Source organism: Euleptes europaea, chromosome 7 (assembly GCF_029931775.1).
Source record: "Euleptes europaea isolate rEulEur1 chromosome 7, rEulEur1.hap1, whole genome shotgun sequence".
NCBI classification, from domain to species: Eukaryota; Metazoa; Chordata; class Lepidosauria; order Squamata; family Sphaerodactylidae; genus Euleptes; species Euleptes europaea.
In genome coordinates, this window is record NC_079318.1 from 86,185,560 (window position 1) to 86,326,417 (window position 140,858).

General features: G+C 47.7%; 1 protein-coding gene, 2 non-coding genes and 2 pseudogenes across 5 annotated transcripts; 1 reads left to right on the forward strand and 4 right to left on the reverse strand.

The window, feature by feature from the left end:
* Positions 1-18,650: 18,650 nt before the first annotated feature.
* On the reverse strand, positions 18,651-18,822 carry LOC130481252 (U2 spliceosomal RNA; annotated as a pseudogene).
* Positions 18,823-19,756: 934 nt separating this feature from the next.
* On the reverse strand, positions 19,757-19,947 carry LOC130481247 (U2 spliceosomal RNA). Its single transcript, XR_008933447.1, has one exon. It is a non-coding gene; the product is annotated as a U2 spliceosomal RNA (small nuclear RNA).
* Positions 19,948-26,028: 6,081 nt separating this feature from the next.
* LOC130480836 (uncharacterized protein C11orf98-like) lies at positions 26,029-30,050 on the reverse strand (annotated as a pseudogene).
* Positions 30,051-31,534: 1,484 nt separating this feature from the next.
* Positions 31,535-31,676, forward strand: LOC130481278 (small nucleolar RNA SNORA57). Its single transcript, XR_008933463.1, has one exon. It is a non-coding gene; the product is annotated as a small nucleolar RNA SNORA57 (small nucleolar RNA).
* Positions 31,677-47,195: 15,519 nt separating this feature from the next.
* AHNAK (AHNAK nucleoprotein) lies at positions 47,196-118,612 on the reverse strand. 3 transcript variants are annotated; one of them, XM_056852486.1, is made up of 7 exons: positions 118,448-118,612; positions 68,789-68,882; positions 68,043-68,199; positions 64,888-65,075; positions 56,527-63,538; positions 53,162-56,229; positions 47,196-53,113 (listed from the first exon to the last, which is right to left on the reverse strand). In XM_056852486.1, exons 3-7 carry the CDS (start codon positions 68,197-68,199, stop codon positions 47,204-47,206), a joined length of 16,335 nt encoding a protein of 5,444 aa, XP_056708464.1. In that variant the 5' UTR covers positions 68,789-68,882; positions 118,448-118,612; the 3' UTR covers positions 47,196-47,203. The 3 variants fall into 3 exon arrangements, with proteins under 3 accessions (XP_056708464.1, XP_056708463.1, XP_056708462.1); XM_056852485.1 differs by having other exon boundaries at positions 47,196-50,892; positions 53,146-54,990; positions 56,131-63,538; positions 118,448-118,611; XM_056852484.1 differs by having other exon boundaries at positions 47,196-55,620; positions 58,567-63,538; positions 118,448-118,611.
* Positions 118,613-140,858: the final 22,246 nt, after the last annotated feature.

The window sequence follows — 140,858 nt, forward strand, 5'->3', positions numbered from 1 at the left end:
AGTCCAGTAGCACCTTGAAGACTAACATTTCTGGCAGGGTACAAGCTTTCGTGAGCCACAGCTCACTTCTTCAGATACAGGCAGATATCTGTAGCCCTGCTTCCCAAGATCCGTTTAGCTGGAAACTGAATCTGGGCCTTCTACATGCAAAAACGCATGTGGCTTTACCACTGAGCAGTGGCCCTTCCAATGGGGGCAGGGAGGTGATGTGGAGAAACAGAAGAGATAAACAGTATTTGGAGGGGGGAATCAGCAATAAGGCGACTTCAACAGGGGATTCCATAGGATGGCATTTAGCAAGGAGGAGAGGAAAGGGAGAAGGGAACTTAATAGGGAAAGAGAAGGGGCACAGAAAGCAACAGAATTGAAGGAAGGAGAAAGACCATGCGAAGGAACGGTGGTGGGGTCAGAGTTGCCGTGACAGACGAAGGGAACAGGCTGCAAAGGAGGAAGATAAATCCTGAACACAGAACAGCCAAGCAGGAGAAGGAAGCTAAGAACATAAGAAAAGCCATGCGGGAGCAGACCATGGCCCACCAGGCCCAACAGTCTGTTCACACATTGGCCAACCCGGTGCCTCTAGGAAGCCCCCAAACAAGATGACTGCAGCAGCATTATCCTGCCTGTGTTCCACAGCGCCTAAGATAATAGGCATGCGCTTCTGATACTGGAAAACATAAGAATGTAAGAAAGGCCCTGCCGGATCAGACCGAGGCCCATCAAGTCCAGCAGTCTGTTCACACAGTGGCCAACCAGGTGCCTCCAGGAAGCCCACAAGCAAGACGACTGCAGCAGCACCATCCTGCCTGTGTTCCAAAGCACCTAATATAATAGGCATGCTCCTCTGATCCTGGAGAGAATACATATGCATCATGATGACTAGTATCCTTTTTGACTAGTAGCCATGGCTAGCCCTCTCCTCCATGAACACGTCCATTCCCCTCTTAAAGCCTTAAGAACATAAGAAAGGCCCTGCTGGATCAGGCCAAGGCCCATTGAGTCCAGCTGTCTGTTCACACAGTAGCCAACTGGGCGCCTCTAGGAAGCCCCCAAACAAGACGACTGCAGCAGCACCATCCTGCCTGTGTTTCTCAGCACCTAATATGATAGGCATGCTCCTCTGATCCTGGAGAGAACATAAGATCATAAGAAAGGCCATGCTGGGTCAGACCGAGGTCCATCAAGTCCAGCAGTCTGTTCACACAGTGGACAACCAGGTGCCTCCAGGAAGCCCACAAGCAACATTATCCTGCCTGTGTCCTAATATAACAGGCCTGCTCTTCTGACCCTGGAGAGAATAGGTATGCATCAGGATGACTAGTATCCTTTTTGACTAGTAGCCATGGCTAGCCCTCTCCCCCATGAACACGTCCCCTCCCCTCTTACAGCCTTGCCAGGTGGGGGGAAGGCGACTGGGAGAGAGGAAGCGCCTCTGCAGCCACGCGTTCAATAAACCGTGGGGCGCAAGGAGAGAGACCCTATGGAGGACCGCCGGGGGGGGGGAAGGCGGAACTGGGGCTCCAGCCGGTGCCCCCGAGGCCTGCCCGGGAAAGGCCCCCGCCTCGCTCCTGGGCAACGCCTCCACGTCGCCACAGGGCAGCCAAGACGTCACGGCGCCCTGACGTCAGAGCACACTCACCCGACGTCGCATGCCCGCAGCCTTTGCACCGCGCCGCTCTGCGGGGCGACTCGCCGCCGTCCTCGCCGCCTGCCAGGTGCCTCCTGCCTCCGCGCGCGCCTGATGCTTCCTCGCCCTGCCGGCCGCGGCCGCGCCCACCCCGCTTCCGATTGGCTGCCGCAGACGCCCGCCGCTTTCTCATTGGCGGGTACCGGAGACGCCTCCGTTTTCTCTCATTCGGGCCCCGCCTCCTCATCCGACCCTTCCCCTGCGGCCCGCCTTCCTGTCACTCACCCGCAGTTCAAGCCTGGCGCCTTCTCGCCACACGTCCCGCCCATTCTGGCGATTCTCGTCTTCTCATAGGTCAGCGTGTCTCTCGTCGCTTGGCTCCTACCGGTTGGTTGACACGCCGGTCTTTGTTGCAGCGCGTCCCGCCCGCTTCGCCTATTCGCGCTCTCCATTGGCTGCCTCCTCCTGCCCCCTCGCTCCTACTGGCTCTTCGCTACGCTAATCTCTTCTTTAACTCCTTCTTTAACGCTGATTGGCTGTCAGTGTCATGGTCAGGGAGGGGGCGTGTCACGCAAATGATTCATTCATCAAATGCGCAAAATCAAAGAACTGAATGTACAAGCTGTAACTGTTTGTTCATCTAAGGCTGGGAGGGTGTAATTGAGTCATTTGGTGGTTCTGTAAACCTACTTTGTATTTATCATAATCATAGAATCTCAGAGTTGGAAGGGGCCATTGAGGCCATCTAGTCCAACCCCCTGCCTAATGCAGGATCAGCCTTGAGCATCCCTGACAAGTGTTTGTCCAGCCTCTGCTTAAAGACTGCTAGTGAGGAGGAGCTCACCACCTCCCTAGGGAGCTGATTCCACTGTCAAACAACTCTTACTGTAAAAAAATGTTTCCTAATCTCCAGCTGATACCTTTCCTCCCACAATTTAAACCCATTATTGTGAGTCCTATCCTCTGCTGCCGACAGGAACAGCTCCCTTTCCTCCTCTAAGTGACAGCCCTTCAAATAATTCAAGAGAGCAATCATGTCCCCCCTCAGCCTCCTCTTCTCCAGCCTTTCCTCATAAAAATATTAAAAATATGTTTGGTGGTGGTGTAAAGGGCCATTAACTCGTAGCTGACTTCATGGTGACCCGGTAGGGGTTTCAAGGCAGTAGTAGACCAACAGAGATGGTGTGAGCACTTGCCCCGTGACAGTCCCATAAACAACATCCACAGACAAGTAGTCCAAAAGAAAGTTGATTTATTGGAGAATCCACAGGTTAACAGTAGCTAGGAATCAAGATGGCACTTATGAGAACTAAAAGCTTAGTGCTGGGTATAAACAAAATAATACAGAATAACACAGGAAACCATGGCAACCCCCCTCCCGCCGGAATAAGTTCCCACGAAGTTCAGAGTCAAAATACATAGTTGGCAGTTGACCGTTGGTGAGCCTGACCTTGGGCAGCACCTGGTGAAAGCACAACATTCTCGGTCAGACTATGCCTGGCATTCTCTGAACATCGCCCAGGCTAGGCCTGACAGATGGTTTGCCATTGCCTTCCTCTGCATAGCAACCCTGATCTTTTTTGGTGGTCTCCCATCCAAGGACTAACTATGGCTGACCCTGCTTAGCTTCCGAGAACTAGCAGTTGACTGAATAACAAATGGATTCGGGAGTCTTTAAAAAAATTCTTGTTAGGGTTCTCCTACTGTATTTCAAAATGAAGATAGTTTCAGAGGGTAGCCAAGTTGGTCTGCAGTAGAACAGTTAGATTTGAATCCAGTAGCATTTTAGAGACCCACAAGAGCTTATATCCTAAAACTTTTGTTGGTCTCTGAAGTGCTACTGGACTCAAATCTGTTTTACTTCAACATGGAATCTGTTTGTGGCTCTTTCACCCTTCACTGTAAATATTTATTGTAACAGTAATTATTATTAACTAGAACTGAATAAACAAGTTAGTATGATAAGACAAAAATATTTTAAAAAATAAAATAATCTGCACACCTAATCTATATTGCTTTGTTGTGATTCAAGTGGTTTTTTGTTGTTAAGACTAAAGACAGCCTAATGTATTTTTGCCCTGACCTGGATGGCCCAGGCTAGCTTGATCTTGTCAGATCTCGGAAGCTAAGCAGGGTCAGCCCTGGTTAGTATTTGGATGGGAATACCCAAGGAATACCAGGGTTGCTGTGCAGAGGAAGGCACTGGCAAACCACCTCTGTTAGTCTCTTGCCATGAAAACCCCAAAAAGGGGTTGCCATTAGTCGGCTGCGACTTGACGGCATTTTACACACACACAATGTATTTTTAAAAAGCATTTCAAGAACTGTCGAAGGCTTTCACGGTCAGAGTTCATTGGTTCTTGTAGGTTATCCGGGCTGTGTGACCGTGGTCTTGGTATTTTCTTTCCTGACATTTCGTCAGCAGCTGTGGCAGGCATCTTCAGAGGAGTAACATTTCAAGAACTGTTTGGACTAGTTTTGGTTGCAAGTTTGGTTGCTTGAAATAGCTGCAGGCTTCATCACTGTAAATGTGGTTTTGTGATTAAATTTTATAACCTGGTCTGAGCCATTGGGGAATGGGGAAGGTAATGTGTGTTGTGTTACATGCTGTCAAGTGGTTTACCATTGCCTTCTTCTGCACAGTGCTAACACGGTTAGCTGTAACAGCACAGCTACTGTCTATGAAAGATGCTCTGCCAATGTCACCTTCCACTACTGCTGCTGCCCAGTAGCTAGCCTTCAAGGATTCCTCTGCCCCCATCACCACTGGAACTGCCTGTTCTCTTCTGCTGATGTGGTCCTTGATCCCCAAAGGGAGTGGACGCATCTTCATCTGTTGTCTCAGCTGGGACCATTCCGCCTTGAGTGACTCTGCCAGGAGTTTAGCCTCTTGACACGAATCTGGGCCTCTTACAGTATTGCTCCCAGCTTAATTGACACACACAAACTCCCTCACCACATTAAGGTGTGCATCCCAAAGGGGGAGAACGTAATAAATAATATTAAATCGACACACACATCCCTGGCCGTTATTTTAATCTCCTTTTAGATCAATTGAAATGTTGGGCTTGCTCTTTTGAATTTTTTTTTTTAAACAGATGGCAATTGTATCATGATTTGCAGCGTTTGGGAGTAAATGAGCATGCGCAGTCACATGGGCAAACCTGCATGTGCCATACCACCCTCCCATGTTCTCTGCATTAACGTGTTCTCCAGTGTACAAATGCTCCCTTCCCTTGGTTTACCAGGAATTTCAGCCACCTGCAAGGAAGCCCAGTATTTACCACTAGATGGAGCTAGAGCTACATGTTGCAAGATCTTTCCCCACAATCTTGGAATTAATTAGAGCCATAGTTTTCAAACTTTCAAAGGTTAATCATTTTCCCACATTGCTTAATATATCCAGAAAGGGTGGGCTAAAATTCTAGAGAGAGATGATACTGAAGCTGGCAGAAACAGCAGCAAAGCTTCACATTCCTCAGAACTACTGTATTAAGTATGCAACCAGGCAAGGGAAATTCAGAAGCTTCATCCAAAGTAGTTTCTCCCCACTTCTGCATAATTCCCTGGCTGTTTTCAAGCAGGATTCTGTGTAATTTCTAGCCTTCTTATAATATCACCAGTCAATTAATGTCCAACCCACAGAGCTTTTCACACATCAGAAACTGCAGCAGGGTCAGTCGAGCCACCTGTGTGCTAGGTTGGAATGCACATACTCACACCCTCAGTTCCTTATTCCCATGGGTTGGCCTTGGGCATCACAAAGATTTAGGCCAGGTAAAGGTTGAGATATACATATAAAAAAAAAGTCCAGCCTCCAAGTCAGAGAAGTTAATGATTTGGGGTGGCCCCAGAGGTATGCAGGAGCCCCGTGGCGCAGAGTGGTAAGCTGCAGTACTGCAGTCCAAGCTCTGCCCACGACCTGAGTTCGATCCCAACGGAAGTTGGTTTCAGGTAGCCGGCTTGAGGTTGACTCAGCCTTCCATCCTCTTGAGGTCGGTAAAATGAGGACCCAGTTTGCTGGGGGTAAAGGGAAGACAACTGGGGAAGGCACAGGCAAACCACGCCATAAACAAAGTCTGCCTAGTAAACATTGGGATGTGACGTCACCCCATGGGTCAGGAATGACCTGGTGCTTGCACAGGGAACCTTTACCTTTTACCAGAGGTATGAAAACTTTACATCCTTATGCAAGATGATCTCACAATGGGGTGAATATGGAAATGGGATCCAGGAACCAACTTCAGCCTCGTAAAGCACCTGTGCTCAGGAGGGCATTATTATAAAGGGATTAGAATTGTAGTGTAAGGGCAGCACAGGAGGCCACTTTTAAAAGGGAACAGTCTGTTGCAATGTTTATTGTATCCATGCCCTTCTTTTGATTGTATTATCTTTAACCTTTGTAACCCATTTTCTGCCTTATGGTATGCTATAGCTTTAGGGTTGCCAGGTCCCTCTTCGCCATCGGCGGAAGGTTTTGGGGGTGGAGCCTGAGGAGGGTGTGGTTTGGAGAGGGGAGGGACTTCAATGCCATAGAGTCCAATTGCCAAAGGAGCCATTTTCTCCAGGGGAACTGATCTCGATCGGCTGGAGATCAGTTGTAATAGCAGGAGATCTCCTGCTACTACCTGGAGGTTAGGAAAACAGCTGGAGATAAAGTGTACAAAGGTAACAAAGTTCTTATATTGTGCTTAAATGACAATAACATACAAAAGTGGAATACATAAACACTAACACATCACAAATATATACAATATATACAATACATGTTTGATGCAGTCTCTGTGCAACAGAATAATGCAATTTTCTTGGTATATATTTGTAGCCAATATGTCTTTCAATGGTCCAAAAGGTACACATTCAAACAATCCCAAAAGTTCATATATTGGGAGTAGATGGGGGACGGCCGTTTCAAGGTTGCTGCTATACTTTGGAGTATCCTTCGGGGAACCAGTGAATTAGTCTGATGGTGTACTAGATAAAAATTACTTGGAAACATAACTTTGAATGAATTTGGGGATGAAGAAAAGCCCTTGAAACGGCCATCCCCCATCTACTCCCAATATATGAACTTTTGAGATTGTTTGAATGTGTACCTTTTGGACCATTTAAAAACATATTGGCTACAAATATATACAAGAAAATTGCATTATTCTGTTGCACAGAGACTGCATCAAACATGTATATATTTGTGATGTGTTAGTGTTAATGTATTTCACTTTTGTATGTTATTGTCATTTAAGCACAATATAAGAACTTTGTTACCTTTGTACACTTTATCTCCAGTGCTGTTTTCCTAACCATATGGGTATAGGCACGGAGGTGCCCTCCATTTCGGATTGTAACTACCTGGAGGTTGGCAACCCTACACGGCTTACTATAAAGTAGTGCCATCAAGGCTGAAGGGTAGGGTTGCCAACCCCCAGGTACTCAGCATAGATGTGAAAAGGTGTATACAAAGTGCAAAATTTTATAATGCTACACGATAACACAATACACAATACACCATATATACAGTTGTAATACAAACAACACAAAGAAGTGCATCACCAACAAGCAGCCAAAGAACAATATACAGTCCCAAGTTTGTACAGTCCTGCACAAGGGATTAACAATTCCTTGAAGGGTAGGTGTATACAGTCAACACTGGTCCCACGAAGGTTTCCACGAAGTGGAGATGTAAACCGACCCCAAAAACCTCCCGCCGGTAGCGAAGAGGGACCTGGCAACCCTACTGAAGGGGTACAAATAAGGTCCACCTCACTACAGAAGAGGTCCACCTTTTAACCCCTTCGGATAATATCTGGGAACAGGAGAGGAAGCCCCCAAGTCACCCTCGTGCTTCTTCAAAATGTCCAGTGGCTCTCTGTCTTCCAAAAAGAAAGGGGTTGGGTGAGAACGTGGCTCAAGCAATTGGTTCCCATGACGCACCAGTCATCCTGCCTGTGAGTCAACCACGGGCTACACCACCAAACTGGTCACAAGGACCCCCGCTTCCCACAAGTCCTTCCATACATCAAATCCTCGTGACTTCGGGCCTAAAAGGAAGGAACTGCTTGCAACGCAGCCTGAGTCAAAGTCCTGCTGGACACTCCAGCTCATCTGCTGCTGGTGCCTGGCGCCCTGCTGAGGGGAAGAGGAGCAACATGGGGAATAAATCACAAAATGGATGGGGGTCGCTTCGCGAGGCGGCACGGTTGCGCCACGGTCCCAGGCACAGTTGCTCTTGGCCACACCTTCAGCCGCGGTGGCCTCCTCGATGGCGGTGGCCAGGGTCGAGTCCTTCTTGGCAACGACGTGGCGGACCTTTTCGTTGCGGAGACTGAAGGTGAGCCGGTCCCAAAGGGTGTCACTGAGGTCAGGGAAGGTGCACAACCTCACGATCTGGCGCAGCGCGGCGAGGTACTCGGCAATGGATTATCCGGGTTCCTGGTCCCGCAAGTGGAAATCCAGGCAACGGGCCATCTGGGTGGGCTGCGGTGCAAAGTGTTCGCCGAGCGCCTTCATGATGTCGTCAAACGGAGTGTTGGTGACCCTATGAATTAATGTCCTCAAAAACATCCTCTCATTAACAACCTTGCTCAGGTCTTGCAAACTGAGAGCCGTGGCTTCCTTGATAGAGTCAATCCATCTCTTGTTGGGTCTTCCTCTTTTCCTGCTGCCTTCTACTTTTCCTAGCATTATTGTCTTTTCCAGTGACTCTTGTCTTCTCATGATGGGAACAAAGTACGACAGCCTCAGTTTAGTCATTTTAGCTTCTAGGGTAAGTTGAGGCTTGATTTGATCCAGAACCCATTGTACTCGCATTCATGTGGCACATTTAATGTTCAGAGTTCTTTGGGTAATTCACAGTCATAAGAAGAGCCCTCCTAGATCACTCCAGTAGTCCATCTAGTCCAGCATCCTGTTTCACACCGTGGCCAGACAGTTGCCCTGGATAACAAGGAGGCCACAGAGGCCAAGACCCTGCCCTGAGGTTGCTCCCTACTGCCTTTGAATGTGGAGGTTTACTTTAGTCGCCATGGCTAGTAGTCACTGATGGACCTTTCCTCCATGAATCTAACCCCCCTTTAAAGTCATCGGTGTCCATGGCCATCACTATGTATATGTCAAGCGTTTCAAGTCAACTCCCATGGGGTTGCCATACGTCAGCTGCGACTTGACGGCACTTTCCACCATAAGGGGCTTGACCATGTACTTTTCCCACTTCTGTGCCAAAGTGAACCTTCAATTACTTGAAGGGCTGTCATACAGAGGAGGGCGGCCACCACTGAGCCACGGCCCCTTCCTCCTGCAGCCTAAGCCTTATGCATCCTCAGAAAAAACTGCACACATTTTCCGCAGTGCTCTGTGACTGATCCTTCCTCTCATATTCACACCGTCTCAGAATACATGATGAAGTCTTTGCATTATTCCTCCCCCCACCCCCAGGAGTCACTTGCTTCTGGAACCAGTTTCCCAGCACCTTGCTTTTTAAGCCTAATACTGCTGAGCCTCAAAGCTTTTGAGAGCATTAACTCTATGTCAAATACAGGGGTTAATCTTCAGCCCGGCTTTCTGCTCTAGGGGCCAGAGCCCGATAACCCTGCCGAAACAGATACCGGTGAGCCGGCAGATGGGGCAACCAGGGGCTCTAAGGCCCTCATCCAAGTGACCTCTTTCCCCTTTGGCTGTTCATGCTGGCAAACGTTTCCTTTGCTCTTTGCCCCATGACATGTGTCTTGGGCACAGATCGACCTTTGCCCAGACACAGAAGCAAAGTTCTTGTTGGATCAGCAATCAGATAAGAGACTGGCGCAGAGAGTCCAAACGGATGGGTTCAGGTCCGCAAGAGGGAACCCCTCCTCCTCGCCCGAGGGTGAATCACCCTGCAAAAGGGGAAGGAAAAGCTACACACACTCCCTTTGCAACCGGCTACCAGCTGTACCAGATTGCAACCAGCCGCTCTGAAATCCCGCACTTCCTGACGCAGCCATGACCAACAGCAGGAGGTTCCGGAGGTCCTGCTCGTTGCGGGTGACCAAATCCCCCAGCCTCTTGGACTATGCCTCAGGAAGCTGTTACGACCACCTGGAAGAGGCAGATCTCGCCAAGGGAACCCGGGGTGCGGTTGTCAGGCAAAGCGGCCTGATCCCCCGCACGGAAGAGACCCCAACAATCACTTCCCAGAGCAAAGGAAACTGGCGAAGAGCTACCAGCCTGCGGGTCCCAAAGGTCAGGGGAGAAGAAGCCGTGACAGTGGGAGAAGCGGCCCACTCCTTGGGCCACGACGATGGACAGCTGCTCATCGGGGAGGCCCACGGAAAGGCCGGGAGCAAAATGAAGAAATGTAAACAGGTGAGAAGCAGGAGCAACCCCCAGATCAGGACTTGTTGGGGCATTGCTGACTGAGCAGAGGGGGGAAGGCATGGCCCGTTCTCATGCAATTAGCTGCAGCGTTAGCTGCGGAAATTGGCAAGTGCAGAGTAGCACTATCACCTAGGGTTGCCAGGTCCCTCTTCGCCGCCGGCGGGAGGTTTTTGGGGAGGAGCCTGAGGAGGGCGGGGTTTGGGGAGGGGAGGGACTTCAATGCCATAGTCCAGTTGCCAAAGCGGCCATTTTCTCCAGGGGAACTGATCTCGATCAGCTGGAGATCAGTTGTAATAGCAGGGGATCTTCTACTACCTGGAGGTTGGCAACCCTTCTATCACCCGCTGATGTCTGTCCGTCAAGATGTTGGTTGGAAACACAAAGGTGCAAATAAGGGTGGCATCCCAACGCTCGCTTCTGCCAAGTTATTCCGTACCCAGCAGTTTGGCCAATTGGCAGGGCAGGGGTAATGTTTTAGAAATGGGACAGGAGAAACTTGGGGTGGCAAGATTCTCAAAGTGTCCAGGCCCTCTCCATGATCCACAGAAGATTAAAAATGTAAGAAAGTGTCCTATTTTAAGGGAACATGTTGCAGAATAATTTGTTATATCCCATTGAATTCCCTCCCCTCCCCAAACCCTGCCCTCCCCAAGCTCCAGCTCCCAAATCTTCCCCAAATCTCCAGGAATTTCCCAACCCAGAGATGGCAACCCTCCCTTAGGCCCAGGATCATGACACTAATTTTGTTTTTTAGTTGTAGCACTTATGATGAATCCATTCTTTGGTACTAACCTGGATGCTGTAAGATCCTGGAGGCATGCTAGTCCATTTCACATTTTCTACTGTTTTATAGGGTTCCCAACCTGGGGCTGGGAAATTCATAGAGATTGGGAAGTAGAACTTGGTGAGGGTGGGGTTTGGGTAGGGAAGGGGTCTTGGCAGGGTTTAATGTCATAGAGTCCACCCTCTAAAGTAGCCATTTTCTCCAGGGGAACTGATCCTTATAGTCTGGACATTGCTTGTAATTCTTGGAGATTTCCAGGAGCCACCTGGAGGCTGGCAACCATAGCTGAACAACAAACCAACAAAAGGACTGTGGGTACCCAGAAGATTAGTTTTTATTTGATGCATTATTTTATTTGTGTACTATCTTGCTATACCGCATTCCAGGAGTTTGATGTGGTTGCCACTATCAATGAAATCATAATAATCCAATAAAACCATTTACATCCAGCTAAGTAAACCAGCAGCAATAAAACTAAACATACGTCGAGTAATCAAAATTCCATAAAACTACTGTTTGTTTTTTTAAAATGTTTATAAGCCATCTTTCTCCCAACCAAGCCCAAAGCTGGCATGAAACATATAAAAGCAAAATAAATGACTGAATTAAAAGTGATCTTAAAAATATCAAAATTTGCAGTAAGGAAGATGGGGAAAGAATAACAGCACCTGTACATGGCAAAAAAAAAAATTAAACAGTTCAGAAATGCCAGGGCAAACAGTCAAGGAATTAAACGGTCATGACATTTTGGGAATCAAAAGGTCATTAAATTTGGCACTAGATAAGAGTGTTCTGGAAAGGATATTCAAAAGGCTAAAAGAGAAAAGATACCTCCTCGCCTCTGAGGAGAGGGGCAGACAAAAAAAAAAAGATTGTCAGGTATTTTGGAGACGGGAAGACTACAGTCTGTCTGTCTCATATCCCTGGAACTGCCCACATCTCTGGTTAGTGCCCTTCAATGAATGCAAACAGTGGAAGTGCAACACAGTGGTGCTAGAAGACTATGGAATGAATGGGGTACCCAGGAACACATGAAGCTGCCTTCTACTGAATCAGACCCACCAGTTGATCAAGGTCAGTAGTGTCCACTCAGACAGGCAGTGGCTCTCCAGGGTCAGGCAGAGGTCCTTGATATCACCTACTATCTGAAGCTTTTAACTGGAGAGGCCAGGGCTTAAACAAACCTGGGACCTTCTGCGTACCAAATAGATGCTCTGCTACTGAGCCACAGCCCCTCCCAAGTAGGTCTGCCATATTTCTGTGCAAAGGTAGAGAATATGCACTTGAGCTTTCCATAGAAATGATAACGGAAAGTTACCCTCCTTGCCTTTCAGGTTCTTTTGGTGGGATCAGGTAATTTCCCCTCATCCCTACCAAGTGGAGGTAACATTGCATGCATCTGATGAAGTGGCCGGCATAAGCCACAAAACGTATGCAACAATAAATTCATTAGTATTTCGGGTGCCACGAGATTCTTTTTGCTGCAACAGACTAACACAGCAACAGAATTTTTCTTTTCGGGACAAGTAGGGTAGAGGGAATAGGAAACAGGGAGCACTTGAGCCAGAGAGCTCCAAGACAAAAGCTCCAAGCATTAGTGTCTACTGTTTCTGGAGGTCCCAGTGCAACTCGACATTGACCCTGGGTCTTCATCAGCAGGGTGACAAGGAGAAATTCATCAGGTTAAACATTTGTCACAATGTCCCCATTTGTCACCATTTCTCTCCAGGATGAGAGGAGTGTGCCTATTACATTAGCTGCTGTGGAACACAGGCAGGATAATGCTACTGCAGTCGTCTTGTTTGTGGGCTTCCTAGAGGCACCTGGTTGGCCACTGTATGAACAGACTGCTGGACTTGATGGGCCTTGGTCTGACCCAGCATGGCCTTTCTTATGATCTTACGTTCTCTCTAGTATCAGAGGAGCATGCCTATTATTTTGGGTGCGGTGGAACACAGGCAGGATGGTGCTGCTGCAGTCGTCTTGTTTGTGGGCTTCCTAGAGGCACCTGGTTGGCCACTGTGTGAACAGACTGCTGGACTTGATGGGCCTTGGTCTGATCCAGCAGGGCCTTTCTTATGTTCTTATGTTGTTATTGGAACTGACACAGAAAAAAGGTTTTTTCTATTATGTTTGTCACTGAGCAAATAAGTGATGCAGGAATGCTGCTAGAAAGAGATGGGTCTCTCTCTCGTGTACAGGGGACATGGCTACCTCTTTCTGGCACAGCTTCCTCCAATAGCTGTTCATTAAGCAGAATTTCAACCTTCCCCTCACCTTAATGTTCTCAATATTCCATCCGTGCTGGAGCATATTGAGGCCTCATCATTCCCCCCCCATTGGTTAATATTTCAAGTTGTATTTTCCTGCAGACCTGGGGAATGCCCAGAATAGAGACCCCCATCTTGTCTGTCTCTTGGTTTTACTGATTTCATCATCCACACAGGGCCCAGTAAGTTTATTAGATAATATTGATGATTAGCCAATGATAGACATCTCTAATCCCCTATTAAAAAGATCTAAGCCAGTCGCCATTACCCACATTTTTGTGGCAGTGAATCCCACAGGTTAACTGTGTGTTGTGACAGATCACGATGAGTAGTCGTGTTAGTCTGTCTGTAGCACCTTAAAGACTAACACAATTTCTGGCAGGGTATGAGCTTTCATGAGCCACAGCTCACTTCTTCAGATACAGCTAGAATGAGAGTCCATCTATCCTTTAGAGGAGAATAAATTCAGACACCCAATGACAATAGCATGTAAATGTCAATAGCAGGTAAATGACATTAGCAGCCATGATTAGTTGTGTTATGCAGAGGGGTAGTAAAAGGTAAGGTAAAGGTCCCCTGTGCAAGTACCGGGTCATTCCTGACCCATGGGGTGACGTCACATCCCGACGTTTACTAGGCAGACTTTGTTTATGGGGTGGTTTGCCAGTGCCTTCCCCAGTCATCTTCCCTTTACCCCCAGCAAGCTGGATACTCATTTTCCTGACCTCGGAAAGATGGAAGGCTGAGACAACCTTGAGCCGGCTACCTGAAACCGACTTCCGTCGGGATCGAACTCAGGTCGTGAGCAAGAGGGGTAGTAGGCATGGAGAAATCAGCATTGGTAATGAATCCCAGGAGAGCCAATCCAGGAGAATGCATTGTCTTGAGCCTCCTTGTGTGTTGTGAGAAGGACTTTATATCTTGCAGATACTGCCAGTGAATCAATCCCGTTTGCCCCCCAGCAGGTAAAACGTGCGTTCCGTGAAGGCTGGGAGACCTTCGTCAGCAACCTATACAGCTTGACACTAAGCCGCCCAACCAGCACGCACACGACACGTCCACCGCAGCCTCCCGGAGGGCAATGAAGTGCCCAAAAACAGTGAACTTGGACTCACCTGTTTGTGCCACAAGTAGAACCTACCGATGGACTTTCTTGGTTGCATCCACATTGGTCTTTCCCCAATCCGTGTAAAAATGTCTGGTGCTGGCTCCTGAGCCTGTACAGAGTGTCTTAACTTTACCACTGAGCTCATTGAAAGCAGGACTTATCTGGAAGTAATCTCCTTCAAAGCAGTTGGGATAATTCTCAGTTTAGAGAGAGGAGCAGGGCCAGCCCTGAGCAGGTGGGAATGAGGATTTTTTGAGAAGTTGCGGGCGGGGGGGTGGGGGGAGAAAAAGGCTGCCTAAACTGTAAGCTGACAATTGTGACTTTGTGAAACCCACACCTCATAAACTTGGACGTCAAATAGGGCAACGGCAGGCTGCAACTTCCCTTCATCAGACCTCTCCTGCTGTGCCTCTTCCTATGGCAAAGAGAGCTGGAAGTCTGAAGGGGCATTTCCCCATCTATCAGCCAAGAGTAGGGTTGCCGACCTCCAGGAATTTCAACTGGTCTCCAGGTGACAGAGATCAGTTCTCCTGGCTGCTTTGGAAGGTGGGTTCTATGGCATTAGACCCCTGCTGAAGTCCCTCCTCTCCCCAAACCCCATCCTCCTCTGGCTCCATCCCCAAATCTTCAGGAATTTCCCAGTGCAGAGTTGGCAACCCTCAGAGTCTGTGGCTGGAAGGAGGCATTTTGTGGCCTTCTAAGGGTGAACACATGAAGCTGCCTTCTACTGAATCAGATCCTTGGTCTGTCAAAGTCAGTATTGTCTACTCAAACCGGCAGCGGCTCTCCGGGGTCTCAGGCTGAGGTCTTTCCCATCACCTACTTGCCTGGTCCCGTTTAACTGGAGATGCCGGGGTTTGAACCTGGGACCTTCTGCATGCCAAGCAGATGCTCTACCACTGAGCTGCAGCCCCTCCCCAGCTGTGGGGCCCAGCTGCTGCACTGGCTGAAATTCCCTGATCTTCCTCTTCCAGCCCCAACACAGCCCTAGCTTTCCCCCCGCCCCGCCATCCTTTCGCTCTTGTTTCCCCTCCAGGTAGACAGAGGTGATCGGATAGGCCTGGATTTCACTCCTTCCTTCCTTCGGCTCAGTTTCCCCATGCCAAGGCCCCACCTGAGTCATACTTTTCAGTCACCCGCTCACTGCACAACCTTATAGGGCTGGCAGCAACAAGGTTTGCCTCTCGGGGAATGAAGGGTTTGCAGCAAGAAAAAAAAACACGCATCTGGATATGAACGTGATCGATGACCGGAAGTGTTCCTGCGCCAATAAACCCAGACCCCGCCCCCAACCTTGGCTGGTCTCCTGAGAAACATTCCTGCTTTCGTGAGTTCATTTTGTGCCCAGCTTGTATAGGTTCATCTTCTAGGAAGGACGTAAAGCAGGGTAAGGTCTGGAACATAAGAATTTAATCTTCCCACAGTGGGGCATCATTTGTCATTTGGATGCCCTTTCAATTCAGGCTGTTAAAATTAGGGCATTAGGGACCAACAAGATTTTGGTGGTCGGCAGCTGCTGCTGGACCTTCAGTGCTTTTCCAAAGCAGGACACAAACAGCAGCAGCAGTGCTGCAACCAGGGTTGCCAACAGGCCTGGAGAAAAGAGTCCTGTCCCTTTAACAGAGGCTTGATGTGTGGAAATGGGCAACTGAAGCATTTCGGCATGGAGGGAAACAACATCCCAGTAAGCTTCTGTTAAAAGGACAGAACAGTTTTTCTCCAGGCAGCTGGCTGCCCTAGAAGCAGGGCCTATGCAAGAAGAAGAGTTGGTTTTTATATGCCGACTTTCTCTACCAGTTAAGGAAGAATCAAACCAGCTTACAATCATCTTCCCTTCCCACAACAGACCCCTTATGGGGTAGGTGAGGCTGAGAGTTCAGAGAGAACTGTGACTAGCCCAAGGTCACCCAGCTGGCTTCGTGTGGAGGAATGGGGAAACCAACCCGGTTCACCAGATTAGCCAGCTGGGTCTGAGCCGAGCCCCAGAGAGGCTTGCCAGGAGCGATGCTGGTCCAGCAGGCGATTCCCCATTGCTTCCTGCATCCCTGATGGCTGGGAGCTGGTTAAGTAAATCGGTGCCCTCCTTACTTTGCTGCCTCAAGCAGTCTCCTGATGGACTCAGCTGGAGAACCAGCCCTGCACTGATGGGAGGTGTTCTCAGTGCAAGGCCTCTGACAAAAGCCTCAGGGACTGGGAGGATTCCTACAGGAGTAGGCAGTCCCTAAGACAACCTCAGGTTCAGACTATTCAGGGCTTTAAGTTACAAAGGAGGAGTGAGCCAGTCTCAGCACTAGGAATAGTGTAACAGTCACTGTTGTTATTTATGTACTTAAATTCATTTTTCTTCATTTACCTTATTTATTGGAGCTTTTCGTGGAAATGCAGTGAAATGTCACATTTTATGGGCCTTTGGCCCTGCAAGAATAGAATCAGAGTTGGAAGGTAACACCATGGTCATCTAGTCCAACCCGCTGCACAATGCTGGGAATTCACAGCTACAGTACAGTTTTCTAGAATACAATTTGTTTTTCTGTGGAAACTGTGGATCTCCTAACTGAGATCATCAGATCTCAGAAGCTAAGCAGGGTCAGCCTTGATTAGTATTTGGATGGGAGACCACCAAGGAATACCAGAGTTGCTGTGCAGAGGAAGGCACTGGCAAACCACCTGTTAGTCTCTTGCCATGAAAACCCCCAAAAGGGGTCACCATAAGTCGGCTGCGACTTGACGGCACTTTACACACACATACAACTGTGGAAAGCGCTCCATGCATCCGATGAAGTGCCCTCTAAGTCCACAAAAAACTATACTTCCATCAGTCTTTCAGGTGACACAAGATTTAAAAAATAATAATATTTGCTTTACTGTACACCTTCCCCCCTCCACAAACACTTTTAATACCTTTGTTTGGAGGTCCCTTGGTGCATTTCTAACACAAGTGGAAGAAAAAAAGAGGGGAATAAAACCCAACCTAAAAACAAAAGCTGGGTACCCAAGGTTGGGTGAAAGGAAAATATAAATGAGTCTATGTATAAATACTGAAAGTATAATTTATTAGAAGAGCTATATAAAAGTTAAAATTATTTAAAAGCATTAAAATAGCACAATGAAATTTCCTGAGGTTGATAACTATAACCACATACGAAATGCGTTTCGGCCTATGGGGCCTTCATCAGTGGTTAATTAAAACCCTTTGTAAGCCTGCACACATTTACAGAAATGCATTAATGTATACAAATACAAACAGTTCAAACCCAACCAGGCATGTGTATATGTTGTCTGAAAAGATAGAACAATAATGGGTTAGTTGCCATCTATTTGAGAGCCCTTTATATAATTCTTGAAAGAGATGTTTGAAAAAATACTTACAAATTCTATTCTCAATTACTCCATCTGGTATAATAGGTTCTTGTTGTAAGAGGACGTGAGGGCAGCCACAGAGGATGTGGGGCAGGGTCTCATTGGGGTGCCTGCAACGCTGGCAGCGCTTGTCATGGTTCCCAAACCTGCCTGCCCTGTTGAGAGGGACGATGTTCAGGTGGGCCTGGTGTATGAAGCGCCAGTCGGCAAAGCAGGTGAAGTCTCCCCAGGAAAGGAAGTGGTTGCTGGCATCCCATTGAGCAGTGACTTCAAATACCTTGCCCTGGTCCGGCTTCTGTTGCAACTCGGCAGTGTACTTCCCTTTCATAGCACCCTTCAGAAGGTGTTCCAGAGACCGCCTCTGCCCAGCTTTGATGAGGGACAGTTTGGGAGGGCTGCCTTGACAAAGGGCCGCAGCAAGGGTGCTGGTGTCTTGGTCCCAGGCCCCCTAGCAGCCAATCCGCTCATTGAGGCACCGAGTGGCGTTCCTGGCAAGTGTCCAGAGGAAGACAAAGACCCCCTGTCCCGGCCAGACTTCCACAAACACATGAAGCTGCCTTATACTGAACCAGACCCTTGGTCCATCAGTCAGTATTGTCCACTCAGACCGGCAGCGGCTCTCCGGGATCTCAGTCAGAGGTCTTTCACATCCCCTACTTGCCTAGACCCTTTAACGGAGATGCCGGGGATTGAACCTGGGACCTTCTGCAAGCCAAGCAAATGCTCAACCACTGAGCCACAGCCCCTCCTCCAGGTAGTAAGGGAGGTCCTCACAGGTGGGGTTCCTCCACAGTCTATTCTGGGCCATAGTGCAAAGGGCATCATCTGCGATGGTCCTCATGGTGGGGTAGGGACAGGGGAGCAGGCAGAAGGCGTGGGTAACCACCATGTCGCAGAGGCCCCCATCTTCAGGTTCCAGTTACCCCCTAAGGATCATTCGTAACTCTCTTGGAAAGTTGAGCCACTTATTTAGCAGAGCCATGATATAGCAGTCAGCCCAGTTGAGAGGCTCTGAAGGAGAAAGTAGAGTTTATAGTTGGGGGGGAAATAAGAGAAGTAAAGAAAATTAAAAAAAATTATATCAGCAGGAAAAAGAAAATTGAAAGAAGAAATATTTCAATCTGTCTTTTAACCAGTGATATTCTCCCCGAGGGGAGGTGCACCGTTCCTGGAGGTACTGCAATACCAGGTCGATGCGTGGAGTGGACGGAGCAAGCCCCTATTCCATCTCCCAGTCCCAAAAATCCATTTAATATATAGTCCTCAGATAGAGGACGTATCAGATATTAAACTGATAAGAACAGATTGAGTTTTATTCAGAGAATGTTTCAAACAGTACAAACGGTAGGGAACATCGAGTCAATACAAACCAGTCCCGGAAAACGCGGGTGCATGCATTCTATGCGACAGTCATAAAGAGCAAAGACGACAGGAGATACTTCCGCATACACAGACTGTCCAGTAACTGATAAAATTGTCCAGAGTCCGTAGGGAGATATAGTCCATGGTGGGGGAGCAGGGCAAAGCCCTGGACCCTTCTCCGCGATTGTCCAGAGTCCATACGGATACAGTCCCAAGAGAGAGTAAGGAAAATTAGAAAAAGAAATTACAACAGCAGAAAAATAAGAAAACTGAGGCTATTGACTCATGGCCGTTTGCGGATTAATTTGTCCCTCTGAAATAGCACTCTTTCTCCAAAAAAATTGCACGCATGGGGGGAAAGGAGCGCATGACAGGAGCTGCAGCCACTCTCCTCCACCGATGTGTCTGGGCAGAGGGGAGGGGAAGCCAGCAGGAATGGAGGGGGGCAGGGAGGGGAAGCCAGTGGGGGGTGGAAGCTGTTGAAGCTGCTCCACGCCTCCACCCCCCCCAGGCTGGGGAGAGGGGAAGCTGGGGGTGTGGAAGCTGCCATGGTGGCTCTGCACGCCTCCACCCCACTGAGTGGGGGGGGGGAGCTGGTGGGGGGGTGGAGGCTAACGGGGCCGGGTGGAGTAAGAGAAAGCCGGAATGAAGGGAGGGAGAGAGAGAGAGACGACCGGGATGCTAAATGCTCTGCGAAGCTCTCACAGTTGCAGTGATCGTTTAATTTATATCGCTGCAATCCAGGACTTTGCAGACCCGGGGAAGTTCCGGTATTGGGTGGGTCGATCATGCAGGACAAGCCAAAGAGTTTAGAGGTATAAAAGGCTATGCATGCATGGCCTGAAAGAAGAAGAAATATTTCAATCTGTTTTTTAACCAGTGATATTCTCCCCGAGGGGAGGTGCACCGTTCCTGGAGGTACTGCAATACCAGGTCGATGCGTGGAGTGGACGGAGCAAGCCCCTATTCCATCTCCCAGTCCCAAAAATCCATTTAATATATAGTCCTCAGATAGAGGACGTATCAGATATTAAACTGATAAGAACAGATACTACACTTGATCTTAGCCAAAAGGCCGAGAAGCGATAAAGCTACCGCCTGGAAGACGGGTTCCCGTACCAGCCTGATGCCCTTCTGGGTTAAGAGAGCACAGCCACGCCCTGAGGTCCCCAACGCCACGGCCGGCCGGGGTCCCAAGAGCCCCCGGGGCATCCCAAAAACGCTGCTCTGTCCGCCTTGCAGGTCAGCAGCCTCCTGAAGGACACGTGTATGCCATAATTGGTAGGTTTTTCTCCCCTCTGTCGCTTCCGACTGCCCGGGCTCGGACAGCCATTGGCTCGTAATCTGCATATCCCCACCTTCTTTCCCATGATGCACTGCGGTGCCATTAACCCTTGACAGTCCGCTCCTACAGTCTTGGCTCAAAGCAGCAGAACGTTTCGGACCCGTAAGAAAGGGGCGGGGAGGAACAGCCGCAAGGAAAGAGCGTGCGGCGTGCACGCAGTCGCCTGTTGGGCTGCCTGGAACCTGTGTTTGCAACGCATCGATAGGAACATGGCATTTATCAGGGTCCCTCCCAGTTCCGTCTCCCTGTTGGCCGGGACTGCGGCCGTCCTGGAAGGATCTCGCTGGCCCCAGCGGGAAACGAGGAAGTGCCCAGGGGCCCCCTCTGGTGCAACCTCGCAGGGCTCCTCCTGATCTGAAGCGCTTCCTGCAAAGATAGGAATTACCCCCCCCCCAGGGCTGTTGATGGGCAGGGGGGTTATGAAGACAGGCTGGCGTGGTCCGCGCCTGGCTGCAAGTGAATGCACAAACTGGTATGGATCTGAACAGGGTACCTAAACCTTAAGTCGGAGAAAAGAGCAAGAGTCCAGTAGCACCTTAAAGACTAACAAAAGTATTTTCTGACAGGGTATGAGCCTTCGTGAGCCACAGCTCACTTCTTCAGAAGACGTGAGCTGTGGCTCACGAACGCTCATCCCCTGCCAGAAAATATTCTTGTTAGTCTTTAAGGTGCTCCTGGACTCTTGCTCTGAAGAAGTGAGCTGTGGCTCGCGAAAGCTCATCCCCTGCCAGAAAACATTTTTGTTAGTCTTGAAGGTGCTCCTGGACTCTTGCCCTTTTCTACTACTGCAGACAGACTAACACGGCGACCCACTGGGAATTATCTTAAGCAAGAGGAGGGACAATTCATTATTGTATTGAAGTAACTCTCCCCCAAGGCCCTATTACACACGCGACATCTTTTCCCTTAGCTGTGCTCCGATCCTCAAGACTGGTCATTTATGCATGGGAGGTTTTGCCTTGGACTTGCCGCTCTCCAGATGCGCGTTTTCCCCGCCCAGATCCTCAAAACTCCGCAATAAGCCCTCGTGCAGGGTACTGAGAATGCGGATGGGGGAAATGTGCATCGAGAGCGCGGCAATCCCAAGGCAAAGCCTCCCGTGCATCAATGCGCGCCCCTGGCCGCAAAGCGGTCGGTTGCGCGCTGCCTAATTTCCCGGGCGCTTCAAAGAAACTACATTTCCCAGGTCCCCCAGCAGGTCCGGGTTCCTGAGCCGGGAGAGGAACGAGCTGGCGGGAAATTCAAAAACCTCATCCGAAGTGGAGGAGGAGGAGGCGGCTGCGGGTCAAAGCCTGCAAGGGAGCAATCCGCGCCAGGCTTTGATGGGGCGGACGGGCAACAAAGTTGGAAGGGGGACCCCCAAAACTGACCTGAGCCCTGAATAATTTTTGATTTAATCCCTTACTTATACCTTTTATTAATTTTATGTTTAGCATTGATTTAATGATGTTCGATAGGATAAGAGTATGTTAATTAAAATAGTAAAGGGATGAGTCCCGTTAGCAAAAGTTTATACAATTTATTTTTAGACAGAAGAGGGTGAGGGGGAAGTCAATTTATTGGTAATTTAGGAATTTTAAGTGTGTTCCTTTTTAGTATTATTAGTATTGGATATTGTTTTATATGTCAACATGTCAAACTAAGAAAATAAAAAATTATTATTAAAAAAAAAAACTGACCTGAGTCCTTGGCTGTGGTGGATGGGAAAGGACCAGAAAGCCAGCCATCCCAGGGATGCGCCCCTTTCCCTGAACGTGTTCCGGTGCACCCTCTGCAAAAGATGTGGGCCATTTATGCAGGGTCGATTCTACTCCTCGCTCAATGCTGATTTTTAAAAACCCGACTTTAAAATGACTATTCATTGTCCGGATGCAAGAGGAGAAAGTAAAACAAATTCCACCCCCCCACACACACACACACTCGCCTCCTCCTTCATTTGCATAGCCATTAGCAATAGTTGTTTGCATAGCTAAGCAGTGGCTGGGATTCTGCATGCTTCCTTCAGTGAATGCTTCGATGCGGGGGCAGAGCAAATACAAAAGGTCGTGTTAAAGGGGATGTTAAGAAATGCAAAGCAGGTATGTGCTGGCTTCGCAGTGATATCTGAAATCACAGTTCAGCATGAAGATATGCAGGGCACTTCGGCCTGAAACGCGCTGCTAATTACCAAGCATAAATGGCTGTGATGTTTCAATGTAGATCTGTGGCCTAAACGCTGCTTTGCTGTGGCAGTAAGGACAGAGAAAGGGGGGAAGAACCCCTGAAAGAAAGCAAAGAGAGGAGACAATGTTGTCCCACACACAAAAACCAGCGAGAGGCATTGGTGTGACTATTGTCTCTTAAGAGCAGCTCCTTCCCCCCAAAGCTCCTCCTAGTGGGGTCCCAGAGCAGCTCAATAATCAGTAAAATGCAAATAATTTTATTATGTTGTGCCTAACGAGGCTTACCAAGAAAATATAAAAGGGCATACTCCCCCCCCCCCGTCCTTCCTCCAAAGAGCTCAGAGCGGTGCTTGTTTTCAGCCTGACAACAGCCCTGGGAGGTAGGTTACTGACCCCAGGTCATCCAGTGAGCCAGCTTCAAGACTGAGGGGGAATTTGGGCCCACGATCCTAGATTGGCAGCACTACACCAGCTTTTTACATCATTCTGTTCGCTCTTGTGATACCACTATTACAAACCAGGAAAATGAGGTGATACGGGCTCACCTTAAGGGAAACTACAGTGAGCTATGTGGAAGTGGCTTCCCTCAGACAAACAGTTTTATAATTAAAGGACAGAAAACTATTACTTATTTAGTTTTTTAGTATATTTTTATCACAGCTGGGGTGGGTAGCACCATTTTCATTTTAAGCGACAGCCACCAAAATGTTTTGGCTCACCTGTGTCTTAAGCAGGAAAGAATAATTATAATAATACTTAGCATTTACATAGCATTACATGGTTTCCCCTCCATCAAGCTTTAATCCTTACAACAACCCGGTCAGGTCAGTCAGTATTATCCCCAGATGGGGGAGGGGAGTCTGAGAGAAAATGGCTTTCCTAAAGCCATCTAAGGAGTCCCTCACAGAAGTGAGGGGGCAGGAAGTTGTGGGATCTGCATCACCTGATCACGGATTCGAACCCATGCTATCCCAGGTTTGGTTTTGCTGATGGGTTGGCAACAGGTTCAGACCAAACAAAACAAAAGTCCTTCTTCCCACAAGGTCTAATTAACTTATGGATGTCACATACAGTGTGTGTGATGCTATTCTAACATCACACCCTCTTCCAGACTCTACATTGGACAAACAGGCCAGTCCCTGCGACAAAGATTGAATAGACATAAGTCTGACATCAGAAACCACAACATTCAGAAACCAGTGTGGGAACATTTTAACCTTCCAGGACATTCCGTTGCTGATTGAAGAGTAGCAGTTCTCTTACAAAGGGAGATTAGAAAGAGACTGCTGAATTACAACTAATAATGAAGCTCCATACTATGCATTCTCCTGGACTTAATAGAGATCTGGGACTCCTGTCTCACCACCAATGCTAATTTCTCAACCCCTACTACCCCTCTGCATATCACACCTAATCCAATCATGCCTGCTAATGTCATTTACTTGCTTTTGACATTTACATTGCAATTGTGTGTATAATTCACTCATCTCTATTTAAGGACAGATGGAATCACACTCTCGCTGTATCTGAAGAAGTGAGGTGCGGCTCACGAAAGCTCATACCCTGCCAGAAATTTTGTTAAGTCTTTAAGGTGCTACTGGACTCTTGCTCTTTTCTTCTGCTATTATACTGCTATTGTATTGTGACAATTATTCTGTTGACAGAACACTCATAACTTAATAGAAAGAGAAAAATACACATGGAATTCACTGCTGCAAAAAAGGAGCTGTTAGTTCAGATCAGCGGCCTTCAGCTGGTGGGTCAGGGCTCTCAGCAAGGTCAAGGAGTGGCCACTTCTTCTGTTCACGGCTGCCTTTTGGAAGGGCCTGCTTGCTACTGTGCATGTGTTTGGGGGTGGCTAGCTCCTGCCTTGATTTGCACACACAGCAAGAGGAGGAGCCAGATATTCAGGTGAGGTCACCCTGCAGCAGAGAGGAATCCTTAATGTGTTCCCCACTCACAAAGTTTCTGCCGCGTACAGCTCAAGCACCAAATGTGGCTGAGTGCAGAACCAAATACTGCAGCCATAACTGGAAGCCGGTACTCCCATGAGCAGGCAGTATGCCTGCAAATCCTGCATTGAATAAGGTTCCCCCAAAGCACCACAGCTCCCTCCAAGGTCTATAAAATTATGCATCGTATGGAGAGAGTGGACAGGGAGAAGCTTTTCTCTCTCTCTCATACTAGAACACGGGGTCATCTGCTGAAGCTGGGGGGTGATTCAAAACTGATAAAGGAAGCAACTACGGCTGCTAACAGGCCCAGAAAAAACATGCCCCCACTCCTTCAGTAGAGGCTTGATGTTTGGAAATGCCCCCCACCCACCCCAAGCTTTTCATGCCATGGAAGTAAATAACATCAGCTGCTAAATAACATCCTATTAAGCCTCTGTATCGTACTTTGGTCACATTGTGAGAAGACAAGAGTCACTGGAAAAGACAGTCATGCTGGGAAAAGTTGAGGGCAGCAGGAAAAGAGGAAGACCCGACAAGAGATGGATTGACTCAATAAAGGAAGCCACAGGCAGCCTCAGTTTGCAAGATCTGAGCAAGGCTGTCAAAGATAGGACATTTTGGAGGACATTGATTCATAGGGTCGCCATGAGTCAGAAGCGACTTGATGGCACTTAATACACACAAGCCTCTGTTAAAGGGGCAGGACAGTTCCCCCCCGCAAGGCAGTTGGCAAACCCAGCTGTAGCCTGAACCCAAGTTCCCAAAGTCCCAAACCAACTTTTTCTTTGCCACTATTAGGGATAAAGAGAGGCCAACGCTCCTGTGGATCCTGGCCATGACAATTTATTGGGGAAACATCCAGGGTCTTGAGGACATCCAGGCTGCAAGTATGAAAACTGGGAGGTTTGGTGTTTATTGGGTTAAGGGACAGGTTGGGGTCCCCCGGCCACCACTGGCTGAGTCAGGCTGGGAAGCTCCCCCTCCCAATTCTATCACCAGTCTCTCTGCAGCCTGATCCTAGGCACCGACCTCCACAGAGTTGAAGCCTCTGTCTACCAGGATATCTTGAGCATGAGGCAAGGTCGGTTCAAGCCCTCATTTCTTCTTTCAAAGTGATTCAGTTTCGTGCACTCTCTTTGTACCAAGGGTTAGGCTGGTCCCTACAATTCCAAGACGTGCTGCTTGATGGCATAAAGAGCCTCCAGCCCTTTCTCCAAAACAACAGGAAGGGGGGAGCTGTGACAGGATCATTGCCTAAGAGGTTCTTTGAGACACCAAAGCAGCAGGGGTGCCAGGGGGGGAAGAGAAATGGGTGCACCCCTTGTCTCTGCTCAGCCGAACCAGTTCCAGCGGGCTGCAGAGAAGGAGGTGCTGCTGGAGCCAGCGGGACTACACGGGTGTAGGAGACCCCCCCTTGTGCTAATGCAGGGGGGCACCTCCTCCCATGCTGTGGTCTCCCTGCTTGGGGCGGCAACGGGAGCAGAGGCGACCCTGCAAGAAAGGAAGGCAGACAAAGCAGCAGCCGTCTCCAGTGGGAAAACTCGTCTCCGCAAAGGCAATGTGCCACACTGGAGTTTCTGGCACTGAGATGGGCCACGATCCATGTCCTCCTGGTTGGCAGCTTCTGGGCTGCAGATTCCTGCCAGCAGCAGCAGCCATGAGAAAGAGACCACGGAAACTGGCTGCCAGACTTTGGGGGGGAGATCTCAGCTCTCCGAGCCCGGCCCCGCTTCTGCCATCTCCACATCCAGGCCGGCTGCGAGTTTTTCTGCTTCTCGTTTTTCCCCTTCCTGCTCCGGGAGGTTTTACTTGGACCTGGAGACACATCGACTGCAATGAGGAGTGAGAGAAGGCATTAGGAACAGGCAGGTCCTCTCTGTCTGGATGCCAAGCCACCCCCACCCCCTTAAGCCCGGACCAGCCCTCCTCTCAATTTCTCCACACCGCAGAAGTGCAGTTCCACTAAAATGCCTAAAGCTTCTGAGTTCCACAGAATTCTTCCTGAAGAAGAATCCTGAGGATCTTGGAAACTTGCTCACTACTTAATGATGTTTCATTGTTCTTAATAAAAGGCAATGCACCGCTGCTGCTTTGGCAGCTTTCCCTAACGGCCCCACATGGCCACCTTCAAGCTTTATTATTTTTTTAATTAAAAAGAAAACAAATAAAAGCAAAATGGTGGCAAGTCTACAGATAAGCCTCAATAAAAAGTTTCCCAGGATCTAAAAATATGCCCATGTGGCAATTGTCATCGATATGTGATGTATTCAAATGTTAATTTATTTCATGGCGCCTTTCCACCAGTCAGGGTCCCCAAGGCAGCAAATGCAAACATTAAAACATTTGAACAATTAAAAATACGTTTAAAATTATAAAATAATTAAATAAAACACACAAACAAACACCAGAACCAGGAAGGAGGGCCAGTAACCATTATTGGGGGTATACAAAAAAAAAGTGTCTGTGGTTAAGGGACTGCGGGTGTCCCAGGCCCCTCCCCAGGGAGTGAGGCTTACCCAGCATGGCAGCTGTCTCCTTCACAGTGTGGCGGAGTTGCTTGAGCAGTTTCCTCTTCTTCTTCCCCGAGAGGGTGATGTTTGCTCGAGTGCTGGAGCTGAAAGAGAGGCCAGGAAAACGATGTGCAAGGAAACCATTTGGCAAGAGAAGGCGATGGAAATCGAGGCCTTCTCCTACTCCAAACACCAGCAGAGCTCTCCCCAGGGGCTCAGCAAACAATCCTAGCTGCAGCCTTCCTGCCTGGTCCCACAGCTCTGACTGGACTCCCTTCTCATGGGGGAGGAGGTTGGAGCCCCTCCCTGCTCTAACCCAAAACCTCTCTCTCCCTACCACCCAATTCATAACAGCCCAGCAGATTGAATGGCCAATCCCTGGTTCCAGGCACTATCAGATCCTTCCTTGGTTTCAAAGTTTCAATCCCTATTCTTCCCCCTACTCCAGGGCAAGGAGATCACAACAATCCTGTAAGGAAGGTCAGCCCGAGATATAGAGAACTCTCTTCACCACATAACAGAATGAGTCCACTGAACTCCAGAGCTCGATGGTCGGCTTCCTGCTCACCTGAACCCTCAAGTAAGCCCTGGATGGCAACTGGGCTGTAGTGCTCAGGGGGATATTTTACCTCCCGTGTCCTAGCCAGGAAGCAAGACGGGAATATTGGAAAGATGAAGCTGCACAGGCTTCAGCTGGCCAGACTTATTTGCTATTTCTCTCTCTTCCCATCACTTTCCCCCTTTTATCCTTCCAACAACCCTATGAGGTAGGTAAGACTGAATCAACAAGGGACTGAATGACCAGAGCCTAGGCAGCAAACTTCAGGCCAGAGTGGAGATTCGACCCCTGATCCCTCTGGTCCTAGTCCAACATGCTAACTAGCACCCCTCTCCAGTTCTATATTCCCTCTCTCTAGTTTGATTTTTCCCCTCACCTGAAACTCATTCGGCTGCAAAATTCTGTGTCTTCTAGGGGGCAAAGAGCACGCTCAGCCCTCATTAGGATCTGAGCAGGGGAGCTTTTTGAAGGAGTGAGGATTCCTTCAACAGGGCACAGTTGACAACCTGGGCTCCCATCCCATCCCTGACTCTATATATCAATTCCCCACTCCTATCTCAAGCAAAGGACCCTTTTGTGATTTTCCTGTTCATAGAGATGTAAAGATTTCCAGAAATTGTCAAGCCATGGGGAAAACTGGGGGGTTTCCCCCTTCCAGGAAAGAAAAATTGAAATGCTGGAAAACACTGAAATTTATTTACTTCATTCATACATACCTCCCCTTTCTCCCCAATGGGGATCTAAAAGAGCTTACACTGTCTCCTCTCCTCCATTTTACCCTCCAACAGACCTGTGGTGGGGCTGAATGTGTGTGATTGGCCCAAAGTCACCCAGCAAGCATCCATGGCAGAATGTAGATTTGAACATGAGGCTCCCACATCCAAGTCTGACACTACACATTGACAACATCGGCCTCACCAAAACCCACACCACATAATTTACACACATAAATAATATGTCCTTCAAATTTCTTTCTCTAATCCAGATCAGCTTTTGGAAAATCAAACACTTATGATTTTCTCCAAGAACTAAAGATTTCTAAGGCCAGAAATAAGCCTCTCTGCTCTTTCTACAGCTGGGATTGTTGCTCAGTTTGGTGGATATATTTCCAGGTCTCACAGACCAGCTTCTTTCACATTTCAGAAGACTGGAGACCTGTCTACTGGAGATAATGGTTAGTGCTGCAGACGGTCTTTCAGGCTTATTAGAAAGGAAGCAAATGGCAGGCAAAAAGCTTGCCTTAAAAAGAATTTCACTCATTGTTCTAAGAGGGAAAATATTCAGAAGATTTCACACCCTCAAATATCCAGTTTTTCCATCACAGAGACAAAAAGATGGGGTGGTCTCTGCTTATTTTTCTCCTTCGCAACCTGATCCGGTCTTTTTCACACTTCCTGGCAAGGAACTCTCTGAGTCAGGATCCTGGGCTAAGTGCAACTCACCAGCGTTTCTTCAAGTGGTGAGTTCCTTGTCCACCACAGCGCCCACAATCCAGTGTTTCTTTCTCTTTTGCTTGGTCAAAACACGGTGTCTCTTGAAGAGTTTCTTTTGCAGCTCCTAAGACCAAGAGACAGATAGACCATGTCAACGTAGGGATGCAAACCTCCAGGTGGGACCTGGGGATTCCCAGGAATTACAGCTTATCTCCAGACTACAGAGATCAGTTCCCCTGGAAAAATTGGATGCTTTGGAGGGTTGCCTATGGTATTGTACCCCACTGAGGTCTCTGTCCTCCCCAGGCTCCATCCCAAAATCTCCAGGAGTTTCCCAACCTGGATCTAACAATCCTATCCCCCACTGGTGGCCAGGGAAAACCTGGCTACTCTATGTCAGTGTCATACACGAGCTCTTTCAACCAGCGCCACAGGTCCAGATGGGTGGGTTGGGCTAAAAAAAAAAAGGACTGCTGCTTGCAAAGAGAGAACTTCAATCTGGGTTTGGAGATTTTCATACAGTGATTCTGAGAATGCAAAGCAGGGGGGCCTAGTTCAAATCTTAGTGAGGCTGCCTCATATTGAATCAGACCCTTGGTCCATCAAGGTCAGTATTGTCTACTCAGACTGGCATGATAAGTAGATGCTTGACCACTGAACCACAGCCCCTCCCCTGTTGATAAAACAAGTTCAGATTCCTGCTCTAAAGGCCCTTAAATTGGCAACCTTCACCACATCTTGTGACAGAATACCACAAGTTACATTAAATATTTTTTTTGTTCTGTCAGGAGTTTACTGCCCATAAAGTCTCAGCCTAACAGGTAGCTCTTCAAGCAATGAACTAACCAGGGCTCCAAGGCCTACACACCTACACTCAGTGCAACAGACAGACTTCAAGAAACAGCCCCATAGTATCTCCCCCCCCCCCAGCATCCTCGCCCTGTCTCACTGAACTCCTTCACAAGGGAGCTTGCTCAGAAAGTTTAATCAGAAGCATCTTTATCTCCATAACTATGTAGCTCTAACACTGTCCTACCTTGTAGGGTTGGTGTAAGAACTACAAAAATATAGCAGGGAGAGCAATTTAGCCATTCTGAAAGCCCTACATAAATACTAAATCTTGTTACTAGAAAACTGGACGAGGAATCGAAAAACCCGGAAAAAATCAGAGGTTAACACTCCATTACCGTCCGCGGCCGGTTGACCTTCCCTCCAGGAGCCCCCATGCTGCGCCCACGCTGCTTCGAGTCCGCTCCAGCGCTTCCGGACGGCAGCCGCACCATGTGACCTTCTACCCAATAAGCGTTCGCTCTTGCCCAGACGACATCCCTACCTTCTTCCGATTGGCCGAGAGGCTCTGGACCAACCAGAACGGGAGTTGAGGGGTTCCCCCGCTTTCTCCCCCCCTAATCCTGAGATCGCCGCTTGGTGGCGCCCGAGAGGCGCCGGCTGGGCTATAAATGGCCACGTGCAGCGGCCTCGTCCTTTCTCTTCCGCTTCCGCTTGGGAGGTAAGTGGGCGCAGGAAAAGGGGGCTGATCCGGTGGTTTTGGGGGCGGTCGGAGAGGGGACCTGAGGGGGGGGGAGAGAGGGGCGCACAGGGGTGGCTGTTGGGGGGCTGCGCCTGTGGCAGGCTGCGGGGCCTAGCCCGCGTCCTTGGAGAGAAGGGGCTGCGGCCACGTGGAGGCAGCGTGGCGCTGAGCAGGGCGTGTGCGGGCCCTTGCCTGGGGGGGGGATGCTCCGGGGCGCCCGCCTGGGTCGGCGCCTCCGCTGGCCGGCTCTACGCGGAGGTGGCGAAAAGCCCCGCTCCCGTGCGTCCGAGCCGCGCCTCAGCCTCCTTGAGTTGATCTAGGGCTGCTCAGCTCCCCGGAGGACCGCAGGACGGGGGAGGCATCCTCGCAAGAAAAGCCGTCTAGGTAGCGAAGGGACCCTTGCGAGGAGTTCAGTTCATTCGTTGAAGGAACTAAAGAAGCGGGGAGGGTTTTGTGGATTTGCAAAAGGGAAGTCATGGCGGGTCTTGTTGGCCGCCAGAGTTCCACCAGAAAGGAGCCTCCTTGTTCGGAGGCAGTGTATCTTTACAGGTAAGGGTTGCCAAATCCGGGTTGAGCAATTCCTGGAGATTTGGCGGCGGAGCATGAGGAGGGTGGAGTTTGTTGAAAGAAAGGAGCTCAGCAGGGAAGTAAGTGGTGCCATAAGAGTTCATCCTGCGGTGTTGCTATTTTCTCCAGGGGGGCGGATCTCTCGTCAGTTGTAATTCCAGGATAAGACCAGGCTCCACCTGGAGGTTGGCAACCCTCTTCTGGGTGCTAGAGTTGAAGCAGGAAAAGCAGTCTACGTAGTGCTGCTTTCTACTGATTCAGCCCGTTGGCTCGATATGGGCTACTCCGACTCACGAGGACTGTCCAGGAATTCCGGCAGAGGACAGCCTTTCCCTGCCTTATAACCTGAGATCCTTCGACAGGACTGCTGGGGATTGAACCAGGGAGGTCCCTCTTCCTGAGCTGCAGCTTCTTTGGTGCTGGACCAGAGAGCCCTTTGTGGGTACTCTGTTACATGTTGCACACAACCACAACAGCATTTAGCCTGCTCTGCCATTCTGTTTCTGCTCTGAGTGATATCTGAGAGCTGTTATGTTGTGTCTGATGTGTGTGTTTGTTTTGTAAAATGCTTGGGGTTTGCAAAGATTATTTCACGATCCCAGTGGAAAGGGGCCTCCTTTTCTTGGCAGGCCCGGGTGGCTCAGTGCCCGGCTCTGTTATGTCGGGAGGTAAAGGAACCGTCCCCCCAGTGTTCTGTCTTCGGTGCCAGCGGCGTTTCCATCTGCTGGTTCTATCCTCAAGCACTGGGACAAAAGGGCTGCGCGGCCCGGTCTTCTGCGCAGGGCGAGGCTGGGGAAACGGGAGTTGTGACATGGCTCTCCTTGCAAGCTGGGAAAGGGCTTGATGCGTGCAAAAGAACACAGTTGCTGGGATTTCGAGGAGGGTGGCTTAGATATGTTGCATCTCATCAGTCTCTTTTCCCTACAGGTTTCTAGTCAGGCCCAGTTCTGTCCCAGGATTCTGCAAACATTTGGACCTCTCCAGTCACAAAGAATGTAGACAAGCTGGAAAGGCCTTTAAAGAAGATGGGAAGAGACTCCAGGATTACCTTGAAGACTTGGGCTGAGCTCTCTCGGTAAAGGAAAGGGTGGAGGAGAAAGAATTTGTCTGAAACTAATGTGGTTTTGCAACTGACTTTAGCACACAATGGGTGTGGTGGTCCCAGACTAGCATAGTCAAGCGTATTTTCAACTTCTGCTGTCTTGAGGATCAACTCAAGGCACTGGAGATCCATCATCAGATCTCCCGTTTCCTTACGCTTTTGTAAAGGCCTTCTGCAGTGCCCCAATTCCAGTCCCATTTCAGTCCCCATACCTACCGTGTTTCCCTGAAAATAAGACATACCCATAAAATAAAGCCGTACCAGGATTTCTAAGCATTTATGCAATATAAGCCATACCCCAAAAATAAGACATAGTTCACTGTTCCCGGAGAGTTTCCTCGGCCTCAGACCACTCGTCCTGTAGCCCTGCTCGTTTCCCCCTGCCATGCCCATTCCCGGGCCAGGCCAGCCCGTTGTTCAGCCGGTTAGCGGTTTGCGGGGAAGGCCATTCCCCGCCCAGTTCGATTTGGTGCCAGCCGCGACGGAGCTCTGCTGGCCAGGCCGGGAGGCTCCCTCTGCACCGGGGCACAGAGGGAGTGAAAGTAAAAGTCTCCTCAGTGTAGTGAGGAGCAGGACGCTGTGCTTTAGGTATTGTGTGTCCTCAGGGGGAAGAAATAAAGCTCTCTTCCCCAGCACCAACCAGCAACAGTCTGTGGTCTCTCTCATCCCACATAAACACCAGGGGATAGGGGAAAAGCTTCAGCAAGCATCTGCTACTGAGCCCAGAGAGATCATCCCAGCTCCACTGTGCAGATTGGACACAGTTCTCACTGGATCCCTGATAAATAAGCCAGACCTTACACATCAGCTTTGCTCACCTACGGTATCTCTGCTTTTCCTAAGTATCTGTACCCCCAGACAAGATGAGTGCAAAAAGAAAGAGTTATTCTGTTGAGTACAAGAAAGGAATTGTGGAGGACTCCCAGGGCAAGAATCTTACGGCTTTCTGCAAAGAGAAGAAGTTGGATATCCGAATGGTCCAAAAATGGCGGGCAGAATACAATAACCTCAGTCTACAGGTGGACAGAGGAAATGCTAAGAAGCACAAGTGTGGTTCAGGTCGGCAACCTTTATTTCCTGAGCTGGAAGACATGATCAGTGAATGGATTGCTGACAGGAGAGCAAAGGCTTTGGTTGTGCGCAGGGCTGATATTCAAGCATTTGCCCTTGCAATGGCACCACAATTCGAAATATCCCCAGAATTCAAAGCATCACAACACTGGCTGGATGGCTTCCTTCAGCGATATGAACTGTCTGTTACAAAATCAACAACACTGTTTAAGTTGGAAGATGCTGAAGTTATTAAGCGAGCACTTGCATTCAAGACCTTTGTTGATGGCATCGACTTTTCCAAATACCGACTTTACAACATGATTGCTATGGATGAAACTGCAGTTTTTATGGGTCAAGGAGCCCAAACGACAATTGAACAGAGGGGTGTTTCCTCAATCTACGTTCCCTCCACTAGTCACGAAAGTTCACGTGTTACCTGTATTTTGGCAATTCGTCTGGATGGAAAGAAAGTCACACCTGTTATCATCACTAAGGGCAAGAAAGATAAGATTAAACGTGTTTCCGGCATTTATGTTCTTGAAACCGAAAAAGCCTGGTGCACACAAGCAGTTATAAGGAAGTGGCTTGATTTAATGCTGCCACTTGTTTTGCGAGGTGGCCAAAGAGGTCTGCTAGTCTGGGATTCAGCCAGCACTCACCGTGCTAAAGACATGAAGAACTTCCTTGCAGAAAGAAGAATAGATCAAATAATGATTCCTGCAGGAATGACTGCCTATCTGCAGACTCTTGATATTGCAATAAACAAGCCATTCAAAGACCATTTGCGTATGGAAATTAACGACTACATTGAACATAGACTGACAAGAAATCAGCGTGGAAACTTTGTGAAACCTAGCCTGCAAGAGGTCGTGATTTGGGTGAAGAATTCATGGGATAAAATCACTGACAGTGTTGTTGCCAATGCACTCCGAGCAGGTTACATGGATAAGAGCTGCTCATTTAATGAGAGCTCTATTGCTCGACATGAAAGATTGGGGCCAATGGTTCTAAAGGAAATGGAGTCGCAAGAAATTCAGGATGGAATTCCGGGTTTGGAGAGTTATGACGATGTTCCAGAAGAAGACGACTTAACTATCTTTGAATAGATGTAGATTGTTGTACCATACTTAATAAAAATAAGACATCCCCTGAAAATAAGCCATAGTGTGTCTTCTTGAGGAAAAATAAGTATAAGACAGTGTCTTATTTTCGGGGAAACACGGTAGCTAGGGTGGTTGCTGTTGGTAGACATTTAGAGAGGCAGGTTAGATCAGATTGCTGACAGCTCTTGGCTGTGAATTTAGTATGCTGCCCTTTTAGGCTGAATCCTAAACTAATCAATGCTACTAGTTGATGGGATAAACAGGAAGAGAGGATTGTCTCCTTCCCATTCAGGGCTCCAGTCATCCAAGTCCTGCTCTGAAGGCATTTCTGTGTTGGACTTAACATGAAGCCTGATTAAAAAAACATGAAGCCTGCATAAAAATCAGCCCACCATCTTGTCTCTGTTTTACTTTTAGGTAGAAAAAAAAAATGGTGGAGTAGAGGTCACTGGGGGGGGGGAGTTGTGAATTTCCTGCATTGTGCAGGGGGTTGGACTAGATGACCCTGGTGGTCCCTTCCAACTAACTTTCTGGGCTTTGTGGAAGACTGGAGAGCTCTCACCAGCTTCTGGGGCTCTGACATTCCACCCATGTCCTGACCCGCACTTTGTCCCGCCTTCCCCATAGCATAATGCCCTCCAGAGGCCCACATCTGGGAAAAGCATACACAGCTGTGGCATTGTTGCGGGAAGTCAGTTTTTGGTCTATTTGCTTTTAAACCACTAGGATGCTGGCTGGGGCTTCTGGGTTGGTGTGACGAAGTGTTTTATTGAGTGTAAATAATAAATTTCATATTTGTACAACTGTTGTTTCGTAGTGTCAAATGTTTAAGGGACTTTTGGATTTGTGTTCCATAGCTTGTCTTTAAACTCTGGCTGAGTGGTCATGCTTTACACTGGTGGGGTGGTATTTCATACTTTAAAAGGTGTTCATACCTATAAGGTTTCTTGCACTAAGTTTCCTTTACTCTTCAGCAGCTGACTTCTGAAGCAAGCAAGTTAATAAATGAATTGCCATGAATTTCCTTCTTTGACAAATCAGGCATCTTTAATAGAATACTTGGGTCCAATGCAGTGGTTGTATTTATACAAATACTGCAAGGCCAGCCATCCTTGCTGGGGGAGGGGGCTGCCAAATTTCCAGGGTGGGCTTCAAAGGATAAATAGGCTACAGTCTTCACTGGAAAACAGCAGAAATGGTTAACATTAATCCAAAACATACAAACCGGTCACTCTTCAGCTCTCTACGAATGACAAAGTTTTCCCCTAATCACCAAGGCTAGCCCCTGTGGAAGGATGCTGGACTTAGCATCCCTCTTAAGCTAATCAGAGCAGGGATTCCAAGCAAGCCAGTTGGCCTGCAGAGATCCCAAGAGAGTTAGCATAGAGAGGAGAGCCTGGAATGGGAAACAGGTGGATCCCAAGCAGTTGAAACACCAGAAGGAAGGGCCCCTTGGAGAAAGTGTAGCCTTAGGTTGAAGAGCAGTGACAAGTATCTCTGGTATTCCACTTGGGGCACTTTTGAGCACCATTCCGCAATGTGGCACCTGCCCCATGTTCCTGGAAAGTGGGCAGGGCCCTTGCCAGGTGGGGCTAATGGTTAGTTGGTTCCCATATTGGAACATCCACTACGTGCTTCCTTGACCAAAACACTCGGTATCCTAAAGGCCAGGGTGTGGGACAAATGGAAGGAAATGGTCATGGCAGTTCTCAGAGGGACAAAACCTGTTCTGGGGCACAAAGATCTGGGAGTCTTAGTGGACCACAAACTGAATATGTGTCAACAGTGGGATATAGCGGCTAAGAAGGCCAATGCAATTCTGGGCTGCATCAAAAGGAGCATTGTGTCTAGATCAAGGGAAGTAATTCTACCACTGTATTCTGCATTGGTCAGACCTCACTTGGAATACTGTGTCCAGTTTTGGGCTCCACAATTTAAGGATGACAAGTTGGAGCGTGTCCAGAGGAGGGGGACCAGAATGGTCAAAGGTCTGGAATCCATGCCCTATGAGGAGAGACTTAAGGAGCTGGGTTTGTTTAGTCTGGAGAAGAGAAGGTTAAGGGGTGACATGATAGTCATGTTTAAATATTTGAAGATGCCATGTTAATGAGGGAACTAGCTTGTTGTCGGTTGCTTCAGAGATGAGGACACAGAGTAATGGATTTAAAATAAGAGAAAACCGATTCCACCTTAACATTAGGAAGAACTTTCTGATGGTGAGGGCGGTTCAACAGTGGAATGCGCTGCCTCGGGGGGGGGCGTGGAGGTTTTTAAGCAGAGGCTAGATGGCCATCTGTCGGGGGTGCTTTGACTGTGGGATTCTGCATGGCAGGGGGTTGGATTGGATGGCCTTTGTGGTCTCTTCCAACCTTGTGAGATTTTGTGATTTTTTGGAAGCGGACAGGAGAGCAGGGGAAAGTAATATTCTGTTGCCAAAGCATATGCAGCAGGACCACTGGGCACCCCAGATGTATGTTTAGAAGGACCAGAAGAGCTCTTGGAATTCCGGGCTATCTCCTTTTTGCAATTTTATAGCCATGGAGTGGAGGGAGTTGAATGGGCTGAGACCAGAGGAAATGAGTTTTAGATAGCGCTTTAGTTGTTTGGGCATCTCTGTCACCAGGACCTCTTCTGCTCACATAATGTTTTTCTTCAAAAGGGACCCCCTTACCATCAAACTGCGGGAGACGTGAGCACAGCTTTGCCAGCAAAACCTTCTGCATCATTCCTACCGTACTCAAACTCTGAAAGAAAAGAGGGAGCCCCCCCCAGTGGTCAGTGGTGGAATATGCCTGCCTCTCCCCCCAACATAGCCCATCTTCCACTGGCTGTCTTGACGTGGAGACTTTCACTTGTGCTGCTGGGCCTTGAATGCCAGTGCCTGGGAGTGTCTCCTTTCTCAAATGTCTCTCACGCCACATGTCAAAATGTGGTGCTTCTAAGAGGGTTTCTAATGCTGACACTGAAAACTGCCCATGTGCTGGAGCAACAGCAGCCAGGTATTCCATGAGGGGCAGAGGCCATGGGGCTTTTGGCATATGGGGAAGCTTCTGGCCGAAAGAGCATTGAGTTTGATTTGGCAAAATGGTGTAAGAGGTAGAGTCAGGAATAAATGGGGTAGCAAGACAAAGGCAGACATACTTATAACTGCTTATAAAAGGATGCAAGACATGAGGGGAGGAAGGGGAAGCAGTGGTGGCCCTGTAATGTTAGGATGTTGAATCTGGTGGCTCCACTTGAAGGTCATCTGGATGGTAAAGATAACTATGGCTGTGTTTCTGACTCAGGGAAAGGGGTGGGGGCGACAGTATATATTATATGGAGGAGTTGGGGGGTTCAGGTTCCCAAAGTAGGCTTTGATGACTGATTCCAAACCTGCAATGTGGCTGTAGGGACTGTCTCAGAAAGAACACTCTTTGGCCTGAAGCAAGGTTGGCCTCGCAAAATCTGTTCTAGCCCTATTACAGCACAATTGGAGCCCTTTGGCTCCTCAGGCAGCAACTGAGTCTACAAATGGTGGCCTTTGGCATGGAGTAGCTGAGGGGCCTTTTGTGCTTCTGAGGATGCAGCTCTCTCCCTGCCTCCATTTCCCTGGAATTGGACATTACCTGCCATTTGCAAGGGTGCCTCAATTTCTTTGGGAACCTTTCTGTCTCCCCATAGATCATATAACTGGGCAGAGAGGTCCTTAATCCTGAAGAAATGGGAAAGACACCCTGAATTATCAGAAACTTTTTAAAAATAATCCCAGTAAAGGGCTAGGATGTTTGCCTCCCCTCTCCATTTTTGCAAGTTCAGCCCCGCTGCTCACCTGACACTTCAACAGTTTATTGGACTTTCACAAGAATGAAATCAGAAGGAAGAGGCCTCCCTCCCTGCTGTGAAGTTTTGGGAAAGAGTGCAGTAAAGTCTGCATGTCCAAACACTGACTGGGGGTGGGGGAAGTCAGTAGTGAAGCTGCTGCAATATAAATAGAGCCTCCAGTAAGGAAGGAGAAGTGGGCTGGATCCTGTGGTTCTCTGGCCGTGCTTTCATACTCTGATGACCTCTGGGCAATTGCTGGGAGCAGGAAAGCCAGAAGCTCCCATCTCACAGCTTCGAGATCCCATTGAATCTTGGGCTCACAGTGCTGTGGGCGGACAGGCAAGTGGCTTCTTTCCATGGATGTGTTGGTTTTGCTTGTTCTGCTCATTTTCCTGCAACCCCAAGGTGTCCTGCCTCCTCCTCGCAGCACTTCCCTGCCTCTGACTGCAGTGAACAAGGCATTCCCTCAAATAAAAATATACCTGAGGTTATAGATTGTGCTCAGAGCCAGTCGGGTGAAACCTCCAAGAAAGATCCCACAATGATTCCCTGTGCAAAATGAAGGGGCAAAAGAGCAGAGGTCAGAGCCCCATGGACTCCAGCAGGTCTTTTCCCTAATCCACTCCTAATCCAGATGCACATATTGTTGTACTACACCTCCGAGAAATTAACATGTAATCTGAAATTAGCAATTCAGCCCCTTAGCCCTCTCTCCCAACTCCAATGAAGCCCACAGATGGGTTTACCGCACCAAGCGTCCCAAACGTTTTCCGGGCTGTATAAAAGCCGTACTGATGGTGGTTTCCCTCAGGCATATTCATCTGGATACCCTGCCTTCTCTCCCTCTGTTGCCTCTTCCCACTCAAAAATCGCATTGTACAAACCAGGGTGGGGAAGTGTTTGCGTCTCGTCTGCTTAGCCAGACAACGGAAACTAAGTTATCACTAATGATTGCTATTGTGGCCATGTCATACCTTGTATGTCCACAAAATTATTACGCTGGAATAAAAACCCATCCGTCCTCTTTTGCTGCAAAAGACTAACACTCATCTATCTGGTGAAAATGGTCTCTGTCCCACAATATTTAGCAGGGAGTTTCAAAGATCTACCACAAAAGAAAACACCAGCTGTTGTGTTTGGGGCATTGAAACAGATCCTGAACATAGTTTTTTGGATAACCCACTCCTGGCTGGGGGAAGCAGGGAAGAGCAAAACAGTGATGCCAGCAAGGCCTTTCAGTCATTCCATATACCTATCACTGTCTGTTTTTTAAGGGCAGCTTCCTGGCTTCAGGTGGGGGGGAAGCTGAATCCTCCAGTCACCAGCACAGCCCCACCCCTCAGGAATGGGCTGCCCAATACAAAAGTCATATTTACTGACCTGTGTGTGTGTGTGGGGGGGAAACCTGTATCTACTATATCAAAGTTTCAAAACAAAACATATCTACCATGAAACAGTAAAAACAACAAATGGGTTTTGTTTGGGGTATTTCAACAGATCTCTATCATGATTTTAAAGATACGCTTTCAATCGGGAGAGGAAGTAGCAAAATAGTGATAAAAGCAAAATGCAGAAACCCCACTTATATCTTCCTGTGCCCTTTTAATCATTCTTGAGCCCTGCTGCTATTAAAAAATCCTACATCTGACAAACTAAAAAACACAAACTAAAAAATCTTATATTAGTGATTCTGCCATGATGGCCATTGATGCGTTTCCTGGTGCCTACTTCTTTTCCCCCAAAATGTCTCTGTTGAAGCAAAAGGAAAATCCTGACTTTTCCACTGTCCCCCTCATAGGGGATGCTTAGCTTGGACCTCCTACCATTTTGATTCCCCACCCCAGCATGGCCACCATTTTCTGACTGGTCCTGCCTCCCATGGCAGGCATTTTGTGGTGGCACCCGTCACTGTCTCAAAATTTGGGAAGTGCTCAGAGGCTCAACAAGTTTGAAAACCACTGCCCTATACCTATTATGAAACTACGACAACTTCTTTGGGAGACTTTGAGACACCCCACCCCAAATAAAAGGCCAGCGTTTTTGCTTTGGGCATTGAAACAGATCCTGAGCACAGCTTTTCAAATAACCCTTGTCTGGCTGGGGGAAGGAGGATCTCCCCACCGCCAGGATGATGGAAACTGATAAAAGCAAACTAAAGAAACCATTAAGAAAGCCAGAAGCCACAGATGTTTTCAGATGCCTTTCTCTCCTCCTTATCCCTAACTTGGTTCCCCCTCAAAAAAACAAAACCCCTATAACTATCAAAGTGTTTGGTCAAAACCTACTACTTCCTAAACTCAATCAAAACGTCTCTCCACCTATATAACAGAACTTGAACAAATCTGATATTTAGAGGGGGGGAGTTCTCTTCAGGCCCAGGCTTGGGCGGAAACAGGCGCTCTGGTTTCCAGCAGCCACCCATTCAAAGGTCGCTGGCATTTGCCCACAGGCTCTGCTGCCTCCTGGGGGCACCTGCCATTTTCTCCCAAAGATTGCTTGTGTTTGCCTCCTTATAAGATCCCTAACCCACATATCTCTCCCTGTCTTATCAATATACTGGCATTCAACCATCAGCTAATAGAGGCAACAAGTTGGGGGGGGGTTGTCTAGAATTATTTGGGAGATAAATTATCAGGCATTCTGCCTAGGGTTGCCAGGTCCCTCTCCGCCACCGGTGGGAGGTTTTTGGGGCGAAGCCTGAGGAGGGTGGGGTTTGGGGAGGGGAGGGGCTTCAACGCCATAGAGCCCAATTGCCAAAGCGGCCTTTTTCTCCAGGTGAACTGAACTCTATCGGCTGGAGATCAGTCGTAACAGCAGGAGATCTCCAGCTAGTACCTGGAGGTTAGAATTCAAGGTGCAAGCACCAGCAAAACAGGAAATTTTTGAGCCAACAGGAAATTTACAAAAGGTTCAAAGTGAATTCAATATAACAGCATGCAAGCTTTACACAAAGATAAATATAGGCAAAAGTGCTCAATGCATATCATAATTTCAAGTCCATGCATGTAGATTGCAAAATTCAAGCAACGGAGACAAGACGTGGTGCAATGGAAATCCGGTATAATTCCATTTCGTATGAAACTTTTTCAAGCTCTTAGTCCTTCCCTGCTAAGTTCTGTGGAGAAAGAACAATCTACATGCATGGACTTGAAATTCACTTTGAACCTTTTGTAAATTTCCTGTTTGCTCAACCAAGGTTGTGTCTGTTAGTAATTACCTTTAACATACATTTTAAGAGCAATTTTGTATTGTAGTTACCTTATTTTAGGTTTACTTTTGCTGGTGCTTGCATCTTGAATTCTAAACTCCCGAGTAGCACTTGCAGCCGAATTTTGACTAGTACCTGGAGGATGGCAACCCTAATTCTGCCCCCAAACTCATACCCCACCCCCCTCTTATAAGCTCTTAGGGGGTCGAGCGAGCCAATTTCCCTTCCTCCGTCATTTCATTTCCCTCCTCCTAACCGACGCTCAATGGCCCTCAACACTTCGTGCCTAATTTTTCTGGGAGGAAACTGTTATCTTGTCAGGAATGGTCCTATTTCAGGCGTCCCCTCCAGGATAAACGCTTAACCGGTTGTTAAAGGAGATGGTTGATTTAAGGCATGCTTGTTTTTTGTGGAAACCCCCACATGTTACCACACACATTTCGACCCTCCGGTTTTCCTCATTGGTCACTGCAGGGCTAAAGCCAGGCTTGCTTGCTAGGTAGGGCTGCCCCATTTCCAAGCAGGGTTTAAAAAAAACCCAGCAGTTTCTTCACAAACAACAGAAACTTCTAGAACTTTCTTGCCAAGCAGCTCTGTGCATTCCACGGCTTAGGACTTTTTAGTCACGGCAACGTAGAAGCAGAATAAAAATCATTATTTTACTGTTGAGAAGCTTATATTAGCCTGCTTAGATCAAGTACCTTCCTTAACCGTCAATGCGCATGTTTCAAAAAGTCCACATGGTGTGGGCACATGGCCACCACAAGGACTTTGGGTCAGAGGTGTGCTTGCAGTTCTATACTAGGAGCTCAATTTTCAGGTGTGCAACCCCGGGGGCAAAATCACACATCCCCTGAGCCATTTCAGGTTGGGAAACCAGCACGGCGTGGGGAGCCCCTTTTCTCACATTTTTTTTTATTCTGATGCAAATTGGCTGCATTTAGAACTTGATTTCACAGCTTGTAGGGTTGCTAACCTCCAGGTGGGGGCTGGAGATCTCCCATGATTACAACTGATCTGACAACAAGAGATCAATTCTCCTGGATGAAATGGCGGCTTTGGAGGGTGAACCCTACGGCATTATACCCTGCTGAGGTCCCTCCCCTCTCCAAACCCTCCCCTCCAGTGGCGTAGCGTGGGGGGTGCAGGGGGGGCCGGCCGCACCGGGCGCAACATCTGGGGGGGCGCACTCGCAGCTCTCTGCCCCTGCCTGGCTCACTCACTCACTCTCTCTCACTGCAGTGAAGACGTCTTCCAACCATTCATAAGCCGCGGTATCCAAAAAACCCTTTCAAAGCGGTGTTTTTTGTATAACATTTTCAAACTCTCAGCAGGCCTCCAGGGGGCGGGAAAGCCGCGGCCCCGCTCCCCAACTCACGGCAGGGCCGCCTCAGGCATTAATCTCCCTCCCCCTCGCCGCTGAGGCAGGGCCGCACGGCGGAGCCCACAGCGTCGGCCTCACCCGGCCCAGCCCACCTTGGGGGTGGGACTCAGCAGCTCCTCCCTGCCGGGCCAGCGGAAGGGGGGGGGAGTTTCAGAGGAGGCTGGAGGGCGGCGGCCGTCTTGTTTGTGGCGAGCAGAGGCGGCGGGGAAGGAGGGGTGGGGGGCGAAGGCGAGACAAAGCTGAAGGGCGCGGGGCGGCGCTGGGCCCTGAGAGAGGCGCCGGTCCCGCGAGGGCCGTCCCACCGGCCCGGGAGCGCCGCCTGCAACAGGTTCCTGGGCACGCGAGGCCGCCGCACTCCTCCAGGCCTCGGCCGTTGGTCTCCGCCTCGGTCCCGGGTGGTGGGAGCCGGCGCCACCCGCCTCAATGCGGTTCGGGGCGAAGATGATGCCGGTAAGTGGCCTCTGGGTTGCCATAAGTCGGCTGCGACTTGACGGCACTTTACACACACACACACACATTGTTAGAGAAACCACTTGTGGATTAGAATTTGATGCTTAGTGAGAATTGCCTCCTGGACTTTTCTTTTTCAAACTCATCTTCCACTTATTACTAATTGGTGAATTTGAATTGTATACAGTTAATTTAGTTTTGCAGCATGGGCCAATTTACTATACATCTTTGCCTCCTGTGGCCAGGATGTGCACAGAGGTGTATAGCAAGCATCATATCAGTAAACAGTAAATATATGTTTTGGGCATATGAAAATGAATGGGGGGGGGGTACATGAAGTCCCAAAAGGAAGCCAGTGGCTGCTTTCCACCTAAACAACACAGGAGGAGTATGGCCCAAAGACAAGCAGGCATAAGGTTTGTATTGCATCTTCCAAACACCTCTTAAACACAAATTATTAAGTACAGAGGTATTTGCAAGTCCCACAGCTGCTTGGTATACCGAAGGCCCCAGGTTCAGTCATTTTACTTTAATTACATCAGCACAAACAATACATGTGCTTAGGGGGTAAGGGTTTCTTTAACTAATCTAGTGGAAGAGACTCGAGTGCTAAAATCCACGGGTTAGGGGGCGCAAATTACTTGCCTTGCCCCGGGTGCTGACAACCCACGCTACGCCACTGCTCCCCTCTCCAGGCTTCAGCCCCAAATCTCCAGGTATTTCCCAAGAGGGAGTTGGCAACCCTACACTCAGAACTCCCATAATACATCTATAGAAAGTCCACATGGGAGACTCATGGATTTTGGAACGTGTGAACGGACCCTTAAATAAATAGTATCTTCCTTAGTTACTCCTGGCCTCCTTTAAGATCCTGGCCTTGCCCATCATCATAATAGTAACCAAAGAGAAAGAGAGCCAGTGTGATGCAGTGGTTACATTTGCCCTGGGAAATCCAGTTTCTAAACACCACTCTGCCATGATGCTCACTGGGTGATCCTGTCTCAGCCCAACCTATTTCACAAGGTTGCTTGGAGAACAAAACAGAAGTGGGGGGGGGACCATGCATGGTGCCTAAGGTTGCCAACTATAGGTTGGAAAATTCCTGGAAATTTGGGGGTGAGGCCTGGGTGAGGGCAGGGTTTGGGAAGGGGAGGGACCTCAGCAGGGTATAATGGCACAGAGTCCACCTTCCAAAGCAGCCATTTTTCTACAGGGGAACAGATTTCTGCAGACTGGAAATGAGCATGAGTTGTAATTCCAGATCTCTAGGCCCCACCTGGAGGTTGGCAACCCAAATGGGATAAAAACTAGTCGGTAGGATGAGTGAAGCGGGATAATGGGTGTAACATGCCCTGTAAACAGTGGCAGCAGCTACAGAGGGTGGATGCTTTAGGACTTCCACATAGAGACACTACGGGACGCCATAATGACTATAAGATACTGATTGATGGCTGCTACCTGTAAAAACACTACAGGCCAGAGGCCCATTGTGGCCTGAGAGTGGGATGGAATAGCTGTTGGCTGTCATCCTCCTACGAGTCTTCAGAGTGGATTTTTCTCCTCAATACAGAAAAAGCTGAACAGAATCTGGAGAGGTTTTTAAGCTTGAGTGGAAAATAACTGGGTAGCCGTGTTATGCCAACACAGCCATTGAGGTATAGGGTTGCCAGCTCTGGGTTGGGAAATACCTGGAGATTTTAGGGGCGGAGCCTGATGAGGGCAGGGTTTGGAGAGGAGCGGGACTTCATTGCCATAGAGTCCAATTGCCAAAGCGGCCATTTTTCTCCAGGTGAACTGATCTCTATCGGCTGGAGATCAGTTCTAATAGCAGGAGATCTCCAGCCACCGCCTGGAGGTTGGCAACCCTAAAGAGTTAGTGTGGCATACAGAACACACACACACAGAAATCTACAAAAGATGTAAGGTGGGAGGAAAAAGGCTGAGGGAAATGATATGACTGTTAAGCTAGGCCTTGAGAATGAGGAAGGACATCGAAATTAAAAATTTGCATTTTGGTGTGTGTGTGTGGGGGGGAGTGACCTCACAGGAATGGGTGGAGGAGCTGACTTTTGATCGGAGTATGGGATCACAGGATATGATATCCCTGTGGCGTTCCCTCTCCTCCCCAAACCCTGCCCTCCTCAGGCATTGCTCCCAAATCTCCAGGAATTTTTCAAGCCAGGTTTGGTAACTCCACTTGCTGCTCAGGAGTCTGGATCCCCTGACGCTCCAGAATCTCAGGTTTCATTTTGAAAGAGTAACGTTGCTAGTCGTTATGCTCAGCACAGAATCAAACACCTGCAAGGTGGCCGTCCAGATGTTCCCATCTAGATGTACAGCATATGCTTGTCCAAGTCTTGAAACATTTGGGGCGAATTTTATAGCCTATGTGGAATGTTGATGGTTTTTGCTAATATTGATATTTGTCTTTAAAGAGGTTTATTTTTTTTTAATGCAAACTGGATAGGTTCTCTATAAGAAATATTGGTTCTCCATTGTATCACTCTTGACATAGTGACCTGAAGTGGCTGACTCAAACATAAAGGGAGTTTTTCGAGACCAGACTTTGGGCCAAAACGCATGGTCGCTTTATCCTCCTTTAATCGCTGTTTTAGCCAGGATCGAACCCATATTAGGCGAAACGCATGTGTTCGATCCTGGCTGAATCCTGGCTGAAACAGGGATTAAAGGAGGATAAAGCGACCATGCGTTTTTGCCCCAAGATTCTGTTTTAGTCCTGGATCAAGTTTCAAACTTTGGTTAAGCAGGACGCAAAGGTGAGGGTCATCCCCAGATGCTTATTCCTAGTATCTGACACAGGCAGACTGCCTTTGAATATTGAGGTTCCATTAAGGTTTTCCTAGCTTATTCCCAGGAATGACTATTGTTTTAAAGGCTCGGAGCCTTGTAAAAGAAAAACCACAGGAAGTCAAAGGTTAATGAACAGTTTATTTGCATTTTACAAGATCAGTTTCCTTACATTCTCAATTAATTTGCCTTAAAGTGCTGAGAAAGAATTTTCCTTTTCTTGTTTTGTTTGTGTTTTAAATCAAGATACTTTTGTTAACGAAAAGATAACAAATATCTGTAGGTTGGAAGGGGCTAGAGTAGCAGATAGAATCTTTGCACCACAACTAAGAGAAATTTCTGCCTTATAATACAAAGAATGTCAAATATACGGAGACAACTAAGATGATGTCAGAATGTACACAGTTAGCTTTCAATTAATCTATTGTAGCAAAATATTCTTTAACCCATCAAAACTTAAAATTAATTTAAACCACGGGTGTCTTTACATATGTATTTTCTGCCCATTTCCCAGCTAATAAAAACCTTTTGAGACAACACAAATGTCATGAGATTCAGACACATCTCAGTTGCATCTATATACTTTTACAGTGTTTTTCTTTCAATACATCCATTTTTAATGATAGAAATTTCAGCCCCCTGCAAAGAAAAGCCAAAAAAGGTAATTAAATGGAAATATTTCCATAGTAGACCAACACTGTTCACCAAAATGAAAATTATATATATATATATTTTTCTTTTAAAGCTTGCTAAAGTAAACGTAAAGCTCTCAGCATACAAAGCGCAAACCCTTATCCTGAACACAAGAGAAAACTTCCAAAATACATCTGAGGAACTGTACATCCATCTTCCCCATGGCACAGCTTTAAATATCATAAAAGATCCTGGCCCTTCCTCTTTAATGGGTAAGTCATTCAGAATTAGCCTTGGCACAAATTATACTGATTAATTAAATGGATACAGCTGATTCACCAAGCAGTCTTTGTCTTTCCGCCGACTGATTTGGCACGAGTTTCAATATCTGTGGCTGCAGTGGATTGTGGGAAAGTGGAGTAGTGCATTCTTAGAAAATTGGTTGGGCTTCCAACTGCCACAACACCACTCAGGACTTAACCAAAAGAGCAGCTGTACCAGTTTCTGTCAGATATATATCTATATCTATGGAAGATGGAAATGTATTGGTGGACACCTCCCTGATCACAGTAAAACAGTAGTCGTTTTTCAGTTAAGGCCTACCATTTCACTGGGCATCACCTATTTTATTGCTGAGTATTTCAAGCTAGTAAAATTTTTATATACACACAGAGACAGTAAAGAGATATATATACACAGACAATATGTACATGAGATTCTCTCCCCGCCCCCCATTTTATTCTTTCTTCTTTGCCACAGTCAACTCTACTTGTGGCATTCGAAAGTTGGCTTTTGTCCCACTGTCGTTACTCGAGGAGGACGACAGCCGAGACTTCTTGGACGCTAGCGAGGCCCCGCTACCCTGCATCTTCCCCTCCTCGTCACTTCCCGTTACCTCATAAGAACCTTTAGATTTTGACCCTATCCCCCCAAAGGTACCAAATTTCAGCTTGGCATGCTTGCCCTCATGCTCCAGTGTGCCAGTTGGCGTTGAATGTGAGGAATGCTCGTCGCTGAAGGACGATGACCGGTGGCGTGACTTTTTGGTCTTAAAAAAGGAGAACTTCCCTTTTGGAGAGGCAGTCGCTTCACCTACTTCCAAGTCACCCTCCAAGGAACCCAAACTGGCCTTTAACTCTCCCTCACCCCCTGAAACGGATGCCGAGACCTCTGGGGACCCAACACTGCCTTTGACCTTAGGTTTAGAGAAAGCAAACTTTGGCATTTTAATTTTAGATTTCTTAAGCTTAATGTCAGGCTCTTCTAGTTCAACATTCACTGCTCCCGCATGGAGACTTGCTACTGGTGCCTGAGGGAAATCAACGTCAACCCCAACCTCCCTCCCTGTTAGCTCCTGCCCCGTTACCACAAATTTTGGCATTTTCATCTTAGGGAACGACACTTTTCCAGATGGGCTCTCCAAATGGCCTTGTGGAACATTCACCCCAATGGAAGGACCCTTGATTTCACACTGGGGACCTTTTAGATCACCACCTACTTTTGGTCCAGAAACCTGAAAGCCTCCTGCCCCTTGCATGCCAACACTTAGCTCTGGAGTTTTGACATCTCCAGAAATATCAAAATCTCCTTTGACTTTAGGCCCTTTCAAATTTATGTCAAAGTCTGATCCAGAAACTTTGGGAGATGATACGTTGAGTGAGGGTCCTCTCAAACCGACATCAGGAGCACCAGCATCCAAGCCCATGCCAGAAATTTTTACACCCGGTAGTTCAATTTTTGGACCTTTCATGTCACCAGCAATATTAACATCGCCTTTCAAGCTTGGTCCTTTCAAGTTCAAGTCAACGTCTGGGGTGGAAACTGCTGGAGCAGAAATGTTAGGCCCTTTGAAATGTACTTCAGGTCCTTTGATTTGTGGTCCTGCAATATTCACATCCACGTTAGAACTTTCACCATGAGAGCTGGCGATGCCAAACTGGGGAAGCTTGAGGCAAGGAAGTTTAATTCCACCTCCAGAACCTTCCAGGTTAACACTGGGCACCTCAACAGCCACCTTAGGAGACTTAATGTCACCAGAAATGCCAAGATCTCCTTTGATCTTTGGTCCTTTCAAATTCATGTCAAAATCAGGTGCAGAAATGCCTCCTCCAGAGGTCATTTTCACTGATGGTCCTTTCACATCTAGGTCTGGAGCATCCAAGTTGACATCTAGCCCCTGGAACTTTGGCATTTTAAGCTTCCCTTCAAAACCACCAATGTCAGCATCTGGCATCCCAATTCCAATTGTTGGGCCTTTAATATCACCAGAAAGATCCAGGTTTCCTAATTTTGGTCCTTTCACATTTACATCAACTGCAGGAACGTTCACATCACCTTTGATGCTTGGAGCTGAAACATCAATGCTTGCTGAGGGCAGTTGTCCTTGAAGATCCACCTCCGGCCCTTCTAATTTCACTCCTGGTTTTCCAATCTTTGGCAAGCCAAACTTGGGGAACTTCAGTTTCCCTTCTGGGCCTTGCAGTTCTCCTTTGGGGAGTTCAGCATCACCTTTTAGCTTTGGTCCTTTCAAATTAACATCAAGATCAGGAGCTGAGAAAGTGGGAGCAGAAATGTCCATGGATGGCAGGTTCACTGAAGGACCTTTCAGGCTGATGTCAGGAGCACTAACTTTTGCATCGATACTTGGCACTCTAAGGTCTCCTTCCAATTTGGAGCCAGCCAGGTCCACATTCCCACTTGAGAGTTTGAACTTCGGTTTCTTAAGACTGATATCAGGACCTCCAATATTAACATCAGGGAGACTGGCACTTGGAACTGTAATGTCAAGACCTGGTGATGTTACAGATGGTGATGAAACATCTATTCCTGGTGCCCTGATTTCTCCTTCCACCTTTGGCAAAGAAGCATCAGCCTTAAACATAGGTGATTTTATATCAAATTCAACATCGGGGAAAGAGAGTTTCCCAAACATAGGTTTCTTTTCCTTGGGCAACTTGATATTAATGTCCCCTTTCAGTGAGGCATCTGGGGCAGAGAGACTTCCTTCTAAATCGGGTGATTTCACACCTGCACTCATCTCCCCACTCACATCAAGACCAGCCTTCTTGCCTTTAATCTTAGGCCCACTCATGTGTATTTTGGGCATCTTGAATTTGCCTTTCTTCCCCTTGCCAGATATGTTGATGTCTGGTGACTCAACATTCAGTTCACCTTCTGGAAAAGAGATGTCTGCAGTGGGAGACTTTACATCCACTTTGGGGCTTTTGGCTCCAAACCCAAATTTTGGCATCTTAAATTTGGGCAGTTTAACATTTCCTTCTGGCCCTTCAATATTTACATCAGAACACTCTAGGTCAATTTCAGGACCTTTTGCTTCAATTCCCGGGCCTTTAATATCAATCCCTGGACCTTTTAAATTGCCCTCGATCTTGGGAACATCCACATCACCTTTCACCTTATGTCCTTTCAGATTTAAGTCAATGTCTGGCATGGAGATTTTTGGTGTCTTGAAATGCATTTCAGGCATCTTGAGCTTGGGGCCTTTGAGTTGTCCTTCTGGTCCTTCGATGTCCAAGCTGGGACCTTCAATGTTGACTTTGGGACCTGATACTTCTAATTCTCCTTTAGGCAGATTCACATCCATATCAGGTCCTTCTCCTTTGAACCCAGGCATGCCAAATTTGGGAAGCTTCATCTTGGGGAACTTTACTTTTCCATCTGGGCCATGGATATCAACATCAGGCATATCAATGTCCATCTTAGGGCTTTTGATGTCAATTTCTGGACCTTTGAAATCTCCTTCCAACTTTGGCCCAGAAACACTCAAATCCCCTTTCATCTGAGGTCCTTTCAGATTGAGGTCTACATCAGGCATGGAGATATGAGGAGCCTTAATGTGCATTTCAGGCATCTTAAACTTGGGGCCTTTCAATTTCCCTTCTGGAGCCTTGAGGTCCAAATCAGGAGTGTCCATGTCCAGTGTTGGCCCTTTAATATTAACATCTGGTCCTTTCAAACCACCTTCAACCTTTGGCACAGACACATCTAGGTCTCCCTTCATTTTGGGACCTTTGAGATTCAAGTCGAAATCTGGCATGGAGATTTTGGGGGTTTTAAAATGCATTTCAGGCATCTTAAATTTGGAACCTTTCAGTTTTGCTTCAGGACATTCCAACTCAACATCAGGTATATCAATGTCCAGTTTTGGCCCCTTTACATCAACACTCGGTCCCTTCAAATCACCTTCTATCTTTGGGAGTGAAACATCCAAGTCCATATCACCTTTCAGTTTGGGGCCTTTCAGGTTGAAGTCTACATCCGGCATGGAAATTTTTGGAGCTTTGATGTTCATTTCAGGCATTTTAAATCTAGGACCTTTCAGTTTTCCATCTGGTCCCTCAATATCAATGTCAGGAGCACCAATCTGAGGCCCTTTGATGTCAATTTCAGGACCTTTCAAATCTTCTAGCTTTGGCACAGACACATCCAAATCACCTTTAACTTTAGGGCCTTTCAGGTTTAAGTTCATATCTGGCATAGAGATTTTTGGCGTCTTAAAGTGCATTTCTGGCATCTTAAATTTTGGACTTTTCCACTTTCCTTCAGGTCCTTCAATCTCAACATCAGGAGCTTCAATGTCCAGTTTTGGACCTTTGATATCAAAATCTGGGCCTTTCAGATCACCTTCCAATGTTGGCACAGACACATCCACATCGCCTTTCACTTTTGGGCCTTTCAGATTCAAGTCAAAGTCCGGCATGGAGATTTTGGGGGTTTTAAAATGCATATCAGGCATCTTAAACTTTGGCCCTTTCACTTTTCCTTCTGGGCCTTCAATGTCCAAACTTGGTGCTTCAATGTCAACTTTTGGAACAGAAACATCAAGGTCTGCTTTGGGAAGGCTTATGTCCACATCTGGGCCTTCGGCTTTGAAACTAGGCATTCCAAATTTGGGCATTTTGAATTTAGGCATCTTCAGCTTCCCTTCAGGACCATGCAGATCAATATCTGGTGCCTCAATATCCAGCCCTGGACCTTTGATGTCAATGTCTGGTCCTCTGAAATCGCCTTCTAGTTTGGGGGCTGAAACATCCACATCACCTTTCAGTTTAGGGCCTTTCAGGTTGAAATCCACATCAGGCATGGAAATTTTAGGAGCTTTAATGTTCATTTCAGGCATCCTAAATTTAGGACCTTTCCATTTTCCTTCTGGACCTTCAATGTCAACATCAGGCAGGTCCACATCCAGCTTCGGGCCCTTGATATCAACATCTGGGCCTTTCAAATCACCTTCCAACTTCGGCATAGATACGTCCACATCTCCTTTCACTTTCGGACCTTTCAGATTCAAGTCAAACTCCGGCATGGAGAATTTTGGGGCTTTAAAATGCATATCAGGCATCTTAAACTTTGGCCCTTTCACTTTTCCTTCCGGGCCTTCAATGTCCAAACTTGGTGCTTCAATGTCAACTTTTGGAACAGAAACATCGAGGTCTGCTTTGGGAAGGCTTATGTCCACATCTGGGCCTTCGGCTTTGAAACTAGGCATTCCAAATTTGGGCATTTTGAATTTAGGCATCTTCAGCTTCCCTTCAGGACCATGCAAATCAACATCTGGCGCCTCAATATCCAGCCCTGGACCTTTGATGTCAATGTCTGGTCCTCTGAAATCGCCTTCTAGTTTGGGGGCTGAAACATCCACATCGCCTTTCAGTTTAGGGCCTTTCAGGTTGAAATCCACATCAGGCATGGAAATTTTAGGAGCTTTAATGTTCATTTCAGGCATCTTAAATTTAGGACTTTTCCATTTTCCTTCTGGACCTTCAATGTCAACATCAGGCATGTCTACATCCAGCTTAGGCCCCTTGATATCAACATCTGGGCCTTTCAGGTCACCTTCCAATGTTGGCACAGACACATCGCCTTTCACTTTCGGGCCTTTCAGATTCAAGTCAAAGTCTGGCATGGAGATTTTGGGGGTTTTAAAATGCATATCAGGCATCTTAAACTTTGGCCCTTTCACTTTTCCTTCCGGGCCTTCTATGTCCAAACTTGGTGCTTCAATGTCAACTTTTGGAACAGAAACATCAAGGTCTGCTTTGGGAAGGCTTATGTCCACATCTGGGCCTTCGGCTTTGAAACTAGGCATTCCAAATTTGGGCATTTTGAATTTAGGCATCTTCAGCTTCCCTTCAGGACCATGCAGATCAACATCTGGTGCCTCAATATCCAGCCCTGGACCTTTGATGTCAATGTCTGTTCCTCTGAAATCGCCTTCTAATTTGGGGGCTGAAACATCCACATCGCCTTTCAGTTTAGGGCCTTTCAGGTTGAAATCCACATCAGGCATGGAAATTTTAGGAGCTTTAATGTTCATTTCAGGCATCCTAAATTTAGGACCTTTCCATTTTCCTTCTGGACCTTCAATGTCAACATCAGGCAGATCTACATCCAGCTTCGGCCCCTTGATATCAACATCTGGGCCTTTCAGATCACCTTCCAACTTCGGCATAGATACATCCACATCTCCTTTCACTTTCGGGCCTTTCAGATTCAAGTCAAAGTCCGGCATGGAGATTTTGGGGGTTTTAAAATGCATATCAGGCATCTTAAACTTGGGTCCTTTCAGCTTTCCATCAGGCCCTTCAATATCAATGTCAGGAACATCAACATCCATTTTGGGGGCCTTGATATCTACTTCGGGCCCTCTGATGTCACCCTGCAGATTTGGAACGGAAACATCAACATCTCCCTTCACTTTGGGGCCTTTTAGGTTCAAGTCGAAATCTGGCATGGAGATTTTAGGTGCTTTAAAATGCATGTCGGGCATCTTAAACTTGGGACCCTTGAATTTTCCTTCTGGACCTTCAATGTCAACATCAGGAAGGTCAAAGTCCAGTTTGGGGCCTTTGATGTCAACGTCAGGGCCTTTCAAGTCCCCTTCCAACTTGGGTGCTGAAACATCAATATCTCCTTTCATCTTGGGTCCCTTCAAATTCAAATCTATGTCTGGCATTGAAAGTTTGGGGACATTGAAATGCATTTCAGGCATCTTAAATTTGGAGCCTTTGATCTTCCCCTCAGGGCCTTCTATATCGAAGTCAGGAGCTTCAATGTCCAACTTGGGACCAGAAATGTCAACATCTGCTTTGGGAAGATTTACATCCACCTCAGGACCTTCCGCTTTGAAGCCAGGCATACCAAACTTGGGCATTCTAAATTTGGGCATTTTGAGTTTGCCCTCTGGTCCATGGAGATCAACATCTGGTGCATCTATGTCTATCTTGGGGCATTTGATGTCAAGGTCAGGAGCTTTCAAATCCCCTTCCAAGCTTGGGACAGAAACATCCAAGTCACCTTTTAATTTAGGCCCTTTTAAATTTAATTCCACATCAGGCATTGAAACTTTAGGTGAAGAAATGTTCAGGGAAGGCATTTTAAATTTAGAACCTTTTGCTTTCCCATGGACATCAACATCTGGAGCTTGAACATCAACTCTGGGTCCTGATATATCAACATCTGGTTTTTTAAGCTTTACATCAACCTCTGGGCTCTGACCTTTAGAGCTAGAAAAGCTAAACTTGGGAAGCTTGAATCTTGATTTCTTTGGCTTTCCTTCAATTTCTACTTTGGGAGCCTCCAGGTCAACGTCAGGACGTTTCACTTCAATGTTAGGACCTTTAATATCACCTTCAAGATCTCCCTTAATTTTTGGCCCTTTTAAATTCAGATCAATATCTGGCATTGAGATTTTTGGAACATTAAAGTGCATTTCAGGCTTCTTAAACTTGGGACCTTTGATTTTCCCTTCAGGGCCTTCAATTTCTAAATCGGGTGTTGCAATGTCTAGTTTGGGGCCAGATACATCTAATTCCCCCTTGGGAAGACTCACATCCACTGAAGGCCCCTCCCCTTTGAAACCTGGCATGCTGAATTTAGGCATTTTAAATTTTGGCATCTTCAGCTTGCCTTCTGGGCCATGTAGGTCAACATCTGGTGCATCAATATCCAACTTGGGTCCTTTGATGTCAATGTCAGGTCCTGTCAGTCCACCTTCAACCTTTGGTAGTGAAACATCCACATCACCTTTCAGTTTTGGCCCCTTCAAATTTAAGTCAACATCTGGCATAGAGATTTTTGGTGCCTTGATGTGCATTTCTGGCATCTTAAATTTGGGGCCTTTAATTTTGCCTTCTGGACCTTCAATATCCAGTTCAGGGCCTTCAATATCCACCTTCGGAGCAGATATTTCAATGTCTCCTTTGGGGAGATTGATGTCCACTTCAGGGCCGTCACCTTTGAAGCCAGGCATTCCAAATTTAGGCATTTTGAATTTTGGCATCTTTAACTTGCCTTCTGGGCCATGTAGGTCAATATCTGGTGCATCAATATCCAACTTGGGGGCTTTGATGTTAACGTCAGGTCCTTTCAATCCACCTTCAACGTTTGGTAGTGAAACGTCCACATCTCCTTTCAATTTTGGCCCCTTAAAATTCAAGTCAACATCTGGCATAGAGATTTTTGGTGCCTTGATGTGCATTTCTGGCATCTTAAATTTGGGACCTCTAACTTTGCCTTCTGGACCTTCAATATCCAGTTCAGGGCCTTCTATGTCCACCTTTGGAGCCGATATATCAATGTCTCCCTTAGGGAGATTGATGTCCACTTCAGGGCCTTCTCCTTTGAAGCCAGGCATTCCAAATTTTGGCATTTTGAATTTTGGCATCTTCACTTTGCCTTCTGGGCCATGTAGGTCAACATCTGGTGCATCAATATCCAACTTGGGGGCTTTGATATTAATGTCAGGTCCTTTCAATCCACCTTCAACGTTTGGTAGTGAAACGTCCACATCGCCTTTCAATTTTGGCCCCTTCAAATTTAAGTCAACATCTGGCATAGAGATTTTCGGTGCCTTGATGTGCATTTCTGGCATCCTAAATCTGGGACCTCTAACTTTGCCTTCTGGACCTTCAATATCCAATTCAGGGCCTTCTATATCCACCTTTGGAGCAGATATATCAATGTCTCCCTTAGGGAGATTGATGTCCACTTCAGGGCCGTCCCCTTTAAAGCTAGGCATTCCAAATTTTGGCATTTTGAATTTTGGCATCTTCAGTTTCCCTTCTGGCCCCTGTAACTCAACATCTGGTGCATCAATGTCCATTTTGGGGGCTTTGATGTCAATATCAGGACCTTTTAAGTCTCCTTCCAGCTTGGGAACAGAAACATCCACATCTCCCTTGAGTTTTGGACCTTTTAAATTGAGGTCAAAATCTGGCATGGAGATTTTAGGAGCTTTGATGTGCATTTCTGGCATCTTAAATTTGGGGCCTTTAACTTTGCCTTCTGGACCTTCGATGTCCAATTCAGGGCCTTCTAGGTCTAACTTTGGAACAGATACATCAATGTCTCCCTTTGGGAGATTTACATCAACTTCAGGACCTTCCGCTTTGAAACTGGGCATTCCAAATTTCGGCATTTTAAATTTGGGCATTTTGAGCTTGCCCTCTGGACCATGAAGTTCTAAATCTGGGGCATCAATGTCCAACTTGGGACCTCTGAAGTCAACGTCAGGGCCTTCCGCCTTTGGCAATGAAACCTCCATATCTCCTTTCAACTTGGGTCCTTTCCAATTCAGATCAACATCTGGCATAGAGATCTTGGGGGCTTTAATATTCATCTCAGGCATCTTGAATTTAGGACCTTTCCACTTTCCTTCAGGGCCTTCAATCTCGATGTCAGGAGCATCAATGTCCAGTTTTGGGCCCTTGATGTCCACTTCTGGGCCTTTCAGATCACCTTCTAGTTTTGGAATTGAAACGTCAACATCTCCCTTCAGTTTAGGACCTTTCAAATTCAAATCAACGTCTGGCATTGACAGTTTGGGAGCTTTGATATCTGGCATTGAAATTTTGGGGGCTTTGATGTGCATCTCAGGCATTTTAAATTTTGGGCCTTTAACCTTTGCCTCTGGGCCTTCCAAACTGACATCAGGAGCATCGATGTCTAACTTGGGAACTGAAATATCAGCATGTGGTCCTTTCAGCTCTCCCTCTAACTTTGGCAAAGAAACATCTGCATCTCCCTTCAGTTTGGGACCTTTCAAGTTCAAGTCAAAATCTGGCATAGAGATTTTAGGCGCTTTGATGTGCATTTCAGGCATCTTAAATTTGGGGCTTTTCCATTTCCCTTCAGGGCCTTCAATCTCAACATCAGGAGCATCAAAATCTAGTTTAGGGCCCTTGATATCAACATCGGGGCCTTTCAAGTCACCCTCAAGTTTAGGAACAGACACATCAGCATCACCTTTAACTTTAGGGCCCCTCCAATTCAAATCAATGTCTGGCATGGAGATTTTAGGAACATTAAAATGCATTTCTGGCATCTTAAACTTGGGACCTTTCAATTTTCCTTCTGGCCCTTCAATATCAACATCAGGAATATTAACATCAACTTTAGGACCCTTGAGATCAACTTCTGGTCTTTTCAGATCCCCTTCTAACTTTGGTAGAGAAACATCCATATCCCCCTTCACTTTAGGACCTTTAAAGCCCAGGTCAAAATCTGGCATGGAGATTTTGGGGGTTTTAAAATGCATATCGGGCATCTTAAATTTGGGACCTTTCAGTTTCCCTTCAGGACCTTCTAGATCAACCTCAGGAAGATCGACATCCACCTTGGGTCCTTTGATGTCCACATCTGGGGCTTTCAGCTCACCTTCTAACTTTGGAATATTCACGTCCATGTCACCTTTAACCCTAGGGCCACTTAGACTCAAATCAAAATCTGGCATGGAGATTTTAGGTGCCTTGATATTCATTTCTGGCATCTTAAATTTAGGACCTTTCCACTTTCCCTCTGGACCTTCGATGTTAAGGTCAGGAGCATCAATGTCCAATGTTGGCCCTTTGATATCAACATCAGGGCCTTTCAAATCTCCTTCCAGCTTTGGCATAGACACGTCCACATCTCCCTTCACTTTTGGGCCTTTCAAGTTCATATCAAAATCAGGCATGGAGATTTTTGGCGTCTTAAAGTGCATTTCTGGCATCTTGAATTTAGGACTTTTCCACTTTCCTTCAGGGCCTCCAATCTCAACATCAGGAGCATCAATGTCCAGTTTTGGACCTTTGATATCAACATCTGGGCCTTTCAAGTCACCTTCCAATGTTGGCACAGACACGTCCACATCTCCTTTCACTTTAGGGCCTTTCAGATTCAAGTCAAAGTCTGGCATGGAGATTTTGGGGGTTTTAAAATGCATATCAGGCATCTTAAACTTTGGCCCTTTCACTTTTCCTTCCGGGCCTTCTATGTCCAAACTTGGTGCTTCAATGTCAACTTTTGGAACAGAAACATCGAGGTCTGCTTTGGGAAGGCTTACGTCCACATCTGGGCCTTCGGCTTTGAAACTAGGCATTCCAAATTTGGGCATTTTGAATTTAGGCATCTTCAGCTTCCCTTCAGGACCATGCAGATCAACATCTGGTGCCTCAATATCCAGCCCTGGACCTTTGATGTCAATGTCTGGTCCTCTGAAATCGCCTTCTAGTTTGGGGGCTGAAACATCCACATCGCCTTTCAGTTTAGGGCCTTTCAGGTTGAAATCCACATCAGGCATGGAAATTTTAGGAGCTTTAATGTTCATTTCAGGCATCCTAAATTTAGGACCTTTCCATTTTCCTTCTGGACCTTCAATGTCAACATCAGGCAAGTCCACATCCAGCTTCGGACCCTTGATTTCAACATCTGGGCCTTTCAGGTCACCTTCCAGCTTTGGAACTGTAACATCATAGTCTCCCTTGAATTTAGGCCCTTTCAAATTCCAATCAACATCTGGCATGGAGAGTTTGGGAGCTTTAAAATGCATCTCAGGCATTTTAAATCTGGGACCTTTCACTTTTCCTTCTGGGCCTTCTATATCCAAATGTGGTGCTTCGATATCAACCTTGGGTCCCAAAACATCAACATCTGCTTTGGGAAGGCTTACATCCACATCTGGGGCTTCTCCTTTGAAGCCAGAAATGCCAAATTTGGGCATTTTTAATTTTGGCATCTTCAGTTTCCCTTCAGGCCCATGTAGCTCAACATCTGGCACATCAATATCCAATTTGGGGGCTTTGATGTCAATTTCAGGACCTTTCAAATCACCTTCCAGCTTGGGGGCTGAAATATCTGCCTCACCCTTGAATGTAGGCCCTTTCAGATTTAAATCAATGTCTGGCATGGAGATCTTGGGAGCCTTGATGTGCATATCTGGCATCTTAAATTTGGGGCCTTTCAGTTTTCCTTCAGGGCCCTGTAAATCAACACCAGGTGCTTCAATGTCCAGTTTGGGACCCTTAATGTCAATCTGGGGTCCTTTTAAATTGCCTTCAATAGTTGGAACTGTTACATCCATCTCTCCGCTTCTTCCTGGTGCCTTGAGGTTGAAATCCACATCCGGCATGGAGACTTTAGGTGCTTTGATATTTAGTTTTGGCATCTTAAACTTGGAACCTTTCAGCTTCCCTTCGGGGCCTTCAATATCGAATTCGGGAGCTTGCACATCTATCTGGGGGCCTGTAATGTCAACTTCTCCTTTTGGGAAAGTCACGTCTACATCAGGGCCTTCAAGCTTGGGGCCCGACATGCTAAAATGCGGCATCTTTAATTTTGGCATTTTCAGTTTCCCCCCACTTTGCAGATCAACATCTGGACCACTTATGTCAACGGTGGGTCCCTTGATATCAAGGGCAGGGCCCTTCAGTTCTCCTTCCAGTTTTGGCACAGACACATCAACATCCCCCTTCAGCTTCGGCCCTCTCAAATTCAAGTCAATATCGGGCATGGAGATTTTGGGTGTTTTGAAATGCATTTCGGGCATTTTAAATCTGGGGCCTTTTATTTTTCCTTCAGGGCCTTGAATCTCAACATCAGGAGCATCAATTTCCACCTTTGGTCCTGAAACTTCCAGGTCTCCTTTGGGAAGGCTTACATCAACTTCAGGGCCTTCCCCTTTCCACCCAGGCATGCCAAATTTTGGTAGTTTCATCTTTGGCATCTTCATCTTGGCCTCTGGACCTTCAAGATCAACATCTGGGAGATTTACATCAATCTTTGGGCCTTTTACATCAATGTTGGGTCCTTTCAGTTCACCCTCAATCTTGGGCCCAGAAATATCCATATCCCCCTTCAACTTAGGACCTTTCAAATTCAAATCTACATCAGGCATAGAAAACTTGGGTGCATGGATATTTAGTTCAGGCATCTTAAACTTGGGACCTTTAGCTTTTCCTTCAGGTCCTTCAATGTTTAATCCAGGAGCTTCCACTTCTAGTTTGGGTGCAGAAATATCCACATCTGCCTTTGGAAGATTTACATCTACCACTGGGCCTTCTGCTTTGAAGCCTGGCATTCCAAATTTGGGCATTTTCAATTTGGGCATTTTCAGTTTCCCTTCAGGCCCATGAAGATCAACATCTGGAACACTGATATCTATTTTGGGTCCTTTGATATCCATTTCAGGGCCTTTGATGTCACCCTCCAACTTTGGTACTGAAACATCTACATCTCCCTTGAGCTTGGGGCCTTTTAAATTCAGGTCAATGTCCGGCATAGAGATTTTAGGAGCTTTGATATGCATTTCTGGCATCTTGAATTTGGGAGATTTAATTTTCCCTTCTGGGCCTTCAATGTCCAAGTCAGAGCCTTCAATATCTACTTTGGGACCAGAAACATCAATATTACCCTTTGGAAGACTGACATCCACAGCAGGGACTTCCCCTTTGAAGCCTGGCATGCCAAATTTGGGCATTTTCAGCTTGGGCATCTTCAGCTTTCCTTCAGGACCCTGAACATCTACATCTGGCATGTTGACACCCACTTTGGGGCCCTTGATATCCATTCCAGGACCTTTCAATTCCCCTTCTACTTTTGGCATAGAAACCTCTAGATCGCCTTTCACTTTGGGCCCTTTCAAGTTCAAATCAATGTCTGGCATGGAGATCTGAGGAGTTTTGATGTTCATTTCTGGCATCTTGAATTTGGGACCTTTAATTTTGCCTTCAGGACCTTCAATGTCCAAGCTAGGAGCACCAATGCTCACCTTCGGGCCTGAAATTTCACTGTGACCCTTTGGAAGACTGACATCAACACCGGGGGCTTCGGCTTTGATGCCTGGCATGCCAAATTTTGGCATTTTTAGTTTAGGCATCTTGAGTTCTGGTCCATGAAATTCAACATCCGGTGCAGTGACATCATCCAATTTGGACCCTTTGATATCAACAGCTGGGCCTTTCAATTCTCCTTCCACCTTTGGAATGGAAACATCCACATCCCCCTTGATTTTGGGGCCTTTCAAGTTCAGGTCGATGTCTGGCACGGAGATCTGAGGCATTTTGACATGCATTTCTGACATCTTGCCGTGAGGACCTTTCAGTTGTCCTCCAGGGCCTTTGATGTCCAAACTAGGAGCTTCTATTTTTATTCCAGGGTCTGAAACACCAATGTTTCCTTTTGGAAGAGTGACATCAACAGTAGGGGCTTCACCTTTCAAGCCTGGTACACCAAATTTAGGCAATTTCATTTTAGGCATTTTGAGTTCTGGCCCATGAAGTTCAACATCTGGTGTGCCAATGTCCAATTTGGGCCCTTTGATATCCACAGCTGGGCCTTTCAATTCTCCTTCCACCTTTGGAATGGAAACATCCACATCCCCCTTGATTTTGGGGGCTTTCAAGTTCAGGTCGATGTCGGGGATGGATATTTGAGGGGTCTTGATGTGCATTTCTGGCATTTTGATGTGAGGACCTTTCAGTTCTCCTCTAGGGCCTTTGATGCCAATGCCAGGAGCATCTATGTCCAATTTGGGGCCTTTGATATCAACCTGGGGCCCCCTGAGGTCACCTTTTACCTTTGGCACAGAGACATTCAAATCACCCTTTAGTTTGGGCCCTTTCACATTCAAGTCCACATCTGGTACCAAGATCTCTGATGCCTGGATATTTAGTTCAGGAGTCTTGAAGTCAGGACTTTTAATTTTGCCTTCAATGTCCAAGCTAGGAGCGCCAATGCTCACCTTCGGGCCTGAAATTTGACTGTCGCCCTTTGGAAGACTGACATCAACACCGGGGGCTTCGGCTTTAAAGCCCGGCACACCGAATTTTGGCATTTTTAGTTTAGGCATCTTGAGTTCTGGTCCATGAAGTTCAACATCCGGTGCACTGACGTCCAGTTTGGGCCCCTTGATATCGACAGCTGGGCCTTTCAATTCACCTTCCATCTTTGGAATGGAAATATCCCTATCCCCCTTGATTTTGGGGGCTTTCAAGTTCAGGTCGATGTCTGGGATGGATATTTGAGGGGTCTTGACATGCATTTCTGGCATCTTGATGTGAGGACCTTTCAGTTCTCCTCTAGGGCCTTTGAAGCCAATGCCAGGAGCATCTACATCCAATTTGGGGCCTTTGATATCAACCTGGGGCCCCCTGAAGTCACCTTTGATCTGTGGCATGGAAACATCTACATCTCCAGTTAGTTTCGACCCTTTCGCATTCAAGTCCACATCTGGCACAGCTATTTTTATTGGTGACGTTTTCAAGGACGGCATAGAGACTTTGGGACCTTTTAAGCTACCCTCAAGGTCAGCCTGTGGAACTTCAACATCTAGCTTGGGGCCCTTAAATTCCACGCTAGGCCCTTTCAAGCCACCTTCCAATTTTGGCCCAGAAATATCCATGGCTCCTCTCCCTTTTGCGCCCTTTAGGTTCAAGTCAACATCCGCCATAGAGATTCTGGGCATCTGACCACCTATTTCAGGCTTGCCGAACTTGGGTCCTTTCACATGTGCATTGACACTCACATCTGGAGACCGAATATCCACTTTGGGTCCTGAGATATCAATTCCCCCTTTAGGAACACTCACATCCACTGTGGGGTCTAATGCAGAAAATTTAGGAAGTTTCATATGGGGAATTTTGATGTTTCCTCCACCCACTTCAAGTCCGGTGCCTGGCACCCCAAAGTCCATCTTGGGCCCTTTGATATCAACCTCGGGGCCTGCCAAAGTTGGAGAGGAAACTTTCACTCCACCCGTCAAGTCCGGTCCTTTTAGACCCACGTCCACCTGTGGCTGTTGCGTTCCAGGGCCTCCTACTGTACATGTGGGCCCTTTCAGAGAACCTTCTGGGCCTTTAATAGTCACTGATGGAGCTGCTACGTCAAGCTGAGGACCTTCCAAGTTAGAAACTGGAGACGAAACACCAAATTTTGGCATTTTCATTGCAGGAAACGTCATTTTCCCTCCGCTGCCAACACTCAGATCGGGAGCTTTTATACCGCCTTTTGCACTTGTCACAGGAAGACCAACTTCTGGACCTTTGAGTCCACCTTGAATTTGGGGCCCTGACACATTAAATGAAGGACCCCCCTTGAGGTGTGGTGATGGCAAATCTGCTTGTAAACTTTCCATATCGCCTTGTACTTGGGGGCCTGAGATGCCAAACTGTGGTAGTTTACCTCCTGAGACCCCAGCTTTAAAGTCTATGGGAGAACCAACCGTTTTTCCGTTTATTTCAGGTGCTGTGATATGAAAACCAGCTGCTGGGCCTTCTGATGGTTTCAAGTCTGTCTGGGTTCTCAGATCTACCCCCATGACATGAGGCCCAGAGATGCGAATATCAGTTGTCCCCCTTAACGGTGTTCCCATGCGGATTTCAGGAACTCCAATGTCCAACTTCCTGGAAGGCGATTCCGGTGCTGGTCCAGTATATGTAATGTCAGGTCTTCCTCTCACCCCGGCATGAAAATCTGTTACTTGGGTGGTTCTGCCCGACAAATCCCCGTGTGGGATTTTGATCACAGTTTTCCCAGGCTCTGTTTCAATCTCTGCTTTAGAAATGTGGGTGAGTTCATGTTTTGGAATCTTGATTTTGAACTCTGGACTGGTGATGTCAATGTCTTTGGCACCTTCACGTCCTGTTACATCAACGGTATATGCGGTCACTCTCTTGGTAACTGTGATAGTTCTGCTTTGAGTTCCCGTGGGCTCAGCTTCCGTACCATCTTCTGATTTAAGGCGTGGCTTAATTTTTGTCGTGTAAATCCGTCTGTACTCTTCATCATCCCCGCTCTGGAAAATGAAGGAATGATTTGTTAAAGCCAAACTTGTAAACGTGAACAGCTTAATATCTGCATCTCTTTGGCTACTTCTACATCTAGATCTATCTTTAGATGGTGAGGGAAAGTGCCATCAAGTCACAGCCAACTTATGGCTACCCCATAAGATTTTCAAGACATGGGGAGGGGCTGTGGCTCAGTGGTAGAGCATCTGCTTGGCATGCAGAAGTTCCCAGGTTCAATCCCCAGCATCCCCAGTTAAGGGACTAGGCAATAAGTAAAAGGTGAAGGTCCCCTGTGCAAGCACCAAGTCATTCCTGACCCATGGGGTGAAGTCACATCCCGACGTTTTCTAGGCAGACTTTGTTTACGGGGTGGTTTGCCAGTGCCTTCCCCAGTCATCTTCCCTTTCCCCCCAGCAAGCTGGGTGCTCATTTTACTGACCTCGGAAGGATGGAAGGCTGAGTCAACCTTGAGCCGGCGACCTAAAACCAACTTTTGTCGGGATCGAACTCAGGTCGTGAGCAGAGCTTGGACTGCAGTACTGCAGCTTAACACTCTGTGCCACGGGGCTCACTACAATCCCCAGCATCCCCGGTTAAGGGACTAGGCAAGTAGGTGATGTGAAAGACCTCTGCCTGAGACCCTGGAGAGGCACTGCTGGTCTGAGCAGACAATACTGACTTTGATGGACCGAGGGTCTACTACTAGAACACGAGGTCATCTGTTGAAGCTGGAGGGTGACAGATTCAAAACAGAGAAAAGGAAGTATTTTTTCACACAATGCATAGTTAAATTGTGGAACTCCCTGCCCCAGGATGTGGTGATGGCTGCCAACTTGGAAGGCTTTAAGAGGGGAGTGGACATATTCATGGAGGAAAGGGGTATTCATGGCTATTAGTTAAAATGGATACTAGTCATGCTGCATACCTATTCTCTCTAGTATCAGAGGAGCATGCCTATTATCTTAGGTGCTTTGGAACACAGGCAGGATGGTGCTGCTGAAGTTGTCTTGTTTGGGGGCTTCCTAGAGGCACCTGGCTGGCCACTGTGTGAACAGACTGCTGGACTTGATGGGCCTTGGTCTGATCCATCATGTCCTTTCTTATGTTTTTATGTTCATACTGACCACCAATCTTAAAAAGAGCTATATGTTCACACTTGGTCGGATGTCTGGATTATCCAAAACACCAAGTGTCGTGGGTCAGCCTGCTGACCCCTCCTCCTTGTCTGAAGAGGTGTCAACAGACTGACGCACGACACCAAGGGTCAGAGGAAGAATCTAGACTCTCAAGGGCTAAGATTCCTTAGTATATAGCCCTGGTTCCTGCTCCATCAATCTCCTCTAAGCCATGTACTTACCAGAACAACCTCTGGGCTCCTCGGGGTAAAAACGTCATGCGACCAAGACTGTCCCGGCAATGGAGACCGGTCTCCTTTCCTCTGCAGCCGAAGGCCCACGGTGTGGTGGCCCACGTTTTTTAGGATCTGCGTGACTTCCCCAGACTGCAGGTTGTCAAAGTAGATTGTGGCACTCACTATTTGATCTCCTGGGGAAGAGGAAAAAAAGGTACACACAAAAACAAAAAGAAGATGTTCACGTGCTCCAAACTGGGCATAAGAAGACCTCGGTCAGAACACACCGAGGCCTGTCTAGTTCAACATCCTGTTTCCAACAGTGGCCAGCCAATTGCCTCCAGGAAGCCCACAAACTGGGCATTGAGAAAAAAATTCTTGCTGATTTGCTCCCCTGGCCCTGGTAGTCAGGTACACAACCTCCGAACATGGAAGGCCTACTTAGTTATAATTGCCAGTAAACACTGACAGCTCTCTCCCCATGAATATGTATAATCCCTCTTTAAAGCCATTGACGTCACCGAGGGATTCCCATGTAGAACGGCCTGCCCCAGGATGTGGTGATGGCTGCCAACTTGGAAGGCTTTAAGGGGGGAGCGAACATGTTCATGGAGGCGAGGGTTATTCATGGCTACTAGTCAAAATGGATACTAGTCATGATGCATACCTATTCTCTCCAGGATCAGAGGAGCATGCCTATTATATTAGGTGCTTGGGAACACAGGCAGCATGGTGCTGCTGCAGTTGTCTTGTTTGTGGGCTTCCTAGAGGCACCTGGTTTGGCCACTGTGTAAACAGACTGCTGGACTTGATGGGCCTTGGTCTGATCCATCATGTCCTTTCTTATGTTCTTATCTCATACGTGGGTTGGCCACTGCTGGATGTCAGATGGGCTTCTAGCAAGGTTCTTCTGACGTTCTTATGCTAGGACTGTGTATGCTGTAAGTATGTAAAAATCCCAGACAGAAGACTCACTTTTAATCTTAAATTTATATTGTTTTACACTCTCTGCCCATTTTTCTCTTGCTGGCCGTTTTTAACAGCTGTACAGAAGAGGGAGTTCTGGCGAATGCAGCTTCATATAGAGGGGGTGACAGAGCCACACCTACCGTAGGATCATGCAGTTGGAAAGCGGCCATACAGGCCATCGAATACCAACATGGATCCATCCTCCAGGAAGTATCTAATCCCCTTTTAAAGCCGTCTAAACAAGTGGGGATATACAGGAGTAAAGTGGCACCTCTAAGACCTAGGCCATTTATGCAGTGTCAATTTTGATGCTCGCTCAAAGCTCTTTTTTTAAATGCAACCTTTAAAATGCCTATTCACAGTCACGATGCAAAAGGATAAATTCCACCCCCCACTCGCCTGCTCCTTTGTTCCTGTTTGCATAGCCATTAGCAATCACCGTGTGCATAGCTAACGAGCGGCTGTGATTTTGCATGGTACCTTGAGGGGATTCTTCATGGCGGGGGCGGAGCAAACACAAAAGGTCACGTTAAAGGGGCTCTTAAGAAATGCGAAGCACGTATGTGCCGGCTTCACAGTCACTTCCTGAATGACAGTTCAGCATGAAAAACTCAAAAAAAAAAAATGGGGGGCAATTCAGCCTAGAACGCGCTGCTAATTACCAAGCATAAATGGCCTTAGAGAATTTTATTCCTGCATCAGCTTTGGTGGACTAGAGCCTGCTTTGGTGGACTACAGCCTGTTTTTAACACCGTATCCTAGGGCAGCACATTTGGTACATTAATCAGGCATAACCGAGGGCCAAACCAGATGTGAAGTAATGATCCACAGGCAGTTTAATTTATTCATAATTTTGATCCCTTATGGAGGTAAGGCACAGTCAATCTCCCCTCCTCTCTCTTATCATAAGAAGAGAACTGCTGGATCAGACCAGTGTTTCAACTATTCCAGCACCCAGTCTCACACTGTAGCCACCCAGTTGCCCTGCGGAAGCAATAAACGGCACAGAGGCCGAGGCCCTACCCAGATGTTGCCAGCTAGCACTGGGTTTCAGAAATTTATTGCATCTGAATATGGAGGTTCCCTTTACGAAATGTGGCTGCTGATAGACCTGTCCTCCATGAATCCCTCTAACCCCCCTCACAACAATCCTCACAACAACCCTGCAGTGTAAGTCAGGCTGAGAGAACAACCGGTCTCATGTGAGCTTCACAGCTGCATGGGGATCTGAATCTAACCCTCCGTTGCCTGGCACTCTACCATCCCACATGAATCTTCCTATTCCTGTCTCAAGTGCGCAGTAGAATTTCTCCCTTTTAATAAAAGCAGAGCATGTACGTGAGGGAAGCCCAACCCTGATGGGTCCCTTCCCCTTATCCCACTTGGCTCAGATATTCTCTGCATTTTTCTTCCAACCAACTTTAATACCAAAAGCAATGCTGGCTGGGGTGGGGGGGATTGAAAATTCACTAGCGCACAATGAACTAAGATGGTAAAGGGGACACATTTGGGTTCTCCTTGCCCCAAAATTCTGCTTTGGTTAAAAACAAACGAACTCCTGCCTACCCCCTGCTATAAGGCACCCCTGCTGACTGTAGAAGAAGAGTTGGTTTTTATATGTTGGCTTTCTCTACCACTTAAAGAAGAATCAAACCGGCTTACAATCACCTTCCCTTCCCCTCCCCACAACAGACACCCTGTGAGGTAGGTGGGGCTGAGAGAGCTGTGACTAGCCCAAGGTTACCCAGCTGACTTCATGTGTAGGAGTGGGAAATCAAACCCTGTTCTCCAGATCAGAGTCCACCACTCCAACCCACCGCTCTTAACCACTACACCACGCTGGCTCTCTGTACATGTGATTACAAATGCCAATCTTCAAGAAGCGGGCTTTCTAGGTCAAAGCCTATGCTTTAGATACGGCAAGCTTACCCCCTAGGGTTGCCAACCTCCAGGTGGTACCGGAAGATCTCCCACTATTACAGTTGGTCTCCAGACTACCAGGATCAGCTCCCCTGGAGAAAACGGCTGCTTTGGAGGGTGGACTCTGTAGCACCGTACTCTGCTGAGGTCCTTCCCCTCCCCAACTCCATCCTCCTGAGGCTCCACCCCCAAAATCTCCAGGTATTTCCCAACCCAGAGCTGGCAACCCTCCTCTCCCCCCGCCCCACTCCCCAGCCCTCTCCTCCACTGACCTTCCTTCACGACTCCCGCTTTGCCAGCTGGCGAATCCTCCTTCACCTGTTTCACAAACACACCCTCGTCCGTCTGGTCGAGGGTGAGGCTTTGAGAGCCGCTGCCTTGCCAGTCGGGGAGCAAAATCTCCCGGGTTTCTTCTTCCTCCTTCTCCATCTTTAAACAAATGAAAAAGATAAAGCAGACAAACTGACTAACGGGTAATTTAGAGGCTGGGTTTTGAATACTTCACGCTCAAAAACGGGTAAGCATTCTGCACAGAGGCAACATGAATTCAGCGCATAGAAACGCTGAATTTGGCAATCTGAATTCTGCAAATTAAGGAGATTTGTATAGTTTAGCCCCATGGAAGAAAAGCGGGACAAACATCTAATAAAGGAATAAACCAGAGGGAGGTGGTTCCATTTCCAAAGGATTCATAGAATCATAGAGTTGGAAGGGACCACCGGGGTCATCCAGTCCAACCCCCTGGACAATGCAGGAAATTCACTACCTCCCACACACGCACCCAGTGACCCCTACTCCCCAGAAGATGGCCAAGATGCCCTCCCTCTCATGAACTGCCTAAGGTAATAGAATCAGCATTGCTGACAGATGGCCATCCAACCTCTTCTTAAAAACCTCCAGGGAAGGAGCGCTTACCACCTCCCGAAGAAGACTGTTCCACTGAGGAACCGCTCTAACTGTTAGAAAACTGTTAGAAAAAGAAAACAAGAACTAGTGGAGCCAGCGTTCCGCCACCCACCTTTCTGGGACTTTGGTCCAGGCAGGAACCGCCCCAGGAATTCCCTTCTCGTCACTTGCCAATCCTTCGGTAACGTTGGTTTCAACTTCTCAACCTAGAAGAGGAAAGAAAAGTTTGTCATTGGTTGGTAAACATAAACAGGCTTCTGTGTTATCCAACTGTGTTATCCAAAGTCTGTGATCATAAAAGTGCAAGAAAAATAATAATCAGTATTTTATTGGCTGTGGAATTTAGAATCTTGAGAGAGCAAGTTTTCCTTTTCTTTTTAAAAATAAAGTTTCTAGCTGGTATGAATGGTTTTATTTGCATTTAGCCATAGGCCATTACAAACATTTCAAGGAAACCACAAATAAGTTTCTAGCCCTCACGGATGCAAAAGGTAGGCGTTCAAGCTGGTTGGCAACATGGGGTGAAATTTCCAAGTCCATTACAGAACTAAGAAGAATTGTGGCGAGAGAAAATAAGATATGTTTGGGGAAAGGAGATTGGTTAGGAAGGCACCCCGTTGTTCCCTCAGCATGCTATTTTGCACCACTCGAGAGCTTCAGTGTTCCTACACTAAATACCAGCTGGCTCCATAAAAAAACGATGCTCTATCTGCCATCCTATTCTAGGAAAGGTTCCATGTGAGCTCGCATTTCTCCAGAGGGAAGCCTGGGGATATCCTTATGACTGCTGTGGATACTACATCAGCACTACCTTTCCGAATCAGACTGAAGATCCATCTAGTCCAACATCCTGTTCCCAGAAATTAGTCAGAGGCCTCTAGAAAGCTGACCGAGGCAGCAGCTCTCTCCGTCATTCATCTCTAGTCTGAAAGCCTTGTTTAGCTGATCACCTTCATATTGTTCCCGCTTTTAAAGACATCTTTTCAACTAGTCATAGAATCATAGAATTGGAAGGGACCTCCAGGGTCATCTAGTCAGACCCACCCTGCATAATGCAGGAGAAGTGGAGAATCAAACCCGGTTCTCCAGATTAGAGTCCACCGCTCCAAACCACCACTCTTAACCAGTAAACCACGCCGGCTTTTAGGACAGGGCAACCCAAACATCAACACTAGAGCTACCATGTCCCTTAAAACTCACAACACACACACATTTGTTGGACATTCCCGTTACCTTGCTCCGGCCTACACACTCTCCGTTTTCTGTGCTGGCCAAGCACAGCGCATGCCAGCTGGCCGCTCCCAAAGTGCGAGCATGTGAAGTATGGTACACACGCCGGCAGGAATGCAAAGAGGGCACTTTCCCCAACTCTGTCCTCTGAAACGAGGGACCACCAGGGGACAAAATCCCCTTGGCATGCAGGGACACAACATACGACATCAAACTAGTGGTAGGGTCTACGTTTCTACCAGTGCTCCACCCACAGAGCCTGTTTCCAGGGCACTGCCCTCGAATACGTGAAACGACAACAGAGATTATATTTCCTCCGAGCATGTGCAGAATGCCATTTCCCTCACCACTATGGTTTTCCTCGTTTCCTCATTTCCCTCACCACCGCTCTGCTGGGGTTTTCCTCGTTTCACTGAACAATGCGGTTAGTAATTCTCTGAAAACGCAGATGAGACAGAGAAGATAGCTTTGAGTAACAGCGACTAGCAGTGATAGGTAAAAATAGAACTTCCACTTTCAAAGGCAGTCTAGCTTCACACCCTGCTTCTGCGCTCCCCAGAGGCATCAGACTGGCCATTATCAAATTAGATGGATCTTAGTCTTATTTATCAAAGGTGGAGGGGGGGAGAGATGTAAACACCTACTTGATATGTCACAAAAACTAAAAATGGACCATCCATATGCTGCAGCCGCCTATATCTCAGTGGGCACAAAGAAGAGCCGTGGTTATCATACTCGGCTTGTGGGGCTTCCCAGAGGCATCAAGGTGACCACAGCTGGAAGCAGAAGGGTGGTCTATATGCACTTTTAGTTAGTCCTTCTCCTCTATGTCTCTTTTTAAAGCTGCCCTTGCAAGAGGCCGTCACTACCAACCGCACAACTTACACATTTTTTCCTTTCTGGCTTAATTTCTAGCGAGATGGTAAATTATGGTTGCCAACCTCCAGGTAGTAGCTAGAGTCCTCTTGCCATTTCAACTGATCTCCAGCCGAAAGAGAAAATGGAGAAAATAGCCGATTTGCCAGTTGGACTCTATGGCATTGAAGTCCCTCCCCTCCCTAAACCCCGCCCTCCTCAGGCTCCACCCAAAAAACCTCCCGCCGGTGGCAAAGAAGGACCTGACAACCCTGTGGTAAATACACATGTGGGCTGTAATGCTTCAGACTGCAGGTGGCCAAAGGCACCTTTTCAACAATATTTGTATGTTCATCTGCAAAGAAAAGCAAAACTCTTCTCCCTGAAACGCTAGTTTCCCATGAGCAGGGACCTCACGAGGTCAATCAGTCGCGCCTAGAGCTCCGCCAGCACCCATCGCAGAGAAGGAAGGAGTTTCATCCCTCGTGGAGGGACCGTGGCTCAGTGGTAGGGCATCCGCTTGGCGCAGGACGTCCCAGGTTCAATCCCTGCCCTCTCCAGTTAAAGCAGTGGTTCCCAACCTTTTTTTGACCAGGGACCACTAGGACTTTTTTGTTCGGTGCAGGGACCCCAAGGTTCACAATAAAAATTCCGGGAATTTGAAAATAAACTTTAATCCTAACTGTTAGTTAAACATTAAACTTAGAATAATATTTGAATATATATATTTTATAATAGAGAACTTTTAATTGAAAATATTAATTTATTATGGGTTTATAACTTTGTTTTGCGGACCTTAATTTAGTCCTCGCGGGTCCACAGACCCCCAGTTGGGAACCAGTGAGTTAGACTAGGCAGGTAAGTGCTACGAAAGACCTCCGCCTGAGATCCTGGAGAGCCGCTGCCGCTCTGAGTAGACAAGACTGACTTTGATGGACCGTGATGGTCCGATTCAATGCAAGGCAGCTGCATGCGCGATGCGGGGCGGGACACGTTGCCTCATCGCCCAGGCATGCCTTGTGCGGCCGCGCGGGGCCGCCAGAGGGCGCTGCCGGTCCCCCGCGCGCCCACCCCCGCGCCAGCCCTCGACGGGGCGCGAAGGACAGGTTCCCCCCTTGCAAACAGCTCCAGACGTGCACGCTCGGGTCATGCGGGGAACATGATCGTCTCCGACGCTTGGGCAGGGGACGGGATACCGAGGGGCCAGCTGCCCGCCCTGCTTGCTCCCGGGCCTGCCGCGACGGCGGATCCGCACGTGACACGGGCGATCTGGGACCGGGGCTCTCCCCGCGTTTTCTTGAAGCAGGCCTGGGGGGTGAGCTGAGTCAAGGCTGGGTGGAGGAGAAGGGTTGACCCCTGTCCGGTTCAACCGGACAGCACCGTTTTCCCCAAGGGGCGTCGCTCCTTGGATTGCAATGCCCACCCCCAGGCGGGGCCAGGATTGCAAGTGTCGTCCAGACTTCAGCAATCGCTTCCCCGGGTGGAAAAGGCTGCTTTGGAGGGCAGACTGTAGGACATCCGTGGCGGGCTGGGTCTACAAATATTGGTTGCCAGGAGGCAAAGGGGACCCACCCACAACTGTAAGGGCTATCATTTAATTTTTATCAGAAATAAATAAAATTTTCAAAAAATACATCAGTGGTAAAAAGGTACAATTATTTTTTTTTGCGAAATAAATGTATATCTGTTCGTAATTACAGTGTGCATACATCGTGCATATTACTGGCAGCATACAGTAGATACTAAATGTAAATGCAGATTGTTATAATTGAATTTTTAATTTTAAAAAAAAATTAAATATTTTAAAATAAATCGATTATATTTTCAAGCTACTAAAAGGTCATCAACATTTTTAACATATTGTCTAATGTTTAAGGGGGCCCCCTTCATCAGGGGCCCACTTGCCATCAGGCAAGTGGACACCCTGGCCGCCACTGTATGACATAATACCCCACTTCGGTCTCTCCCCAAACCCTGTCCTCACCAGGATCCACCACCCCCCACCCCCCAAGAATTGCCCAACCCGGAGTTGGCAACCCTACACCCCCACTACAGCTAATAGCAGCAGAGGAAAGCAGGAAACTATAATGGAGAAAATGGACACATAGCAAACCCCCCCCCCCCAGTACCATGTTCTCAAACCAGTGTTAGTCTTAAAGGAACTATCTGGAGATTCAGGAACTGATTTCCCGCATAATATCTAGTGTGGTCCTCAAACCCTCCAGTGCTTCACAGATGAAAATGCAGGCATGCCTGTAGCACTATGATAGTGTCACGCCAAGGAATCATGGCCAAACACCCTAACAGTGTAGTGTAGTGGTTAAGAGCAGTGGTTTGGAACGGTGGACTCTGATCTGGAGAACCAGGTTTGGTTTCCCCACTCCTCCACATGAGCGGCGGAGGCTAATCTGGTGAACCGGGTTGGTTTCCCCACTCCTACACACGAAGCCAGCTGGGTGACCTTGGGCCAGTCACAGCTCTCTCAGCCCCACCTATCTCACAGAGTGTCTGTTGCGGGGAGGGGAAGGGAAGGCGATTGTAAGCCGGTTTGATCCTTAAGTGGTAGAGAAAGTCGGCATATAAAAGCTAACTCTTCTTCTTCTCCCCATCACATTGCTGAAGACTCTTCACCTATGCCCTTTAGTTTGCAACGTTTAAAAGACCAGGAAGCGAATGCTGGTAATGTTATATTAGGTGCTGTGGAACACAGGCAAGATAATGCTGCTGCAGTCTTGTGGGGTTCCTAATTGGCCGCTGTGTGAACAGACTGATGGACCTGATGGGCCTTGGTCTGATCCAGCGTGGCTTTTCTTATGTTCCTGAGAACATAACAGCTGTTTTAATTAGATGTTGGCAGCAGTTCCAAATACACCTCCGCAGTGGGCAGGGTGTGAAATGGCAGGGCTGTGGATTGCGTAGAACCTGAGCGCTCATGAGCAGGCACCAACCCAGATAAGTCCTGGGGCTATGAGGTAACCACCTACTCCCTAAAGATCTGACTTCTGGAACTGTGAGGGAGGGGAGGACAATGCCAGCAATGCACAGAAGTCATCCCCCAAATTGTCCCCAAAAGGCAAAACTGGGACAATGTACTAGAAAACTGGGTCTCTGATTCGCAGATAATTCAAAAAAGAAAAAGAAGAAGAGTTGGTTTTTATATGCCTACTTTCTCTACCACTTAAGGAAGAATCACACCGGCTTACAATCACCTTCCCCTCCCCACAACAGACTCCCTGTGAGGCTGAGAGAACTGTGACTAGCCCAAGGTCACCCAGCTGGCTTCACGTGTAGGAGTGGGGAAACAAATTCAGTTCACCAGATTAGCGTCTGCCACTCATGTGGAAGAGTGGGGACTCAAACCCAGTTCTTCAGATCAGAGTCCACCACTCCAAAGCATGGGGGATAAATCAACTGATGGCCATAATAGTCAAATGGTACCTCCATATTTAGAGGCAGTCTACCCTGGTCACCAGGGAGAAACAATACAGGAAAGTTGTCCAGTTCGTGCCCTGCAGGCGGACTTCCCAAAGGCATCTGTCCTGCCACTGTTAGAAACAGAATTCTGGACTACATGGACCCTCGGGGTGAGGGGGTGTGATCCAGCTGTGCTCTGCTTATGTCCCAGGGCTGAGAACAATCTGCAAGGCTAGAAAATGGCATCCTGAAAATATCAGGTTTCTTTTTTTTAAAAAATCAAGATACTAGCCCCAATGGGTGAAGGAAAAAATCTCGAAAGCCTATGAGCAGTCTCTGAAAATATCTTTGAGGGGACACCTTAGGGTACTTTTCGAAATACCTGGAATTTGGCAGATGGAGTGTACAAATGGAGTTATTGGCCCAGGCTCCAAACCTTCTTCAGCTACTCTATTTTAACTGTATTATTTCCCCCTCCCCTTCATGGGTTGGGAGTCTTCCACTCTGACGCACAACAAGAAACCCTCACCTCTGCTCAAAGGCAGAAAGGGCCAAAATCGAAGCAAACCGAAGAAGAGTTTGCGTCTGAGACTGCATCTTACAGGCCAAGGGGATACTTGTCTGAGTGTATTTTTACCGTCTCTGGGAACTGGATCTCACAACAGTGAAGGAATGTGGTGGAAATTATCCCCCTCCCCCCCGATCACTTTACTATACGGGGAGCCAGATATTGCGCTACGCAGATTATGACCTCTAAAAGGTGAAAATGTGCTTTGTAAGGCAAGCTATAACGTTGAGGGGGTTGCGTTTTTCAAGTGCAGGGCATGCAACCACATCCCCTAGAAGCAGCTTCAAGTCACCGCCACAATAGGCAACCTTGTCCTCTGCTTCTATTACTTAAACTCCCCCCCCCCGGCCAATGCATTTCTATGCAGAGTGAAAACTGCACCTGTTGAATTGCAGGCTGTCAATATAGCTGTTCAAGGGCCGTATCCCCTGGGGCAATCCTTGTCACCTGGTTTCATGGGAATGCTCAACCCCCCTTCGGAATGTGGCAATACCTTACATTCCACAAGGGGGGAAATATTCTCTGAATGTGGGCAGGGCGAGGAAGGAGCGCTGTTTATCTTGCTGGTTAGCCATCCTTCAGTTCATCCCCTGTGAAATATTTTAAAAAGAGAGAGAGAGAAGAGGGAGAAACCCCGGGACTGGTCGTCGGAAATTACTTTCAATCAGGAGCTATTTCGGTCAGAGTTGAACCCGAGCCTAAGATTTTGCAAACTTCGCCCGGGAGTCTAGTTAAACTGATAACAATCTAGGGTTTGCCGGATAGAAGGAGCTACACCCTGGAAAACGAGATCTGCCGACGCAAAGACAGGCGTGGTGGGGATGTGGCTGATTTCAGCGGGATTTCTCTCCCCTCCCCCTTTAAACTGGCAACGAAACAAAGAATTTGGGGGGAAATCTTCACAACAGCAAAACATTCTGCCTTGCAAGGCCCAGCTGTTTTTCACGGATGCCTGGCAGGGTTTTGCTGTTCCAGCAAACGAGAGAGGTTTGGTTTCCCTCCCCGGCGTGACTTCAGTGTACACGATCAGAGTCCTCTCTTATATTAATAAAATGGTTACTCGGTTTCTCTATGTGTGTGTGTAAAGCGTGGTACAATGCCAACAGCTGTCCAAACACGATTTTAAAACCCTACAGGTGAAAAGAAAAGCAGCCGGATGCTTAAGCAGAAATTATGGCTGCAAACCTAAAGGTTTCCACCATATACAGTTTAATCCACTGCTGGATCCACCAGAAGGCAGACTGTCTGGATATTGAACTGGAACACGAAGCGGCTTCAGCTTCCACCCCTTTTCCACACTACTGACTTCCTTCCAGTGTGTGTGCGCGCACACACACACACAATTTCCCAGCCTCCTCCACAGCACACCTGGAGTCTAGCTCTTTATGGCAAGAGTGGGGGGTGGATGAGAGAGGCCACAGCTCTCTATTTTCCAAATTTAGCAGTAGATTCAGCAAGGGGAATCACCGGGTTGCCACGGCCCAGGATGCTGCAAAGGATCATGGGACACCCCTCCCGGATGACGTGCTTAGGACTCCTGAATTTATTACCAACACAAGGAGTCAGTCTGGCATTGCCAATGACATTGGGAGGAAATGGAGGAGCAGCGGCTCAGGGACTAGAGCATCTGCTTTGCATGCAGAAGGTCCCAGTTTCAATCCCCGGCATATCCAGTTACAAGGACCAGGCGATGTGAAAGACCTTAGCTTGAGACCCTGGAGAGCCACTGCAGGTCCGAGTAGACATTACTGACCTTGATAGACCAAGGGTCTGATTTAGTATAAGGCAGCTTCATGTGTACACTGAATGTTGGGCAAACTGGGCTTCTGCATGCAATTACCCAAATCACATGAACACATGAAGCTGCCTTATACTGAATCAGACCCTGGGTCCATCAAAGTCAGTATTGTCTATTCAAACCGGCAGCAGCTCTCCAGGGTCTCAGGCAGAGGTCTTTCCCATCACCTACTTGCCTAGTCCCTTTAACTGGAGATGCTGGCAATTGAACCTGGGACCTTCTGCATGCCAAGCAGATGCTCTACCACTGAGCCACGGCCCCTCCCTCAAATCGTTTATTGGTATTACATAAGAAGGACTGGTTCCAGGTTTTCAGGGGCCCGGGCAGACAGTTCCCAGGGCCCCTTCCCCTCCTCTGCCCACCACCAAGCACTCGTGCTCTCCTTCCCTCCCGCACCCCTTCATGCCTTCCATCGGCTCACGTACCCTTCCCTTCTCTGCTCCCATTGCCTATACTCCCAGCTGCCTGCAGCCCTTTGCCCAGTGGCACCAGGCAGGGCATGCAGGAGGAAGCATGGGTGGTTCAGCACTAGCAAGTGGGGTGCCAGCAGCTGTGGACCTTGCCAGAAACTCTGGGCCCTGGCAGCTGCCCCACCTGAAGGTATGCCGACTCCGGCCCTGTACATAAGCTTTACAACATTGCTGTAGCATTATGTCTTTTATGATCCATCCGGTTTGATGTTCATACTTCATTCATTCCTTTCAAAAAACCCGGACATAGAAAACTAGCATTTCAGGCAAAAAGCTAGATGGGAACTCCCCTCTCTTCAGATGTAAGTTTTCTATGGGCAGGGAATGGCATATAGGAAGATCAATGTACCAAACTGGGCAGAATAGCATTCTATTATGTTAGCCAAACTTCCCCTAGCCTTCACACCAGACCAAACAGATGTACTGCCATTGTTTCCAACACTGGTTGAGTTGTCTGTTTCTCTTCCCTTATGCTTCTCGTGTGTCAGCTATCTTTTCCAAATACTGCCCAAGTGGTTATTTACGTAATCCTTAATTTGTTGCTTTATTTTTTAAAAACACCAAAGTTGTAAAACTGCAGGGTTTGTGAGGGTACAGCCACTGTCCAATCAGTGCTGTGTACAGCGAGCTACTAGTACCAAGTGACAAAACTGGTTTTTACCTAGCACAGCCTTGCTGAAGAGTGATAATAACATTATCTTGCTGGAAGCCTTACAGGGCCCTGTACTGTAGAGCTGGTATTATTATTTCCATATGGCAGATGAGAGGTTTGCCTAGCATTGCTCTGTAAGTTTGTCACAGTGGTTGGATTCGAACCAGTGGCCATAGCTCTTTCTCTTAACCACTACACCACGGGAGCTCTCAGGAAAATACATACTTTTATAACACAACACAGTCAATGTTCTTCCACACCAGGTCAACCAAACAAATTAATGTACATTTGGGCCCCTTACCAGGAAGTAAAGTTCATGGAACTCAGTGGGACTTACTTCTGAGCAAACGTGTTAAGAAGCCAACTGTCCGCCTCCTCTGCTATTTCTGAACAAAAGAGCAATTGTTCCTTGATGTCCTGAGCACCATGATTTTTAATTGCAAAAGACAGGATGGTACCAAACCATAAAATGAATATATAACATGGAGATCACAACAACCTCTTTCACAAGGCTGTTGAGAGATACACACATAAAAGCCCCATGACGCCTCTGAAACTAAGGACTGGATTCAATAATCTCGTTTTTAGTGCAAGGCAAACTTTCCCCCTCAGAATTTATGTGGGGGAATTCACCATCTGGGGAAATAGCTTCCCGCTGCCGCCCAATGCGTGAAATCTCAAGTTGTACCCTCACAGGACATAAGAAAAAGCGTTATTTGTTCAGAACACAGTCATTTCGGACCTTAGTACAGAGGGGGGATATTTTATTTTATTTGTTCAATCTATTTATAGACACCTTTTTGACTGAAGGCCTTCGAGATGGTTTGTGACATTCAGCACCAAATACAATAACGTCAAATACTAAATCCACACCACGATATCAAAGAAGTCCAGGCACAAGTTCCAGCCGTGCTAGTAAGCAATCCTCACCCACCCCGGTGCCACATTTGTTAATTTAGCTCAAAGTTTTCACCATTTATTTATTAATTAAAATATTTATACCCTGCCTTTCCTGTTGGCTCAACACATAAGGTTGCCAACCTCAGGCTATTACAATTGATGTCCGGCCCACAGAGATCAGTTTCCCTGGAGAAAATGGCTGCTTTGGAGGATGGACTATATGGCATTATACTCTGTTAAGGTCCCTCCTCTCCCCCAAACCTTGCCCTCTCTAGGCTGCACCCACAAATCTTCAGGAATTTCCCCACTTGGTGTTGGTAACCGTAGTTGTACATGACATTGCTTTTAGGATGAAGGACTGGCAGGGAAGACGCCAGTTGTGGAAAGACCAATACACAAATAAAGAGTAGATTTTCAAATATATATTTTTACTTCATTTCCCCCCGCCTTTTCCCCCAGCGGGAACCCAAAGCAGCTTACAACTTTCTCCTCCATTTCATCCTCACAACTACCCTGTGAGGTCGGCTAGGCTGGCCCAAGGTCCCCCAGCAAGTTTCCATGGCAGCGTACAGATCCGAACCTGTGTTTCCCAGCATTTTAACCACCATACCACACTGGCTTTTGTGGTATCGCACAACCCAAGAGGCACATAAAACAGCATAATAGGATTTGGGCACATACCAACTGCACGTTAAGGTTGTAGGGTTGCCAAGATGTAGGGTTGCCAGCTGCAAGTTGGGAAATACCTAGAGATTTTAGGGGGTGGAGCCTGAGGAAGGCAGGATTTGTGAAGGGGAGGGACTTAAATGGGATATAATGAGATTTAGTACATATAAGAAGAGGCTAGATGGCCATCTGTCAGCAATGCTGATTCTGTGACCTTAGGCAGGTGATGAGAGGGAGGGCATCTTGGCCATCTTCTGGTCACTAGGGGTGTGTGTGGGGGGAAAGTAGTTGTGAATTCCCTGCATTGTGCAGGGAGTTGGACTAGATGACCCTGGTGGTCCCTTCCAACTCTATGATTCTATGATTCTAATGCCATAGAGTTCACCTTCCAAAGCAGCCATTTTTTTTCCTGAGGAACTGATCTGCCACCTGGAGATCAGTTGTACTAGTGGTAGATCTCCAGCCACCACCTTGAGGTTGGCAACCCTGTATTTTGTATAACTTTCCAATGAGCACTGAAAGTAAGTGCATACTTCTCGAGCAGTGGTGAAGATGCTTGGATGGTTAGAAAATCGATGGCCAGAGATGGCTGGTGGCTGCAGGCTACAACATAAGCATGTATGGGGGGTGCTAGAGGTTCAGGGGGGTTATAGAGAGCCAGTGTGGCGTAGTGGTTAAGAGCAGTGGTTTGGAGTGATGGACTCTGATCTGGAGAACCGGGTTTGATTCCCCACGCCTCCACATGAGCGGCGGAGGCTAATCTGGTGAAATGGGTTGGTTTCCCCACTCCTACACATGAATCCAGCTGGGTGACCTTGGGCTAGTCACAATTCTCTTAGAGCTGTGTCAGCCTCACCTACCTCATAGGGTGTCTGTTGCGGGGAGGAGAAGGGAAGGAGATTGTAAGCCGGTTTGAGTCTTCCTTCAGTGGTAGAGAAAGTCGGCATATAAAAGCAACAACTCAACTCTTCTTCTAGGGGGCCAACAAAGGAAATGGAGGTCTGAGCTTTGCAGCTGGTTGGAAGAAGGTGCTGTGTTTGTGTGTGTGTGAGAGAGAGAGTGAATAAGAGAAAGAGATGTGTGTTCTTTCAGAGGAAGCAGATGTTGCTTCGTAGACTAGCAGCGTCTGTCCAGAGCTCTCCTGCTGGCCCTTCTCAGCAGGGATATATGCCTAAGCAGATCTCACCCACACGCCAATGCGCTCCCCTCCCAAGGAAACAGATGCCGTGGCAGCTGCCCTGGGAACTTCCTAACTGCTGGGGGAGGGGCAAAACACACACACACACACACACAATGGATTCCTTCTTTCCAAAAAAACAAGTCCCCTAAAATTTGAGCCAGAGAAACGCTGATTGTTCGTCCTTCCAGACCCCTGCGGTGAATCCTTCCAGCTCTTTTCTCTCCCAGCAAACCACAAAAGGTACAACTGGGAGCCCAAAGTTGAATCCACTGCTTTGTGGTTCTTTGCTGTAAAGGCAGTTTAACTCCGAGGCTCATCGAGACAATAGAAGTGTCTCGGCTTGATGGTGTTTCCTTTTAAAAAGTCTCTCTCCCTCCTTCTTCTACCCCGCCCTGCTCCTCTCAAGTAGGGTTGCCAGTTCTGGGTTGGGAAATACCTGGAGATTTTGGAGTGGAGCCTTGGGGGTTTGGGGAGGGGAGGGACCCTCGGTAGGGTACAATGCCTTAGCTCCCACTCTCCCAAGCAGCCAATTTCACCAGGGGAACTGATCTCTATTGTCTGGAGATCAGCTGTGATGACCTCCAGGCCCCAACTAAGGTTGACCGAAACCAAAGGGGTTGAGCTAAACACTATTAAAATATCAACAAATATGTCTGTTTTATTAATATGGTGCACAATTATATTAAAAACACAGGGCCTACTCACAGTTGATTTATATCTATACAATGACCAAACTAAGACCAGACGCGTTTCGGCCTTCCTCAGTGGTCATACATAAAACTATTATATAATTATTATATAATACACATCTGGACATCTCCATTAACGTAATACAAGGTAAAAAAAATAATCCCAAACGTTGGCAATGCTACCCTCAAGTATTGAGTAGTTCCTGGTTAAGAACTAGAAGCAAGCCCCATTCTGGAAAACAGCACCTAGTAGATCTGTTCCCATGGTCACTTGAGAACAGAACCCTGCAGAAATGTTTTTGCCAGGTCCCTCTTCACCACTTCATCACTGCCGGAGGTTTTTGGGGTGGAGCCTGAGGAGGGCGGGGCTTGGGGAGGGGAGGGACTTCAATGCCATACAGTCCAATGGGCAAAGCGACCATTTTCTCCAGGTGAACTGATCTCTATCGGCTGGAGACCAGTTGTCATAGCAGGAGATCTCCAGCTAGTGCCTGGAGGTTGGCAACCCTATGTAGAGCAATCCTGACTTCCTATAGCACAGCTACACCACTGGCAGCGAAAGCCCCTGACTTCAGTTGGCAGAGGCAATGCAACCACATGTAACGTTCGCAAACATTCCAGTTGTTCAAGGGACAATGCTGTTGGAATGTCTGCAATCCAGCTTCTGTGAGGGAAGAACCAAGTAATCAGCATGATTGGCTCTGGCTTTGTGGGGCAGGTTCAGGACTGTGACAAGTCCCCAAAGCAAAGAAGGTATAGAGGGGCTACATGTGACAGTCAGAACTCACCAGGGCCAGGAAGCAAATGGAAGGGTTCACATTAACACTTTAGTTTTGAGCTTACTCAACAATTATTTGACTGCACGTTTCTAGTTTATTTGGAATCCATTTCGATTTACATGACATAAGAAGAGCCCTGCTGGACCAGACAGAGGTTGGGTTACCAACTCTGGCACAGGAAATTCCCCACAGAGTTGGAGGACATGCTTTGGAAGGGTGGGGTTTGGAGAAGGGATGGAGCTCACCAGGGATATGATACTATACAATTTCCCCTCTGAAGCTGCTAATTCCTCCAAGGGAACTGATCTCTGTAGTCTAGAGACCAGTGGTAACTTTGGGAGAACTCCAGGTCCCACCTTGAGGTTGGTTACCTGAGAGAGAAGGTCTATCTAATTCAGCATCTGGTTTCCAGCAATGACTGACCAGCCAGATCTTGAAGGAGATGACCATCCCTCAGTGTATGTCCCCAGGATCTAGTATTCAGAGGTATACTGCTCCTGAATGCGGAAGTTCCATTTAGCTGTCAAGGCTAATATACCATTTATATACTCTCTACTTCCCCCCCCCCCACACACACACATTGTGAATCTACATTTCAAATGACAGAATCAACCCTCTGCCTTAACTTCTCAACCCGTGTAATTGGCCCTGAAGACGTAAGCACTGCCTCACAAAAGTTCAGTTTAGTGCTATTATACAGAATAATTACATTCTAATGGGATAACTAAATTTGTATTGATAGGTAGAACTGTTGTGTGGTTTCAGTTTGCGTGTTTCTTTGTTGTAAGTTTTATATTGTGTCAAAAAATAATTTAAAAATGAAAAGTTCAGGTTGAAATAAATGTTTCAGATGCCACTAGACTTCTGTTCTGCAGGACAATCCACCTCTTTGCAGCAGGGATGTTACAAAACAGCATGAGAAGAGCACTGCTGGAAAATACCAGTGTTCCAGTGTCAGCAATGCTGATTCTATGACCTTTAGGCAGTTCATGAACAGGAGGGCATCTTGGCCATCTTCTGGGCATGGAGTAAGGGACACTGGGTGTGTGTGTGGGGGGGAGGTAGTTGTGAAATTCCTGCATTGTGCAGGGGGTGGGACTAGATGACCCTGGTGGTCCCTTCCAACTGTATGATTCTATGATCTAGTCCAGCATCCCATCTCACAAAGAGGTCAACCAGTTACTATGGAGGGCCAACAACAGGGTATTAGAAGACGAGGCCTTCCCCTGAGGTTGCCTCCTAGCACTGGTATGCAGAGGTTTGCTGCCTCTGAATGTGGAGGTTTCCCTTTAGTAACCATGGCTGGTAGCTGCTGATGGACCTCTCCTCCACTAATCTGCTCAGTTCCCTCTTAAAGCCATCTACGTTCCTCATCATCGCTACATCCACTGTCAGTGCATGTTAATTCTACAGGTGTCCACAAACGTGAGATTCAGAGATTGAAAAATGTAAATGGATTCTCCAGAACGGCAGAAGATGCACACGGGGCTCTCTTTTTTCGAGAAGGGCTGCAAAATGTCACACACCAGTTTTGCTTCTTTCTGGTAGAACGAGTTTTAGGGCTGGTTTTTTTTTTCCCCCTGTGGATGGTTAACTGGAAAGAAGAAACCACCCACTTGGATACTGCAAACACTCTGCTTCAAAATATACATATGAGCATTACACTGATAAAACATTTGAGAAGTTTCCAACGACAGCAACATTTCATTACTGGCAGGAGAAACTTGTTACTGTGGAACTTCCCTGTGGTTGAGTCATTTATTTAATCCATTTCATTATGCATGGGCAAGATAAATGGGGCACTAAAGCTGCTTAACATTTCCATAGCCCTAATGGCCCTGGGCTCCAGATTCCCCTTTGTGGTTGTTCTGTTCTCCCGCATTCTTGTGTGAACATGTGAAGTGGCCCTGTACCAAGGCCATTGTTCTTTCAAGATCAGTCTGGAGAGCCAGCGTGGTGTAGTGGTTAGGATCAGTGGACTCTAATCTGGAGAACCGGGTCCAATTCCCCACTCCTACACATGAAGGAGGAGGAGGAGTTGGTTTTTATATGCCGACTTTCTCTACCACTTAAGGAAGAATCAAACTGGCTTACAATCACCTTCCCCTCCCCACAGCAGACACCGTGTGAGGTAGGTGGGGCTGAGAGAGCTCTAAGAGAACTGTGACTAGCCCAAGGTCACCCAGCTGGCTTCATGTGGAGGAGTGGGGAAACCAACTCAGTTCACCAGATTAGTGTCCACTGCTCATGTGGAGGTGTGGAGAATCAAACCCGGTTCTCCAGATCAGAATCCACCGCTCCAAACCACTGCTCTTAACCACTATACCTCTCTGGCTCTGCTGGGTGCCCTTGAGCCAGTCACTGCATATAAAAACCAACTCTTCTTCTAATCAGACCGGCAGCGGCTCTCCAGGGCCTCATGTCAAGGACTTTCACATCACTTGCAACGTCATCTTTTTAGTTGGATATGCTGGGGATTGAACCAGGGACCTTTGGCATGCCAAGCCAGATCCTCTTCCACTGAGCCATGGCCACTGATCTTCTCTGAGGAATCTTCTTCCCCTCACCAGCCAAGATGCTGCTGACCCATTGCTAGGGTTCCCAACTCTGGGTTGGGGAATTCCTGGAGATTTGGGGGTGGACCCTGGTGAGGTTGTGGTTTGAGAAGGGGAGGGATCTTGGCAGTGTATATTGACACAGAGGTTGTCCTCCAAAACTGCCATTTTCTCCATGGGAACTGATCTCTGCAATCTAGAGATCTGTTGTGATTCTGGGAGATCTCCAAGTCCCACAAGGAGGTTGCCAACCCTACCCAGCACTGTCTACTGTGACAACGCTTCTCCATATCCTCAGGTGGGGATCTGCCACTGCTACCCAAGATCATTCTTTTCAACCGAGATGCTGGAGAAGGAACCATCAGCATATTCCACAACTGACCTAAAGCGCCTTCAAGGCCCCAGGCAGAGATTTTCATCCTACCCAAGATCATTTGAAAGGGAGGTACCAGTGATTGACCTTGAGACTTTTTTTACTAGCATAACTAATTGTTGTTTTTATAGCCTATGCTGCCCTTTACTCCGTTTCATAAGCAAAAGAGGTAAGGAAGCTCCCTGGGTCAGGAGGGGCTTGCAAACAAATAAATCAGCTCTGGAGAAGACAGAGAGACTTGATGTTGCAAGCGATAACACAGAGAGCTTCAGCATGAAAACCACATGCTGAAACCACTGAGCCACGGGCCCTCCAAAACACATTCCTGTATTTTTAGCTAGTGCACACACAACACGTCTTATTCTCAGTCAGACCCATCTATCTTGTCTCCGTCTAGACATTAGGAAGAATTTTCTAACAGAGCGGTTCCTCAGAGGAACAGGCTTCCTCAGGAGGTAGTAAGAGCTCCTTCCCTGGAGGTTTTTAAGAAGAGGCTAGATGGCCATCTGTCAGCAATGCTGATTCTTATGACCTTGGGCAGATGATGAGAGGGAGGGCATCTTGGCCATCTTCTGGGCATGGAGTAGGGTTCACTGGGGGTGTGGGGGGGAGGTAATTGTGAATTCCCTACGTTGTGTAGGGGGTTGGACTAGATGATCCTGGCGGTCCCTTCCAACTATGATTCTATGATCCTCTGACCAGCAGCAGCTCTCCAGGGTCTCAAGTAGAGGTCTTCCACATCAGCTACTATTGAACGCTTTGAGCTGGAGACACCTGGGGCCTTCCGCATGTCAAGCAGATGCTCTACCATTAGGGTTGCCATCCACCAGGTGGGACCTGGAGATCCCCCAGAATTACAACTGATCTCCAGACTACAGAAATCAGTTCCCCTGGAGAAAATGGCTGCATCGGAGAGAGGGCTCTGTGGAATTATACCCAGCTGAGCTCCTTCCCCTCCCCAGACTCAGCCCTCCCAATGTTCCACCCTAAATCTCCAGGAATTGACCAACCCAGAGTTGGCAACCCTATCTACCACTAGGGTTGCCAGCTTCCGAGTGGGGCATGAAGATCACCTTCTTTTACAACTGACCTCCAGACTACGGAGATCAGTTCCCCTGGAGAAAATGGCTGCTTTGGAGGGTGGACTCTATGTCACTGCACCATGCTGAGGTCCCTCCCCTGCCCAAACCCTGCCCTCTCCAAGGTCCTCCCCCCAAATCTCCAGATATTTCTCAACCCCAAGCTGGCAACCCTCTCTTCCACTGAGCCATACTCCCCCATCCCAATGGGTAAGATATACCTAACTCAGCCAATTCCCCATGACGTAATCTTCAGCTAAGCCAGAAACAAAGAAAACAGACTTAACCTCTATCCTGTCCCACAGATGCCAAGTCTAAAGCCGCTTTACATCTTGCTCAGCATTGTTTGCTATGAATTGGGAGGAGCCTTCTAAAAAAGAGCCAAGAGCCAAAATCCAGGGATCAAACCGAAAATCTTCTGGACGCAAAGCAAGAGCTCTGCAGCTGAGCCACAGCCCCTCCCTCAATGATCAGAGTTTCGAGGGGGGCATCTCTTATCCCCTGAAACTGGCAACAATGTACATTTGTATCATGTACAAGAGGATTTCACGATATGGCGGCAAGGGCACCAAAACATTTTACGCCCCCCCTCTTCTTTTCCCACCCTCGATTCACATCCAACCCCCTCACCCGCCCTCCCCCCAAAAACCTGCCACAATGTCCTGCCTTTCAGCACAGACAGGACCCACAAGCTGGGACTGTTCTGCTTTCTTGGGAAAAAGGGAGACAAAAGAACCACACCCTGGTTTGTTCCTCTGGACAGGAGCCTGCGGGTTGGGCGTGATTGCCTAAAAAGGATGACTCACAATACACACACACACACACACACAACAGAGAAAGAGACTGAGTCTGAATCCAGGGAGAGGCTGTGCAGCTCTGCAGAGTCTTGCGGCCAACTTGCTCCGACATTTTAGCAGCCACAAAGTAAGGAAGCAGACAACCGGGCCCTTTGCGAGGCAACAGAGGGTCGGAAATGGAATCCGAGACAACCGGGCGGAAGGGGCCGGGGGTGGAAGCAGCACAGAGAATCCCAGAGAAAAAGCAGCGGGGGGGGGGGGGGACGACAGGTTTCTGACAGTCAGGATATTCTCTCCCGGATCAGAGGAGCATGCCCATTATACTGGGTGCTGTGGAACACAGGCAGGATGGTGCTGCTGCAGTCGTCTTGCTTGTGGGCTTCCTAGGGACACTTGGTTGGCCACTGTGGGAACAGACTGCTGGACTTGATGGGCCTTGGTCTGATCCAGCATGGCTCTTCTTATGTTCCTATTTAGAAGGCTATGAGCTCTGTGGCAGACCACCTCCTTTGCATGCGGGGCAGGGGGGTGGTCTCAGGTTCAGTCCCTGGCATCTCCAGTTAAAGGATTTTGGGGAGCTGGTCTTGGGAAAGACCTTTCTTCTCCGCTGGAGTATCTGTAAGCCGATGCCAGGAGAAGTAAACAATGCAAACCTAGAGGGCTTAGCTTAATGGAGTACAAAGCCTTGAGTCCATAGCTCAGTGGTAGAGACCATGCAGGTCTGAGGTTCAGTCCCGTGCACCTTCAGCTAAAGGGGGATTTCAGGGAGCAGGTAGGGGAGGGGCTGGGGCTCAGTGGCAGAGCATCTGCTTGGCATGCAGAAGGTCCCAGGTTCAATCCCCGGCATCTCCAGTTAAAGGGACTAGGCAAGTAGGTGATGTGAAAGACCTCTGCCTGAGACCCTGAAGAGCCGCTGCCCATCTGAGTAGACAATACTGACTTCGATGGATTGAGGGTCTGATTCAGTATAAGGCAGCTTCATGTGTTCATGCATTCAAGGTATTAAAAGAGGCCTGCCATTTGGAGCAGACAGTACTGAGCCAGGTGAACCAAGAGTCTTGACATGGTGTGAAGCAGCCTCATACAGCCATTGAGTTTCTGAATTAAACCAGCAGCATGCTTCAATCTTGCCACCCCTATGTTTCTGCAGGTCATTGCTCTGCTTCAAGACCAGAGACACATGCAGAGATAGAGTGGTCAGCCTACTCTAAAAGCAGAGTAATTCTGTGGCATCTCTGCATTGGATGTGAGGCAGACTAACCCAGTCACATCTAAGACTGAGGCGCAGCAATAACCAGAGGCTGTTTGGAAGGAGGCACAGCTAGAGCGTGCAGAGATGCAGCGGGTATCTTCCTCCATGGATGAGCGTTTTGTGCCTCAAAGAAGCCTCACAATACCTACTGCATTTATTTATTGTTTTTGTTATTAAAATATATCCTCTTTCCCGATGGCTCAAGGTGGCTTACAATCCATAATTAAATTAAAAGCCCAGTTCCCCTCCCCCCCCCAAATAAAATGCCTGTAACTTAAAGGTAGTCCCCTGTGCAAGAGCTAGGTCTTTACTGACCCATGGGGTGACGTCACATCACAACGTTTACAAGGTAGACTATGTTTATGGGGTGGTTTGCCGTTGCCTTCCTCAGTCGTCTACACTTTACCCCTAGCAATCTGGGTACTTGCATTACTGATCTTGGTAGGATGGAAGGCTGAGTCAACCTTGAGCCGGCTACCTGAAACCGACTTCCGTCGGGATTGAACTCAGGTCGTGAGCAGAGCTTTTGACTGCAGTATTGCCGTTTAACACTCTGTGCCATGGGGCTTGTAACTTACACTCCATAAAATACTCTTATACATGTAAGTGCTGTCAAGTCGCAACCAACTTATGGCAACCCCAGCAAGGGACTTTCAAGGCAAGTAAGAAGTTGGGGTGGTTTGCCATTGCCGTCTTCTGCACAGCCTTTCCTTGGTGGTCTCACATCCAAGTCTTTACCCTGCTTAGCTTCCAGGATCTGACAAGACTGAGGTATAGCATTCTGCCTTCCCTCTTCTAAAATACCCTTATAACACCTCCTAAAAGTTTCCAACTTTTGCACAGAGTCGCCGTCACCTACTTGGGGAGCCTGTTCCACAAAGCAAGCATCAAGAAAACACGGGCCCTCACTGATGCCAGGCAGCATGGGAGAAGATAGAAAACCAACAACCACAGCTGGCACACAGGGATACTCAGGGAGGTATATCCTTTACGTTTCAAAGCCCAATAGTTGTTCTCTCACACCACCTGACCAGCACTTAGGATGCCGACGACTAAGACAGTGTAAGTTGAACAACTTGCAGAATGAAGACCTCTGTTTCGCTTAGAAACCTGCAAGCTCCTAGATGCCAACAGAACTTGATCTGACAAATGAAGCTGTTGGGTATCAAAATCAAAATCCAAACGGCAGGAACGAGCTCTCTGCCACCCACCCGTATTTATCCAGCCTATGGTCAACAAGCCGCACCTTATATAAGCAAGTAATACAACCCGTGAGAGCGACAGGCAGTGAGTGATGGATGAATGAATGAGTGAGTGAGTGATGACCACTGCAGATTTAACTTGCCTAGACAGGACTTTGGCTAACACGGGTCCTTCACTCAAACCAACCAAGCTTACTGGCATATCTACACACTGCAAATCCGAGAAACCGGATCCTTCTATTGAGGCTCCGCCACAGATTTACATGGGTTTAATGCATGTAGGTTTACTACTGTGTGTAAACGTATTGTAAAGAAGAAAAAAACTTTCAATTAACTATGCAAAAACTAAAGTAAGGGTTTTCAGGAAAAGACCAAAAAAGTTTCCTTGGTGTATACAAGGCACCTGGATTGAGCAATGTAAAACCATTAAATACTTGGGCATAACCTTTAGCGAAACCTTGAATTGGAATGCCCACCTCTCGATCAGCCTTAAAGATTTTAGGAGCTATCATGAGATTTTATTCTACCAGGGGAGGATTTCTTATAGATCCGGCACTTAAACTTTACCCCAGCAAAGTCATCCCTCACCTAATGCAAAGTATCGAAGTTTAAGAACATAAGAACATAAGAAAGGCCCTGCTGGATCAGACCAAGGCCCATCAAGTCCAGCAGTCTGTTCACACAGTGGCCAACCAGGTGACTCTAGGAAGCCCACAAACAAGATAATTGCAGCAGCACCATCCTGCCTGTGTTCCACCGCACCCAAAATAATAGGCATGCTCCTCTGATACTAGAGAGAACAGGTATGCAGCATGACTAGTATCCATTCTAACGAATAGCCATGAATACCCCTTTCCTCCATGAATATGTCCACTCCCCTCTTAAAGCCCTCCAAGCTGGCAGCCATCACCACATTCTGGGGCAGGGAGTTCCACAATTTAACTATGCATTGTGTGAAAAAATACTTCCTTTTGGGGGTGGAAAGAACAAATCTTATCCAACCTGGAAACTACTTGAAATATGTACTTGCAGCACATTTTGGCATTGCAAAAGGATGAGGGCAGAACTTCGATTAAAGCCCAGGCTCAGTTTAGCATCTTAAAGACACTGAAAAAGTATCAATTCACTCAGTAAACATAGTTTTCAGTTACTGTGTGTAAATGCAGAAAGGAACCGTGGCTGATTCTGGTACTCTTGTGCATGAACCTACCCGATACACATGGCCGATAGCAGGTGTTTGAGAATGCAAGATCTTTTTGGATAGCCACATCAAACGTTTTGTTAGCACACCTGCGAACACAATGTGCAAAGCCAACTGGAGGCCGTATGCTCATGCCAAACATGCCCCAGGAGCTTTATACCTTCAGTGATGGACTTCCAGTCCTGTAACACTCCTAACCGCCCCTCCCCAGGTGCCTGCCTTCCTCCTCACTCGGAGACCCTGGGCTTAGCGTCAGCTGCTCTGAGGCCTTGGCAGAAGGCGAGGCCATCGAGTGAGGAAGGATCCCAACGAATGCCTGTCCGTCCCCAGCTTTGAAAGAGGAAACCCGGCTATCGCGGGGAATATGCCAACCACGACGGCCCATGCCACTTGCTTCTATTCTCAGGCCGGCCTCGTGTTTGCATTCTCTGTATTTTTAGAATCATCTGCTTTGCCTCGCATGCTATGAGCTGGTTAGGCTTTCTTGGGATATCCAGGTTATTACTGGGAAAGGGGCAGCAGCAGCAGGAGACGGCAAAAACACAGCGTAACGTTACCTCGATGTCAAGGAAGATGGCGATTCGCCAGCTGGGTACGGCTGGAGGTACGGAACGTCCAAAACGGTGCTTCGTTTCGAGAGTCAAAGGGGGCAAGGGGGGACGGGGCCAAGGACAGACCTGCCACAAGGCAACAGGAGGTGGTTGCCCTGGGTGGTGGACATGGGGGCACTGAGAAGGGTGGCAGAGCCAGCGATGGGCAGAGCTGAACAGCAAGGCACAACACACTCAACATTTCTGCAGGACAAGCTCCGATGAAATTAACAAGAGAGGTGCAATGGGATTTATGTGTGGGATCTTCTCGGGGTATGGTTGCCAGCTCTGGGTTGGGAAATACCTGGAGGTTTTTGGGTCAGAGCCTGAGGAGGGCGAAGTTTGGTGAGGGGAGGGACTTCAATGCCATAGAGTCCAATTGCCAAAGCGGCCATTTTATCCAGGGGAACTGATCTCTATTGGCTGGAGATCAGTTGTAATAGCAGGACATCTCCAGCTAGTACCTGGAGGTTGGCAACCCTATCTCAGGGTCTCCGGGTGAGAGGATGCAACCTTAGGGCAGGTTAGCTTGAACTCTGCTTGAGAACTTTTGCTAATCGCTCCACCTACATGACCATCAGACGTGTGTGCCCTACGCTCAGTGAGACAGATGTGTGTGTGCCCTGTGTGCCCTATAGTCAGTGAGACCCTTCCCCCAATTGGCCAGGTACCACCAGGTTCTACCCCGCCCTACAAAGCTCCATCCCATACCTGCTCGCACCATCCTTCCGCTCCCAGGCTCTGCTTCCCAAGTCGCCCGATCTGAGCCTGGCCATCTCACGGATGGGGCTCAGGCTGAGACAAAGAGGCTTGCCTAAGGCAAACCATTAACTTTGCGGCCACGTTAGGTATCGGGAAGGGTGTCTTCGGCCAATCCCGCTGAAGCCCATCTGGGAATTCACCCCCTGTGACTGCGTAGCCTGTCCACCTAATCCCAGCTATGAAAGGAGGAGCTCTGCTAAGGACTCTGTACATGCTCAAAGGAACACTTCTTTATCATCGGAGCACACGTTCTAGGACTGAGCCATGCATTGGGAGGGGGGGAGGCTTGCTTTCTACAACGAAAGTGATCTGAGCCCGGAGACCGACCACCTAGGAAGGAAGAAGCAAGTTCTTGGAACTGATTTTTTTTTTTAAGGAATTGTTTTTACAATGTTTTTGAAATATATTTTGTTCTCATTTTTAAATATCTAGCCTAAACCCAAAGGAATTATTTACAACAGTACTATGTCTCTTATCTGATAAATTCCTAATCCTATAACTGTAATTGACTTTTACTTGTTATTGTTTCGATAAGGATTACAGTTTTCTTTATTGTACGTTACTATGAGAAAAATTTGAAAATTTGAAACGCAGCAAAAAAAACCTCTTATAAATAAAATGTAAGTTTAAAAAATATTAGTCCCAAGCTATGAAATATTGGTCCCAAGGTCAAATGAAAGGCTGACCCTGGTCCATTCATATTAACCTCTGGATGTTTAGTAACGGTAATATATATTTCCACCCCCACAAAAAAAAGTAGAAATCTATTCCACATGCAAAAATGCATGCATTGAAATTAATGGCTGAGCCTTTCTTCGCCAAAGCATGTCCCTGGATTTAGGAGGAGGCTCAGCCATTTGGCTTGTGGTTCATTGAACCTCTTGTTCATTAAATGTAAAACAAATAGACCGATTTCCTCAGCCTTATGTTGGAAGAGATTCTTTCCCTAAAAGAATCATTCATTACCCCTAGCCCTCTAGCCTGCAAGGAGTCAGCAGGATCTTTGAAACCAGGGGTGGGGAATTTCTGGGCCTCGAGGGCCTCATCCGGGTGTCCACGTACTTTTTAGGACTCTGAATTGGACTCTGCTGGTTCTTCCAGCTTCCAGCATCACTAAAAAGCCAGCAGCGACCCAGATGGGTCCCTCTTGCCTGCTCAGGCACTCTTAATGGTCCTAGGGCTGCTTTAACAATTTTTCAGGCGTATCTCGCTAGCTGCTGTTGCAGTCCAGCGAGCCAGTAATCCTGGCAAATTGTTAAACAGTTTGTGGGCCGGATTAAAAACTCCTACAGGTTCAAGGTGGTGGCTCCTAGCCCTTAATTTGCCCTTCTTTGTTCAAAATTACTTTTGAATTTTGAGAATTTGGATGGGAAAAAATGTGCATCTAGAGAGCAGCAAATCCAAGACAAAACCTCCCATGAATAAATGGCCTGTCCCAATACATCTGGGAGCTTTTCAGGGTCACCAGAAATGTAATTGGTTTGGGTTGCAACCGAGCTTTACACCTGTCCCTTCTGGTTTCCTTCTCGTTACAAATCCTGAACATTTGGGGGGTGGGACACAGAGATGGGATCCCCAGTTTTGTTCTCCCCACACAACACTGTGGACGATACTGCCAGTTCCAACTTTGGTGGCTGCCCCCAAACCAACTAGAAGGCTACATAACTACATGGCTAGGATGTTACATGTGTAAAAGTCCTGGTGTTAATCTTCCCTTCAGGGTTTTCTTTCTTACCACTAAAACAAACAGTGATGGAAACCACCTGCCATCTTCCTTCAGCACCATCCTCCTGGGGCAGGCATCTGTCTATTATACTCAAATCCTATGTTATGGATTGTTAGGAAAGGAATTATAAGCAGCCAGTGTCCTATTATCTTCTCATACAAATCACCGGCATGACCAAATGACATACAGCGCAGAGTCCTGGCTGCTGCATCTCAAAAAGGGCATCGTAGAATTAGAAAAGGAGCAGAAAAGGACAGCCCCAAAGATCCAGGGATGGAAAATCTTCCTTACAAGGTCAGGTTTTGTATCTGGGGTTTTTAATTTAGAAACCAATAGGCAACTACTGAAGGGGAAGCGTGACAGAGGTTTGCAAAACTGTCAAGACCACAGACTAAATTTTCCTACCCTGTTGCCAACCTCCAGGTGTTCATTGTATATATTTGTAAATAACGTTCTGTTCAGTACCACTGTGTGTTTGTACACGGATTGCATGTTATTAGTTTGCTAGGTATTCCTTATATTCTTGTCACTTCTGTATAAATACACTTTGTGTTTGCTATAAAATATTGTGTGTGCTGTTATTTTGATTGAGTATCTCTCAGTACAGCACCCGGTGTTTGTTATTCTGCTTTATAACCTCCAGGTACTAACTGGAGATCTCCTGCCATTACAACTGATCTCCAGCTGATAGAGATCAGTTCCCCTGGAGAAAATGGCTGCTTTGGCCATTGGACTTTATGGCATTGAAGTCCCTCCCCTCCCCTCTCCAAACCCTGCCCTCCTCAGGCACTGCCCCCAAACCTCCCGCCGGTAGCAAAGAGGAACATGGCATATAATAGAACTTGGGCTCACCATAATACCCATAATAGAACTTGGGCTCACCAAATGAAACTGAAAGGCTATAGATTCAGGACAGAAAAAAAGATGAAACATTGTTCACGAGACAGATGATTGACCTGTGGAACTCACTGCCCCAAGAGGTAACAAAGGCTTTGAAAAATGATTAAGACAAATTCATGGAAGGTAAGTCATACAGTGGCTCTATAAATAGAACCTTCATGTTCAGAGGCAAAATACCTGATACTAGGGACAGACAACAGGAGAGAGGAGTTCCCTTTCAGCCCCTGCCTGAGAGTGTGCTGGAAGCACCTGGGAGCCTGCTGTTGGAAACAGGATGCTGGACGAAATGAACATTTGGTCTAATCCAGAAGGTCACTTCCCATGTTCGTAAAAATCCATGGTCTATCCTTAAATATTGCACAGAGGACTTAATTTCATCCAGGGTTCAGAAAGGGAGCATAGAAAGCAATTAGGGGTGGGGGAGAGGCTACACGGGTGAGCATTATACATCAACAGAATAGCGCTAAATGTTGAATCAAGCAAGTCTGTTTCAATTTTAAAAGTTATTTAGTTTATCAGTACAGTTATCAGTTTATGATTTGTACAAAACTCCAGTGCCCACAAGCAGCTAAGGAGTCTGTGGTCTTGGATGTTGAAGGGGGCGTGCGTCTGCGTGTGTGCCACAAGCCGCGGGTACCCTGCTGAACAGAAGCGGTAATCCCTTCATCCCAGTTAGTCATTTTTAAATGGCTGCTGTGTACCCAGGGGTGACAGACTAATTCAATTGCTCCAAAAAGGTCAGGAGATAAAAAAGAGATTTGTTGAGCAAAGCGAATACTGCCGAGTCAGCTAATACTCTCCCTACCATGCCAGCCGGGGCAGGGGGCACGTTCGAAAGCACAAAGGATTGAGCTGTTAAGAAGAAGAAGAGTTGGTTTTTATATGCCGACTTTCTCTACCACTTAAGGGAGACTCAAACCGGCTTACAATCACCTTCCCTTCCCCTCCCCACAACAGACACCCTTGTGAGGTGGGTGGGGCTGAGAGAGCTGTGACTAGCCCAAGGTCACCCAGCTGGCTTCATGTGTAGGAGTGGGGAAACAAACCTGGTTCTCCAGATTAGAGTCCACCGCTCCAAACCACCGCTCTTAACTACACCATGCTGGCTCTCTACCTAAAAGTCCACAGCACCTACACACTGAAGTCTTTTTGATTATCTCAGGAAAAACTTCCCTGGTCACCAGAAGGAGATTTCCCTTCATCATAGGTGACCAAATGAGTGCTTATTTACAAGGCTGGTACCATGTTTATGTACCCTTTCTCCGGCACCCCCAGCTACCACACACTCCAGAGCCAGGGCGAAGAGCAAATATGGTGTCGTTTTTAGTATGCTATACTAGGACCTGCGTTCAAATGTCTGCTGGGACCCTGAAGCTCTCTGAGGGGCTTCCACAATAAAGACATCAGGAATTTTCGAGTCGTCACTGTGTGTTTCCTCGACTTACCCTCCAATAAAGTCCAGCACTAGCCACTCACGTCATTGTTTCTTCGAAGAGAACTTGTGAACTTGTGCCAAGACAACTTAATTGTAGTTGTAGTGCAGTTACAGCTAGGGTATTATATCCTGAGACAAGCACACACCTCAGTTCTGCACACAGAATTAACCCAAGAAATACACACTCAGTGTTTATCTCGATTGCAGCCTGTTCGGTTAAACTGTGAATTAACTTGAGGTTGGCATCCCTACATCCCTCCCACCAGCCAGTTCTCCCTTGAGAGTGCCACACCCCTGTTTTATGATCCAAAGACACTTTTGGGCCTAGTTGTGTCAGGAACTACTCTCCCGCCCAACACTCTGACACATCATGGGTGAAAACGCATGGTCGCTTTAGCCTCCTTTATTCCCTGCTTCAGCCAGGATTCAGCCAGGATCGAACGCATGCATTTCGCCGAACATGGGTTCGATCCTGGCTGGATCCTGGCTGAAACAGGGAATAAAGGAGGCTAAAGCGACCATGCGTTTTCGCCCCATGTCACAGCCCCCTTATTACCCTCCCTGGAATCCCTACCAGGGGCTGTGCAAGCTGAGTTTTATCATGCTGGACAGACTCCGAGACACAACCATAGTTTCTCAGCAGGCCCCAGTTTGCCCTCCAAACATGGGCGGTGGAACCTGCTAAGGCAGATTCCTCCTCCACCCTACTCTTTATACCCTGGCAAGACTGGGAGATGAAGAGATAAGAGCTGAGATTTTCCTAGGCCTGCTACACTATGGACCTTCCGCCCCATCAAAGCAACACCAGACAGGCACAGACAGTAGGGTGCCAGCCTCCAGGTACTAGCTGGAGATCTCCTGCTATTAGACCTGATCTCCAGCCGATAGAGATCAGTTCACCTGGAGACAATGGCCGTTTTGGCAATTGGGCTCTATGGTGTCGAAGTCCCTCCCCTCCCCAAACCCCGCCCTCCTCAGGCCCCGCGCCAGAAACCTCCTGCCGGTGGTGAAGAGGGACCTGGCAACCCTAACAGGCTGTAATGCTAGGGTTGGCAGGTCCCTCTTCACCACCGGCGGGAGGTTTTTGGGGAGGGCCCTGAGGAGGACGGGGTTTAGGGAGAGGAGGGGCTTCAATGCCATAGAGTCCAATGGCCAAAGCGGCCAGTTTCTCCAGGTGAACTGAACTCTATCGGCTGGAGATCAGTTGAATTAGCAGGAGATCTCCTGCTACTACCTGGAGGTTGGCAACCCTATGTAATGCACACACACAGACTGCAGTCCTAGCGGCACAACTTGAGCAAGGTGGCCAGGCCCGAGCCCCAGGATGTAGAGGCCAAGGTTCCCAGGTTTGAAAGTATGGCCTCCAGTCAGGCCTCTTGTTGTGTGGAAGCTGGCCACGATACCACACGAATGCTTCTAAGCGGGGGGGGAAACAGGAGAGCCACAGCTTTTCAAATCAACACAAACAAGCTTCTGGCCCTCACGGCCGTGGTTTAAACCTCCGAAATTCGAGGACAGCCTGTTCCCGCACACAGCAGATCGGAAGAGCAAGCTCCGCTCTGACCTTATGGCACACTGGAGCGGTTCTGTTTTCTGTCAGGATAATTGGATGTGGCAGTAAACACAGGCCAGTGTGCCGCCGCTGCAGGAGAAAAAAATTCTCTGTTTGGGGAATATAAAGCAAATACTTGGCAGCATCCCACTCCATCCGTTCTGTGTGACTTAACAGAGAGACGGGGCACAGTCTCCCTGGCAGGCACGATCCATGCAGCCAATACGCAAATAATGGGGGGGGGGGCTTGTTACTAGGGTGAGCAACATAGTAAATATTTCCACACAGATATGCTTTTAGGCAGAAACTCCTGCTTCGGACCTCAGCGCTCACCAAAGGAGTCTGCCAAAGGTACAAATCCCTTTGATAGTGTACCTTCAGTGGTGGGACCTTTGGTAGTGCCTAAATAGGCCTGGAGAAAGTGAATGTGCGTGCCTCTGAAAAGATGCCAGGAAGGAGGGAAGAGAAGGGAGTCTAAGTTCAAAAAAGTAGAGAGCATTTTGACTTCCAACTGCAGCTTCTGGGGTTGGAACAAAATGATACTCAGGTGCGCCAAAGGTTCCCATCGATGGGGGCGGTTCTGGTTCCTGCCCGTGGTAAGTCACCAGCTTCCATCTGCCTCTTATTTTGCCTCTGGGGGAATGCCTCGTACACACATTGTTAGCGTGAATTGCTAGTGTTGTCATTCTTCAGAGTTCAGCTCTCTAATGGGGGTGTCCACGGAGGACGGGATGCATCTCGTCTCTAGAGCACACGCGTGAGCATGCATGCGCATGAAGGTGCCATCCATGCAGCCTGCCATTCCACACCCAGCAGCTGCTGAGATCACCGTTAGCCATATCAACCACTATGATAACTATCTGTCCACTGTGGCTTTGCCTCAAGTATTGACCGGTGTGTGAAGAGGTGGGGGTGGGGTTCAAGGATTTAACAAAAGGATGCTAGTGTTCTTTGATCGCTGGGAATCTCCCTCCAGACTCTGGGATGTAACACCTCTCAAGAGTTTTGGGAAGGTGACATTCCTTAGATCTAAGCAGGAGAGCAGACAAACAGCCTGGAATCAGATTTTGCAATTTGAATATGGCAGAAAGAAAGTTTTGAGGTGCATGCGGGCTAAAGGTGAAGCATCTTTGGGCTACAATTGCTCTTTTCCATGCAGGATTACGGATGTGTTCTCTGCTCATAGGAGTCTGTTGTTTCCAATATGCTTTGCTTGTATATATGTAAATAAACCAGATATTATGGAGACTCCATCAGCATTCAGGATGCTTCCTCTCATTAATTAACCCTTCTTGTGCTGCCTTCTCATTGCTCTGGGAACTGGGGAGAGCTTAACAATACAGGATATTACAGGATAGTTACAGTGTTTTTTGTTTGTTTATTAGTGTATCTTTAACCAAAAGAACAAGAGAGGAGAATCTAATGCAAAGTAAGTGCTTTCAGCAGTATGAAACAGTAATGGGGAAGAAGGGAATGGTGATTGTTGTGTTGTGGATGATCATAAGTACATGGGTAGATCTCTGTTCTTCCAAATGTGAAATATTAGAAGGTATAGATATGTCCCAAGATCTCGTCTGTGAAACGGCTTATTCAGATCTTCTTGTCTGCTACTGTTTGCCTCTGATGTCCCCTTTGTTGTGCAATACCGATTTTATTGGCTTCCTGTGTTCACCGCTAAGCCAAATGAACAACCCCTTCGAACCTGCTTGCTGTAGTTAGAAGGAAGCCTGAAACTTTGAAAGAGCAAGACTCGAGTGTGGCACTGCTTATCTGTTGCAGGAGCTGGTGGGAACACAGGAGCGACCCCAGACTCCAGTTATTATTATTACTGCTTTTTTTACGAGCCAAGTTTCTAGGTCTCATGACTGTAGAGATTCCAAACCCACAAGAAGAGCCTGCTCCAGAGGACTGGGAAGTGGGTGGATGTCAGCATGAGCTTTCCAGCAGACAAAGAGGTGTTATGTTAACATCTTTCACAGTGCCCTGTCCCTATTCTCCTCCCACCACCCGAGTGGTTTCTCCCTACCCTTTCATACATTCATCAGTTTCTTGCTACCCCACCAACCCAGCCAGAAATAGCTCGTAATGGTTCCAGATCCCTGGATATTATTCCCAAGAGTCAGCTTTCCATGGTTTCAGATCTCAAAATTATAACCCTAAACTGCAGAATTCAGGGGATTTCTTTGTGCAGGGATTTCAGTCCATAGAAAAGAAGATAAATCTCTCTTGCTTTAAACCTGACCTCCAACTATATTTTCCTTCCATCCAACTGTGATGGAGAACTCAAAGCCTGCCTGGCATAGAAATTCAAGAGGATCGTGTAGGGGGAGGGCATTGGGAAGGTGTTACCTTAGCTGCAGAACCACAAAGACCATAGGTCAAATATTGTCAGGGGAGGCAGGACTCCACGAACTCTACACACCCTACACACCCTACACACAAAATGCCCAGACACAGAGAAGTTTAATTCTGTACCAGTCACATCCCAGCAACAGATTTACGCAACGATCGGCAAGCATGCATGTACATGATTGCTACTTTACATACATTTATTCCTGCTAGCCTTGGAGAACAAAGAAGGAAGATTCACTCATACATTTTGTTACAGTCCCCACATAGCCACGCCCTGGTTCCCAAAACATCACTCTGACACTCCAATGTGATTCTAAAAAAAGCTTATCTATTCAGCCATGAGAACTAGAAACTTAGTTTCTTGTAATCTAAAGGAGCAATAGTCAAACAGCAACTATGATGTCTGGGCTGTTCACGTATTGAATTACTTTAAGGCCAAAGGTCTGTGGGTGAGCAAAGGTAAACTCACTACGCCACCTTCCTTCCACATCTCCCTTCCTCCCTCCATTTTATCCTCCCAACCACCCCCTTGTAAGGTAGGTTAGGCTGAGCATGTGTGACTGTCCCAAGGTCATCCAGCATGTTTCCATGGCAGAATCATAGAGTTGGGACCACCAGGGTCATCTAGTCCAACCCCCTGCACAATGCAGGAAATTCACAACCACCTCCCCCACACACACCCCAGTGCCCAGAAGTTGGCCAAGATGCCCTCTATCTCATGAACTGCCTAAGTTCATAGAATCAACATTGCTGACAGATGGCCATCTAGCCTCTGCAGAGGATTCAAGCCTGGGTCTTCCAGACACTGAAACCCTAACCATTACACCAGGCTGCTCTTAAATATCAGGGAGATGATGTATATGACTGGGGCAGACCCAGGTTTAAACAGATCACTGCTCCAGGTATAAGGTGCTGCATTTCTGTGGTACTGTCACGGACTCACTGAATGCCCCCGGCCCTGAATATTGGAACAGAAGTGACGATCGAGGCTCACTATAACTGAGAAGTTGCTCAGTTAATCACATTTTGTTTCCTGATGCATAGTGGATCCCTCGTGGGTTGCCTCAGATCCTGGGTTTCAGATCTCAGATGGCCTGCATTTGAAGTCAATCGGAGAGTCCAGCCCCAGAATTCTTTGCAACTGTTCAAGGAAGGCTGAACGCTCCACCGCACCCATCGGCAGAAAGTTCTAGAAATCTCTACAACATGGCACTAGATTGGTACTCCAGGAAAAATTGCGCTGTCAGAACACTGCTTGTTTATGCAGCAAGTCTGGGGATGCAAACTAATCATCATTTAACTCCTTATGGAGCATTCGCACATTAAACAAATCTGCCGTGTTTCTCCCCTCATACCCAAATAGTTCCAACTGCCATCGACTTGGTGCAGTTTTAAGGGATTTGTGCCACAACATCTTTCTTTAAAGATAATTGTAGATATTTGTGGCGCTCCCTCTCTCTTTCTCTCTCTCTCACACACACTACATTCTAGCAAACCGCAATGCCTGTATCTCAAGAAGGGAGCTTTGACTATCGAAAGCTTATACCCCAAAACTCTTGTTGGTCTCTAAGGTGTTACTAGAGCCAGCGTGGTGTAGTGGTTAAGAGCAGTGGTTTGGAGCAGTGGACTCTAATCTGGAGAACCGGGTTTGATTCCCCACTCCTCCACATGAGCGGCAGACGCTAATCTGGTGAACTGGGTTGGTTTCCCCACTCCTACACATGAAGCCAGCTGGGTGACCTTGGGCTAGTCACAGCTCTTTAAAGCTCTCTCAGCCCCACTTACCTCACAAGGTGTCTGTTGTGGGGAGGGGAAGGGAAGGTGATTGTAAGCCGATATGATTCTTCCTTAAGTGGTAGAGAAAGTCAGCATATAAAAACCAACTCTTCTTCTTCTTCTAGACTCAAATCTAGCTGTTCTACAGCAGACCAATACGGCTGCCCTGTGAAACTATCACAATGCCCAAGAATCACATAAAAAGCCATTTGAAGAAAACATGTTAACTCAGGAGAGAAAAAGGAAAGCTGGCTTCCCCTAAATTGCAAACGTGTGTCTGGTTTTGGGGAGGGAGAGGAGAAAAGAGTGGGTGGAAGGGATAAGAGAAATTGCTTCAGGAAACCAGTCTAATGCAGTGGGATCAAGGGCAATGGAAACAGCAGAGTCCCAAACCCTGAACACTGGGCATGCCTCTCGGTTTCACAATCCCTAGCCAAGCTTATTAAAATACCTACTAATCTCTGGTCAAAGCCAAGAAGATAAGATTTTTGCAAACTTGAGGAATATGGATTCTTCCCCCCACTCCTTCTCCAGTTGTACCTGTTGATGTGATATAGGCAATTAGAATGAACATCTGAAACTGCCCGATACCAAATCCGATCATTGATTCATCTTGTTCCTTATGCTGTTCAGGGACAGAAGGGCCTTCTATCTTTTGGAGAGGCCGGGGATTGAACTTGAAACCTTCCACGTGCAAAGCAGGTACTTTTCCACTGAGCCGCAGCCCCTCTCCCAATTTTCAGGGGGCAGTTTGGGCTACTAACATATTTTTGTAAGCTAATCAGTTTGGTTGGACTTCGTTTCAAGCATGCTGCCTGAAACTGCATTCCTTTCTCTTCAAGCCGAGGGGAAAACAAACATATTTCCTTTTTAAAAAATTTACAACCTGAGATTCTCTAGATTCCAGAAACCTAAATCGCACCAGAGATTCTCTGTCTGCCAGCAACCTCTCAAGAAGGTCTTGCAGCCTTAAACTTTTCACACATCTGCCTTGGTTTGTCAGAAGTAACCCATGGCTGACAAGAACACAGGGCCGGGAGGACAGCTTCTGAAGCCAGGCCAATGTTCCCTATTAGGGCCGACCTTCCCAAACAAGCAGCGCCCTGTTTCTTTCTCCCATAGGACAAGCTGCACTTCTCCTATCAGGATAAGAATTGAAAGGGGCGGATTGTGCAGCAAAAAACTATATCTTTGTTCTCCTGGGCACAACAGCACCAAGCCTTAAAGTCATATGAGCGTCTTTGAAAAATGCAATTACAAGCCACAAGTCTGTGCCAAGAGCGTTGGCTTGGGGTCAGGAGCCAGCCAGTAAGAAGTGGAAACAGCAATGTGGGTGAATGTTCAGGACACGAGGGCTCCCAGAGAGCTTTCTCCCCTTGGCAGGAGAGGGAAAGGAGGGCAAACATGGGATGGGTTACGAGAGTGTTTTGCATCTGGCCACCATCTTAAGTACTCCGGAAGGATCTCTGTGGCAGCCAAACCAACACAAGAGGCATGTGGCACCTTCAAGTCTAACACATTTATTGCAGTAGATGCTTTTGTGAGCTGCAGCCTCCACAGGGGTGCGTGGGGGGGGATGTTATTCCAAAGTGAGGCCAGAAGGCCTAGCAATCCAAGAGCCAAGAGCCATAACTTGAGTTGTACACAAATGAAAACAAGACCTGCTCAAAAAGAATAAACAATCAACTCAGAGTGGGTGTAAATCATTCCCAACTGCTGCGGACATCTTAAGGACCAAGGCTTACAACAATTATTATTTTTTTGTACTTAGGTGTACAGACTCCCAAGTACCTTAAATTGCCACACAGCACTTAAAAAAGCAAAACAAAGAGAGGCCCCGAAGATTGCAGTCTAACAGAACACCATTTTTAAGAGTCTAAAGCGGTTTGAGAGCAGCTGCTCTTCCCAGTTACACACGCACACTCATTTCCTTCATCCCACTATCATCAAACAGGTCTAGCAGGTTTTTGAGATGACAGAAAAGCCTACTAAACCTGTTGGATGAACATGCATACCACCAACAGAGAATGCCTTTCAAATTTCCTTCAGTGCACTGGGTGAGGGAACCCCTCAGGCTCATTCTTCTCTTTAAACCCTCAATGTCAACTTGCGGAAAACAGAAAAGGGAAAAGTAATAAAGACAGATGTTTGAGATAGGGCAACACAGCAAGGGATTAATGCAAGCAAATATAGCTATATGTACTTTAGCTTCTATTCAGTTGTGTGTGTGGCAGGAGGCAGCCTATTTATTTATATAGTACATTTTTATCCCACCCTTTCTCCAAGGAGCTCAGGGCAGCACATTGTTCTCCTCTCCTCCATTTTATCTGCACAACCCTGTGAGGGAGGCTAGGTAGAGTGACTGGCCAGTGTGGTGTAGTGGTTAAGAGCGGTGGACTCTACTCTGGAGAACCGGGTTTGATTCCCCACTCCTCCACATGAGTGGTGGACTAATCTGGTGAGCCGTGTTGGTTTCTCCACTCCTACACATGAAGCCAGCTGGGTGACCTTGGGCTAGTCACAGTTCTCTCTGAACTCTCTCAGCCCCACCTACCTCACAAGGCATCTGTTGTGGGGAGAGGAAGGGAAGGAGATTGTCAACTGATTTGGTTCTCCTTAAAAAGGTAGTCAGCATATAAAAACCTATTCTTCTTCTTCTAAGGTTTCCTGGTGGGTTTTGTGGCAGAGTGGGGATACAAATGTGGGTCTTCCAGATCATATTCCAAGACTCTAACCACCACACCACATTGGGGTTAACAATGGGAGCTTTGCACGCACAAAAAGAGGAAGGAAAATCAGGATCACAAAGACCTGGATGGGGTCTGCAACTTTTTCTTGACAAAACTGCACAGAAGCATCAACTGGAAAATGACTGCCCCCACACTCCTGTGCATTTTGCTACGAAACCACCACCCCCAGCATTTTAAATGCACAAGTGATATTTCTTGGTCTTGCAAGATTTTCACATTGTTCCCTGTAAAACCTGTTTGGCCAGAGGCCACAGTGTGGCAAAAGCAATCTGTGCATGCATGCGCACAGGCAGTGGAAAGCAAAACCTCAGTCAAATCCACTTCAAATCACTTTCTATTTCCATTTAAATTTGTTCCAACCTCAGTCAAATCAATTTCAAATTGCTTTCTAAGCACCCGGGGTGGGGGAGGCAGCTGCCCCTCCCTCCCAGCATTTTGGGGGGAAGGACATGCAATTAGTGCTCATATGTCTGGTTATTATAAAGTACTTAAAGCAAAATTAATACTCTTACAAGTTCCCTGGTTTCTTTCTTTTTACAATTGAACCTTAAATGCATGCAAGGACAGCTGTCAGTCTTCACCTCCCCAATTCTGAAATCCTGCCCCTTGAAGGCAGGAAGGTTGCCCATCCTCCCCTGGTGGACTGCTGGCCAATTATGATGAATCATCTTGGGCTTTCCCAAGATGATTCAGCCCTGCTATAAAGCTAGTGTGAAGCAGTTACAATGTCCACGTAGGATCTAGGAGACCTGGGTTCAAATTCATACTCTGCCACACAAACATCACTGGGTGACTTGGGGGCAATCACTCTCCCGTAGCTTTGCCTACCTCACAGGGTTGTTGTGAGGATAAATTGGGGAAGAGAATAGGCTCCTGAACTCCTTGGAGGAAAGGAAGGGATTAAAAAATCCACTTGATAAGGTATCATTAGTGCCAGTAGTCCACTGAACTGGCTTTTGCACTTCAGTTTCCAGTGGAAAGTATACAGGGCTTTTACCACAAAGATGCCAAAGCCATGCCACTCTGTGCCCACAGGTGCCCAGTGCCAGCTGCCACTTTAAATAAGTGACATTCCAGCAGTCTGCCAACTAAACTTTTTTCCCTCTAATGTGACACCTGCTGATTGCGAGTAACGCTGGAGAGATGAACTTTGGTCTGCCACAACAAAGCATTTCCTACGTTTTAAAGCAAGAGGGTAATGCAGAGAAGTTATAAATTAAGGGATCCTAAGTAAGCGTTCTTGCAACAGGTGGTCCTTACAGTCCCCTCGCTCTTGAGGATATGGGTTGTGACGGCCTGGGCTTGAGATTTTTCTGTTACTGCCCAGTTACAGAACAACCTCCCCGAAAGGGTGAGGCCATGGGGCCTTTGGGCGAGACTACAAGACAGAATTCTTTTTAAAAGCTTATGGGGCAGCCTTGAATGGGCTCTGGCTCACTTGTTCTAATGATCTGTATTAACTATGTTTTGAAATAACCTGTTTTTAATTATGTGTTTTAATTAATTTAATGTCTATACTTTTGTGCCTTGTTTTTTGTTGCTACCTGCCTTGGGCCCCGTGTTGAGAGAAAAGGCTGGGCATACAAATGTTCTAAATTTTTGTAAAAAAATGTTTTAAAAACCAGGTAGTAGGAGGAAAACTAGATCGTGCGAAATTGAATTCAGCCTATCTTTGGCAAAGAGGCAGAAAAGAGGTAGATTTATGGCCCGCTGCTGGGTAAATTCTGGTAAACCACCTGCTGCACGCTCAAGTTTTAGTTTTGCCAAGAGTTTTGAACTAGCGATCGAATCCATCTATGGGGAGTGGCTGCGACTCAGCGATAGAGCATCTGCTTGGCATGCAGAAGGGTTCAAACACCAGCATCTCCAGTAAACGATCAGTTAGGGATGATGTGAAACGATCTCTGCCTGAGACCCAGTCTGAATAAATACTGACTTCGATGGACCGATGGTTTGATGCAGTACAAAGCAGCTTCATGTGCACGTATAAGAGAATTCTGACATTCTTAAACAAGAGAATTAATCACTTAAGCCAGTGGTTCCCAAAGTGGACAGTACCACCCCCTGGGGAGCGGTGGGATTACCTAGGGGGGTACTAAGAGGCAAGGGGACAGCAGGGGGTGCTAGAAGTGGGATCCTTCAACTGTGTTGTTGGATAGGGTAGGGGGTATTGGGGTTGAGTTTGTGGAACCAAGGGGGCAGTGGACCAAAAAGTTTGGGAACCACTGGCTTAAGCCATCCCAGCTTCCCTTTAGCCATTAAGAGAGCCTAACTATTTAATGCCTATTATATCAGCTGCTGTGGAAGACAGGCAAGATAATGCTGCTGCAGTCGTCTTGTTTGTGGGCTTCCTAGAGGCACCTGGGTTGGCCACTGTGTAAACAGACTTGATGGACTTGATGGGCCTTGGTCTGATCCAGCAGGGCTTTTCTTAGGTTCTTATGTAAAGAAAGCCAGCATGGTGTAGTGGTTAAAATGTCAAACCAGGATCTGGGAAACCCAGGATCGAATCCCCACTCTGCCACGGAGACTTCCTGGGTGACCTTGGGCCAGTCACACACTCTCACCCTAGACCCCGGGAAGTATTTGGATGGGAGTCCTCCAAGGAAAACCAGGGGCGTGACGCGGAGGCAGGCAATGGCCAACCACCTTAAAAACCATACTGGGTCGACATAAGTCAGCTGTGATAAAAAAAAAAAGTATGCAATCTCAAATTTACAAAGTAAAACGAGGGATGCCTGCAGGGTACGCAAGCCTGAAGCCAGCCCATCCCAGCACTGCAGAATACACATACCCCATCATGTGCCCACTCAATACACATCCTGGTTTTTTTCCACAGACACAAGGGGAACACTCATTCTCAGAGGTACATTGCGTATGCAGGCACCCTCGGTGGTAGCTGCCTACACGAGAACCTGGCCAGACACATCCCCGGCATCTTTGTGAGAACCACTTGTACTGGCTTGTTTCCTACGGAGGCTGCCGAGAGTTCTCCAGGGCAGGAACAAGCTCTTGACTGATCTCCCTTTGTCTGTTTCCAGGTGCTGGGTGAATGAGCCAGTAGAACTACCTCTGGAGTGGGGCACGGAGGACTGGGAGGGTCTGGCACCTCCCTCTGTACCCAGCTCTTCCACAGTACTGAGGCAGGCCCGGAGAAGAGCTAATGAGATCGAGGTGATAAGGATGTTTGCAGAAAGGATACCAGCCAGGGAAGACGGCACCTAGTACAGTTTGAGTGCCGGGATTTGAGCTGCTGAGGATTCAATGTTCCAGCGTTGCCCAACCCTGCTGTGTTCCACCCCCAGGATTCTCTTGGCCCCATCTTCTCCTTGCTTCACCTTCATCCAGTGCCAAACACAGTGGATTGTCCCACTCTCTACGCACTGGACCAAGCTGGCCTCGAAGCTGACGCTGCTTCCCTACAGCCGTCCCTCACTAAGTTTAGGAGAGAGGCTATGGCTCAGTGCTTTGCACGCAGGAGGTCCCAGGCTCAATCCCCGGTATCTCCAGTTAAAAGGATTGGGTAGGAGGTGATGCGAAAGACCTCTGCCTGAGACTTTCAAGAGCTGCTGCCGGTCTGAGTAGACAATACTGACTTTCACAGACCGATGGTCTGATTCACTATAAAGCAGCTTCACGGGTTTTTCGGCTATGCCCTTTCCCTCTGGAAGAGACCTCCTTCCCAATGCTATGAGTGTCAAAATTTTGATCGCGAGAAATAAACAACAACAACAAGCCGGGGGGGGGGGAACAATTTAATTAATTAAGGCCATAGTGTTGGGCTTAAGCTTCAGCCGCCAGGCAGTCCTCAAAGGCAGCCACACGTAGAGCTCATGGAGGTAGCAGTCAAGCTAGACACAACCATCTGCCAAAGGAAATCAAATGCCAGCAAATTCTATGCACGCAGCTTGCAACATGTCAGATATCAAAATTCTTCTAGCAACACACCCACCAGGATCCCACAATGCGAGAGCTGGTCTTTTTCCCGGAACTGGAGAGTCATTGGTTTGGCTAAACAGGTAGGAAGACTCTTTTATCTCAAAAGAAAAGGGTTTTGCTATTTCGTCAGCACGAGCCAAGAGTTGGGGCACCTCTGTGCCTTCAGTGCAGGGAGAAGCTCCCACATCATCCTTCAGCGTCTGGAATAAACTGTCTCATACAACAGTACCAGCGCCCCAAAACAGAGTGCAAGACGCAGAGAAAAATGCAATAAGGTCAGGGAAATAGCCGGGGATCTGGGAGTCTCTGATCTGCCATATAGGAACAAACGTCTCCTCTCCACAGGGCAGAAACTCAGCGCAAGCAGTAAACCCCTTAAGTGTCTACCATGAGAGGATAGCTAGTCTGAACTGAGAAATATGATTAATACTAACAGAATCGTGCAGGACTACCCACAGAGGAGGCTGCCTGTTGCATATCTGCATGATTTGCAGTTCTGATCTTATCTCCTTCCATTCACCCTTTTCCTGTATTTCTGTTCCATGTGTGAGTGGATCATCTGATTGCTCCTGATCCAGAAATTCAACAAGACTGCCTACCCACAGAGGAATCTGTCTTTTGCAACTCTGGGCGTGTTACTGCTCCTGGCTTGCATTCTTCAATCGGGAAGCACGTCCAGAACATGTGGAAGCACAGGTGGTGGGCTCTTCTTTTGTTGTGGGTCTCCCCTTACATAAAAGTATAACTTTCCCAGTTGTAAATGAGTAAAATGTGTTTCCAAATTTAAATCAGTGGAAGGAAAAACAAAAAAGCTTGCCTTTGATGACAGAACTCATTGGCACAATGAGAACCCTGAGCATATGCTTAATCCTAATGTGCTACACAGAATCCAAAATGCAGCAGTGGCAAGGTCTCTTTCCAGATGCACAGCTGCGTGTATCTAAATTCTGCCCTTTGCAAACTCCTGCACAAATTAAGCAACTATTGTTCCGATGTTTGCTTATTTATTCTGATTCTGCTTGTCACGAAGAGAAGGGTGGAATCGGGCAGAGAGCTAAAGCCTTTGAAACATCCTCCCTCTTTGAATCCGCAAGGACTAGAAACCTGCTTGTTCTGTTTTAAAAGGAAGCACAGGAATTTGTGGGATGCCTAATTTATGTGTCCGGGAATAACTTCTTTTGCATCAGTGGTTAAATGCACATGCATGATTTACAATTTTAAAGAGCATGACCCATGCCCTTTGGGGATGTAAGAGGGAGATCGAGAAATCCAAGGAAAGCACAAGCCTGGGGGTGGGATGCAAACAAACAGAGGAAAACAACAGAGTTCAGAGCAAGAAATTAAGAGGAGAGGGCCTCTTTCCATCAGCAACTGCCATACTTGGTACAGGAAGAGAGGCCAGCTAGAGGCTGCAGGTTCAATCTTTTATTCACCATATCCCGTGAAGCAGCTGGATACCAATTTCAGGCTGTCGGTCCATCTCTCTTACTCAGAACTGCAAAGACTGGCAGGAGCTCCCCACCAACTGCAGTGAAGAAAGGTCTCGTCCAGCACCTGCTGCCCACGATCCCCTTTTTGCTAGATGCCAGGGACTGAACCTGGGAGCTTCCACATGCAAAGCATGAGCTCTCCGGCCGGGGTATGGGCCCTCCCCAGGACCACTGCTACGTGAAGCTGCCTTCTAACAGGTCAGATGATGGGCCCACCTAGTTCAGTACTGTTAATTCTGGCTGCTAGCAGCTCCTCAAGGTCTCCGGCAGAGAATTGTCTTTCCCGGTCCCAAGATCACTGCAACCCTTTACCTGAGCCAAGGACCCTCACAACTGTGCAGCGGAATTAAAATTCCAGTCTGGGGGTGGGGAGACTCCTGTATTCTGCATCTTGAATCCATGGCGCAGATTTTGTGCATTTTCTCATTATTCTGGGCCCAGCAACGTCAGCCATACTATCTCAGGTTCATACTCCTGTTCATCTTCTAACGTGATTTATGCCATCACATGCCAGCAATGCCCTTCCACCCTCTACACTGGACAGACAGGTCAGCCCCTGCGGCAAAGATGGAATGGACATAAGTCTGACATCACAAACCACAAGATTCAGAAACCAGTGGGGGGACATTTTAACCTTCCAGGACATTAGGTCGCTGATTTAAGAGTAGCAGTTCTCTTACAAAGGGATTTCAAAGGGAGATTAGAGAGACTGCTGAATTACAACTAATAATGAAGCTGAAGACTATGCATTCCTGTCTCATTACCAATGCTGATTTCTCCACGCCCTCTACCCCTCTGCATATCACACCTAATCCAATCATGCCTGCTAATCTATTTCACTTGCTTTTGACATTTAAATTGCCATTGTATGTCTAATTCAGTCATCTCTACTTAAGGATAGATGGACTCACATTCTAGCTGTATCTGAAGAAGAGAGCTGTGGTTCACGAAAGCTAAGAAATTTTGTTAGTCTTTAAGGTGCTACTGGACTCCTGCTCTTTTCTACTCATTATCCTGCCTTGTTACAGGGAAAGGCACCCATCCCCTGACCATGGGAAATCCTATCCAGGAACCCCCTCCAAGCTTCTGTGATTTCAAGTGGCATCACCCCAACACTTTCAAACGTATCTTTGTAGCCATAAGAACTAGAAATGTTTTAGATTTGAAAGCGAGGATTCCCTAGTAACTTAATTCTGCACCCAGTGCTATTCCGTGCCCTTTCCCCCTCCCCTCAAAACTTGCACAGAGGCCTGATTATGCCTCTGCAATTCCTAAAAGACTTATGTGTGTGTGTAAAGTGCCGCCAAGTCTCAGCCGTCTTATGGCGACCCCTTTTTGGGGTTTTCATGGCAAGAGACTAACAGAGGTGGTTTGCCAGTGCCTTCCTCTGCACAGCAACCATGGTATTCCTTGGTGGTCTCCCATCCAAATACGGGGCCGACCCTGCTTAGCTTCTGAGATCTGACGAGATCGGGCTAGCCTGGGCCATCCAAGACTTATAGGCAGGCCAAAAGTCATGCACACAAGCACATTTGGTGTCCGGTCTTGTTCTCACTGAGATGGTAAACTTGTTCCTAGGCTGTACCACTTTGGACTGCAGGTGGAGGCTCCTAGGATCAATTTTAAAGCCCTGGACATGGTCCCCTAACCCTCTTAAGTGCATGTAAGTAAACTGAACGCATATTCTTCCTCCATTTGCCTCCTCATCCCTTCCCTCTGTATCTAGTTTTACATAGCAAGCTCCTTGGGGCAGGAATCTGTCTTCTTGTACTCTACGAAGCACCATGCACAACGATGGCCCTATATAAAACAACCAACTTGCCTTGCCAAATGCGCCTTACCAAACTCGTCTAGAACCCATCCTCCTGACATGCTAGCCTTCTCGGTGCATGGAATTTATTTTGGTATGGAGTACTATTCCATTGTACGATCCCATACCTGCAGTCTGAAGTGATAAGGCCTACATCCAGATTGACCATCACACTGAGAAAACTTGCTTTGCCCACCAGCTTACCACACTGGCAAGAAACACACAAACACATGAAGTTGCTTTATAGTGAGTCAGACTATTCATCTACTGTAGTACATGACTGGTAGCAGCTCTCCATGTTTTCAGGCAGAGGTCTTTCACATCACCTGAGCCTTTTAACTGGAGATGCCGGGGACTGAACCTGGGACCTTCTGCATGCTGAGCACATGCTCTCACAATGAGCCACAGCCCCTTCCCTAAGAATGGCAAAAATGTCAGGGTTGTTTATCTGCAAATAAAACACAGAAATATCTGCTTGCAGGGAGAATCTGGATTCATCTACAAAGTTACTTCTTTGTCACCTTGGTGCATGTACACATACAGGCACATAATGTGAGGTTCACAATCTCTCCACACCCTTCACAAACACGCCAGGTGTCACAGATCCACAAAGAGAAGGCTGCCACCTGTAATTATGGAGGTGAAGGGCTGGGAGGGAGGCTGAAACGCACACAGTGTAGACTTGAGAGGACAAGTCAGATGTATACTGCAATTCAGTGCAGGGCACGGCTGCAGCTGCAGAATTCTGCAGCCAGAAAGGCTCTGCTTCTAACTGTTAAACTAAAAGCAAGTTCCTAGTCCTTATGGCTGCAGATAGGCTTGAAAGTGGTTTGCCCATAAAATTTCAGAAAACCGAACAGTTGCTAAATAAGATTTCCAGTGAGAGGCCAGCGTCCTTACACTCCCTGCTCACTCACGACCAGCAAAATCAGAATGATGAAAACGAGCAAAAATGGTAGAAGTGTGCAAATAAGGATGTATGGAAATTAAGTCAATTTACATAGTTAACACAAGGGACAGAATTCCACTTTCCATGCCATGGATTTTTAATTTTTTTAGAACTTAGTGCCCACCACGTTGGCTGCTCCAGAGCTCTGGCCCTCTCCTTAAATTCCCCTCTCTTCCTTCAATCATCTGTCAGACCATTTTTTCCCTATCTTCAGCATCCTCTGGGCTCATTCAGAGCCACCCCCATTTATTGTCAACCATAATGCAACGTGACAAGCAAAAAAGCCCTCTCCAAACCCAGAAAAATCTTGGACCGGAACCCTGGAAGAATCAAGGCTCTGCCATGCTTTCCGAAGCACATTTCCTTTAGGAATGCAAACTAGCTCCCGTCTCACGTGTGCCAACCTCGTGCTTCCCTTTGGGAAGAGAGCAGAATGGAAGGATCTCAGCCTACCAAGGTTTCAACGGTAGCCCAAACACCTTGAGAAGCTGTGGAGAAAAAAATCTCCAAATTGTGACATTCAGGATTCTTCCTGCCGAAAGCCAACGCCCTTCCAGAAAATGGAAAGCCCGGAGACCTGAACAAGAAGTCTAGGAACCTGACATGCACACTCCCCAAACGCACACCATTTCTGAAATAATTTCACCGCAGGTTTCTAGAAATACTTGAGGAAAAGGTCTTCTTATTTGAACGCAATCGAATGTAACCTCTCTCTTTCTGTCTAGCTGTTGCTCCATTTTTGCCCTCAACGAATCCCTGTTGCAAAGGGACAGACGGCAAGGGGCGCAACAACTGAAAGACAAATTAACGTGCCGTGCTTTGGAAATCAGGCCGGTCGGATAGAACACACTTCAGGCAATGCAACAGGGGCCTTGTAGGCCAAGGTGCCACGGCTGAGAGAAGGAAGGGAGAACGTTTCCTTCTTTCTGGCTAGGCAGGGAACATCATGGGGAAGAGGGCACGGATGAGGAAGAAAGAAGCAAACGCAGGTTCAGCTAGGACCAACTTCAGGTTTCTGTGGTAAATTGAATTGACCTCAAAGTTTGTCCTTCCAGTTGCCTTGTGCTTCAAAGGCCTTGTTCTGAGGTGAACCTGTGTTTGAGCTGTACCGCATCAGACTTTGCGAAGCACAAAATAATTGAATATGCCTCCATTTAAAAATAATAATAATTCCACACTTAGAAAACACACAAAACTGACAGAAAGGCTAGGAAAGGTAGAGAATTTTTTGTATGAAACAGCATCCAGTCACACGGGACTGCCATCAGTGGTCTGAAAATGAATGCACCATTGTCTGTGAAAACTAAGCCTAGAAACTTAAAATGCATCTGCAGGGAGAGAGTTATCTGTCAGCAAAGTTAAGCAGCCCTCCTGTTGCTAGTCTAAGTGAACCTCTCCCGTCCCCATCGACTTTGAGGCCAGGCCCATGTGGCCAACCACCGCCCATATGGCCTACCCCCTGGCGCCAACTGCCATCTTAAAATGGAGGACACAAAGTTCTCTGTCCTTTTGTCATAACTTCGCCGCTTTGTCCAATGTCCTCTTTCGCAACCCGGTTCGTCGGCCTGCGAGTCGCCTCCAAGCCAAGGGGCCAACCATCTCGAGCACAGAGCCGACTAATTTGAAAAGAAGCGTTTCCCGCACCCTTCCAAATCCCCTTTCCAACCCCATCAATTCCAAAGGGGGCTTTAGCAAAAAGCCCAGCAACTTCTGCGCCAGCCAGCCAGCCAGCCAGCCAGCCTGGGCTGCCTGCCACAGGGGGGGGAAAAAAGAGAAGTTAATCTTTGGTGTCAACTAAATTCAAATAAAAAGTTTTGTGGCTGTGTTCAGAGCCCTGAACAAGTTCCCTCGCCTAAGGGAGAGGGAGATGGCTTTGGAGAGCAGATGGGAGCTGTTGCCTCACCAAGCTAAGTCGGCTTGCAGCTTCCCAAAGCGAGATGGCGGTGCCACACCCAAAAAAACCCAAAACCCCATGACCAAGAGGAGCTGCAACCAGGCAAGGGTGGAATCGACTCCACAAAGTTACAGAACCAGTACGCTCTGGCCTGCCCTGCCTCAAAGAAGACGCCACTACCCTCTCCTCTGCACTGAATTCATTTCTCTCCCAGCAAATGAAGGAGAGCTGGAAGCTTTTGGGGAAGGAAAAGTGGTTGTGGACCACAAGTTCCTAGATCTTATGACTGCAGATAGGCCTGCAGATAGGCATCTTGCTGGAAATATTCCCGGAACATGGGGTGGAATTAATCTCTCAGAGGGCATTTCCCCGCCCCCCCTCTCACAGCACAGAGTTTCCAAAGAAAAGGGGCTCTTCCCCAACCCCATTCCCAATCAGGCATTTACACCAACCAGGGAGCCTCATCCATTGCAGAGGTGGAGACCACGTGGCCAAGAGGGTATCATTTCGAGGTGTTAAAAGAGCCATAAAGCAGAGGAAATTGAATGAGGGGCACAAAGTCGTCCCCCCCGCCCCGCCCAGCAAGGAACCAACGCAAAGGAAAGCGCTCACTATCTTTCTAAAAATGCAAACCCAGAAAGCCCCAAGGAAGAGTTATCCTGAGCTCTGCAAGGCATTCAAAACTATCCCACCTTCTTCACAACCCCCTGGACCAGACCCTCCTCAAGACACCATAAATCCTTGTTTGCAGAGAAAACACTGGCCACGTTGCTTCAGAGGGAATGGTGGGAAATGCCCCTAAACCCGCAGTGCCAAATGTCAGACCCTCTTGAGGCCCCCTAAAGTCCATAACTCCCCCCCACACCTCAATACAATATATTCGCTACCACTCCAATGGCCCATAGCAGACAATCCGCATCAGAACTTTGCACATGCTCCCGGATCTACCCCACACAGATCCAAGAGCCCGCCAGTCCTACGCCATGCCACGCCACGGGGCTTTCCCGACAGGCACCCCAAACCACTCCCTAGAGCAGTGGTTCCCAAACTTTTCGGGCCACCGCCCCCTTGGTTCCACAAACTCAAACCCAGCGCCCCCTACCTATCTTATAAAAAGCATTATTCAAAACAGGGGTTTGCATGACTCACTAAAGAGAATAACAATAAAATTTCAAAACAGTAACAATTAATTGCACATCTATTGAAAACCAAATTTAAACTTTTTAGTTGAAATTTATTCAACAGAACTGATGAGCCAGTGTTACCGGCTTTTCAAAGTCTGGAAAAAAAAATTCTGATAGTTTCCACCCAATTGGCCAGCATGGTGCCATATAGAATCATAGAGTTGGAAGGGACCACCGGGGTCATCTAGTCCAACCCCCTGCACAATGCAGGAAACTCACAACTACCTCCCGCACCACACCCCCAGTGACCCCCTACTCCATGCCCAGAAGCTAGCTTGATCTATTGTAAATTAGTGAACAACACAGTTGAAGGGCCCCCACCTCTAGCGCCCCCCTGCTGCCCCCTTGCCTCTTAGTGCCCCCCTAGGTAATCCCCCTGCTCCCCAGGGGGTGCTACTGCCCACTTTGGGAACCACTTAGGGTTGCCAGGTCCCTCTTCGCCATCAGTGAGAGGTTTGGGGGGCGAAGCCTGAGGAGGGCGGGGTTTGGGGAGGGACTTCCATGCCATACAGTCCAATGGCCAGAGTGGCCATTTCCCTCCAGGTGAACCAATCTCTATTGGAATAGAAAAGGGCAAGAGTCCAGTAGCACCTTAAAGACTAACAGGAATATTTTCTGGTAGGGTATGAGCTTTCGTGAGCCACAGCTCACTTCTTCAGAAGAAGTGAGCTGTGGCTCACGAAAGCTCATACCCTACCAGAAAATATTCCTGTTAGTCTTTCAGGTGCTCCTGGACTCTGGCCCTTTTCCACTACTGCAGACAGACTAACACGGCGACCCACTGTGAATCTCTATTGGGCGGAGGTCAGCTGTAATAGCAGGAGATCTCCAGCTAGTACCTGGAGGTTGGCAACCCTAGAACCACTGCCTTAGCGGGACCGTCCACGCGGCATCCTGCACGGTGCTGCCACCCACCCCACCCCTTCCCAAAGGTGCAAGGGCATGCGGTGGCGGTGGGGGCTGATTTGCTCCAAGCCGATCGACAGCACCTTCGGGCGGGACCCCTCCCGGGTCCCTAGAGGCCTCCCCTCCCCTCCCCTCCCCTCCCTCCCAGCCAGGCCGACCGCCCAGCGCTGCTCCCATTTGCCAACTGCAAAGTCTGCTTCGCATTAGTCAGTCTTTCCAACCACCGCATTCCAGAGGCAGCTGGAGGGGGGCCAACTGGGGAGGGGGGGAGAGCTAGGGGGAGGGGAGGGGCTTCCCCACCCAGAGGGCCAGCCCTAGAGCGAGGCGGCTTCGGATTGTTCCCAGCCCCTTTCCCAAACTGGGGCGGAAAGAAAAAGAAAAAAAGGAGTGCAAAGTTGGAGCAAAGGGAGGAGGGGACGGGGGAGATGCCACTCCTGTTCCTGCCTGGATCCGAATTAAAGAAAGGGGGAGGGGGGGAAAGGGAGGGATGCCTGTTTCCCTAACCCGCCAGCGGTCCCTACACTCCTCGGCGGCAAAAGGTTCACACTCCTTCTAAGGCAGTGGTTCTCAACCTTTTTTTTTTCCTTACTCCATTACCCCCTTTCACCATTGTTCAGGATATAATTCCCCCCTTCCCAAGATAGTCTAACTCAAAAAAACAAACTACAATTTTACAGATTGTACATCATCTACAGGACATCATGCTTTGCTGAATAGTGGTCCCAGTTCCCCCCTTGGAACCCTAAAATTCCCCCCGGGGGGACTTCCCCCCCTTGTTGAGAACCCCTGGAGTCACTCTGGATTAACCGAGCAAGCGGAGGGTCTTCGAAATGCAAGAACGTGCCATTCCCCTAGAAACATACCAGATCCCCCCTCAAGACGCATTTCCTCGCAGGCTGCAAAACCTCAATGCCATTTGCTCCAGTGTAATCCTACTGAATTTAAAAGGGTGTCCCCCCCCCCAAGAAAAAACCCCACAGGCAGAGAAGAAGGGGAAGGGTCGCTACCGCCACCAAGTCCATGCAAACATCAGCGCTGCCCTTCTCTCAATTATGCTTTCTGGGGTTTGCAAACTTGCTACCGCTGCGATTTTTTAAAAAGGGAGTAACTCCGGAATAAGCCACCGCCTAGCACGCATCCACGTCCACTTCTGCACGGTGCCATGTGCGTGCCTAATCCCTCCATGCAGACGCGCACACCCACCTCCTCAAAGCACTAAAAGCATACGCCGCTTCACAAGCCTACCCTCCAAAATAGAAAAAAAAAACAAAAACCAGCATGTAAACAAGCCCCTGGCACCCCATTCACACATGCAGCTTGAACACAGGTCGATCTCCACTCTAGCCGCAGCGCCACCCGCTATGCCAGGGGTTATTTCCCCTTTCCACACTCTGTATGAACCCCCCCACCCCTAATTCCTAGTTGCAAGAGGTGGGGGGGGGGGTCACACCCAGCACTCGCCTTGGGACAACTCAAATAAATGAGTGGCTTACAGCAAACTAAATAAACTAGGGAAACGCTTTCAAAAAAATGTGAGGGGGGGCACAGCCTTTCATCAGTGCCCCCTAGTTTAGGCAACTCTCGTGCTCAGCACCCAGCCGGCCAGCGAGCCCCCCCCCCCCCAGCTCCCAAACTTTCCATCAACTCTGCAGGAAAAAAAGTCCAGAGACTGCAGAAGTTCTGTCAACCCCATCAGCGCCCCGCCTCGTGTGCCAAGGGCGTTGCCCACTGTCAGATGCCAAGGGGGCTCAGCAAACAGAGACCGGGCGCAAAGGGACCCCTTTTCTGCAAGGGAAAACTTTAAAATACAGAGCTACATCGCTTGGAGCGTGGCGGTTTTGGCAACCCCCCCTTGCAAAAAGCGTTAAGAGAAACCTACACAATTAGGACATGAGATTCGGAGAGGGGAAAGGAGGGTTTAAGTAGAGCTCCCCACACCCACCAAGCCCTGGCAAAACTGTTCACCCACCACCCACATCCTCTAAAAAAGATGGACCCCCACCCCATGACAGATCCTTTGCCCACCCAGTCCATATCATTGATCGCATTTCTCTGGCCAGGGTGCCAGCCTCCCTCCCTTGCCCCTCAGCTGGTACCTGTGGGTCAGAGGCCTTCAGCTGCCCGGCACGGCCATGCCAGGCGACGTCCCGGTACTGCCTAGACCCCAATCTGGTCCGGGATTCCTGGAGGCGGTAGCTGAGCCCTGGCAAGCGGGCTCCCCTGATATCCCTGCAGCAGGAGCGCACAGAGTGGCCAGCTCCGGGCGCTGGGTTGGGCTCTTGTAACTCAGCCTGGGATGGGTGTGACTCTCTCCCCTTCCCAGGGCCAAGGAGGGGAGGGACCAAGCTAAGCAGACAGGCAGAGCCAGCCCTGAGCGAACTCACTGCCTCTCCAGAAAGCTCCAGCAAGCCTGTTGTGTCTCTCCTCGGGCAGCGCCAGCAGAGAGGGCCCTGGCCGCAGATGGGCCACCCTTTCCTACCCTCTCTAGGTTTCTAAAGTTTCTCACGACAGGGAACACTTTCTAGATCAACGGGGATCTATCTTTCAAAGGATGGCCTAGGGCAGGGCTTGCAGAGAATGGCAGGGTTCCTCGGATGCTTCCTGACGGCCCCTCAACCAAAAGTTGCGGTGGAGGGGCTTAAAAAATGAAGTCAGATGCTCCACCATGAAATATGTTCCTCTGCTGTGCTCAGCAGGAAGGGAATGTGGGTTATGTTGCAGGGCACACTCTTGGTCCACACAGGGCGAGGCCGAGGCCTAGAAGGCTAGGGGGTTGCCAGCTCTGGGTTGGGAAATACCTGGAGATTTTGGGGTAGGGTTGCCAACCTCCAGGTACTTAGCTAGAGAAGGTAAACACCAATACTATAGGGCTAGGCTGTATAAAGTAATAGTATGAGGCTCTCAATGCTTATCAAAATGCAGGATAACAAAAAAGTTATTAACTGAACTAAAATATAATTCATTTTGATACTATTGTAGCAAAGAGTTATAGCTACTTTGTTTCTCTGTCTCTATGTTTTGTATTGTCTTAGTTGTTACACTGTATAGAATTGTATAATTTTGGACACTCTGTACATATTCACCACATGTTTGTAACAAGTATAATATAGCATTTTGATAAGCATTGAGAGCCTCATACTATTGCTTTATTCAACCTCCAGGTACTAGCTGGAGATCTCCTGCTATTACAACTGATCTCCAGCTGATAGAGATCAGTTCCCCTGGAGAAAATTGCCACTTTGGCAATTGGACTCTATGGCATTGAAGTCCCTCTCCTCTCCAAACCCCGCCCTCCTCAGACTCCTCCCCAAAAACCTCCCACTTGGGACATGGCAACCCTATTTTGGGGGTGGAGCCTGGGGAGGGGAGGGACCTCAGCAGCATATAATGCCATAGAGTCCACTTTCCAAAGCACGAGGAACTGATTCAGGGGAACTGGTCTTAGTAGTCTGGAGATCAACTGGAATAGTAGGAGATCTCCAGGTTTCACCTGGAGGCTGGCAAACCTATAGAAGACCTAAACAATACCCAGCCTGCCAGGGAAGATCTGTGAAGCTCAAAGGATGCTGGGAGCATCCCAGAGGGCATGGCTTGGCCACTCTGCTTGCTTGAGCTGGACTGTTTCTCTCCACCTTGATTCTCCAACTGCAGAAGCCTTTTTTGGAGCATTGCCATGACGATGTTATCCATTCTTGCACTTTCTAGCTCCCCCCGCCCCCGGCTGCTTTGCTGCAGTCTTTCTGGGTTTGATATGATCTCTGTGGAAAGATCACCATCCGAGTATCTTCATGCACTGTGAGGATGGCGATTTTTTAACAACCTGCCTACATCAGCGCCGTTTTCATTGCATCAGGACTCTGTAGCGGTCATCACCCTGTGAACCACCAGAGATCATTTTCACGCCCTAAACAGTCTGGGACCTTTGTATTTGCCAGGACCGCCTCTTCCATTATACCCACCCCCGAAGTGAACACATGAACACATGAAGCCGCCTTATACTGAATCAGACCCTTGGTCCATCAAAGTCAGTATTGTCTCCTCAGACAGGCAGCGGCTCTCCAGGATCTCAGGCAGAGGTCTTTCACATCACCTACTTGCCTGGTGTCTTTAACTGGAGATAGCGGGGATTGAACATGGGACCTTCTGTATGCCAAGCAGATGCTCTACCACTAAGCCACAGCCCTTCCCTGTAGGAGCTTTGTGCTCTTCTTCTGACAATCTCCTGGTTATTCCTGGCCCAGAGACCATCCAGTTGTCCTCAACCAGGGCCACGGCTTTTTCCAGCCATGGACCCTGCCTGGTGGAACTCTCTTTCCAAGGAGACCCGGGCCCTAAGGGATCTTGTCCAGTTCCAAAGGGCATGTAAGACAGAGCTGACCTCCAGGCCTTTGGTTGAGGATAACAATGGGTTTACATCGATGGCATCCTATTGCCTGGAACGTTATGCATCCGTCCCTGCTTAATTCTTTTTCAGCCTCTCCCCCCTGCCCCAGCCTCCTCTTTTCTTGGTTTTATTCAGGCTGGGCTTGTCATTATTCCCCCATGCTGTCCGAAACACAAGTTGGATGTTTCAGTATAGAGGGCTGACAGATGTTAAAGCGCCATTATTTTAGAGTGTATTTTAGAGTTGTATTTTACTTGTGTTTCACATTTTGTTGTCTGTTGTTACTGAAGATTTGTTTTATTTTGGTTGTAAACCACCCTGCCTTGGGGAGGGGGAGGGTGGAATATAAATATATTATTGTTGTTGTTGTTGTTGTTATAAGAATAATAGGTAATTGCTAGTTCGCTGTGTGCTGAAGCAAGGAAAATGCAGAGGAAACTGCCCTGAGGACGGTCTGTCCCTGAATTCGTAGTGAAAGCAAGAGCTACACAGAGAATCGTTGCCATGCAGAAGTAGCTTCACCTGCCGGTTTGTAAGGCCTTACCATCAGTCGGTACCAATTACTGGTGGCAGCACACTGGAAGATAAAATGAGGGCTCTCTTCTGGGAAAGCCTGTCCACCATTATGCAACCCCCAGTAAGCTTCCAAGAAACCTCAGGCTTCCCCAACACGATTTGAAGAGCACACCTCTGTCTCATCTTTCCCCTCTCCTTCCTCCCTGTCATCTCCCCATTAGCAACATTTTGACTGTAAGTTCCTCAGGGCAGTGATCTCTTTTTTCTTTTCTGTTGCCACTCTGTAAAACCCACATACCGCAATGGTACTGCCGAAATTAATGATAAATTAAAGAGGAACGGAGCCTACTCAACCTACTCTCTGGGCCTTTCCACACCCCAATATCAAGTGTTTGCACATTCATTGTGTGCCAGTTTGTCAAAGATGGGCATACGACAGTGCCTTATAGCGAGCCAGACCATTGGTTAACAGATTACAGGTAGCAGTTGTTGGGAAACGCCTTCCTCATCCTCTGCCAATCAAACTGAGCAATACTGAGCCAGTCAGACCAATGGCGTTTCCCAACAACTGCTACCTGCGATCTTTTAACTGGAGATGTCAGAGTCTGTACCCCAGGACCTTCTGCATGCAAAGCATGTGCTCTGCCAGTCATAGCCCAACCCCCTGTGTGGGTAGTGTTACATTTCCTGAGTACTGAAAACACCATATTTTGTACTCAGGGAAATATTTATATAGCCTCTGCAGCTTATCTGGAGCTTTACAGAGTAATATGAGAGCATAAGAAGAGGCCTGCCCGGATCAGACCAAACCCAGCGCCGCTCCTGCAAAGATCCCTCAAATGACATAAGAATATAAGCACAGTCCCGAAAGGTCTGTGTAATCCAGCATTTTATTTCCAACAGCAGCCAGCTGGATGCTTCTAGGAAGTTCATTCACAGAGCACAGACATTATTCACAGCATCTGGTATTCTGAGGTAGACTGCCTCTGACTAGGGAGGGTCCATTTAGCTATCACGGTTATAAACAGTCCTATCCTCCTTCAGAAATTTGTCAATAAGGTTTGGAAACTAGCAGGTATGGAAACTAGCAGCCCACTACATCTTGAGGCAGACAATTCTCTATTATGTCCGAAGTGAAGTGCTTTCTTTTAATAGAATCATAAAGTTGGAAGGGACCACCAGGGTCATCTAGTCCAACTCCCTGCCCAATGCAGGAATTTCACAACTACCTCCCCCACACACACCCAGTGACCCCTACTCCATGCCCAGAAGATGGCCAAGATGCCCTCCCTCTCATAAACTGCTTCTCATGAACTGCCTTTTGTTTATCCTGAGCCCATTGTAAACTGGTTTCTCCTTGGTGATACTGAGTTCTTATTCAAGAAGGATAGGAAAATCTCTGTATTCATAACTTTATATATACTTCTTTACGCAATATAAAATTTACTCATGTGAACACATGAAGCTGCCTTATACTGCATCAGACCCTTGGTCCATCAACATCAGTATTGTCTACTCCAGGGGTCCCCAACGTGGTGCCTGTGGACGCCATGGCGACCTCCAACACCTTTTCTGATGCCTGCCAAGTGCTTTTAGAAAGTGGGCAGGGCTAGCTGTGGTTTTGCCCCAGCCGGGTTTCTGATTGGCTGTGTAGATTAAGAGGCATCCTGTTAAACAGAACTTCAGCCTGAAATGTTGTACAGGTACTATTAGACTTGTATATCCTCTTGATCTCTGACATCGTGTGGTTGGCTCCGCTTCCTGTGGCAGCCATTTTTGTGATTGTGCCCACCACCCTTTGCCAGAACTCCAAAGGTGCCCACAGGCTCAAAAATGTTGGGGACCCCTGGTCTACTCGGACCGTGATCTACTGGCCCAACAGGATGTTACGCAGAGGTCTTTCACATCACCTCCTACCTGATCCTTTCAAATGGCAATGCGGCTCTCCAGGCAGCAGCTCTCCAGGGTCTCAGGTAGAGGTCTTTCACATCATAGAATCACAGAGTTGGAAGGGGCCACCAGTGTCATCTAGTCCAACTCCCTGCACAATGCAGGAACTTCACAACTCCCTCCCCCCCACACACATCCAGTGACCCCTACTCTATGCCCAAGATGGACAAGATGCCCTCCCTCTCATGAACTGCCTAAGGCCATAGAATCAGCATTGCTGACACCTACTTGCCTGGTCCCTTTAACTGGAGATGAACTGGGATTGAACCTGGGGCCTTCTGCATGTAAAGCACACGCTCCACTGCTGAGCCACAGCCCCTCCCCAAGGGACTCACTGCCACAAGATGTGGCCACAAGGTTCGGATGGCTTTACATTTGGGGGGGGAAAACGAGGCAGGAGGAGAACCAAGTCTGCAAATGGAAAATTCTCCTCCAATTCAAATGATTCCCCTCACCTCAAATTCTCAAGTGGAAACTCCGGTCGCTCGATGAGAAGCCTGTGCAGAGTGAGCGATGGGGGATGGAGCTTACCAGACGGAAGTGTAGATGCTGGTGAAGGGGGAGGGCCCCACAAGCTTCCTGTGGGCTTCCCATGTACTACGAAAACTCACCACCTTCCGCGGGCCACGGGGGCAACCAGCCCTCCCGCTCAAACACCTGCTATGTTTACTTGCTAAAAATACCCGGAGTGTGCAACTTGTTTATATGTTATAAATATCACAAAACCCGCTCCTGTTCAACAACACAGGCCCCTCAGCCTTTGCTCAGGTGCTGCACATCTGGCTGGCCAGGGCTGGTCCTCTGGGCAAGCCGCTGAAGTTTCGCTTGGGACGGCACAATTAGGAGGGTGCCGATGCTCCGTGGGGATTCAGCTCACTCCCTGCCGTCAGTGGCACAGGAGGAGAATGGTGTTCCTTCCCCCACCTATGCCTCTACTGGCTGGGCATTGCCCCAGAGGCATGGTAAGTAAAGTGGGCCCAGGATAAGGGATAAGGATAAGAGAGGATAAGGGAATAGCATAGAATATAAATTTTATTTATACCTTGCCCTCCTCCGGTGGACCTTGCTTAGAGCACCAAAAACCTCAAACCCAACCCTGTGAGTGTCCCCTTGATTAGAAAAGGTTGCCTTTGGGGAGGGGCTGTGGCTCAGTGGTAGAGCCTCTGCTTGGTATGCAGAAGGTCCCAGGTTCAATCCCGGGCAGAGGAGGGGAAGGGGCCCTGGGAACTGTCTGCCCGGTCCCCTGAACCTGGAACCAGTCCTTCTTATGTAATACCCATAAACAATTCGGGGGAGGGGCTGTGGCTCAGTGGTAGAGCATCTGCTTGGCATGCAGAAGGTCTCAGGTTCAATCCCTGGCACCTCCAGTTAAAGGGACAAGGCAAGTAGGTGATTGAAAGACCTCTACCTGGGACCCTGGAGAGCCGCTGCCAGTCTGAGTAGACAATACTGACTTTGACAGGCCAAGGGTCTGATTCAGTATAAGGCAGTTTCATGTGTTCTCTCTTGGGAGCTAGGATTTCTTTTTATTCAGTGTTTCCAGGGGTTTGCCTCATGTACACCATTGCCTAGCTAGATTTCCAGAGGTACCCCAATGCACATCCTCTTCTGCATTTTCATAAAAGATAGCATCATTCTATTGGCCAGATCCTGTGAAATACTGAATGGGCACCTGGCATAAGAATGCAGGAACTTTTATACTGGATCAACCAAAATGTGGACCTAGTCCAGCAGCGGTTTCTCAGCAGTAGCCAACCAGGTACTTCTAGAAACGGGGCGGGGGGGGTCCCAGTGTATGATATTCAACTGCCTCTTTCAATGGAAGGCCCATAGCTAATTGCCACTGAAGAAGAGTTGGTTTTTATACGCCGACTTTTTCTACCATTTAAGCAAGAATCACACCGGCTTACAATCACCTTCCTTTCCCCTCCCCACAACAGACACCCTGTGAGGTAGGTGAGGCCGAGAGAGCTGTGACTAGCCCAAGGTCACCCAGCTGGCTTCATGTGTAGGAGCGGGGAAACCAACCCGGATCACCAGATTAGCCTCCGCCGCTCATGTGGAGGAGTGGGGAATCAAACCCTGTTCTCCAGATCAGACTCCACCATCCCAAACCACCACTCTTAACCACTACACCATGCTGGCTGAACTGGCCCAGTCCATAAGAAAATACAAGCCATTGAAGCCGTTAGCCTTAAAACTGCAACTTGTTGTGGTAGGTTCCCCAAATTATTTGTGTGTAGAGAAAGCACTTTTTTGGGGTCTGTCCTGAAGCAGCACTCAATCAGTTTCTCAGAGAAAATGACTGCTTTGGAGGGTGGATTCTATGGCATTATGCACTGCTGAGGTCCCTCCCCTCCCCACATTCCTCCTCCCCAGGCTCCACCCCCCAAGTCTCCAGGAATTTCCCAACCCAGAGCTGGCAACCCTACAGAGTTCCTCCTCCAAATCAGCAGATCTCTGTAGCCTGAAGATTAATTGTAATTCCAGGAGATCTCCAGTCCGCACCTGGAGGTTGGCAACCTTGCCTCCCCACCCCAACACTGTGCAACCCATAATCACAATTCTGTTCCCGAGCAGCCTGAGATACATAAGTAAAGCCTACATCACTTGTGGAGCCTCTAATTACAGCTGGGACCTCATTCTGTAGCCATAACAGAGGTGGATTAAAGTCCGGGCCTTTGCTGAGTGGGAAACCTGAACAGACATAGCCTCACACATAGCTTAAAGCAGACAGACTGGATGGGGGGCGGGGAGGAATAGCAAGGGAATGTTAATCATCATGTTTTGGGGAAAAAGATTACTTATCATAAGCACAAACATACAAACCAAAGCTGAGATATGACACAGGCCAGTTTTTCGGTCTGCACCAGGGATTCTGGGTATCTGTGATAAGAAAGAGGCAGTGGGGGCAACTGTAAAAAAAAAATCTTCCCATGAGGCATAATTCACCTGTGGAACTAGGGTTGCCAACCTCCAGGTGCTAGCTGGAGATCTCCTGCTCTTACAACTGATCTCCAGCCAACAGAGATCAGTTCACCTGGAGAAAATGGCCGCTTTGGCAATTGGACTCTATGGCATTGAAGTCCCTCCCCAAACCCCGCCCTCCTCATGCTCCGCACCTAAAACCTCCCGCCGTTTGCCAAGAGGGACCTGGCAACCCTATGTGGAACCCACTCCCACAATATATGGTAAGGGGCATTTGGTAGCTTTTTAAAAAGAGGGTTAGCCAAGTTAATGGAAGAAGATGTCTGTATCAGTGCCTATTTGATGTGGTAGCTAAATGAAACTTCCATGTGCAGAGGCAGTCTACTTCTGAATACAAGGTGGGGAAGATAAAGCCTTTCCCCCTGGCTTGTGGGCATCCCAGCAGCTTTGAACCGGCTCCTCCCCCAAGCTGTCAATTTCCAACTTGGCTCCGCCTCTAATGCCCCTCCCCACTGTTTCCAGCATTCCCTTCTAAAAAGCAAATCAATTTTCTCAGGAACTTCCAAGCTTTTCCCGGAGATCATATGATGCAATGGAAAGACAGCATGCTTGACTGAGGCCTCAGTTCAAATCAGCCATGCACTCAAAAGAGCAAAACCACACCTCTCCCGTCCTCAGTTCTCCAGGGCTGGCCTGAGCTGAGGAAGAAAACCTAAACAGCATCTGGTTTCCCACTAATTGAGATGGAGATGCAATTCATCAGGAAGTTTTCTGGAGCTGAAATGAAGAGGCGCATGCGGCAGCCTTGGAGGAAAACACATTGCTTGCTTATCCCCTGGTAAACTTCTATGGAATTCTGTGTGTGTGTATATATGGTGGGCGTGTAGGGTTGCCATGTCCGTCTTTGCCACCGGCGGGAGGTTTTTGGGGTGGAGCCTAGGGAGGGTGGGGTCTGGGGAGGGACTTCAGTGCCATAGAGTCCAATTGCCAAAGCTGCCATTCTCTCCAGGGGAACTGATCTCTATCGGCTGGAGATCAGTTATAGTTGGCGATCTCCAGCTAGTATCTGGAGGTTGGAACCCTATGGATGTGTGGATTTAAACGCAAGGCAAAGTTTGCCATTTGGTGCAGGCATTCCCCTCTCTGCCCCACCCAGTTGCAAAATCAGAGTTCCTAGTCACAGGAACATATGAAGCAACTATATGGCTCAGTAGTATCGCCCCTGACTGGCAGCAGCTCTCCAGGCAGAGAAAGACATTCCCAGGCATTTAAGAATCTGCAGTCCTTTTAACTACAGCTATCAGGGATTGAACCTGGGACTTCCTGCATGGGAGGCTTGTGCTCTGACACTAAGCCACACCTTCCCTGATCCTTTTACCTCCCCCCCACCACACCACAAGCCTTCCCTTTTTTATCTATTTCCTGGGCTACCCCAGCTCATGGTCTAACCCACAGGAGGGTGTATGGTGCAATTAATTACTGTTTACAAGGCACTCCAGGATCCCCGGAAGAGAGGCGCCAGAAAGGAGAGCTGGCTCTTCTAATTATTACCTGGTTCGCAGGAGGCTAAATTAGCCGATGTTGTCAGCAAAGCCCCTTGAAGATTGCAAGAAGGCCGGGAAGCCCTGGGACACAGCGCGTAAAAATCGTGATTACAGACCTTTGTGCGTGTGTGTGTAAAGATCCAGTTTTCTATGGAGACTTGAACAAAGGCTACCCTATACCTTGCCTCTTGCGGCAGTGACTTCCCTTCTGAAATGGGTGTCCCCAAACCTTTGGAGCGCCATAGTCCCAAAAGCTGCACGCTGTTTCGCACAGTCTGTCTTCACACATTGGGTGGATTTGAGGACCCTCACCCCGTGTCAGACGAACAGAAACATGAGTGAGCTGTAGGGTCTCCTCAATTCTTGTGTGTGTGGTGCCCCTTTAGGATCAGGACCGTGCAATAAGGATGCACCCACCCATTAAGTTCTGCAGCTGAACCCCAAGGAATGACAGCACTAACCCAGTCACACTAACAATATGTTGTCTAAAAGGCAAAAATAGGGAGAGGAATTGACCGAGGATGAGAAAACAGGGATGGCCCATGGTAAATAGGAACGTCGTATGAAGCTGCCTTATACTGAATCAGACCCTCGGTCCGTCAAAGTCAGTATTGGGGGTTACCGCACTTGTATTCCCAGTGATGTATTAAGAGTTTGAAAATGTTATAAAAAATACTGTTCGCACTTTCTATGTATTCCCACCGATGTATTAGGAGTTTGAAAACGTTATAAAAAATACTGTTCGCACTTTGTTTGGCCCCTTTAGCTGTGAAGACGTCTTCCAACCATTTATAAGCTGTGGTATCCAAAAACCCTTTTAAAGCAATGTTTTTAATAACATTTTCAAACTCTTAATACATTGCTGGGAATACAAAGTGCGGTAACCCCCATTGTCTACTCAGACTGGAGGCATCTCTCCAGGGTCTTAAGAAGAGGTCTTTCACATCACCTACTTGCCTAGTCCCTTTAACTGGAGATGCTGGGGATTGAACCTGGGACCTTCTGCGTGCCACGCAAATGCTCTACCACTGAACCACAGCCCCTCCCCACACCTCGTTGCCTTTTGTGATGCTGGGTTTGTTTATTAAATCTGTATAGGGTCTTCCCCCCCCCCCTTAAATAATCTTTGTGGACCATCTTAAAAGAACATTTTTTTAAAAGACATAAATATTTCAATCACCTTTGTAGTCAAGCCAAAAATGTGGTTTGAAAGCCCAAATACGCCGGCTTTCCTAAATCCCTGTGATCGTCATGCAATACCATAAATGGAAGTTGTGTCTACATGGGAAAAGAGTGACTCTTTAACTTGAATTGATAACATTGCTACAATTATTGTGGGGCAGTGGAAGGAACAGTTACACCAAGTCTCCTTCAAAACACGCTGGCTTTTTGCAATTTACCAAGAGCATACTTTTGAACGTTGACCCCTTTGTCTCTAGACTATCTCAGCATTGTAAGCCTTTTTGGATAAACTTCATTGCTATAGAGATGGGCAGTCCACAAGATTCTTTATATCAGTGTGTAACAGGTTGCCATGGTGTGGTGATTAAGGTGTTGGACTAGGACCTGGGAGTAGGGTTGCCAGGTCCCACTTCACAAATGGCGGGAGGTTTTTGGGGCGGAGCCTAAAGAGGGCGGGGGTTGGGGAGGGGAGGGACTTCAATGCCATAGGGTCCAATGGCCAAAGCGGCCATTTTCTCCAGGTGAATTGATCTCTTATCGGCTGGAGATCAGTTGTAATAGCAGGAGATCTCCAGCTACTACCTGGAGGTTGGCAACCCTACCTGGGAGACCCAGGTCCAAATCCCCACTCACTCCATGTGAAGCTTGCTGGGTGACTTTGGCCTAGTAAGACTAGTATTTGGATGGGAGACCTCCAAGGAATACCAGGGACGTGACGCGGAGGCAGGCAATGGCAAACCACCTCCAAACCTGAAAACCCTATGAGGTCTCCATAAGTCAACTGTGACTTGACGGCAAAAAACAAACAAACAAAAAAAAAACTGATTGCCTTTGAAATCTTCAGGATTTTATTATTTCAGTCATTTGGAAACTTTCTGTCTCATTATCATTCCCCCCCACATGGAGACTTTAGGATCGCATTAGGTTAAGTTTACCAGCAGTCCTAGTTGTGATTTAAAATTTTTGGTTTTCGGTTTGCATTTTCTTTTATGTTTTATCCATGTTGTAAACTGCCTCAAGCTCCATAAGGAAGAAAGGTGGCTAATAAATGTTTTAAATAAATATAAATAAATCAAACTTTCCCTGGTGCAAGAGGCTTCCAATTGCATGAGCCCTGGAAAAGGGCCTCACTTCCATGTCCCCCTCACTTGTGGAGAGCCAAAGAGTTGGTAAGAAGGAAAAGAGGTGCCACTGTGCTCCTCCTAACCAGCCAGACTGGCACAGGGCAAATCTGGGTATGGACATGCCCGTGTGCAACCATGCTCAGGCTGGCAAGGTAAAGCTGGGTATTGCTGGGGTCCTCCTTGCCATTCCTACCATAGGAAGGCGGCTCTGGGACAGGTAGGGTTGCCAACCTCCAGGTACTAACCTCCAGGTACTAGCTGGAGATCTCCTGCTTTTACAACTGATCTCCAGCCGTTAGAGATCCGTTCACTAGGAGAAAATGGCCGCGATGGCATTGAAGTCCCTCCCCTCCCAAACCCCGCCCTCCTCAGGCTCCGCCCCAAAAATATCCCGTTGGTGGCAAAGAGGGACCTGGCCACCCTAGGGACAAGTAAACGGCCAATAGTTTCCCCCATCCCGAAACAGGCTTAGGGTTGCCAACGCTGGGTTGGGAACTTCCTGGAGGTTTGGGGGTGGAGCCTGGGGAGGGGTGGATTTGGAGAAGTGGGGGACCTCAGTCGGGTATAAGAGTCTACCCTCCAAAGCAGCCATTTTCTGCAGGAGAGCTGATTGTTGTAGTTTGGAGACTGGTCGTAATTCCAACTCTCTAGGCCCACCTGGGCTCTGACCTGGATGGCCCAGGCTAGCCTGATCCCGTCAGATCTCAGAAGCTAAGCAGGGTCAGCCCTGGTTAGTATTTGGATGGGAGACCACCCAGGAATGCCAGGGTTGCGGTGCAGAGGAAGGCACTGGCAAACCACCTCTCTTAGTCTCCTGCCATGAAAACCCCCAAAAGGGGTCGCCGTAAGTCGGCCCACCTGGACGTTGGCAACCCTGAGCCCTTTGCACCACGGGAAAGTGCCACCGTTAGTGGACTGGATCCACGGGATCCAACCCCTCTGCTAAATAACCCCAAAATGGGTGTGAAACCCTCCCTCCTCGAAATACTTTCGGTAATTAGATTGAGGTAACAATACTCAGAGAAATGTCACCCGGGCTGATCTCCTAGCCAGTTGAACTGAAACCTTCCTACTGAGGTTTCCTCACGCTGCCTGGGCATCCTTGGGCCACTGTGTCACAGTCAAACATTCACCAAGACTCAGCAGCAGCTCCGTCCAGGCAATGCAAGTCATCGTCATGCGGAAGCCGGCCCTTCATCAGCCTTCCGTGGCAACCCGGTCCAGCGATTATAATATTTGCCTCTATTGTGAGCTGGTAGTCTTAGCAACCAAGGTGCCAATAGCCCTTTCGGTGGAGCAAGGAAAGGGGATTCCCTTCTGCCCTGAAGCGAGGTGCCATCTGGGAGGGGAAGCCCGAGGCCTCGTCTTGCAGGCCGAGCTTTTCGAAATCTCCCCCTGCGCACGTCTCTCGCCACCCCCTTGGCGAATTCTAGACGAAGCAGGGTGCGCCGCATTCCCACTCGGATTTCTTGGCAGGAGAGAGGAGGAGTTTGATAAGAAACAGACTGAGTCACAGAGGGAGGAACTCCTTCAGGGCTCCTTACGAGATCTACCACTAAGTCACATTCTCCCTTTGTCTAGCGCCAGATAAATGCTTGCGATGCCCACCCACTACTCTAAGGACCTGTTTATACCAGAAAGAAAGGCTTAAGCAAGCCGGTAGCATTTACTCTCTCTCTCTCTCTCTTCCTTCTTTCTCAACTGAAGCAGCAAGATAGCAAAGCCATACGGAGCAAGTTTCTTCCTCTTTTTCAGCTCACCACCAGAAACCCACAGACCACAGCTGCTCCTATTTCCAGACCTGCTTATGCTGTGCAGTTTCAGAAACTATCCATATTTTGCAAGCTGAATTATGAAAGGCAGAATAATGTATATTAAGCACATTGTCATAATTAATCCTGCTTTTTTATATTTATTTTTTACTAATTGTGTCTGTCTTCTGGCTACAGAAAATTTCTTAAGCCTATCTACCTCACAGAGTTGTTGTGAGGATAAAAAGGGGGAGAACTAGGTATGCTGCCCTGAGCTTCTTGGGGGAAAGGGTACAGGAAAGGGGGGAGGTAGTCTTGAATTTCCTGTATTGTGCAGGGGGTTGGACTAGATGACCCTGGTGATCCCTTTCAGCTCTATGATTCGATGATCTATGAAATATATAGAAAAAAATGTAAAAGCCTGTCTTCATAGCCTGAAGGACTAGAAATGTGTTTTTTTTTTCATTTTAAAAACTTCATTTTTAAATTATACTTTAATGTCTCAGGATGCTGAATTCTGAACTCATCACTAATTTCTATATTTGGTACACTGCATTGTAGCCATGAAATATAGCCCGCTGCTCAGTAATGTAATATATATTTATCCTAGATCTAATTATGAACATGAAGATATGGATCCTTAAATCCAAAGATTAGGGCCATGGACAGAGAAGGGGGATTTTATACAAATTGGATGGAAGGGGGACACCCACATTTGCAGAAAAAAATCCCCCTTCTAGGACCATGCTCAGAATTAGATATAACAGGAGAGTCATTCCGCAAGTCTTGAGAAGGGGTAGACAAGAATGGGATTTCGTCTCCCCTGCGAGTCTTTCAGGTCACCTATTTGTAAATACTAAGCCTAAAAAAATACTAACTTGTTCAATGTTAACTGATAAGAGATTCTTATATTTTATGTTGGGGAGGAGGAAAGTAGCATGGGGATACCTGGAAAGTGGGTCCAGAACATCAAAGTTTAGAAGAGTAAAAACCACCGCTTCAGGGCTGGAAGTAAGGATATCTCAGTATATTGGGAGATCATAGATCTCCGACCTTTGATTCCAAAATAATCAAGAAAACAAACTGAAGAGTAAGGAGGGCCAAAGGATCTCAAAACAAGGAACTGATAAAATCATAGTGTTATGAACAGAGGTGTGTGTGGCCTACAGGTTCCATATAAGGATTGTCAACCAGCCACTAATTCTGTCCTGTGACTGGTGTGTTCTGCTGCTGCGACTGATTTATTCATCTTAGATAGTTACAGATGGAGTTTCCATATCGCTCAAAGCAAAAAGCCAATAAAATGGAGTTTATTGGTCAGACTTTTTTCAGAAAGTTTCCATATCGCTCAAAGCAAAAAGCCAGTAACATGGAGTTTATTGCACCGAAATTTTTCAGCTGTGCCCCAACTAGCACCCACAAGATTTTATGCCTGCCACAGAGTACCTTTGCTTCCACTGGATAGCAAGGGTGCGTGGGTGGGTTGTCACAATAAACTGAGCAAGGATGTTCCAATTCCCTTCCTTTTTGGTACTGCAACTCCCATGATCATACTGAAACTGGTGACCAATTTTAACTGCCTAGCTTTATTTTATGATGAGTTACGCCTGCCAGAGACAACCATTGCTTCCAATGGGAAAGCAGTGAGGTTGGAGTTTTCTAGAGATCACATGGGCCAAAATGTTCAGATAACCTTCACTGGCACTGCAGCTTACACGATCATCCTGAAGTTGGTGGACAATTTTGAGGAACCTAGTTTCATTTTCTGAGGAGTTATGCCTGCCGCAGATATAATTTTTTTTATTATTATAGGTGCACGCAAACAAAAACCTGGAAAATAATAATTCTGAGTGGATTTGGATTTGGGGAGGGGGCAGGACTGAAGTTATGACTCTGATACTACCTGTGGCGCAGAGTGGTAAGCTGCAGTACTGCAGTCCAAGCTCTGCTCACTACCCAAGTTCGATCCTGACGGAAGTTGGTTTCAGGTAGTTGGCTCAAGGTTGACTCAGCCTTCCATCCTTCCGAGGTCGGTAAAATGAGTACCCAGCTTGCTGGGGGTAAAGGGAAGATGACTGGGGAAGGCACTGGCAAACCACTCCATAAACAAAGTCTGCCTTGTAAACGTCGGGATGTGACGTCACCCCATGGGTCAGGAATGACCCGGTGTTTGCACAGGGGACCTTTACCTTTTTACTACCAGTTAGATTCGAGTCCAGTAGCACGTCAGAGACCAACAAGATTTTGGGGACAAAAGATTTCCAGGGTGCTGCTATCTGTGTGCTTGTTTCTGCAGCCCCCACTTACACTTGTAAATAATAAAATTATGTGAGAAATACCCTATGTCTTTGATGCTCCAAAGAAGCTGATCCTTATAAAGATTGCCGTGATTTTCCCATCACTGAGGAAAGAGGAAGTATGGGATGTAATTCAGAAAAATGTAGTTTGGAGACAAGCATGGTAGCTATTAAAGAAGCTTCATAACTATTAAACTCTACCTATTAAATAGGTACATTTGAAGTGTAACCCTTAAATACACTTTATATTTTGGTACAGCAGCCTTAGGAAGAGGTCCATTGATCATATTGTGTGAAGTATTGTATACTCTTATAAACTTGAGATACTATAGCAATTCGCAGTGATGATAAATATTTTGGAGACCAACTGATGAAGCAATTTTGCGAAACGTACACTGATCTAGAGGTGTCGTCTTGTTGATTGGACTCTGCTTGCTCCATTTTCTCACTGGAAACGCGGAGGGCACCGGCTGGGCACATTCGCGACTTTGGAACACTGGAACTAGCCACGGATGACCACTTCCTTGGAACCACCTTTAAATACCAAAGAACATATTCTTTCATTAACTTTGTTTCCCTGAGAAATTGACGGCTCTTTATTTATGTCTGATGTTATGTAATTTATGTTTTGCATTGCAGAGAGTTATAACAGATGTTATAAGTATTCAGTAAACTATTGTATCATTGATTCTAAACTAGAGCCTTCGTGCTGCTTTTTGCTAGCAACTTTGTTAATCCAGCACAGGTATTTCTTATATAAGTATCTGGAGGTTGGCAACCCTAGCTCCGACCAAGACTATTGCAGAACAAATTCTTGGCAGGTGAGATATGGGTAACAGACTTTGTTGGGTGGAGCAATGTTGCAAATTGGAACATACAGAGAGGCAACTCAAGTATGTGGGCCCCAGGTCACGAAGGGCTTGAAATATAAGCACCAGACTAGGTGCAGAAACAAATGGCATACCAGCCAAGGGACCTTAAGATTGGAGTAATATGGTCCCATCAACTTACCTTTGACAGCAAATGAGAACCTCCACATTCACAGGCAGTCACCCTCTGAATAACAGTTGCCAGGAGGCAACATCAGGAAAAGACCTCATCCTCTATGCCTACTGTTGCCCTCCCCAGGAACTGGTTGGCCACTGTGTGAGCCAGGATGCTGGACTAAATGGACCACTGTTCTGATCCAGCAGGGTTGTTATAGAATCACAGAGAATCATAGAATCGTAGAGTTGGAAGGGACATCCAGGGTCATCTAGTCCAACCCCCTGCACAATGCAGGAAATTCTGAACTACCTCCCACACACACACCCAGTGACCCCCTACTCCATGCCCAGAAGATGGCCAAGGTGCCCTCCCTCTCATCATCTGCCTAAGGTCATGGAATCAGCATTGCTGACAAATAGCCATTAGCCTCTTCTTCTTAGGCCATCGCATTTTATGCTAGCTTCAAGGACCACCCCACATAGTGTGCATTACAGTAGTTCAGATACACATCGCAAAAGAGAATTCGCGTATCTTAAAGCCTTCTCTTCCATATTCCCAGGCTCCTTCATTACTCTCACAACCCAAGCATTCCTTTCTATCCTTGCCTGGGCTTGCTCCGTACTGCAGTACCGGCCGCAGATACGAACTGGGATTTGTGGCCCAGGTTTCTGGGGAATGGAATGAAACGTAGGCAACAACGGAGGTTTTATCATTCTGTGATAATGCCTCGGAGGAATTTTTGGTGTTTTGGGAGTCAGATATGGGTGGTTGTCGTCATTCTGCCCACCTACAGCCTCTTTTGGTGAGCTGTTGGTTGCCGGAGATGCCCAAGATATGGGTGGGGGTTCCATCTCCTCTGCTCCCCTATAATCATGGCCTCCCCGATCTCTCTCTTTCTCTGCATCTTCATCCACACCCCAAAAATCCAAGTATATCACTGGTATGGGAGGCAGAGGGCAAGATTCAACCTGCAAAGACCAGGCTGGGAGAAAGATTGCAGAACAGGTTCTTTCAGATCTAAAGGCAGAAAGAATCAGGAGAGGCCTGGCCCATCCCCTCAAGAGTTGCGACTGTTAAATTCTCTCAGGACCGAAAAAAAAGAAGACACCAGGCACAAAGATCTGCCCCTATTCATCCAGGCTGTTCACACCCTGTGGTATTTTTTTTAAAGCAACATACACACAAACCTAAAGCCTTTTCTGGGTAAATGACAACATATCTTGTTGCATTAGTGTTGCCAACCTCCAGGTGGGTATGAAAACAATCAAGCAATTCAGGCTTCTGTGTATATCAATATGAAGAGTTATATTCACATCAAAGAATCCAATAATTTGATATCCATATCAATATGTTGTATGTGTTAGGTTGATATATTTTTGATGTGATTATAATTCCTGGCATTGATATGGATATCAAATTATTGGATTCTTTGATGTGAATATAACTCTTCATATTGATATACACAGAAGCCTGAATTGCTTGATTGTTCTCATATCTATGGATTGTAGCAATTCTTTCCCTTTTTCGGTGTTGTATAACCTCCAGGTGGGGCCTGGAGATCTCCCATAATTATACCTGAACTCCAGATGACAGCAATCAGTTCTCCCGGAGAAAATGGCTCCTTGGGAGAGTGAACTCCAAGGCATCATACCCACCTGAGTTCCCCCTCTCCCAAAACCCCACCCCCCCAGGCTCCACCCGCAAAACCTCCAGGAATTCCCCAAACCCGAGTTGTCAACCCTATTTAACCCAAATTCCTTTTGTATCAACAGGTTCATTACCAATTGTACACGAGACAACTCTTTAATTTGAAAACGAAACCAACCAGCAAACAAAAACCCCGGCATTCTATCAGAGCCTCTGAGCATATGCAGAGGGCTTTTTATCAGCTTCCACACCAGTTCCCAAGATCCTTCAGGGGAAGCCGTATCACTTAAAGCAGTATAAGCCCAACATAAGCTTGTTATCTACTGAGCCCACCATCATGCCAGTAGAAAAGGCACATAACCCTGGCCTTGCCTTTGACTCCCCTCTCTCCTTTGCTCGCCATGTTAAGCCTATCACCAAGTCACGTCATTTCTCCCTTTATAACATCACAAAACACAGCCCCCATCCACCCACTCAGTGGAAACTCTTCTCCACACCTTGGTTCCCGTGAGCTCCTCCTCTCTGTTCTTCCAGTGTCACTCCTCAGCCCCCTCAGCTCTGGCCGGTATTCCTGCCACAAAATCATTAACATCCTCGGATCTCATCTCTAGGTTCCTGTCTACTCCGAGAACCAGCCAAGTTCTTTTCACCTTCAAAGACCTGCACAGTCTTTCCCACTCCTTTGCTCCCACATAGGATTGCCAGGTGCCTGTTAATGGCGGGCAATTGCTGGAGATCAGTTGTGATAGCGGGAGAGCTCCAGCCACCACCTGGAGGCTGGCTACCCTAAAAATGGGGGAGGGGCTCAGTGGTAGAGCATCTGCCTGACATGCAGAAGGTCCTAGGTTCAATCCCCGGCATCTCCAGATAAAGGGACTAGGCAAGTAGGTGATGTGAAAGACCTCTGCCTGAGACCCTGGAGAGCCGCTGCCCATCTGACAGGACAATACTGACTTTGATGGACCAAGAGTCTGATTCAGTATAAGGCAGCTTCATGTGTTCAGTGTCCCTTCTGAGGAAAATCCAGGTTTGACGGGGATGCTCCAGGACATTCCTCCAAAAACTCTACATCGGGTTTTTTAAAAGCGACATGGTAGAGTGTCCCTGTCACTTCCAGGTTTACCCTGGTAGGGACATTGTTGCATGTGTGTGCTGCACACTTGCAAATTACCCCCCCCCCCAAAGCTTCTGCTGATGGCAAGGGGGACCTGGCAACCCTACTCCCACATCCTGATGACCCCAGTCTTGGCCACCCTCAGCCATCCGGGGGCCTCCCACTCATGCTCTTTCCCTTGCCGCCCCGTATACCTGGCCATGCCTCCCAGAACACCCGCCATTCTCTCACAAATCCCACTTTTTCTGTCAAGCCTTTAGCATAACGCCCTTGTCCCATAAGCCCAAGTACTGTACCACCCATTTACCCATCTATGGGGGTGAAGTACCTACCTCCAGCCCATCTAAGGTTGCCAGGCAACTGTGCCCAGCAGCTGGTGGGAGCTTGAGGGCGGAGACATGGGGAGTGCCAACATTTCATGTACCATGATGTGGCTTCTGGGAAAAACTGGAAGTGATGTCGTATTGCTCTTGTACTCTGTAAAGCACTAGGCAAATAGTTGGCGCATTATAAAAGTTAATTTTATAGGCCAGCGGCATGTGTGGGAAGTCAGGCAGTCAAAAAAAATATTGAGGACTAGTCACTTTGGCTGGCTCATTTGGAAACCATGACCTTGTGTGATTCAGGACATGCTCTGACTTCCACTATAGAAAAGCTTTCCTGATGCCACGCCAATAACAAACACACACAATAATTTTGGTCTCTCGTTTTGCATGCTTCTTTTCTGGCAATCGGTCAAGAGGGTGACATTCTGGCTAGACAAGTAAAATTCTGTGCAGCTGTGAATCCAAGTAGATTGGCTCCATTCCAGACTACAAATCTTCAAATACCAGCGGTATCGAGCAACTATGTATAGGAACCAAGCAGCAGCAGGGGTCTAAGGGTTTGCAGAAGTTCATATGCTGTGTGTTGCAGCATCCTACTGTGCCCTGAGAAATAAATGAATTAAATAGTTTACGGCTTCTATGAACCCAAAAGCACAATTAAAGGTAGCTGCTACTGTGCCTTTGCATGAGTTGCTGTTCTGTATATAGAGTTGCCATTCTCCAGGTTGTGACTGGAGATCTCCTGCTATTACAACTGATCTCCAGGCGACAGAGATCAGTTCACCTGGAGAAAATGGCTGCTTTGGAAGGTAACTCTACGGCACTATACCTCATTGAAGTCCCTCCCCAAACCCCGCCCTCCCCAGGCTCCGCCCCCAAATCCCCAAGAATTTCCCAACCCAGAGCTGGCAACCTTACCTGGGCAGCTTCCTTCCAACTGGCCTCCTCTGGAAGATGGGCAGTTCTGAAGTGACTTTGCATAGAGAATGTGTGAATGAACCAATAATACCTGATGAAGAGAGAAAAACACAACATAATTATCTGCCCTGCCTACTGAGGAGGTTGCCTAAAGCAACCCTGAATGAATTCACTGCTTCGGGCTCACGTTCTTCTAGTCTCCAGTAAAAGAGGGCAATTATTTTGTGGCCTTGCACTAGGAAAAACAAAAAGAGCAAATGACATCCAACGAAGACAGATGGAAGAGAACTACCCGCACTTAAAAGAGGCTACTTGTTCCATCTCTGCATTAAGTCCATGGTCTGAATATTCTAATCACCTTCCAGGGGGACCCGCCGGTTCTTCTGTGGTTTGCATTGACTGAATGAGGCAATCACACCTGACAGAGACACAACAGAATTACCCACCCTCAGAAGAAGAAGGAGAGTTGGTTTTTATGTGCCGATATTCTCTACCTTTTAAGGAGAATCAAACCGATTTACAATCTCCTTCCCTTCCCCTCCCCACAACAGACACCTTGTAAAGTAGGTGAGGCTGAGAGAGTTCAGAGAGAACTGTGACTAGCCCAAGGTGACCCAGATGGCTTTATGTGTAGGAGTGGGGAAAACCAACCCGGTTCACCAGATTAGAGTCAGTCGCTCACGTGGAGGAGTGGGGAATCAAACCCAGTTCTCCAGATCAGAGTCCACTGCTCTTAACCACTACACAATGCCGGCTGCCTCTTGCTGCTCAGCATGAAATCAGGAGATATGCCCAGAATTATAGGGGTTCACTCTAGGCTGTGGTTAGTGGCTAATACCACTCTACCTAGACCACTGATTCACCCCACCGTTAGAGCCACTCTCATTCTCTTCAACCACAAAGGGCAAGAGTCCAGTAGCACCTTAAAGACTAACAAAAATATTTTCTGGTAGGGTATGAGCTTTCGTGAGCCACAGCTCACTTCTTCAGATACAGCTAGAATGTGACCGATGGATTCACATTCTAGCTGTATCTGAAGAAGTGAGCAGTGGCTCACGAAAGCTCATACCCTACCAGAAAATATTTTTGTTAGTCTTTAAGGTGCTACTGGACTCTTGCCCTTTTTGACTACTGCAAACAGACTAACACGGCTACCCACTGTGAATTATCTTCAACCACAGTTATAGCTGCGATTTGAGAGGGTCCGTATAAAGCGCGCAAGTTTGCTTTTTGGAACAGGCAAATCTCTGATTCCTGAAGAAAATCATTTGCAGAGAGTGGGAACTCCACCCCCAAAGAGCTTCATCTTCCGCTCACCAGACCCGTCCTGTGCACTATAACTCTGCTGGGGTATCATGGCCAAACAAAACAGAAGTCCAGAGGCACCTTAAAGACGAACAAGGTTTATTCCAGATCGAGCTTTCATGGGATAGAGCTCGCTTCTTCAGTGACAATAGGAGAAACAAACCCCTTAACCTCAAGAAAGCCCATTCTGGAATAAACATTGTTAATCTTTAAGGTGCCACGGGACTTCTTCTTTGTTTTTCCATCCTGTCCAGCCCAGCCATTTCTTTAGGGTGGGTTTTTAAAGATCCCTCTCATCCCTATGGTTATGTGATGCCGAAAGACATCCCCCTTTCAGTTCCCATGACTCTAACCATCAGGGTGAGGAGCGGTGTTAGGAAGTTACTATTTGGTTAAGGAATGTGCTCATTATAAGCAGGAAAAAGCTTTGGAACATAAAAATAACTGTTGTTATTCGGGTTACGTTTCTGACCCTCGGGGATACTAAAGCACACAGAGATACTTTAGCTTGGCGAGAGGATTCTAGAAGCTTCT

Excerpts from the sequence above, each read along its gene's own strand:
- AHNAK (XM_056852486.1), bottom strand. The coding sequence starts at position 68,199 with ATGGAGAAGGAGGAAGAAGAAACCCGGGAGATTTTGCTCCCCGACTGG. Across the intron at positions 63,539-64,887 it reads GGAGCCCAGAGGTTGTTCTG|AGCGGGGATGATGAAGAGTA; the intron begins GTAAGTACATGG and ends TTCATTTTCCAG. Across the intron at positions 53,114-53,161 it reads AGGGAGATGTTGATGTTTCC|GCCCCCAAAATGGATGTTGA; the intron begins GTTCCAAATCTG and ends GTAGATATCAAG.